Source organism: Dipodomys merriami, unplaced genomic scaffold (assembly GCF_024711535.1).
Source record: "Dipodomys merriami isolate MVZ:Mamm:240054 unplaced genomic scaffold, mDipMer1.0.p SCAF_7, whole genome shotgun sequence".
Lineage (NCBI taxonomy): Eukaryota > Metazoa > Chordata > Mammalia > Rodentia > Heteromyidae > Dipodomys > Dipodomys merriami.
In genome coordinates, this window is record NW_027206290.1 from 47,206,051 (window position 1) to 47,341,444 (window position 135,394).

Consider the following 135,394-nt stretch of genomic DNA (forward strand, 5'->3'; position numbering starts at 1 on the left):
CAATGGTGCTGTGTGTTTATATGCAAATGTATATTGCTAAGATTTTAAGATGGCATGTGCTTTGTTTGAGACGAAGTTGCATTTTTAAGAGTTTAAATATCTTATGAGTGAAAATACAAAAATCTTATTTTTACCTCTAGACGAAATAAAGGATGTTTCTCATGTGAAAAAAGCTATGTAGTGCTGGAGGTTAATTTTTAATTAATTAGCAGAGAAACTATCATTTACAATTGTCAGCTATATCAGTGAAGATCCTCTACTAGTTCTTAGCTATGAAAGACGCACTTGTGGGTTCTTGTAGTTGGGGGAGGGGTAAGATGGCTGAACATTTTGGGAGTTGACAGTACAGCTCTTTTCATTATGTCCTTTGGTATAAACATCTGAAGGTTGCTGAAGGAAAAAAAATCCCCACAGACTGAGGAACCTTCTGGAAAAGTTACAGAGATGTGATGACTTGGGGGTGAAGATGTTAATGTTATTATAGCATCTGGGAGAGAAGTTGGCTTGACCTGAGATGGTAGTGAGATAACAGAGCTAATACAAGAGAAATGTCACCATGATAGGAAATGAAAGCTTGGTCTGCTTTCCTGGGTTTAACATTGCTGGAGAGTTTTTGGCTAGCTCCTACAAATTTAAACTCTTTGTGTTAGCAACCTATAGAAACAACACTTAAGAGCACCTAAGTTTCACAAGCTCCATCTTGTGAAAGGTCTTGAGATAGCAGCGGATCTGTATTTCAACAGTGACCCCTTGTGGGATAGATGGAGTAAAGACTGGAGTTTGTGTGAACTACAGCAGCTTTTCAGCTTTGGACTGGGTGTTCCTGAACCGAACACACAAGGACACAGACTTAAGAGTATACATGATACATTGTGTTCATCCTTTTAATTTCAATGTTAAAAACAGTGAAATGGGTCAGCTGCCAATGGCTCATGTCTGTAATCCTACATATTCAGGAGGCTACGATCTGAGGACCCTGATTTGAAGCCAGGCTGAGCAGGAAAATCTGAGACTATCTCCAATTAGCACCAAAACAGCTGGAATTTGAGGTGTGGCTCAAAAAAACAAAGCTCTGGGACAATGCCCAGGTCCTGAGTTCACAACTCCCTCCCCTGCAAATAAGAACCCCAATCAAAGGGCAAAATGGTAATAAAAACATGACAAAATATTTTTAAAATGTACTAGCTGGCACTGGTGGCTCACATCTGTAATCCTAGCTACTCAGGAGGCTGAGTTTGAAGCTAACCTGGGCAGCAAAATGAGACTCTCATCTCCAGTTAACCAACAAAATGCTAGATTGGAAGCTTGGTTCAAGTGGTAGAGTGCCAGCTGTAAGCAAGAAAGCCCAGTAAGAGTGTGAGATGCTGAGTTTTAGTACTGGTACAAAAATAAATAGTACTTTACATGTCAAGGAGGGAGAAAGAAGATGAGAAATCCAATGGAAAAATGGCTCAAGAATTGCGAATGTAAAAAACTATCAGTAGTGTTTCCAGATAGTGTTAAATGTCCTCTGGTATTAACCACTTGGGAAGCACTAGGCTAGACTAATACTCTGGGAGAGGATGTGTTGGATGAGGGGAGAAGAGGTCTTTCACCCCAACTTTGGGTGAGGGGCACTTTTGACTATTCAAAAAGTATACAATAAATGAAGAAATGTCTATGGGCTGTAGGGTGGTATGTTTGTTCTGTGATTGTTGAATCACTACATCCCAAGGACAAATATTTCCAGAATATGGCCTAATCACAGGTCGGAAGACCTCTATTTTCTCATCTGCCTAATAATTTATCTGGCTCCTCCCCACAAGTACAGTGCCAGGGATGGAAATCAGTGATCCAATCATGCTAGGAAAGTGCTCTACCACTGACCTACATCCCCGGCCCCCACATCTGTTTCAAAAAGTTAACACTACACACTGTTATTCAGAGCAGACTTGATCCACATCTCTTGTTTCCAAGTGAATCTTCTTTAGGTCACCCAGAACAGCTTTCTTTTTTAAATTTCTCCAGAGTTGGCCAGAGATTTAATGTTATTTGGAAACTCAATCCTGTAGGTTTTGTTTTTTAAATGGGGAGGTACTGAGGCTTGAACTCAGGGCTTTGAGCTTGCTAGTTAGATGGCTCTACTGCTTGAGCATCATAGAGTGCACTTAAACTTTGATGGTCTAGTTTGCATCTGGGCATATATGGTACAGCCTATTGCTCTTACATTTCAGAACTGTCAGCATGCTACTGTACTGAAAACTGTAGATGAGTGTGCAACACAGTGACATTCATGTATCTCAAAGTATCCCCAAGTAGAAAAGGTTTAGTAAAAGTATGTAAAAGAGATGATACACGTGTATAGGGCACTTGGTATGAAAGGAATTCTAGGATTGGAAGTTGCTCTCAGGAGTACTACATGGTGTGTGGAGTGGGGGAAGGAACAGTCAGATCTTACCCATAGGTACGTGCTATGTACACAAAATGCCCTTAGGCTACCCTAAATTTATAAAAATAGTTTTTCTTCAATCATGAATTCATCCTAGCTTACTTTATATATTACTTTATATAATTTTACTATTTTTTTCCATATAAGGCCTCCAATTTGTCATCCTGACTGAGTTTCCAAAGTGCTGAGGTTACAGGTGTGTAGCAGCATACCTGGCGTGAGTCAAACACATTGTAGAGCTGTACAGAAATGTTTCTTTTTCTTTATAGCATTCTTCAGGCTCTCTTCTGTTTAAAAATGTTCAGTTTTTGCTTTTTAAACTTTGTGTTAACTAGGACCCAAGCACACGCATTAGCCCAGGCTGACATGGAGTCAGGACTATCAACGCCATTGTCTTCCATGTCCATATTTTGTTCCACTGGACGATCTTCCAGGGGAACAACACGAATGGAGCTGTCACCTCCAAGGACAACAGTGCCTCTTCTGGAACAGCGCCTGCAGGACTTGCCTGAGGCTATTTTACACCTCACTTCCAGTTTTGTTGTTATAAGCAGAATACCTTAAAATAATAATATGAAGTATAATACAGGGATATAGCTCCTCCTTTTCCTTCTGTCCTTTCCTTCCTCACATCATTCCTGGCTGTGTGTGCATGCACGTGTGCCAGTCCTGGTGAGGGTTTGGGCACTGCTCCTGAATGTTTGTGCTCCAGGCTAGCACTCTACCACTTGAGGCACAGTTTCTCTTTAGTGTTTAATTGGAGATAAAAGTCTCACACCTTAGGCTGGCTTTGAACCTCAATTCTCAGATCTCAGCTTCTTGAATAGGATTACAGGTGTGAGCTACCAGCACCTGGCTCTACTTGTTTCTTGTACTATATTTTTATGGTCAACAGCAGAGATTTTTGTTTTTGGTGGTACTGGGGTTTGATTTCAGAGCTGTATGCTATGGCTCTAGCCTTCTTTGCTTTGGTTATTTTTGAGATACGATCTTGCTTTTTGCTGGAGCCAGCCTGGATCTCCATCTTCTTATTTATGCTTCCCTTAGTAGCTGGGATGACAGGAGCACACCATCATGTCTAGCTTTGAGATGGTATCTCATGATTTTTTGGGGGGGGCTAGGAACTGGCCTGAAACTGCAATCCTATGGATGAGACTCCCCCACATAAGTAAGATAACAGGTGTGTACCACCGTGCCCAGCTATGATTGAAATGGAATCATAAGAACTGTTTGCTTTAGCAATCCTAATCTTTGTCTTCCCAGTGTCTAGGTTTACAGGCATTTGCTCTTGGAGCCTGACTAAGTAGGTTCCTTTTATACCAGCATCCTCGTAAATGTGCTATGACAGGTTATATTGCTAAGTGACTGGAAATTTTAAGCTCCATTATCATCTCATGGGAACATGGCTTATGTAGTTGTACACTGATGGAAACATTGTGTAGCATGTAGATTCACCTTATGAATCCTTACATGTGGCTTGGCAGTTCTAGGCTGGATTCACTAACCTCTCAACACACTTCTGTTGGTAGGCTAGGAAAGGGACTGGGCCATGTGCCTCTTACAGTCCAGCAGGCTTAAAGGCCACAAGGCTCCAACCGCAGCAAAGAAGACCAAAGTGAAGACTAAATGTTGGCTTGCATCATGACTGCTGATGCCTACCAACATTTAAGCGGTGGACAAGTAAATTCCATGTCCTTATTCCTTTTGTCAGTTCTGGGGCCTAGGTGCTGTCCCAGAGCCTTTTTGTGCTCAGGGTCAGTGCTCTACCACTTGAGTCATAGTGCCACTTCTGGATTTTTCTGTGTCTAATTGGAGATAACAGTCTCACGAACTTTCCTGCCTGGGCTGGCTTCAAACTGTGATCCTCAGATCTCAGCCTCCTGAGTAGCTAGGATTTCAGGCAGGAGCTACAGTGCCTGGCATTATTTATTTATTTGCCTTCCCCAGTACTGTTTTGAACTTAGGACCTTGAGCTCCTGCTTTGACTTTTTTGCTCATGGCTGGTGCTTTTGTTTGTTAAATGAAGATGGAGTCTCAGACTTTTCTGCTAAGGTTGGCTTTGAACTGCAGTCCTCCAGGTCTATGTAACCAGGATTACAGGTAGAAGCCACAGGTGCCTGCCTAGATTCCATTACTACATGGGAGAACCTGCAATGTCACTTTGACAAGTCATGCTTGAAGGGAGAGCAATAGAGGCCAATTTTATCATAATATTTGGAAACTCAAGTGGGTTTTATATGAAGAGACAATAAACTAATAACTATTTACTTAGCATCTTGCTACTAAATCAGAAAAGAGTTAATAATATGTCTCAGAAAAAGACTAAGGAAACATTGTTATAGAAGTCAGGGTGCAAGAGAATGCTCCTCTTTCAACTTTAACTGCTTAAAATAGTGGATTTTAGTGGAAATAAGAGGTTGAAATGTATGCTAATGTCACGATGCTCACAAGGTAACTTGTAATTCCCCAGAATTGCTTTTTGCTCTATAAAGCAGTTTTTTTTGAAAGCTTAAATGCATTCCTAGAAATTGTCTTACTCAGGCAAAATGACTCTGATCTAAAAGCCAAAGGCCAAAGGACTGTAATTAAACAAGTGTGAATGGCAGAACTGGAAACTGATGGAGATTTAATCAACAATGTAGGATAAGCTTACATAGGAAATAGTTCTGAATAAAATGTTAAGTAGTTTTCCTTTCCTTTACTAATTTTGTTGCCATAAGGTTTCTACACCTATATTTGAAAAACATGCAGTTCTTTCTTCTGCTTCTTCTTTCTCCTTTCCTTTCATCAGTTGTGGGGCTTGAACTCAGGGCCTGGGCACTGTCCCTGAGCTCTCTTGTTCAAGGCTAGTGCTCTACAAGTTTGATCCATGGCTCCACTTCTGGTTTTCTGGAGATTAAAGTTTCATAGACTTTCCTGCCTGGCTGGCTTTAAATTGTGATCCTCAGATCTTAGCCTCCTGAGTAGCTAGGATTACAAGTGTGAGCTTCCAATGCCCAGATAATTTTTTTTAAAGTTAAATATGAAAATAAATCAAGGAGACAAATAGATGCTGGTTACATCTTGCGGAAAAACCCGTATTAGTGCCCTTTCCCATTCCTACAAAATGTGTCCTCCTTAGGTAATGTGGGGGAGCAGCCTTGTTTTAATTTTGTTAGGTCTACCTGAGTGTTCCTATTCCTTGCCCCATTCTCCCATTTCCACATATTCCCTGAGTGTAGAGTATGGAACAGGACACCACTTTTGCCTTCTCACTTCTCACTTCCTCCTTTTTTTGGTGCCAGTCCTGGGGCTTGCACTCAGGCTCTGAGTACTGCCCTTGAGTTTTTATGCTCAAGGCTAGTGCGATACTATTTGAGCTACAGTTTCACTTGTAGCATTTTGGTGGTTAATTGGAGATAAGAGTCTCTGGAGCCGGGCGCTGGTGGCTCACGCCTGTAATCCTAGCTACTCAGGAGGCTGAGATCTGAGGATCGCGGTTCAAAGCCAGCCCGGGCAGGAGAGACCGTGAGACTCCTATCTCCAATAAACCACCAGAAAACCGGAAGTGGCGCTGTAGCTCAAGTGGTAGAGCGCTCACTTTGAGCTGAAGAGCTGAGGGACAGCGCCCAGGCCCAGAGTTCAAGCCCCACGGCCGACAAAAAAAAAAAAAAAAAGAAAAAAAGAGTCTCTGGTCTTTTCTGCCTTGGCTGGTTTCAAACAGCAATCCTCAGATCTTGTCCTCCTAAGTAGCTAGAATTACAGTTGTGAGCCACCAGTGCTCAGGTATGTAGTTTATTTGCAGCATACAGTCCAGCGAGTACCACTGCTGCATTTGTTCACCCTTTGTCCCTCCGTTTCTGTGGCCCCTTGGCCTCCCAAAGACAGATAAGTGAACAAACAAGACAGAAAGAAAACAGAATCAGGGAAAAACCTCATTTCCATTGCCTCCAGTTCATTTCAATTAATATTTTACAGATCAGAGGCACATAGGCATTGGGCCTTTGTGTTCCTCCCCTAAGAGTAACCTTCTTTGGTCTCACTGTGTGTGAATGCCTAGAGTCCAGTAAAACTTATCATGTTGTCTTGATGAAGTTTTAATCTAACGTCCGCATATGAGAGAAAATGTGCTATTTCTGAGTTTAGCTTACCTTACTTAACATGATTTGTTCTAGGTCCATTTCCCTGCATATGACATATTATTCTAATGGCTGTGTGAAATTCCATTGTGTATAGGGACCACAGATTTTGGGATCCATTCATCTATTGTAGGGCATCTGGACTTTTTTTTTTTTTTTGTCAGTCGTGGGGCTTGAACTCTGGGCCTGGGCGCTGTCCCTCAGCTCTTCAGCTCAAGGTGAGCACTCTACCACTTGAGTCACAGCACCACTTCCAGTTTTGTGGTGGTTTATTGGAGATAAGAGTTTCACAGACTTTCCTGCCCTGGCTAGTTTTGAACCTCCATCCTCAGATCTCAGGCTTCTGAGTAGCTAGGATTACACGCATGAGCCACTGGCACCTGGCTGGACTATTTTTATAACTTAGCTATTGTGAATAGTGCAGCAATGGACATGGGTGTGCAAGTGTCTTTACGGTATCCTGGTTTGTGGTTTTCTGGGTAGATGTGCAGGATGACTTTGACTTTTGACTGCAGTAAAAACTGTACTTCAAATGTTGATCTTTTCCTGGACTATTCCATTTGATACTTCAGTCATGTAGAATACTGATAGTGTGCCAGTCATGAGGGTAAACCAATGATACTTCATAGAGTATTATTGCTAAGCTATAGTATTCAGTTGACTAAGTGTATTAAATGCATTTTAACTTATATTTTCACAGAGGGCTTATCAGGACATATACCATGTAAATTAAAAAGTACCCATATATACAAAATAAACACATTGTTTTTGGTGATGGGGATTGAACCCATTGCTTCTCACATGCTAGGCAAGCACTTTACGTCTTGAGCCATGCCCTTTCACCATTATTTTTGTTTTTTGCTTTTAATAAGTTTTTTTATTGTGAAAATACTGTACAGAGGGGTTACAGTTACATGAGCAAGGTAATGAGTACATTTGTTATCAAGCATTGTTCCTCCTCCTTTGTTATTTTGTTTTTAAGACAGAGTCCTGCTAATGCTTGAGCTCCACCTTTTTTAAATTTTTTTCTTTTGTGTTGGTTGTGAGGCTTGAACTCAGGGCTTGGGCGCTGTCACTGAGCTCTTTTGCTCAAGGCTAGTGCCTTACCACTTTGAACCACAGTGACACTTGTGGTTTTCTGGTGGTTAATTGGAAATAGTTTCATGGACTTTCCTGCCTGGGCTGGCTTTGAGCTATGATCCTTCCTCAAATCTCAGCCTCCTGAGTAGCTAGGATTATAGATGTGAGCCACCAGCACCTGGCATGAGTTCCAACTCTTGATTTTGCTGCCTTTTTCTCCCCAGTAGCTGGGATTACAGATGTATGCAACCCTATCCAGGCACAAAATATGCACAGGGTATGAGAAAGTCAGATAAAAATTACAAAACATTTGCAAATTAGGGTATTATATAGGAAGTAATGGCCTGGTGTGGAGGGTTCTACTTTAGATGATACAATGGGGAGAACAATATTTCAATGATGGAAGCATTCTAGGTCATATGAGGCAAAGATCATCTTGGTGAACTTAAAAAAAAAGAGTAAGACCAATGTAAGTCAGCAATAACAATTGAGGTGCAAGTGGCAAAACAGGAACTTGGAAGTGATAGAGGTCATACAATAGAAAGCATCTGAATTTTGTTCTAGGTTACAACAGCTAGAACCACCTTAATCTTCAGATCACCTTAATCTTCCTGTGATCAGTGCCACATCTATCTTCATTTCCTTCCCCCTTCCATCTATCTCAACAAATAATGTTAACATTTCTCTGAGGGCTTATCACTTTTTCTTGAATACTCACTGCTCTGATTACCCTTTGCTTTCCCCCTTGCTCTTTTGGTTAGATGCATCTGCTCTGAATCTTCATTCTCTCCCAATCAGTATGATCAACCAATCTACATGATACTCTAGCCTCTTCTATCTTAAAGAAAAAACACTTAACCTAGCTAGAAATGGTCATACATGCCTGTAATCCCAGAAACAAAGAGACAAAGGCAAGAAAACCTTGAGTTCATGAACAGCCTGGACTACAAAATGAGAAACCCAGCATCATAATTCAAATCCCTTCCTTGGGAGGTAGAGATTGAGATCATGGTGTTAAATAGCCCCTCAAAAACACTGGCAAGATCCCCACCCATCTCAACTACCAAAGCTTGGTGTGGTGACATGCTCCTGCTATCCCAGCTATGTGGCAGGCATAAATAGGAGGATCCCAATCCAAGGCAGCTGGGCAAAAAACTAAAGAAATAAGTATAACAGACTGGGCATGTAGCCCAAGTGGTAGAGTGCCTCTCTAACAAGCACAATGCCCCAAGTTCAAACTAGTACTTCCAAAAAACAACTAGCCCCTCTGCCTCCCCCCTCAAAAAACCCTACTTAATTTGATTTCCTAATAGCTTTTGGCCTATTCTGAGGTATTCCTTTATAGTCCTATGGGATCAAAAACAATGAATATGCAACTGTTGACTCTCAAACATGATTTCTTTGTGGAGCTCCTATCATACATACCTAATTGTCCATATAGTGACTCTAGTGCGTGGATATCAGCCAACCTAATAATTATCAGTAGTAGGTTATTGACTGGTCTTCTTTATATTAGTACATAGGCTTACCAATCAGATGTTCAGGTGTTATCTTCCATCATTCCCCCTTACCCAGTTCATTAGTGCAGCCTTCAATTCTAAATTGAAAATACCACTTTTGCTCACCCTTATGTGAACTTTCAGCATTTCCTGCCAGGATTTCTGAGTTGGTCTCATGATTTCCTTCCCTGTGTCCAGCCTTTATGCTTTGTTCACTCATCAGATAGGGTGATTATGAACTGAGAATAGTTTAAAGACATTTTCATAAGCCATGGTAAAATAAACTTTTATTATAATGACAGAGGTACATATAGTTTAGTAGAAAAATTTATGCAATACAAAAAGGAAAAAAACCACACAATTTCTATTTCCAAACATTAGAAGACCTTAGGGTACAACTCTTTCATGGTACTTAAGATACCTGATTTTTTTTTTTTTTTTGTCGGTTGTGGGGCTTGAACTCTGGGCTTGGGTGCTATCCCTGCGCTCTTCAGCTTAAGGCGAGCGCTCTACCTCTTGAGCCACAGCGTCACTTCCCTGAATATTTTTTTAAATCAATATAAGATATTCTAATGTTGTCACATGTTCTTTTTCAATGAATGATCCTTACCTTTCTATGGCCACCCAATCTCATCTGATATTTGGTCTCTCTACATTCAAATTTCCCAGTTACCCTATAAAATATTGTATGAATAATCTTTTCAGTCCAGTATCCAATTAAGTCTGTACTATCTTTAAGCTCATCATAAAGTAGCTTTATTTCTTCCTTGTAGTTTCTTTGGGTACTTCCTGTGGTACCATTTAGGTCATTTATCTGCTATATATTATGTATGCAATATATAAAAGCTTGATGAATTCAGTTAAATATTTTTGCCAGGAATGTTTCACAATATGGTATATTTCATACTAATCTACAGGGTTAATCCAAAGGGTGGCCCTTTAAGAACGTAAATTGCCTAAGTGTTATTTCTATCTCCCTTCCCCCTTAGAGAAAACAAAATGAGATTCTGAAGGATCTGATGCATGCTTGCTCTTCTAACTTTATTCTCTACTTGATCTTAGTCAAAGGACTGAGAGGTGATTCCTTCTATTCTTGCTCCCTTTACCTGTCCTCCTTTGTCTCTGAGATAGCATCTCTATGCAGCCCATCGGCCTCCCAACTCTGCATCCTCCTGCTTCAGCCTCCTGAGTGCTAGGATTACAGCTGTGTTCCGCCACGTACACAGCTTGGTTTTTCGGTTCTGTTATAGAACCTAAAGTGCGGTTGGTCTTGTTGGTTCTCCACTCTTTCCTCCCTTCTAATGTCAAGCATCTTCTCAGACATCAAGTGTTATAAAAGCTGGCTTCCTAGGAGAAAGCCTCTGTTTAAATTAGGTTCTAACATCCAAGTCCCCGGTTTCTTTCCCCGGCGGAGAGTGTGGTGGCTTACCTGCATTTGGTCCTTACCTGCCGTGAACTGCGCAAAGGCAGGGGCTTTGCCCACTGAGTTCACAGTGCGCTCACAGCTTGTGCCCAGAGGCGGAGTGACGCTCCTAGGTCACAGTACCCCTGGGTCCACAAGGTCCTGGGCAGGTCAGCCGTCACACCCTCGGCCGAGCAGTAAAGCTCCCACGGTCACCGCAGCGGTGAGCAGCCCGCGGAGGCGGCGAAGGCCGGGCTCCCACTGCGCAGGGGAGCTGGCGTCGCCCGGACAACATCACCTGACCACCCGACGCACGCTCCTCCCCGCCGCGCTTCCTCACTGCGCCTGCGCCACCGCCGCAGCTCCCGGAAGTAGCCGGACCGTAGCGCTAGGCGGTTTGCACGTCCGTCCGTCGGCCCGTCGGTCCGCTCGTCCGCCGCGGGGGCTTCACCCACCGGAGCGTTTGGGCCCTGTCACTGCTCCGGCGTCTTTGCGGCCCGTACGGCCGGCCGGCGCTTCATCATGGCGACGTTCATTTCGGTGCAGCTGAAAAAGACGTCGGAGGTGGACCTGGCCAAGCCGCTGGTGAAGTTCATCCAGCAGACGTACCCGAGCGGCGGGGAGGAGCAGGCCCAGTACTGCCGCGCGGCCGAGGAGCTCAGCAAGCTGCGGCGCGCCGCGCTCGGCCGCCCGCTCGACAAGCACGAGGGCGCGCTCGAGACGCTGCTGAGGTGGGCGCGGGCCGGGCCCGGGTGAATGGGGGTGGGCGGCGGGCGCCCCCGGCCTCCCCCAGCCTCCCTCCCTCCCTCCACCTCCGCCGCCGCCCCGCCCTGACTCGGCCGGAGCCGTGGGTGTGGCCTGCATTCTTTCCTGGTGAGCCGACTGGCTGGCCTGGCCGGGTCCTCGGGGTCCTTCCCGGGGTCACCAGGGCCCCTTACCTGGGAGGAAGTCTGCCACGCACCCAGATTCCTTATACTCCACTAGTGCTTTTTTTTTTTTTTTTTAATGGAGACTCCTTGCTTCTCGTTCTGCCACTGTCTTATCTTAGGGCCCAAATCTAGAATTTCCTAAAAGTAGTTTTGTTGGAAGTGTGTGTTTTTGGAATCAGGACCCTGGACCCCATCCATGTCTGTGTACTACTTCTTTGCATGGTTCGCTTGAGACGAGTCGTTTGAAGAACAAGCTAGAGGAGAATTGTAACTTACTTAAAACTTGAATGACAAGCTGGGTGCCCGTTGGCTCATACTTGTAATCTTAGCCATTCAGGAGGAGGCCGAGATCTGAGGATTGCAAAGTCAGTCCAGGCAGGAATCTGCGAGCTGTTATCTCCACTGAGCTACCAAAACAAAACAAAACAAAAACCCAAAGAAACAAGAAGTGGTGCTATGGCTCAAATGGTAGAGCAGTAGCCTTGAGTATAAAAGTTCAGGGACAGCCCCCAGGGCCTGAGTTCAAGCCTCAGAACCCGCACAGAAAGTTAAGTGACAGATTATTCAAAGTAGGTTGCTTAAAGTCAGTTTGTTTGACTGTGCACCTAATAGAATACATTTCAGAAAGTGCATACTGGCCTCACTTTGTATCTGGTCTCCCTTTGTATTTGTTCTCTTTGTGGAACAGTTAATGATACCTTTCTTTTTGGATATCACTTTATGATACATCACTTCATTTCCCATATGTAATTATTCTTGTTTCATGCGGGAAGTCCAAGTTGTATTAGGGTGCAGGAAACAGAAACCCAGCTTAAACTAGTTTAAGCTTAAGGGATACCTGATTTGATAACCAAACATTAGGCATATTTGATTCTTCCTTAGGTTTGGGCATCTCTGGGTATCATTGTGCCGCCAGATGCTTCCATCTTAGGTGAGCTTTGGTCATGTGTTGAGAGAGACGATCACTTACAGCTCTTACAGAAATTAATGCTGTCTTTAGCTCTGTTGAAAGTCCATGGAGGTTGCTCATTTGGTTGGCTGACATAAACTTATCTTTGGTAGGAAATGGGGTAATTAATGACCTTTGTCTGGGTCACCCAATTGGTTTAACTTCTCCATCTTTGTGTATCAATTCAAGATTCGAGGAAGGGTTGGTTGGCCAAAGGAAGAGACATTGACTAGATTGCTTAGAGATTTATGATGTTTTTTTCAGCCAACCTTAGAGTTTAGACTGTTGTCTCATACTTAATGATACTTTTATGTTAACCTAGGAGTACTAGGCCATTAAAAAAAATCTTGAAGGCTATATTTATGTAGACATGAGTAGCATTCAATGAGAATTTTGAATTAATATTTGTAAGACCTATTTTTGGTTTAATGAGCCCTATAATAAAAATTTATTGAATAGTTTGGATTCCAAGGATTTGGGGTGATGGGAGACACTTGATCCATCGATTTAGAATAATAGACAAGGAAAGATAGTGGACAGTGGTTCAGATAGAATGCTGCTGGGAAAGTTAAACTTCATTTGTTCTTTTTTTTTTCTTTTAATAAGTGTAACTGTTGACTAGATAGTGGAACTGTGGAAGATAGTCTCCTTGAAACTATGTTTCTTTATTCATTTTTTTTGTAATCCAGCAGAGTTATTTAGTAAATACTGAGATTTTTCTTTTTTTTTTTTTTTGGGTCAGGTCGTGGGGCCTGAACTCTGGGCCTGGGCACTGTCCCTTAGCTCTTCAGCTCAAGGCTAGCGCTCTACCACTTGAGCCACAGCGCCACTTCTGGCTTTTTTTCTTTTTGCTTATGTGGTGCTGAGGAATCGAACTCAGGGCCTCATGCATGCAAGGCAAAGCACTCTACCACTGAGCCACCTTCCCAGCCCCGTACTGAGATTTTTCTGTGGTTAGGGTAAGCGAATAAATTATTACAGCTTACTAAATGTTTTTTTCTTTTGTCGGTTGTGGGGCTTAAACTCAGGGTCTAGGTGTTATCCCTGAGCCTTTTCACTCTACCACTTTGAGCCACAGCACTACTTCAGTTTTCTGGTGGTTAATTGGAGATGAATCTCATGAGGATTTTTATGTCCAGGCTGGCTTTGAACTGTGATATTCAGATCTCAGCTTCCTGAGGATTTCAGGCGTGAGCCACTGGTGCCTGGCTAGCATATTAAATTTTATATTAGAGGGATATACAAAAATTTCTTGGGCATATGTACTGTAAAATTGGATAGTTGTGAATTGAACTGTTGGGATATTTAAAACAAGAAGTATACCTTTTCTGAGGGACTAAATATTTAATTTGTATTAAAAAAATATTTTGCTAGTGCTAGGGATGGAGCCCAGGCCAAGCAAATGCTTTATCACTGAGCTACATCCCCTGCCCCTGTGTATGGAGATTTTTTTTTTTTGAGACAGGCTCTTGATATGTAGCACAGAGTAGCTGGTAACTGATTGTATGGCCAGGCTAGTCTTGAACTCACAGGCCTCCTGCCCCAGCCTGTGAAGTGCTGGGATTATAAACATGTTCGGTGCTTTTACACAGGTTCTTGCTGTGTGGCTCAAGCTGGCATCAAACTCATGAATTTAAGATCCTCCTACCTCTACCTTCTGAGTGCTAAGATAACAGGCCTATCCTGCTGTGCCTGCCTCAGTTTTCTTTAGTTGAAGAATCATTTACATAGATTTTGTAAAACTTCTAAATAGACTGTTTCATCATTTTACGAGTTGTAAAGTTGATTGAACTACTCTAGCAATTTCCAAAATGTTTTCCAAGTGCTAATATTTTATAGTTTTATATTTATCGCTGTTCCACCTTCACAACTTTTGCTTACGTTGTGATTGTTAACTTAGGAGTGAGATATTGAAATACTATTGTATTATTGTACAGTGTACTGTTGTACACTGCTACAGTTTATTAATCAAATGTTAATGTGGAGTCTTGGGACCACACTACAGGAAGAAGCTGCAGAGTATTTAAAGACATGTTGTACTTGACACTTGGTCTCAAAGAGTATTTGTAGTTGTTAGACTTTAATTTGGCTCAGTGATTTTTTTTCATCAATAAGATAGATAAATAAGAAAATTAAAAATTTCGTGTAGTTTTGACAATTCTGGTGTGTAGTATATATAATAGCTTGGCAGGACTATCATTCTGTGTAACCATAATAGTATCTTTGTTGTTCATGCCAAACATTTAAGCCCATATAGGTAACTTTTTGGCACGGCTTGACTGAGGTCCTAGCTCCTTGACTGATTTGGTTTCTATCATATTTTTGCTGTAGCAGTGATTTTTCTTGGGATGAATTAGATGAAAGTCAGGTTAGGAGGGATCTATGAGGTTGGCCTCACCTGTAACTGGCCTACACCTTTTGATTCTCTTAATTTCTCCCTGTAATTGGTAGCCTGAAGTGCATAGCCCTAAATATATATTTGAGTAGTAAAGGGCTATAGAAGTGTGTGGTACATTATTTATCAATGTCGATTGGTTGTTCTTGTTCTTTTACAAATGTTTAAAACTAATTTTTCAATAGGGATTTGGCCACGCTTTGTTTTTTTTTTTTAAGTGTTGTGTTAATTTTCTAGGTATTTTTTTTTTCCTCCCACAAGGTTTTTTTTTTTTTTTTTCTGTGCTTTGGGTTAAACCCTGGACCTTGCTCATGCTAATACCACTGAGCTGCACCCTCAACTTTGCATGAGATTTTTAAACTAAATTATATTACATATTTTATTTAAAGTGAGTTTTTTGAAATAGAAGAGCACATATAGAAAAAAGTACTTATATGTAGTTGCAAAATAATCTGTAGCTCATTTATCTAGTGTGTACTATGTATCCAGATATGCAAAATAATCTGTAACTCATTTATCAGTGTGTACTATGTATCCAGATACTATCTTAAGCATTTCTTATTTATTACATAATTTGTTCCCTCACCCATAAGGAGAGTATTATGTTACTTTAGAGGGGCTTTAGAGAAATTGGATAGCTCACACATGATCACACAGCTAAGAAATGGAAATGAGAGTCAGGTTGTCAGACTTGAAATCTTGAGTCTTCCAAATGTGACATTATTATGCCTTTTAGGTATGCTTAGGATTTTACATTTTAAATAAGTGATTAAAAATTCACTTATTTTAAAAATAAAATCTGGCTGAGTGCTGGTGGCTCATGCCTGTAATCTTAGCTGCTCAGGAGGCTGAGATGTGAGGATTGCACTTTGAAGTCATTCCAGGTAGGAAAGTTTGTTGAGTCTGGTTTCCAATTAACTACCCAAAAGCCAGAGATAGAGCTATGGATTAAGTGGTAGGGCATTAGTCTTGAGCCAGAAAGCTCAGGGACAGTGCTTATGTCCTGAGTTCCAGCCACACATATATGTGCACACAGAGTTTGTATACACACACATGTTCTATAAGGATAATTTTTGCATTACTATTTTTGGGACCAGCTTTCTGAGTTAGTGTACTAACCAATCTTTCTGTCAACATATGTTGGAGGCTATGGTTCCCTATAATGATGCCTATGTAAATAATAAGGAGAAGGCTTGGTAGATTCTTTTGTTTCTGTGAGTTCTGTGACTTCCCTTTCTAGAGAACATAAGCTCTAGGAATTATATGAGAGAAGTAGATAACATTGCCTCTGGTAACCACATTTATTAGTTGCTGCTTTCAGGTATAAAGCCTCTCTTGTTTTGTTGGGGTTGGCTTCATACTGATCAGATATTGTGATTTCTAGTGACTACCCTTTCCTTGTACTTCCATTTGACTTTACATTGCCTGTCCAAAGACATCTAATTTGCTTTGAAAATTCTACCTCATAGCTTCTAGTCATTAGATGAACAATATAAATGCACTGTTTCCCCCCCATCCTGCTCAACTTTTGTGAGTTGACCTCAGAGGCTTTGGAGTGAATAAAATGGGTGCAAAAATTCAGTATATTCAGTTCAGCAGTTTTTCTTCTTCATTTTAGCCTCATTTCTCACTACTTCCTTCCTTGCTTACTTTATAGCAGAGATCAGTAAGATAAAACCAATCTCAGTACAAGTTTCTATGTAGTCTGTGGGGGCTCCAGTGGTTAGTGTTAATATCCTTGGAGACAGAGCTGGGTATTTAATGTAGTCTATGGATACTCTAGTGGTTAGTACTATGGTCCTTGGAGACTTACCTGGATGTTCCCTGGGCTTCATTCTGCCCTTTGCTTCCAGTGTCTGCCTCCCTGGCCAGTGGCTATGCTTCCCTGCTACCTAGGTTTGCTTTCATGTTATCTATACACTGGCTACTTTACTTGGCAATGGCTTGGCACCAAATACTTGAATCTGTAAGGAAGATTACCACTTGTCCCCAGCCAGCTGTATCAGGTGTCCCAAGTGAAAAGACCAGGCTCGTTAGAGAAAATATGTGCTTCAATTTGGTGTTGTGGCTGTGACAAGACACTGGAGGAAAATGTCTTAAAGGACAGAGGCGTTATTTTGGTTCATGGTATCAGATATTTTAGACCATGGTCAGCTGGCTCTATTTCTTTGGACCTATGGTAAGGTAGAACATGGCACAGGGAGCCCATGACAGGAGGCTGCTCACCTCTTGGGGATGTGGAAGCAGAGACAGAGAAAAGATGTTAGCAACGAGATACACACTTCAAAAATCATACCCCCAGTGACCTACTTTGTCCAACTAGGCTCCGCCTTCCACAAGACCCTCAGCTGTGAACTCATCATTGGGTTAGTGCCCCATGATCCAGTCATCTTTCAATAGTTCCACCAAGTCTTTAACACATGAATTTCCTGGGGGCATTCATACCTAAACCATGACAGGTGCCAGTGGGCTAGAATGTGAAACTAACACTCCCCCTCTTCTGTGCATCCCTTAGAATAGACTGGCTGGTACTTTTTTTTTTTTTCTTCTTGATATTGATGTTTGAATCCACAAATACGCTAACACTAGATTTGTACTTCTAGTCCTTTTTGATTTAGGTTATTTTTTCAAATAGGCAAGATTAGACCATGATCCTCCTATTTATGCTTCTCATGTAGCTAGGATTACAAATGTGAACTATGATGCCTTGCTTGAGGTGAGATTTTGTTAACTTTTTGCAATAGCTGGCCTTGAGCTACAATTCTCCTTCCTGAGTTTCCCAAATGCTGGAATTACAGATGAAAGCCACCAAGCCTAGCTGAACTCTGACTTTTATTTCAGAGAATGTCTCTATCTGATTGCATTTGGATAGCTGTGTGCCTGGTGTGCTCATCATGGGAATGCCCACCTCTAAAACAAAACAAAACACAAGGTTTAGGACAGTAGTTTGTCTTGTTATAGAAGCATTTACATTCTCCCTTTGATTCTTTTCCTGTCCCCCAGCAAAGTCTAGAATAATCGCATTTCTGAAAAAGTTTACCAGTTCTTGCTTAGTAGCCAACTTGTGCTCCAGGCTGAGCCTGGTATACCTTTAGATATTCTGTTGCCCCAGGCTCTTGGCAGTTGATGGTTCCTTCCATATGGGATCATTTATTGAAAGTTCCTATTCATTCTCTAGAGAATCTTTACTTTTTGGGAAAAAAGGTTATTTTTTTAAAACAGCATTTTCCTGACTCACTTGCTTGGGGTAAGTAGCAACACCCACAAGTCAACTCATTTTGTGTGCTCATAGAATTGTTTTGAGAGGATAAGGTGTTAACATCACCTCTTGACTGGATTACTATAGTAGCTTCCTGTCTGATTTCCCTAATTCTGTGATTGCGCACCGCTAGTCAGTTTCTGAATAGTAGCCTTGGTGATTATAAACATAAATTAGATCCTGTTACTCTTTTGTTTACCCTCTCCATATAGTAAAAGCCAAGATCTTGAAGTTGTATTTAAGGTATCATTACTATTGTTTTCTCCTATGCTCAGTATATGGCCGCAGTGGCAACACCAGGTATATTCTCAGGCACACTTTCATTCCAGGTTCCTGGCACTTTTCTTCAGATACCTGTCTTTTCACTTCCTTCACATTTAAAGTAGACGCTTTCCTATCTTACCTCATGCGTTAATTTTATCCTTCTATCATTAGTTTTCTCTATAGCACTTAGCCACTATCCACTATACCATATGCTTTTTAAAACTTAACTATCTTGTTTGTCATCCTTCCTAAAAGCATCACAAAGATATACAGCTATAAGTGCTTGTTTGCTACCAGATTCCTATGTCATTGAACTATGTCATTACCTCATGCGTTAATTTTATCCTTCTATCATTAGTTTTCTCTATAGCACTTAGCCACTATCCACTATACCATATGCTTTTTAAAACTTAACTATCTTGTTTGTCATCCTTCCTAAAAGCATCACAAAGATATACAGCTATAAGTGCTTGTTTGCTACCAGATTCCTATGTCATTGAACTATGTTTGGTAACGTAGTAAGTTCTTAGTATGTATTGAATGAATAAATGATTGAAGAAATTTTTTTTGTGCCAGTCCTGGGGCTTAAGCTCAGGGCCTGGGTACTATCTCTGATCTTTTGTGCTCAAGGTTAGCTTTCTACCACTTGAACCACAGCCCCACTTCCAGGTTTTTCTGAATTTATTGGAGATAAGAGTTTCACAGACTTTTCTGCCTAGACTGGCTTTGAACTTTAACCCTCAGATCCCAGCCTCCTGAGTAGTTAATGAGTATAGGTGTGAGTCACCAACACCTGGCCTGAAGAAAAGCTTTTTTTTTTGAAGGCATGTCAGTCCAGATGAAAAAAGTGGGAAAATATAAGATAAATACCAAATTCCAAGTTTTTGGATATAGAGGGAAATAAAAGTCTCCCTGAGGAGAGCTTGTAATTTATTGACTTAATGTATAGAGAATATGCTGAGATAGGGCCAGATAATTGGGTTGTAGCCAAATAATGAAAGGCTTTGTTAGTGTTTTCCAATGTGATTTCAAGTATAATGAGAATACATGAAAGATTTTTCAGTACTTAATATTTTGAAGTTTACTTTCTATGTACAAGGATGCTCTCCTGCATTATATAACTGTTCTATAATTCATAATTAAGAAATTGGCATATTCACATTTGATCCATCAACTTTGGAAGTAGTGCTGTGGCTCAAGTGGTAGAGTGCTAGTCTTGAGCAAAACAAGCTGAGCATAAGGCCCAGGACTGCAAAAAAGAGAAAAAAAAGAAACAGCATTAGTGAATCTAAGGCTATTTGACTTTAAACTCTTTATTTCTGACTGAGTTAGAGTAAAAACAGTTGTTTAAAAGTGGTGGGTTCTGAAGGCTCATGCCTGTAACCCTAGGTACTCAGCGGTGAGATCTGAAGATCATGATTTGAAACCATCGAAGGCATGAAAGTCTGTGAGACTGTTAAGCTGGAAATGGTGGTGTGGCTCAAGAGGTAGAGTGCTAGCCTGAGCAAAAGAAGCTCAGGGACAGCGCCCAGGCCCAGAATTCAAGCCCCAGTACCAGCAAAACAACAACACCCCACAAAACAAAAACCTGAATTTGTAAATTCAAAATTTGCTGATTTTTTCCAGTAATGTTATATACAAATTCAGGACTTAATCTGGGATTATGCATTGTATTTAATTATATCTCTTTAGTATCCACCAGTCTGTAAATAGTCCCTCAGTTTTATTTTTCATGACTTTTCTTGTTGCTGAGATCATTCCCACGTAGTCTTGCACATGCTAGGCAAGCACTCTACTATCCAGCTATATTCTCAGCTGCATGCCCTTGATATTCTTGAAGAATACCAAGTTTGTTAGTTGTTACTTTGTAGCCTGTCTCTCAATAAGGTTTTGTCTTACATGTGGAGGTGTACCAGTGAATTCTTGCTCTGTTATTTTTGTGGTGTGTATCAGAAAAAGCATAATGATATGTGTCCTAGTAATAATATTTTTAGCACTTGGTTTATATATATATATATATACATATCTTTATATAAATTAATATGTATATATAGATCTATCTATCTATATTTATCTATCTATATTATTGGGATTTATTTATTTTTATTATTGGGATTTAAACTTTTTTTTTTTCCTGCTCAGCCCTTTTTGTGCTGCTTATTTTTGAGATAGGGTATCTCAGTTGTATGTTAGGACCACAAACATATTTTAGGCTTTCCCTCAAAGCTGGGATCATAGGCATGTACCACCACACTCAGCTTCTTTCTTTTGAGACGGAGTCTCACTGACTTTCCTGCCTGGGCTGTTTTATAACCGTACCTCCCAGTCCCAGCCTCACATGTATCTTGGGATGACGTATGCATGCTACTACATCTAGCTGTAGGTTGAAAAGGGGTCTCATGATCATTTTTCCTAGGCTGGCCTCAAATGGTTATTTCCCCATTGTCAGCTTCCAAGAAGCTAGAAGTGTAGATGTGCCTGGTTTGCTATGTTTCTTGATGTTAAAACTAATGAGAATGTAGTGCTTATTAATACATATTTTGTATGGAGATGCTTTGAGGCTCATTTCTCATAAAATTTTCATTTTTAGTATCCATTGACTAATCTTATCAGAACTAGCTACCATTCTACTCTGAAAGATACCAAATGGTACTCATTTCTAATTCCAATATTTCTTCTTGGTGTTGCACAATAGGATTCAGAGTACAGTACTTAGGTTTTGCAATGGATTATAACTTGTCATACTTGACAATTGGGAATCCCTTTAAGGTAGTCCATCTGTCTGCCTGCCTGACTGCCTATTAGCTAGTTTTGGGCCTGGGCACTGACCCTGAGTTTCTTTTGCTCAAAGGGACCATTTTACCACTTGAGCCACAGCGCCACTACCAGCTTTTTTGAGTGGTTTATTGGAGATAAGAATCTCACGGACTTCCCTGCCCAGGCTGGCTTCGAACCATGATCCTCAGACATTAGCCTCCTGAGTAGCTAAGATTACAGGTGTGAGCCACCTGTTCCAGCTCTATTTTTTTTAAAATGTGTCATCATTTTTTGTCTTGTCTTGAATTTTCTCAGTAGTCATCTCATTTCTGTGGTGTGTGTGTGTGGGTGCTGGCTCCTTTTAATGAGGACATTATTTATGTGACTGTGAGCTGTAATTGCTTCTATATCCTCCAGTATATATAATTAGGAAAATATACACATTTTGGTTCTCTCTATAGTATTAAAAATGAGTTCACATTGAAACCCCCTGGTCTCAAAACATTTATTTTAGTCTTACCCTTTCCCTATTTACCATTCTTTTTTCTCTGACAGTGAGAAACATTTCCATTATTTTCAGTGTGTTTACTTAATTGCTTAGTTCTTGCAGTATGCAACCAAAAGCTTAGTCTCGGACATGGTGTTTGATTCACCCCACTCCTTTACCACTTGATAACTTGCTTCTTGAAATAATCATTGGAAAGGTAATCTTGATGACAGTGAGGAAAGGGTAGAAGGGAATAAATGAAGGAGGAAACATGTAAGAACAGTTGGAAAGCTTGGCCTGCTCACGTTCCCTTTTTCTTAATGGGAAAGGGAAGTTGGTAATAGAGGTTGGAAAAAGATTTATTGGTTGTTTTTTATTACTGTGTGGACCTGGGTTGGAAAGAATGAGAAAGGAAACAGGCAAATTGACTAGAAAACCTTGGATTAGTCAGTTGGAGATGATTTGTGTGAGTATTGTTGAGTTTTTTTTGGCAGTGGGGGCTATCCCTACAGAAGTGGATGTACCTAGAGTACATTTGAAAATGTTAATCTGTTTTAATTATCAATTTACCAAAGATACGAGTTTGTCCAACATTTATCATAATAAAGTATTTTCAAAACACATTCTTTTGAGCTACATACTTACTTTGATTTATTTTGGTAATGTTTTTCTATATTGGTGGGAGAGTCTCTTATAAATTCCTTTTCATTGCATATACTCTAATTCCTGGCTGACACATCGGAAGACTGCATTTCATTGACTTTCAAACAGGTGATTGAATCGGATTTGTTACTCCAAGTTAGCATGAATAGTTTTACACTTGAACCATTCTGTTTTCAAGGTAGCATGAATAGTTTGTTATACTTGAACCATTCTGTTTTCATAAATGCATATTTAGCTAATTACTCTTTTCACTCTACTTTTTAGATATTATGATCAAATTTGTTCCATTGAACCTAAGTTCCCATTTTCTGAAAACCAGGTAAGTTATTGATTTTGTATGGTAATAACAAATTGTCCATTTCTTTCCACTTATAGTATCATTTTATTGAAATCAGTTACATCTCTTTTCCTTCTGTAGGTTTATGAGATAGTTTTATATAAATTAGAAACTTTTAGGTTTATCTGGTATGAAGTTGTCCTTGTGAAGAGTCCTAGAGTCACTTTCCTGTAGAGTATTATACTGCATTTTATATCAATAGGATCTATTTATTTTTTGACTAATGTAATTTTTTGGGGGGTGGTCAGCTGTGGGGCATGAACTCTGGGCTTGGGCACTATCCCTCAGCTCTTCAGCTCAAGGCGAGCGCTCTACCACTTGAGCCACAGCATCACTTCCGGTTTTCTAGTGGTTTATTGGAGATAAGAGTCTCATGGTCTTTCCTGCCCGGGCTGGCTTTGAACTGTGATCCTCCAGAATAGCTAGGATTACAGGCGTGAGCCACCGGCGCCTGCCGACTAATGTAATTGACTATATCTTTCCCTTAGCTTTTACAGAATTAAGAAATTGTATAGTTGAGGAAGTATCAATCTTAGATTAATGCCTTAAAAATTATTGATACAGTGCACACCATGTAAAAAATGAACTCTGTGCTTAGGGATGGCAGGGGGAAAGAGGGACATTGTATGATCTCTCCATTTAGTGAAAAAAAATGATGCTCTAAAAGCAAGGTGAAGGTTATAGTTAATGCTTGTAAGCCAAAAAGGACACGCAGTATGGTTCATTGAAGTGAAAATTTGAGATTGGTTGAAAAGTGACATGTCTTTAGCAGAAGTTGGATGATGTTATGGGAAAAATGAAACAAGCATCTGCAATGCAGGAGAGTGCTGATATCTATGTATTGGGGACATGTGTATTTTCTTCCACGGCAGTCTCATAGAGATACTGAAGGTCTACTGTTCTTTAATCATTCTTGTACCAATGGGATTATTATTATTTACTTAATAGGCAAGGAAGAAAATGTTTGTGGATGGGTAGTGGAGGTGGTGGAAGGAGAAGTTGAGGAATAGATGAACAAAGAAAGGCAAAAGGTTAAAGCTGCTAATGGGTTTAGAGGACTTGATTATTTTTTTTTCGAGTTTTGTGGAATTTTTCCAATTCAGAGTTTACAGTATTTTTTACTGGCTATGAATGTAGCTAAGTGATAGAGTAATTGCATGGCATGTATGAAGTCAAGAGTTCCACATTCAGAGAAGAAAAAAAAATCTTTGTACTGCTTATAAATAGTCTAAATGGATCTAAATTTGGTTGAACCTTTACATATAGTATTCTTATATGAAGTCAGGGGAAATGTAGTTTTTTATTAAGATTTTTTTTCATATATAACATAGTATAGAAAGTGAACAGATCATGTTTATAACTTTCATGGTCACAAAGTAAATATGTTTGTATAACTAACACTCAGATCAATAAATAAAATATCCTATTTCCCAGAGAGACAGTTGCTACTTTAATAACTTTTGTTTTCAGTTTTATCTCTTAGGAAACTTTGTAATGATTATTTTACTCTTTTTGCTTATTTGGTGTGTTTGCTTTATTGTGATTGTAAAGATGAAGATAATGTTTATGATTATTGACACAATGATATTTTGAAATATCCTGGTAACAGTATTTTACTTTTTAATAAATTATAATCCCAAAGAGTGGAAAGGATTTGGTAACAGAAAATATTATTTTATATAAGTTGAGCTTTTGTTCTTTCCTTGTTGGAGGACTTTCTTCAAAAAAATAAAATATTTAATGAGATCTAAGAAACAAATAATTTTCTGTTTTTTCTCATTCTATCCAGATCTGCTTGACATTTACCTGGAAGGATGCTTTTGATAAAGGTTCACTTTTTGGAGGATCAGTAAAATTGGGTATGTAATTTTAAATAGAAATAATAGGCAACTTGATCTAACTACTTTCCTTTATTTTTGATTTTAAAATTTGCTGTCCTATCACATGGTAAATTATAACCCCCTTGTACAACTGTTTGAAGTAAAGTAGGCCTCCTAATGACTCTGTGTAAATACTAAGTTTTTCTTACGTATTTTCTTTTTAACTTCAACTTCTAATGTAATTTGAAAATATTTGTAGATTGCCTACACTATGCTGGACTAGTGTGAAGAATAAGTAAGACAGAGCCTACACTATGCTAGTTATAACAATAAGTAAGACAGTTATTATATTCAGTCTGGTTGGGAAACAAGTTGATCATTTTAAATGTAGTATGCACTATGTAATGTGTAACATGTACCACATAATGACATCTTCATCCATGATAGTATGCATACATATTAGTGGTACCATAAGCTTATGTCTCATAATGATGTTGTAGTCTTCTTTGTTATCTTTTTTTTTTTTTTTTTTTTGGGTCCGGTCATTGAGCCTGAACTCTGGGCCTGGGCACTGTCCCTCAGCTCTTCAGCTCAAGGCTAGCACTCTACCACTTGAGCCACAGCGCCACTTCCGGCTTTTTTCTTATGTGGTGCTGAGGAATCGAACCCAGGACCTTGAGCATGCAAGGCAAGCGCTCTACCACTGAGCCACCTTCCCAGCCCCTTCTTTGTTATCCTAAGTACACTTTAATACTTCCATAATGATGAAGTCACTGAACAGCTCATTTCTCAAAATGTGTCCTGGATTTTTCAGTGAGGCATGACTAAATCAGTCTGTGAAACACATTTATGGGAACTTAGATGAGGAAGATGTTTAACTGTATCTGTTGAAAGGAAGCAATATTTGTTAGGTCTTGAAGGATAAATTTGTTTTTTCAGGTGGAAAATGCTATCACATACTACAATATAGCTCATGCAAGGTATCTTCTTTGTGACATAATTTCTTCATCTGTGAAGTGAGTCATGGAATTACTGGTTGGAGTAAAAGTGAAAATATGTAAAATCCTTACAGTGTTCATTTACTACTGATTAAAATGAATACTGAATGAAATACATTATTATGTAAAATTATGTATGTATAACATATTTACATATCATGTTTATATATATACTTCAGGTCATATATACATATTATCTGAGGTATTGTTTACTGTGTATGAATATAGATATGTGATGCATATGCACTTAAGTATCCAAATACAGGGTAATCCAAGTATCAGATATATCCTTTTTATATAGGTGAGAAAATGAAAATATAGTAATATAATAGTTATATGGCTTAAAACAGTTTGAGTTGAGGAATTTTGAGGGTGATGATAATGGAAAATAGATTGTGAAGAGTGCAAATATTATATTACTAAAATTGTAATGCTCCTTATTTATATTTACTATTCAGTATTGACTATCCAGGCATTGTGGAATGGGTTTACATATATTGTCTTACTGAATTTCTTGTTAGTCCAATGAGGAAAGGCACTGTAGTTGCCATATGACTAAACTGGCTGGATCGGAGTAAGTGGCTTTCAAAGATCATAAGACTTGGGTTTAGTGAGAGTGATATGTGAATCCAGAAAGCCTAATTCCAGGGACTCGAGAAACTCAACAGATTAGTTGGGAAACAAAGGAGAGACAGTGAGGTTAGACAAGGGAGGCTAGACAAGGGAGTATGTATGGTCAGAGGAGATGTGATGGGCTTCGGAGACACTTCAGAGGTGAAATGGATGGGCCTTCTATTAGTTAGAAGAAGAGAAGAAGAGAAGTTAAGGGTTGACTTTGCTTTGAAACTTGGATTGACCTGTGTTTTTCATGGACAGATCAGTCTTGATTTTCCTATGCTACCTCAGGGTAAAAAATTCTCTGGCACTTGGAAATAATAGGTTTAAAGTTCAGAAAAGAGAGTTGTAGACTTGGGAGGAGTTAATTATTAGGTGATAATAAATTGAACCCCTCTGGCAGATAATAGGAAATTGTGAAAGTCAGCTAGAGAATATAATAGTCAGAGGAAATAATAGGAAGAGTTCTGAAATGAGTTTGAGAAAAGTCTTTTAGATCCTGGAGGAATTAGGAAAATACAGAAATGTGGAAGTGAATATAGAGGAATTTTAAAGGTGATGTAGACTGTCATTTCCCATGCCTGCTGCATATCGTAATTACTTGTGGGAGTTCTGGCTCTATAAAGGTGAACACACAGAGTACCTGATGTGATAGAAGGAAACTGTGACAAACCTAAGTTGTAGGGTTGGAGGAAGACATTGAATTGGACAGTGAGAGAAGTCTTTCTAGAAGCGTGTGGAAAAAGACAAATTGCATGAAATTGAGAGCGTTGACAGGAAGAAAGGAAATGTAAATAGTAAGCGGGTTACTTGTTTCAGAGAATTTTCAGTCTGGATTTTGGTTCCACGGGAGCAATGTTATGCTGAGAGGGAGCCAAGGTGAAAGGACTTTTAGTGCTGTTGTGATTTAAAAAGCAGATTGGTAGGCTGAGAAGAGGAGCAGGTGACAGGAGATGAAATTCTGGAATGAGAAAGGTTGAATAATGAACCTAGCTTCTAGAAGAGTGGTAGAAAGCAAGAAATTTGAGCGTATGAATATAACAGGAGGTGATTCGTCTGGGTATTTTGCTAACAAAAATTGGAAACTAGATGTCTTTTAGTAATACACATTTGTTAGAATATTGTGCAATTTTAGAAGACTAAGTGATAATGCAAGTGTATATTTGTGGATATGTAAAGCTACATCAATGGAATATTGTAATACATATCAAAGTAGGAGTGGGTGCGTGGCTCAGAACTTGCCTGCAAGTATGAGGCCCAAATTCAGCCTCAAATACCACCCTTGCCCCTCCAATAAACACAACTCTAAACCCCAAAGATCAGAGTGTTTGTGTTGTACAACTTTTCCGAATTGGGATCCTTGAAACACTCTTTTTTTTTTTTTTTGTCGGTCGTGGGGCTTGAACTCTGGGCCTGAGCGTTGTCCCTTAGCTTTTCAGCTCAAGGCGAGCACTCTACCACTTGAGCTACAGCACCACTTCCGGTTTTCTGGTGGTTTTATTGGAGATAGGAGTCTCACGGTCTCTCCTGCCCGGGCTGGCTTTGAACCGTGATCCTCAGATCTCAGCCTCCTGAGTAGCTAGGATTACAGGCGTGAGCCACCAGCGCCCGGCCCTTGAAACACTCTTAAACGGACTTTGTGTGCAGCTTATTGGAGTTGAGCATCCCAGGCAGCTTGAGTGTAGTGTGAAAAAAGTTACAGATGAAAATACGTGTAGTTATTTGAGAAAGAAATTAATGTGGTTACTCTAAGGAGTAAGGTATTGGGTGATTGTTTTTATTCTGTTTATAATCAGATGTTTGAATTAAAAACTTCATAACCAAGTTAGTAATTTTGAAAAGCCCTGGTGAAAAAGAAGAGATAATGTGACAAAACAAGGATAGTTGATAAAGAAAAAAATAAGATTTTAATTGTAAGAACAAAAATTTCTTATGAAGTCAGACATAGAAATTATGGAAATAAAATATCAAACAATAGCTTGAGATAATACTTACAAAAATGTATGTAGTTTAATCTGTTGCTTGGAGTATATTTCATTTGTTTTTTGTTGGTCATGGGACTTGAACTCTGGGTCTGAGCACTGTCCCTCAGCTCTTCAGCTCAAGGCTAGCACTCTACCACTTGAGTTATAGCACCACTTCAGGTTTTCTGGTGGTTAATTGGAGGTAAGAGTCTCATGGACTTTCCTGCCTGGGCTGGCTTTGAACCACAGTCCTCAGCTCTCAGCCTCCTGAGTAAGCTAGGGTTATAGGTGTGAGCCACTGGTGCCTGCTATATTTCATTTTTTTTAAACTTTTCCTTTTTTATAGTGCTAGATAAAAATCCAGGGCCAAGCCCCCCCCCCCCCCTCTCTCTCTCTCTCTCTCTCTCTCTCTCTCTCTCTCTCTCTCTCTCTCTCTCTCTCTGTGTGATTTATTGCTAACCTTTTTAGTTGGATCATTTAATCTCTTTTCAACCATGGGAATTTTTCTTATATTTCTTGTCCCTTCAATCCCTCTCTTTATACTTTTTCTTTCCAAGTAATTGAGAGTTATTGTAGATGCTTTTTTACATGTTGGTTGTTAAGAAATAGGAGTGAATAAGTTTTAATTTCTTTAACATTGTATTCTTTGTAGGAGAATGTCTAGATAATACTTTCTTTTTCTTTTCTTCTCTTTTTTTTTTGGGGGGGGGGGTCTGGTTGTGGGGCCTGAACTCTGGGCCTGGCACTGTCCCTCAGCTCTTGAGCTCAAGGCTAGTGCTCTACCACTTGAGCCACAGCGCCACTTCTGGCTTTTTTCTTTTTGCTTATGTGGTGCTGAGGAATCGAACCCAGGGCCTCATGCATGCAAGGCAAGCGCTCTACCACTGAGCCACCTTCCTAGCCCTAGATAATACTTTCTAACACTTCTTTTGAAATAGTGTTAATAACTAAAATTTTAATTTTTTGGTAGCTTTTCTTTTTCACCAACTTAAAGATACTACATCCTGTTTGTCTTGTGATTTCACTATCTTTAAATCTCTTGAAGAGTACTAATTATCTTTGACTTACTGGAATTGGCTTTGCTTACTTTGGCTGTTTTTCAGTTACCTTGATCTTTTTTTAAGGGCATTATTATTCTCCTCATGTCATATTTTACTTAAGAAAGTATGAATTTACTTAAGAAAGCAGGTAAGAGTAATATATATATGTATATAAGTCTCTCTCTCTCTCTCTCTCTATATATATATATATTTATGTCTATTGAACTACAGAGTCAGGATGCTAGTAGTGAATTGCTATTATTAAAAGGTAGGGTACCAAGATGCTGTAGCAAGAGGGGCTATAATGTATAGCACTACTCTGAGACTTAGATATAAAACTGTGTTGTTCTGGTTCTTTTTGATGATTTACCCAATGTTTTTTGTAAGAAGTCTTCTGATTATTTTGCTTTGTGGCCATTTGTCTGGTGTGCAATGGAAAGTCATAATAATGTGATTGAATTATCCATTAGATTCTTTTTCTTTACACTTATTTTTAATTGTGATAAAATGCACAAAATACCTTTTTAATAATTTTAAATGTACAGATCAGCGATTTTAAGCATATTCACATTATTTTGTAACTATAACCACTGTCTGTTTCTACAGCTCTTTCATTTACAAAATTGAAATTCTATACTCAACTACCCATTCTTTTTGTCAGTCTCTGGAACCACCGGTATTCCTCTTGTCTCTGAATTTAATTATTCTGATTTAATTTATGAAAAATTATTCTAATATAGATAATTATTACATTGTAAAAACACAACACAAAATCTGCCATTTTAACTATTTTTAACTGTACAGTTTAGTAATGTTACTGCATTCATTGTTGTAAAAGAAGCCTTTACAATTGTTTTTCTTGCAAATATGAAATGCTATATTCATCAAATGATAGCCTCCACTTCCCTGGATATCACTATCTAATTCCTTTTTCTATGATTTCAAGTACACTATAAATAACTCATATAAATGGAATCATATAGTATTTATCTTTCAGTAACTGGTTTATTTCCCTTAGCAGAATGTCTATGTTGTAGCGTGTGATTTCCTTCCTTCTTCCCTCCCTCCCCCCCCTCTTTCTTTCTACTTTTTTTGTTTCTTTTTCTCTTTTTTTAAAATTTGTTTTTATTGAATGGGTGATGTATAGAGGAGTTATAGTTACATAGGTCAGGAAATGAGTACATTTCTTTTTGAACAGTGTCACCTTTGCCCTCATTTTTTCCCAGTTATTTCCCTAGTGATTTCCTTTCTTTTTAGGGTTGAGTAATACTTGATTATATGTATATACAGTATTTTGTTCATTCATCAGTGGGTACATAGACCCTTGCATTGCTTTTGTGTTTTGGCTATGGTGAATAATGCTGCTTTGAACCCTAGTTCAAACCTGAGAGACTGCTTTTAGTAATTCTTTTCTTGATTTTATGGTAGTTCGGCTTTTAATCTTTGTGGATTCCCATATTGCATTCCATAGCACTTTACATTCCTACCAACGCTGTACAACAGTTCCAGTGTCTTTACATCTTTATCAACTCTTCTTATTTTCTTGTTTTTTTTAAATAGCTATGCTAATATATGTGAGATATATTACAGATTCTTGGACAGAGTTGCATTTTTGCCACATTACTCTGCTATAGGCTTCTGAGAAATTAGTTGGCATTAGGGACTGAGGCATGAAAAGCCAGCTAAGAGAGGTGCTTGCATTAACTCAGGTTTGTAGTAAAAGAGAAACTAGTTTAAGGGTGAGAGGAAGATATACCTTTGAGAGGTAATGGAAAGATGAAAGGAACTTATTTGAATTTAAGAGATAAAGAAAAAAATGACATAAGAATGATTTTCATATTTTGAATCTGACTATAATAATAAAAACATAGAAGTAAAGGTGAGAAAGGATAACTTAGTGATCTGTTTAGCTTTTGATGATGGGGCCATTATGGAACTAAGTACTTGTCAGGGCACCCTGAAATAGATGTGAAGTAGGTCTGGAAACTTTTCTGTGAGAGCCAGTGGGACAGAGGTCATACTATTTTTTTTTAATAAGCTTTTTATTGTGAAAATACTGTACAGAGGGGTTACAATTACATGAGCAAAGTAATGAATATATTTCTTATCAAGCATTGTTGCCTCCTCCTTTGTTTTTCCCCATCCCTTCCCTCCTATCTCCACAACTACACTCTCCCCTTCCCCCTCCCCCAGGTCATACTATTTCTCTTTGGAACATTTGTTTTCTTTGGAAAATTTTGATATTTCCTTCTCAATTTTATTTTACAGCTCTTGCAAGCTTAGGATATGAAAAGAGCTGTGTCTTATTCAATTGTGCAGCCTTAGCTAGCCAGATTGCAGCAGAACAGAACCTGGATAATGATGAAGGATTAAAAATCGCTGCTAAGCATTACCAGGTATGTAGAAAACTGGTAATCAGGTATGTAGTAAACTGGCCACCACATAATGATCACCCAGTGCTGGATTGAGTAGAAAATAACTGTAAGCAAAGCATAGGTATCAACTTGTGGCTTGTTGAGCTATTTTGGTGGTCATAGTGACACATAATGCACATACTATTTTTTGAACCTGTAAATGACAAATATTTCAAAATACTTAAGCACAATAAAACTTTATTTAGCTTTCTGTTAACTGTTAAATATCTGTTAAAATTTTGTTTAGCTTTCTCTTAACTGTAACTCAGTTAATTGACATGTAAGATTTATAGAGTTCATATTGTGTTGTGAGTATTCACAGCAGGCCACATGGTCTTAGACCTCACTCCTGGTCTGGGTTGCTGGCCACTCAGAAGCCATTATAGTCTTTGACCTCTCTAGATAACCAGGTTCCTCATATGAGTGAGAGGGCCTTGATTCTTTGCTTGTTTGGTTTACGAACTAGGCCAGTTGATTAATCCTTTCAGCTACTCTAGTTTTATGACTACTTTATGACTGTATACAAAGTATTACTTTCTTTAGTATGGCTAGCTATGTACCCTGAATAACTAGCTACGTTGAATTTCCCCTTTCTCTCAGTGTAATTTGCTTCACCTGTTACTAGGGAGTCTTGAAGACCAAATTGAGACAAGTAGCAATGCTTTTCCTCAGAGGACAAAGTGTCAGAGATGAGATTCCCCTGAGCTTGTTTGAAATACAGGTTTGAGATCAAAACAAGAGCATTTCAGTACTAAAAACATTTAATAATTTTTTTCCTTCATTTATCCTTAGGTCAGATTTGAAGAGGTATATCTAACACTTGTGATCATTTTATTTTGTTTTTCCTTCTTTATTAGGTTTTGTATTAGAGTTTTGAAAGATACTGTGTAAAGTGAGATAAAAATTTTTGTGTAACAATTATTGACTCAGTTAACATTTGATTTTTATGTGTAACCATAGTAAACTAAAGAATTCCTATACATTTTAAAGGTTTTTTTTTTTTTCTTCCTCTCTAGTTTGCTAGTGGTGCCTTTTTACATATTAAAGAGACGGTTTTATCTGCCTTAAATCGAGAACCTACTGTGGACATATCTCCAGACACTGTTGGGACCCTCAGTCTTATTATGCTGGCACAGGCCCAAGAAGTTTTTTTTTTAAAAGCCACAAGAGGTAACTCCAATTTTTCCTCCACTTTATTGCCTATGAGAAGAAGTGATAAGCTCTTAAACTAAGAAGGTATTTGAAATATGATTAAAAATGATTTTTTATTAAGACTTTTTGAACTTGATACGTGGATTATTGAAAAGTTTTAATTCCTATTTTTTTTAAACTTGTACTCTAAGTATAGGCTGTGTTTGAAAGTTTGTAGAGTGGATAGATATTGTCTTTAAATACTGAATTATGGAATAATAATGATGTGTGTTTATAATTCAAAATGTTATTTAGCAAATATTTACTGGCTATCTGTTCTGTGTCAGGCATTGTTCTAATGCCTATAGATAAACAGAATTAGCAAACAAATAAGACCTCAATCTTTTTAGTAGGAGGTAGATGATAAGGAAGAAATTTATTCAAGGTCATTTCAGAGAACAAAATGGCTGTGGAATAGTGGTGACTGGTGGTCATGCTAATTAGGTTCATTAGTGGAGAGGTTTTTAAAAAAATCTTTATAAAAAAGGTGTTGAGCAGGGGGTAGTCAAGAGTTTCTAGAGGCAGATTTTATTTATTTATTTATTTATTTATTGGGTCCGGTCGTGGGGCCTGAACTCTGGGCCTGGGTGCTGTCCCTCAGCTCTTCAGCGCAAGACTAGCACTCTACCACTTGAGCCACAGCGCCACTCCTGTTTTTTTTCTTTTTTGCTTATGTGGTGCTGAGGAATTGAACCCACGGCCTCATGCATGCAAGGCAAGCGCTCTACCATTGAGTCACCTTCCCAGCCCAAGGCAGCTTATATTTAAACTAGACTTAAATGACAAGAAGGAACCATCTAGGCAAAGTCCTTGATGTGTAAGGGAGTAAGAACATTTCTTCTAAGGCATAGAAGTTAGTGTGAGGGAATGGAATATAGATATGTAAATGCAGTGAAATTGAAAATTAGAGAGCAGAACTAACATAAGTTTTTCTTTTATAAAGGATTATACTAGATGTGGTGGCTGAAGTCTGTAATCCCAGCTACTCAGAAGGCAGAGATAGGATTATAGTTAGAGTCAAAAAGTTGGTGAGATACCTTGTCTCAAGAAAACCAGAACTGGTGATGGTGATGTCTGCTTGTCATTACTGCTGTGGAAGGTGGCATAACCAGGAGGATTGTGACCTAACCTGTCATGGCAAAAAGACAGGAAAGAGCTAGGGGCTTAGCTTATGTGGTAGAACGCCTGCCTACCAACTGTTAGGCCCTGAAGTCAAGCCATAGTGCTACTAAAAAGTAAACAAAACTAAAAGCAAACACCAGAAAAAGCAAAATGAAAAACTCATCCAACCAACCAACTAAAGAAACAGTAGCTTATATTGAGGTAGACTTCATAAACACCAAAATTCTAAACTTTATAAGTCAGTGTTGTTTAGTGTATTCAGAATTTTGCAACCATTGTCATCTTATTTTATTTTATTTTATTTATTTATTTATTTTATTGTAAAGATACTATACAGAGGGTTACAGTTACATGAGTGAGATAATAAGTACACTTCCTCTTGAACATTGTTACCCCCTCCATTGTTTTCCCCCTACCATCCCCTCCCCCCTCCCTTCCCCGAGGTTCTTTTTTTTTTTTTATTGTGATTAAGTGATTACATAATTTCCCGAATTTCACAGTATTCTGGAATAATGATGCTCATTTAAAGTCACAAGTTCATTCTAACTTTCCTGGAGCAAATTGTCTATCACAGTCTGTAACATATAACGGTGTTCACATGTTATACACCATATATGTGATCAGCAGCGTGGGGATATTTAGTAGTGGTTCAACCAGATGAGTGGGAGTTCTTTGTTTCTTAAGTCCTGTTAGTTTTGTCATATCACCTAACATTTTGGATTTAGCATCCACTTACCAGGGAGACCATGTACCGTTTGTCTCTTCTTTCTTGGCTTACCTCGCTCAACATGATTCCTTCTAGCTCCATCCATTTCCCTGCAAATGCCATTATTTTGTCATTTCTAATGGCTGCATAATATTCCATTGTGTATAGATACCACAATTTTTGGATCCATTCATCTGTGGTGGGGCATCTGGGTTGTTTCCATATCCTAGCTTTTGTGAACAGTGTTGCAATAAACATGGAGGTGCACATGTTCTTGTATATTGGTTCCTGTTGTTCAGGGTAGATGCCTAGAAGTGGTATGCATTGTCATCTTATTTTAGAACATTATTGTCACCCCAAGAATACGCCTATACATTAGTGGTCATTCCTTACTCCCTTTTGATCCAGCTGCTGGTAACCATGAGTCTATTTTTTGTGTTTTTGGATTTGTCTATAGAACAATTTAAGTCTTATAAGAATACTTAATCATCAATAAGAATTTTTTAAAGTAAATGCACAAACTCAGTTGTAGTGCTTATACTGAGTCATGTATCATTTTACTTATTTTAATTATAATGGTCCCTTTTATTCCAGATAAAATGAAAGATGCCATTATAGCTAAATTGGCTAATCAAGCTGCTGATTACTTTGGTGATGCTTTCAAACAGTGTCAGTATAAAGATACACTCCCCAAGGTCAGTTACTGTTTTTACAAATAGTTGGTTATTTTGCATGTGGAAGTATTTTTATATATAAGAATCAAGTTAAAAGTTTTGTATAAGAAAAATTTGAAATTTTAATAAATGTAAAGAACGTATTTGTAGAAATAAAATTTTAAATTGAAGATGCATGAACAATCTTTTATATTTAATATTTATACTATGTATACTCTGTGCTAAACTTATTTTCCTAAGCTATACTTTTTTCAGAAAAACTGATCATCTGTCTGATCAAAGCATTGTGTCATGCTGAATTGTTGGTGATTTGGTATAAGCATGAATACTTGAACATGTTGATTATTCATATTTTTAATTATTGTCCTGTTTTCTTAAAGATGAGTCTTAAGGCGCAAAAACAGACATAAAGAAAAAAGGAAAAGAAAACTTAACAAATTCATCTGATACCTTGATTAGAATTAAGTTTTGCCAACAGGGATAGAAAATTGGGCTGCTAATGGACAGCTAAGGAAAAGCAACCATCTTAAACCGCATATCACAGGAAGTATTCTGTTTTAATGTGAGCTTTTCTGAAGTGATTATTGAAAAGATTGTTCAGAGGTGATCATTTGTTAATGACAAAGTGATGACTAGACTAAGCAGTAAAGTTGGAATGGTCAAAAAGAAACTTAAATATACAGTACATTTGAACTACTCTCTTCAGAATTAGAGAATTCAGGAAATAGTTTCACCTGTGTGGAAGCAGATATGCTGTGATTTTTTTTGGTAAGAGAATTTATGAATTTATAAGTAATATTTAGAATCATTGGACATTATGAACTCTCTCTTGCAGAGAGCTTAGGGCTATAGTAAAAAATTCACATAAGTGATGATTTAGAAATAGGAATTAATGTGAAGGGATTTCTAGGGATTTAACGTATACATAAAGGGCTAGTGTGTAAAATAATGTTAGAGTGAGTGCATGCTGGTAGAGTACTTACCTAGCAAAAAAAAAAAAAAAAGAATACTAAGAGCCTAGTAGAATTTTGCCCTGGACACCAGGAATTAGTAACATTACTGTTACAAAGAGACTTGGGATCTCCTCTCCCCTTTTCTTTATGTGAAAGACCTAGTGTTCAGCTGTTCAATGTACAGATACATTCAGTTAGACTATGAGTTTGTTACTGTCATAAAGAGAATAATATCATTTCAAAGGCTTGGAAGCTATCTCTAAACATTCCTGTTATTTGTAAACACTGCTTGTTTAAGTAACAAGTTGCTCCAGCCTTACCTTGAGTATTCCCATGACTGCAGTATAAGATAAAGATGTATTGTGTTTTCTCCTTACTAATAAAGCTAATACGGGATTTTCATTCTGGTTATAAAACTGGTGTATCTGCAAGTAGTGACCCAGGAAGCTAGGAAATTATTTACTGAGAGAGATAAGGAAACCCTGGGGTAGTAATTCAATTTTTGATTCAACTATATTTCTGTCTAGACAATCATTGTCTAGTGTATTTCTTAAATGTTAAAAAAAAAAATGTTTCCTAGAAACAATGAAGTGACAGGATAGGCTCAGGTATTTTGGAAGAGCCTTTATCAATATAGTGGATTTTTGGTTCATGTAATTGGATTTTTTAAAAGTAATTTGAGCAGAAATCATTTTAAAAAAATTAGGGAAAATAGCACTGTCATTAGTTATTAATGTAGTGCATTTATATGTCTATGACGTGTTTTTGAGAATATGGTACTGTTAGTATATATTTGCTACTAAATCATTTTTTATTTGGCTAAAAATAATCTTTAAGTCTCAGCATATGAATTTAAGTGAGAACTTACTTTACTCTCTTTTGTCTCTTTAACATGATGAAACAGTCAGCTATAGAGCAGTTTCATTAGTATATGTGAGTAATGGTGGTTTAGGTAATTCTAAGAGCTGGGTAAGGGCTCATAAGAAAGTTTGTAAGAGCCCTGTGCTTGGCCATTCTAGTTCTCTTCTTTCTAATGCATGTTCTCCTTTCTTCCTTGTAAACAGAATGCTGACTTCATGACTTAATTAACGAAAATTGTAAAAAATGTAAATTAGCTTCAGTTAACATTTTTTTAAAAGCCCTTAATTTAAAAGTCCTTAACTAGAAGAAAAACCTTGAATTTATAGAGTTCAATCCTCACGACATCATGTTGCCTTCTCCATTTACACCTAGTGACTAACCTGTCTCTAAACCATTAATGGGGTGATTCTAATTTCCCTCTCCTTTTCCTTTTTCTTCCTGCATCCCTGTTGTCTGTTATGGTTTGTTTGGTTGGACTTTCCCTGGTCAGTATTTTTATTTCCAGGAGGTGTTCCCTGTCCTGGCGGCCAAGCACTGCATCATGCAGGCCAATGCTGAATACCACCAGTCTATCCTGGCAAAACAGCAGAAGAAATTTGGGGAAGAGATTGCAAGGTTGCAGGTGAGTCTCATAGTAATAAACAGGTATCATGACTTGCCATTTTTTTTTCCTAGTGAGATTTCTAGATTTATTCAATAAAGAAAGGTGATTTTTTTTTATCTGTAGGCTTTACATACTGCATATTTTTGAAGTCATATAATTTATCTAAAAACTTGGTGGAGTTTTTACATTTAATTTCTTATTTGTCCATGCTATTTTAATGTAAAAATATCCTAAGTATAATTACCATGCTCTAAAAAGGTGTGCATATTAATATTTAGAACATGGTAATTATACTTTAGACTGCCTCAGTCTAAAGTGGAGGATATAATCCACAGCTTGAGAAGGAGATTAGTTATACATATATATGTGTGTGTGTGCGCGCATGCACACATACATGAAAACAGTAGGTAGTTTTATGCAGTTGTAACCAGTGTTGTTATGGAGGTTGTCAGAAACTTGTTATGATATCTAAAGCAACTGTGCGAAAGGGGCTGTACTACTTATATGAATTATTGATGTTTTTAGTATTGGTAAGTAGAAGATGGGAACAAGAGTATTAGGGAAACTCATGTAAGGATTGAATAGAACAAACCATGAAAGTGTTTTTTATGAAGTTGAAATTAGTCTTTTTGAGTAAACAAATCCATAGTTACAAAATCAGAAAAAGATGTTTTTTGATAAAACCCAGATTTTCGTATATGGATGGTTTTTCCATAAATTCACTGTAATTACAAAATTTACATTATTGTATAAAGTGCTTCTGAATAAAAACTTTCAGTGGGAAAGATTTTTTTTTAAGGGTAGCATATTAAAATCATTTGGAATTTACTATGCATTTTTTAGGAATTCTGAGGCTGTTTGAATTAAGGGGCTTATATAAAACCTTTCAAGAAAACTTTTGAATTGTTAATTTAATTTGAAATTTTTTGGTGCTCATCCTGGGGTTTAAACTCTGGGCCTGGGCACTGTCCCTGAACTTTTGTTCAGTGGAGGCACAGCTCCATTTCCAGCTTTTTGGTGGTTAATTGGAGATGACAGTTTCATGGAGATATCTGCGCAGGCTGGCTTTGAACGTTAATCCTCAGATTTCAGCCTCCTAAATGGCTAGTATTACAGGCGTGAGCCACTGGCACCTGGCTAATCTAATTGTTAGATGCTTTCTCAGAAAGGAAACTTCCAAATTCAAACAATAAGACTGTTAGTTGTAGAGACAGATTTCAGTTTTACAGCTTCAATGGTAAGTCAAAGGTTAACAAAGAACACAAGTACTCACTAATCCATATCTCAAAAGACAGTTTCTCTAGTGGGCATGAAATATTTAAAAATTATTTTCAGCCCATAGATGGCCAAATAGAACAAACAGGCAATTAAATAAGATAGATGACCAGATAATATCATTTTCCTATATACCCTCTTAGATGAGTACCCTGTAAACCTGAGAGAAATCATTGGATGGTCACATTCTGTAGATCATGGTCTGAGCCCCAGCCCTTTAACACACATCAGCCTTTGGGGGAGACATTTGAAATCCCTTTTCAGCATAAGATTATGATTCAGTTTATAGTAGAGGATTGTATAGGTAACTTTTCTTGTAGTAGTCTTGTGATTTTGTTTTAGGCTTATTTTATCTCATCTAATTGTTTTGTATAGTATTGTCTATATGTGTTAGAATCTGTCTCTGTATAGCTCAAAAGTTCATGACTGGTAAAACACACTGTGTTCAAATCTTCTATAATGGTCTAAAATTTTTTTGGTTAGTATTCCACTTTGGTATAGGCAGAGTTAGTGTTTTCTTTTATAATAATTGCTTATATAGCTAGAATGTATTAAATACAAAATTAAAGTTTTATATCTTCCTGCTAAATTGGTATTATTCTGTCAATTTACCTGGCAATGCACGTGTGCATTACCTTTCAGTGTTTGAAGATTTTATGATGAGAGAATTCCCAGGTTATCTTGCCAGCTACAATGTTGGAAATGCCATTTCTTAAAGATTTTGTTTTTCCTTTGACATTTTTCTTTTTAGCATGCTGCAGAATTAATCAAGACAGTGGCATCTCGCTATGATGAATATGTCAATGTGAAGGATTTTTCTGACAAGATCAACCGTGCCCTTACTGCAGCAAAGAAGGATAATGACTTCATTTATCATGATCGAGTTCCAGACCTTAAAGATCTAGATCCTATTGGCAAGGCCACACTAGTCAAATCTACCCCAGTCAATGTACCCATCAGCCAGAAGTTTACTGGTATGTCTATTCTTCTGGTGCTCTTCAGTGTACTCTTTTCTGCAGTATTTGTTTTTTAGCTAATGTCACAACTGCTTTGTATAATTTGGGTCTCATGTTCAAAATGAAAGTGAGATAAAAAATTAAAGTGTTTCTTTAGTGCAATTTTAAGGTGGAAAGTTAATGATAAAGCATATGTGGAGTATGGAGCATAGGCAGAAACTAGAAACTGAAGCTTAAGATTTTAGATATTCACTTACCATCTTTAATATTATTTTTGTATTTAAGATACTGACATTAAAAAATTTTAAATAGGCAGACTTTGGAGTAACTCATTTGTATGAAATAAGTAAATATATCTTTAGTTATTGTAATAAATGATGCAGTATTTGGTATCCCTTAGCTGAGATTCCAGGTATAATATTTTTAAGCGCTAGGGAAAGGGACTATTTTTCTTATGATTACTTAGCAAACAAAATATCTATCATGTGCCAGCAACTCTTTTAAGCACTTCATGATGAGTAGCTCATCTATTTCTCACAAAACCCATGAAATGGTACTGTTAATTTCCTCATTTTACTGATGAGGATATTGATGCATTGAGTAGTTATTTCCCAAGGTCATAGAGCCTAGGAAGTGGTTGAGCTGGAAATTGAATCAACAAATGAGTGGTATCATCAAAGGTCTTTCATGTTCTCTAGTTTAGAAAAAATAAAATTCAGAAAATAAAGTTCAAAAAGAAATAAAAAGAAAAATAAAGTTCATTATTGCCATTGTCATGAATTTGGTGGTCAGAAATTGTCTGCCTCATTGTGCCTTCAATAATGGTTTAGTTTTGATCTGATAAGTATCGGTAGACTATGTGAATACTGAAAGAAAATATGAACAGTTGCTTTTACAGTTTGAGTTTTTGTTCTAAATATTTATTGGAACTTTCCTTCCTAATTTCAGATTTGTTTGAGAAGATGGTCCCGATGTCAGTGCAGCAGTCTTTAGCTGCATTTAATCAGAGGAAAGCTGATTTGGTTAACAGATCAATTGCTCAAATGAGAGAAGCTACCACTTTGGCAAATGGGTAGGGAGAGTTTACATTTCATAAATCAGTTCCTAAAATTTCCTGTTGAATAATTATTTGACTAAATTGCATGAGCATTTTAGCTTTCTAAGTTTGTAGCTAAATGTCAGGAATATATGGTACAGTTGTAGGAAGACAGATACACATATATTTGTTGGGCTATTTTATTACAACTTAGCAGAAAAATAGTACGTGGAAGAAGTTAGTTTACAGAAGCTGACTACCATGTTGTACTTGTTTTTTTAATTTTTAAATTTTTGTTTTTCTTTTATTTTTGGTGCTGATACTAGGGCTTGAACCCAGTGTCAGGTGCTTTTCCTTAGATTTTTTTTTTTTTTTTTTTGCTCAGGGCTGCCACTTTTAACACTTAAACCACAGCTCCACTTCTAGCTTTTTGGTGGTTAATTGGAGATGTGTCTCACAGACTTTTCTGCCCAGCTGGCTTCACACTGTAATCTTCAGATATCAGTCTCCTGAGTAGCTAGGATTACAGTCCTGAGCTACCAGCATCTGGCTACCAGTTTGTATTTTAAGAGATTTGCTTCAGGGAAATTAGAAGAAAGGATCTCTTTAAGATACATGATACATCTGTTCATATGGGAAAACTCAGGCAATATATGTGAAAGAAAAAGTGAAAGTTAAAATTGAGTAGATGCATGGTACTTTAGGTATTCTCAACCAGTTTTTGCTTCTAATGGAAAAAGACTTAGGGAATAATTAATTGGTATAAAAGAATTTATGTATAATTTATACCGTAAGATACACCCATTTTAAGTGTACTGTGTAATTAAATTTGATAAATGTACTCACCTATCTATTAGACCAAGTTAAGAACTATTTCTTAAGAAATTCTTACTCCTCTTAGCTTTTAACCCTTACTCCCTTGGTTTCTGGACACTCTCTATGTGTTCCTTATCAGTACAGTTTAGTTTTTTTTTTTTTTGGTTGTTGTTGTTGTTGGTTGTGGGGCTTGAACTCAGGGCCTAGGTGCTGTCTCTGAGCTCTTTTTACTAAAGGCTAGTGCTCTAGCCTTTGAATCACAGCTGTCCCTTCTGGTTTTCTGGAGGTTAATTAGAGATAAGTTTCATGAACTCTCCTGCCTGGACAGGTTTTGGAACTGCAATCCTCAGATCTCAGCCTCCTGAGTTTCTAGGATTACCAGTATGAGCCACCAGTGCCCAGCTAGGTTAGTTTTACTTCTCATACAGTTTAAATGCAATCATTATAGTGTGTACAGTATGTATATTATAGTATAATATATATGTATATATTATATACATATGTATATATATGTATGTATGTTATTATAATGTAAAATACAGTATATAGTGTATGTACTCCTGTGTTTTTTTTCTCACTGTGACAAAATAACCTGAAAAAAACAAAGGAGGAACTTTTTTTAAAAAAATAGTTTCAGAAGTTGTAGTTCATGTTCACTGAGCTCTGTTGCTTCTGGGCCTATGCATGGCAAAAGGGCATGGTGGAAGAAAGCTACTTATCTAAAGGTAGTCAGGAAACAGACAAAAGATGGGTCTGTGGATAAGACACTACACACACACACACGCACGCACACACACACACACGAGGATGAATGCAGAAAGTGAATATAATCAAAATACTTGATGTACATGTGTGAAAATGGAAGAAAGAAACTCACTGGAATTGGTTTGGGATGTGGGGAAGGATGGGGACAGTGATGGAACAGTGCATCTGGTCAAGGTACATTGGCAAGTATATGTGGATATGTCAAAATGAACCCCTTGCCCATACAATTAATTGATAATAAAATGTAAGTAAAAAGATAATACTCTTCAAAGACATAATCCCAATGATTAGTTCCTACAATTAGGCCATATCTCTTAAGGGCCATTCACTTATGAACTCATTTAGTGGCTAAATCCATTGACTCAATCTTATTTTCAAACCTTTCAAACCTTATTTTTCTGGGAAACTTTATATGTAAAATGTATTCACTTAGAATAATGTTTTGAGATTCATCCATGTCAGTTTGATCTTTTTAAAATATATATATATATATATGTATGTGTATATATATAAAACAATAGATAACAGTATATATTATTAAATATATATTTATATATTTATAATTGGATATTGAGCTGGATATTGAACTCCAGATGTTTCATTTGGTAGGCAAATGCTTTACCACTGAGCTGTATCCCAGCTCTGATCTTACGGAACAGTGTTGCATTGTGATTGAGCACTATCCCATTGTTTGGTAATATAGCAGTTTATTTAAATTAAAATGAAAATATACAACTATTAAAATATAAATAAGTTCATTGTTAAGATACCCAATCAGCAAGTATTTTACCCAATAGAATGGAATTTATTAATGAGTGTAGTATATTAAACTTTATACAAGAGTGCCAAGATTGCTTTCCAGCCTGAGTATTCTATTTTGTATTCTTGCTTCAAGAAAGGTAGTTTCTCTGTAGTCTTACCATTGGTTATTTTAACTATTTTAGTGCATGTGTACTAGTATCTCATTATGGTTTAATTTATACTTCCTTGAGTCCCAATGATGTTGAACTTCTCATGTGCTTATTGGCCACTTATTTTTCTTCTGTGACATGTCAATTGCTATCTTTGGATCCTCCTTTCCCTCTTCCCCTTCTCTCTCCTGTCCTCTCCTGTCCTCTCCTCTCCTCTCCTCTGCTCCCCACCCCTCCCCTCCCCTCCCCTCCCCTCCTTTCCTTTCCTTTCCTTTCCTTTCCTTTCCTTTCCTTTCCTTTCCTTTCCTTTCCTTTCCCTTTCCCTTTCCCTTTCCCTTTCCCTTTCCCTTTCCTCCCTTCCCTTCCCTTCCCTTTTTCCTTTCCTTTTTCCTTTCCTTTTTCCTTTCCTTTTGCTGGTCCTGGGGCTTGAATTCAGGGCCTGGGTGCTAACCTTGAGCCTCTTTGTGACCAAGGCTAGTGTACCACAGTACCACTCTGGCTTTTTCTGAGTAGTTTATTGGAGATAAGAGTCTCACAAACTTTTCTGCCCAGGATGGCTTCAACTGTGCTGTTCAGGTCTCAGCCTCCTGAGTAGTTAGGATTACAGGCGAGAGACCCCAGCGCTCAGCTTCCCTTATTTTTGTATGTGTTTGGTAGGCATTCTATCACTGACCTATATGCCTATTTATTTGGTTCCTTCTTTGAGTTTTCTGTGTGGACAGACTTCTAACTATGACCTATTTTGTATGATTGTGACAATATGATAAATCAAGTATAATAAAAAACTTTTTAAAAGTAGTTTTAAAGGTAGAATTTTCAGCTTTTCACTAGACTGAAAAAAATGTTAGTTTGAACTATAACCCAAATGCCAAGTATATTTTATACTGTCCATAGATTTTAGCTTCTAATTCTGAACTGTGAACTTTAGTTCTCCAATGATTTTAATTTTATTAATCACTGTTTTTCTGCTTTTCCCTTTATTTTTATATTCATATGTACTAATCTTTTTTGGAGGTGTGGAGATGCTTATTCTATTGATAATGATTTTGGTGGATATAGTATAATATAAAGGTTATTTAGGCTTTGCATGATACATTATTTTATTTTTTACAGGGTGTTAGCTTCCCTCAATCTTCCAGCAGCGATTGAAGATGTATCTGGAGATACTGTACCTCAGTCCATATTGACCAAGTCCACATCTGTCATTGAACAGGGAGGCATCCAAACTGTTGATCAGTTGATCAAAGAATTACCTGAACTATTGCAAAGAAATAGAGAAATCCTAGATGTGGTATGTTAAAAATTTTTTTTTAAATTTATTTATATATATTTTATTGTAACATGATATGGTATGTTTTGAAAGATGCTATTCAAGTAAAAACCTACCTTTTGGTATCCAGTAGGAATTGAGACTGGAGGGTTTCATGGAATAACATTCAACACCAGGATGAATGCATTGTAGCTTAGAGCTTGATCTTCAGCTTCAGAGGAAATTCTACTGAGAATGAGTTCATTGTTAAGGGAAAATAAATGCATGTTAATGAAATTGACAGAGCCATTGTATCATACTAGTATACAGTGGAAAACTATTGCACAAACGGTATCAAGTCCTCATAGTTAATAATTTCTTTTGTACATAACATCTGTGTGAATGTAGAATCAGACAAAGGAAGTTAGACCATCCAATGGTGGTTGAATTCATTTACTTTGAAGAGATGGCATTTTTTCAATGAAATATGCTAAAGTTGTTTTGGTTAAAGCTAACTATTTACCAGTGTAATTCTCTTCCTGGTGGCTTTGCACTTCCCAATTTCTGTATTTAATGACTACATTTAAACTGGTTAGAAAGCTTTTGCTAGTTTGAGTTACATATTCTCTTTTGTTCTCTTACCAATGCTTTTAATACATAATATTTTGATTTGTCAGTTAGCTTTCAGAGAATATGCTTTACTTCACTTCTGAGTACTGTGAGGAAGAGGAAGAATTTCTTTTCTTTTTTTGTCGGTTGTGGGGCCTGAACTCTGGACCTGGGTGCTGTCTCTCAGCTCTTCAGATTAAGGCTAGTGCTCTACCACTTGAGCCACAGGGCCACTTATGGTTTTTTCTGTGTAGGTGATACTGAGGAATCGAACCCAGGGCCTCATGCATGCAAGGCAAACACTCAACCACTGAGCCATCTTCCCAGCCCAGAATTTCTAAGTACTTAGGATATTGTGAAGTATGTGATTGATAATTTTTAACTCCCTGGATTACTGCAAAGATTAAACCAAGACAGTGAAATACCTACCTCTTGGGACTCATAGTCTGTTCTTAATAAATTATAGCTATATTATGGTTACATTATCACAGTGGTAATGAAACTGTTATAACGATAATGAGAATGAAGGTTGTTATTCATCTTTCAATGTATATCAGCTTGAAAAAAGTTATGGTGGGAACTTACTGCATTACTGATTTGGGAAAGCTTCTTATGAGGGATTCTACCCTATGCAGTCAGCATTCATCTGCCTTGCCTGTAAAGACATAATAATCAGAAAAACTAAACGTGATCATTAGTATTGTGTAGTTGAGTACTAAATCTTTGCTGCTGCCAAACTTGTTAGAAATTCAGAATCTCAGACCTGAATTAAAATCTGCATGTTGATTCATCTGGAAATTAAGATGAGAAAGTTGTGAAGTAGAGTAATAGATGTGCCTGCTACTTAGTCTAAGTTAGACATTAGGTATTACATCATTTCCTTGATGTTTAAGATGATATTGAATGGAAGATATATGTTTGGTTTTATAAAAAGTACTTTTTTTTTTTTTTTTTGGGTCTGATTGTGGGGCCTGAACTCTGGGCCTGGGCGCTGTCCCTCAGCTCTTCAGCTCAAGGCTAGCGCTCTACCACTTGAGCCACAGCGCCACTTCCGGCTTTTTTCTTTTTGCTTATGTGTGCTGAGGAATCGAACCCAGGGCCTCAGGCATGCAAGGCAAGCGCTCTACCACTGAGCCACCTTCCTAGCCCCTAAAAAGTACTTTTTTAAATCAAAACTTTGCTTACTGAAATGTCATCAGTTATGAGAAGAATTTTTATAACTATGAATGTGAAAAAATTCATCTTATACAGTAGTGTATGTCTTCATCTCAGTATGAAGCACATTTTTATCGTATTTGTAACAGCCTTGTAAGGAAGGTTTTCTTTTACTCTATTAGTTGCACTTACAGACTCTCCTTTTATATTTGGAGAGTCTCCTTTTAAGTAAGGCGTAAGTTGTGAAGTTGTAAAACTATTACTTTTTTGCATTATTTGTCTCTCTAGTAGCTTTCACACACTTTGTTTTGGTGTTGATTTTTAGAAGTTTTAAGGGTTTTTTCTTTATTTCTATTTCTATTTATTTTTGCTAGTACAGGGTTTGAACTGAAGGCTGCATAATTTCTCAGCTTGCTTGCTTGGTGTTCTACCCCTTGAGCTATACTTCTAGCCCAGCTTTTTGCTGGTTATTTTGAAGTTGTAGCAACCAGGCTGGCTTTGAACTGTGATCCTCTAGATTGCTTAGCCTCCTGAATAGCTTGGATTACAAGAGTTACCCGTGATACCCAGTGTAATTTTTTTCTTTCATATTTTTAAAAATTTAATTTACAAATTTAAATTAAGGAGTTATACAAAGGAATTATAACTCTGTAAGTCAGGTAATGAGTACAGTGCTTCTTGGACAATGGCACCCCTTACTGTGCTTTTCTTTATTTTCCCTTGTAATTTTGTTACTTAATAATTTATTGTTGTTTCCTATAAATCTTAGATCTATAAATCTTGGATTTTTTTCAGTTTTTTTTTTAAAAATTTGTTTATTTTGGTGTTGATACTGGGACTTGAGCTCAGGGCCTGATGCTCTCTCTTGGCTTTTTCGTTCATGTTTGGTGTTCTACCACTTGTGCCATGTTTCTGTTTTTGGCTTTTTGCTGGTTAGTTAGAGATAAGAATCTTAAGGATTTGTCTTCCCTGGCTGGCATTGAATTGCCATTCTCAGATTTCCACCTCCTGAGTAGCTAAGGTTATAGATGTGAGCCACTGGCACCTGGATTCCCTCCTCCTGCCCCCCAGTACTGGGGTTTGAACTTGGGGAGGCTTTGTGCTTGCAAGACAGGTACAAGTTGAGCCATGCTTCCAGTCCATTTTGCACTAATTACTATTTTTAATGTAGTCTTTTCTCCTGGACTGTCCTGTATTATGATCTTCCTATATATAAATGTATCCCTAGTTGGATTATGGGAGCATACCACTGCATGCATTTTTTCCGTTGAGATGGGATTTCATGAACTTTTTACCCTTTTGTCAGTCCCCCAATGATGATAGTATTACAGGTGTACACCATTACACCCAACTCCTTTTTTCCTTTGTTCTGTCATCTCCTTAAGATTTCTTGTTAGATTGCTGGTGGGGCTTCAGAATCAGTTGTAAATATCACTTACGGTCTTTTTTTTTTTTTTTAACCATTTCTTTCTGTTCTTTCAGAGACTACGCAAGCATCCTAGATTGTTAGTTGGCTTGTAGCTATGCCTTTTCTGTTCTGTTCAGTTTAGTGTGTGTGTGTGTGTGTGTGTGTGTGTGTGTGTGTGTGTGTGTGTGTGTGTGTGTGTGTGTGTGTGTGTGTGTGTGTGTGTGTGTGTGTGTGTGTGTGTGTGTGTGTGTGTGTGTGTGTGTGTGTGTGTGTTTGAATTTCCTTGATCTTTTTCCTTTCCAAGATATCTAGTTGTTTTAAAACATCTCATCTATCTTATATTTATCTTAAACTTTGCTCGTTCCTCCCTTCCTTTCTTTGCCATTTTTCCCTTCCTTTTTTATTTGAGGTAAAATTCACTACCAACTTGGTTAAAATGCATCGAATGCCCATTAGTACCATCACAAAGTTGTAGAGCGTTCATACTTTAGTTGCAGGAACTCTACCTATCAGCAGTAACTTGCTCTCACTTTTCCTCTACTGTTGGCAACTATGAATATGTTTCTGTCTGTTCTGGATGTTTCATAATAATGTAATCCTTTCATATGTGGCCTTTTGAGATTGGCTGGTTTTAACATGTTTTCAGTCCTCATACTGTTCATGCATCAGTGCTTCGTGGAAGTTAAATAGTATGTTACTTATGGACATGCCATATTTTGTTCTTCCCTACTGGAGGTTTTACTTTGTTGTGAATGCTACTGCTTTTAGTGTGTATGATTGTAAAAGTTTTAATTTGAACGTGTGTTTTCAGTTTTGTTGGATATATGTGAAAGATCACAATTGCTGGGTCAAGTGGTAAGTCCAAGTTTAATTTTTTGAGGACCTGCCAAACTGTTTTGCTGAGTAGCTGTACCAGTTTACATTCCTGACAACAGTGTGTGAGGGCTATAGTGTATTCACATCCTAGTCAGCCCTTGAAATTGTTCTATTAAAAACAAGTGTAGCTTACTCGGTGTGTATGAAGTGGTATGGAATTGATTTACATTTTCCTAATGGCTAATCATTAGGACGAGTATCTTATCACTTGCTTGTTTGTCACTTGTGTCCCTTTTTTGGAGAAATGTCTAAGCCTTCAACCTTTAAAAAACCATATTGTCTTTTTGTTGATGAATTATAAGGGTGTCATATATTTTTATATTATACAGTATGTATTATTTTGTATTATGCATTATACATTATATGATTTACAGATATCTTTTCCTATTCTGTGGATGATCTTTTCATTCTTATTGTTCTTTTGTGTAGAAGAATTAAAATTATCTTTTGGTGGTGCTGGAGTTTGAATTTGATAGACACTCTTATCAGTTGATGTGCCCCCCAGACCTTTTTGCTTTTGTTAATTTCTAAATAGGATATTGTATTTTTGGCCTGGACTTTGAGCCTCCCTAATTCCTCTTTCTCTGTAGTTGTGATGACAGGTACACACACTGCCTAGCCAATGTTTTAAGTTTTGAAGTACAGTTATGTAATTTTTCCTTGTTTGTGTTTTTGGTGTCATTTAGGATTCTGTTGCCAAAAAATTTAGGCTTCTGTTGCCAAAAAATTCAGGGTCATGAATACTTTTATATATTCTTCTTTATATATATTCTTTTATATATTCTTCTTTAGCTCTTATGTTTGATCTCAAATCTTGAATGTGGTATGAAATCTAAGTTTATGCTCTTACCACTTACTGTAGCTTTGTAAATGGGGGAGCTTAATCCTACAGTTTTGCTCTATTCATTCAAGATTGTTTTTCTATTTGGAGACTCTTAAAATTTCATATAAATTTTTGGATTAGATTAAGAAGTTTTTCAATAAAAATCAGTGAAATTTGATAAGGATTGCATTTTTTTCTTTTGGTCAGTCGCGGGGCTTGAATTCTGGGTCTAGGTGCTGTCCCTCAGCTCTTCAGCTCAAGGCTAGTGCTCTACCACTTGAGCCATAGCACCACTTCTGGTTTTCTGGTGGTTAATTGGAAATAAGAGTCTCATGGACTTTCCTGCCCGGCTGGCTTTGAACCATGATCCTCAGACCTCAGCTTCCTGATTAGCTAGGATTACAGGCATGAGTCACCGGTGCCTGGCTACAGTAAGTTTTAAAATCAGTTTGAGGAGTATTTCCAGTCTTAACAATGTTATGTCTTACCCATGAACACAGGATGTCTTACCATTTTTTTTTTGTCTTAAATTTTTTCAACAGTGTTGTATAGATTTCAGTGTATAGTCATTGTAATACCTGTTTGGTAATTTATTTCTAAGTATTTTATTCATTTTGATGTTACTATAAATGAATTAAAATACTTCTTTTTTGGACTGTTTATTACTAAAGTTTGAAATATGTGAAATTCTATGTGAATTTTATTTTTTACAGTTTTGCTGAAATTACTATTTTTTTGTCTGCCTACCTTGCCTGCCTTACTCCTTCCCTTCCTCCCTTCTCCCTTCTTCGCTTCCTCTCTTCCTCTCTTCCTTTCTACCAGTCCTAGGGTTTGAACTTGGGGCTTGGGCCCTGTGGCTAGTGCTCTGCCACTTGAGCTATACTCCATTTTTTGGCTTTTGGTGGTTAATTGAAGATAAGAGTTGCACAGACTTTGCTCCCTGGGGCGGATCTAGGGTGCATTCCTCAGATCTCAGGTTTCTGAGTAGCTAGATTATATGCATGAACTACGGGTGCCTGGAATCAATCTTTAGTATTTTCTGCATGTATGTTTTTATCAAATGCAACTGGAGATAGTTTTACTTTTTCCTACCAATTTGGATGTTTTTATTCTTGCCTAATTTTTGTGGTATTACAGTGGTGAGAGTGGACATCCTTTTGTTTTTTAATCTTACAGGGAAGTTTCCAGTGTTTAATTATTTATTTATTTTTCTAGTTTATTTAGTAAGCACAGTCATGTGTCACTTTAATGTGGGGGTATATTCTAAGAAACACTTGTTAGGTGACTTTTGTCATTGCGCAGACATCATAGAGTGTACTTTCAGCATCATTAGGCATGTAATTTTATGGTACTACTGGAAGAAAAACATGGCTATGTATGTGGTGCAAGATTGCTTGATTTTAGCTGTTGTTCAGAGATGGCCTATATTCCTTATTGTGTTGAGGAAGTTCATTACACCTGGCTCCTTGAGTGAAATCCATCTTTTCTCCTTCCTTGAGAACTTATACATAAAGTCCCTATCTTTCTCCTTTCCTATGTGGGAGGCATGGGTAGGATTGCCTGACTAAGGCTGCTCTGGGCAAAAATTTGAGACCCCACCAGGAAAATAAGGCAACAATGAGCTGGAGCAGTAGCTGAAGTGGTAGAGAGCACTCACTTAACAGGTATGAAGCCCTGAGTTCAAACTGTGTTCTCCCCACAAAAATAAAAATATTCATTGAGAGTCTCTGATTTGTTACTTTCCTAGTTTAACAAAGAAAGTGCTTTTGTTCTCACTTCTTACTATATTGGTTCTACCTAGGTTTTTTGTTTCCTCCTCATATGTTAAGTTCAGTGATGAACTTCATTGATGGCAAAGTATAGATAATAAGCCAGTTCTGGTTTTTGGCCTACTTTTGTATGCATTCACTAGCTGAATTCATTATCACTGTTAGAGAGTTATAAAAATAATATATGATAATATATTAATATATATGATAATATATGATAGAGATTCTATGAGGCCTGCAAGGCCTAAAGTATTTGCTCTTTGGTATATGACAGAAAAGATTCTGTTCTCTGCCCTAAGTGATCAAGGCCTGTCACACACCCCTGGCTCTGGCCCTTGTGTCCATGGGTAGATTAAGCTCTTTCTTGTGTTTCTTTACAACTGAGCATTAGAAGGGAATTTTTATATGTGACATGCAATTTTCAATTTGTTGTACTGGGATAGAAGTCAGACTTACATAGCATAATTTCATTGTTCTTTTTGTTTTATGTTGAGAGGTTTGTCTTATGACGTCTGTTTATTTATTTATTTTTATTTTTTATTTTATTTTTTGTGGTACTGAGGAATTGAACCCAGGGCTTCATGAATGCTAGGCAAGCACTGAACCACTAAGCCACATTCCTAGCCTCTGTTTATTTTAATCTTAAACATTTCTTCAAAGTACTTTGATACTTTAAAGAAGTATTTTACTGAGAAATACTATTAGTAATGTAAACCTTACATTTGGTTACTTTTTTTTTTATTTTGTTTTTGTTTTTTATGGTATTGAGCATGAAGCTTAGCACCTTGCACATGCTGGGCAATTGCTCATCCACTGATCTATACCCTAGCCCAATTTTATGACTTTTTATTTATTACATATAACTTAGGTTTCTACGAAAACAAAAAGTATTTTTTTTCATTAATCAGTAGTGTACAAGTTTTTGTTATGAAACTCACTTACTTTGGGCATGATTATTATTTTAATATAAAAGTGTTATATGCAGGGGTTACAGTTATGTGAGTCAGGTAAAGAATACATTTCTTTTTGGACATTTTCACCCCTTCCCTCACACACCTGCCAGTTTTTCACTCCCATCCCCACCTACAAATTGTATAGTTCATTTTCAACAGTGTCTAGTGAGTACCACAGCTACATTTGTTTACCTTTAGTCCCTCCCATTTCTGTGCCTCCCTTTACCCTCCCATAGACATGTAAACAAACAGGACAAAAAAGAAAATGAAAGCAGCAACAAAGAAAGTACTTCTTATTTCTGGTTCCTGGAATTCATTTTGATAAATACTATTTTGTATGATCAGAGGCACATAGGCATCTTTCTATTTCTCTCTTAAGAGTATCCTTCTTTGGGGGCTGGGAAGGTGGCTCAGTGGTAGAGCACTTGCCTTGCATGCATGAGGCCCTGGGTTTGATTCCTCAGCACCACATAAGCAAAAAGAAAAAAGCCAGAAGTGGTGCTGTGGCTCAAGTGGTAGAGCACTAGCCTTGAGCTGAAGAGCTGAGGGACAGCGCCCAGGCCCTGAGTTCAGGCCCCATGACCGGATCACCCCTCTTCCCCCCCCAAAAAAAAAGAGTATCCTTCTTTGGTCTCACTATGTGTGAATGCCTAGAGTTCTGTATAATTTATAATGTACCAGTGTATTTTAGATCTAGTTTCCACATATGATATTTGTCTCCCTGAGCTTGGCTTACTTCACTGAGTGTGGTTTGTTGTAGGTCCATCCATTTTCCTGGGGTATGATTATTTTAAAATGTCTAAATTTTGTATGATAGAAATGGTATCTCAGTGTTTTTTTGCTTCCTTTTTTCAAGTCACTAAAATTGTTGGATGAAGAAGAAGCAACTGATAACGACTTAAGAGCAAAATTTAAGGATCGCTGGCAAAGGACACCATCCAATGACCTTTACAAACCTTTAAGAACAGGTAAGAGTATATATAAATGACCTCCACTAGAATAGATTCTTGATTTGTACCCATAGTTTTGCTTGATTAAGTTAGAATAAATTGTAAACTTACTTTTACTGAATTGTGTATTACTACAAAAATTGTGGTGTTTTCTCTTTAATAGGTCCCTGTTCTTCCTAAGAAGAAAAAAAAATAAAATGAACCTTTATTTATTTCCTTTGCCAGCCTATCTTTATATTTAAAAATCATAGGAAATCATATAGATGATTTTATAATTTCTTTTTTTGTTGCGGGTGTTGGCGCTTGAACTCAGGGCCTGAGCTCTTTTTGCTCAGGATTAGTGCTCTACTTGTGCCACAGCCCTACTTCTGGTTCCTTTGGTGATTAAATAGAGATAAGATCTCCTATCCTGCCCTAGCTAGTTTCGAACCGTGATCCTCAGATCTTGGCCTTCTGAGAAGCTAGGATTACAGGCATAAACCACTGGTGTCTGACTCTATTTAAATATTTTGTACTTATGATATACCTCATGACTAGGGACTTATTTATCTTCACACCTAAAATATGTCTGCTGGTTTTTAAAGTCAAGTTGTCTTTTTTTTTTTGTCAGTTATGGGGCTTGAACTCTGGGCCTGGGCGCTGTCTCTCAGCTCTTCAGCTCAAGGCCAGCGCTCTACTGCTTGAGCCACAGTGCCACTTCCGGTTTTCTAGTGGTTTATTGGAAATAACAGTCGCACAGACTTTCCTGCCCGGGCTGGCTTTGAACCTCGATCCTCAGATCTCAGCCTCCTGAGTAGCTAGGATTATAGGTGTGAGCCACCGGTGCCCGGCTCTCAAGTTGTCTTTTGAGAGAATTCTTTTTATATGTTATGTGCAATTTTTTGAGTGACTAATACCTTCTAATATTCATTGAGTATAGAAAAAGATTAGACTAATGTCATTGTGTTTTTATTTGGCACCAGATTATACCAAATTTAACATGTGGCTATGCTTCTGACTTTATTTTTCCAAAACCAAAAATGCCAAGATTGACAACTGAGATTTTATTTAGTAATTTGGGGCCTATAGGAAGGGAAGATGAGTGAAGTTGAGGATGAGAACTTAAAAGTACATATGGTCCATAAATATTGCTGTTAGAATTATGCTAAGCTCTGGAAACTTTTTTCCTCAGAGGGGACCAACTTCAGAACAGTTTTAGACAAAGCTGCACAAGCAGATGGCCAAGTGAAAGAACGTTATCAGTCTCATCGTGATACCATTGCACTTTTGTGTAAGCCAGAGCCTGAGCTGAATGCTGCCATCCCCTCTGCTAACCCAGCAAAGACCATGCAGGGCAGCGAGGTAAGAGGGTGAAAGTTGGTGTGAGTGGTCATTGCTTATAAAAATTGTGTTCAGGCTATTGTGCACAGTGAACTGCTAATGTCTTACTGTCCTCTTTAAAAAACACACAAGTTTGCTGTGAGTATAACTGTAATAGATAGAACATTTGCTTAGTACACACAAGCCTATAGGTATGATCCCCAGCATATATACACATGTATATATACACATATACTTGCTTGTGTGTATGTATATATATTTATATATATATATATATATATTTATATACATATACACACATATTTATTCAGAAATAACTGGGGGTTGTTTAAAATACTTAAAATATTATATATGGTTTGATAGGTAATTATTATTACTGATATTAATATTAAAGTTTCATTCTTTAAATGCCTTAATGAGGATGTACTAAATTCTAGATACTTCATATATTCACAATATTCAAGTTTCATAAAAGAGGGCCTTGGAAGTATAGAAACTTCCCTGGAGTTAAAAGCAAACAAAACTGGGTTTAGCTATATAATCTTGTGACTATAATTTCTTCTTTTAAAAGGTTGCATACTACCTTCCACTATATTCTGCTAGGATTATTTCTCAAGGGAAAATTGACAACTTAATAAATGGGTAACATCATCATGGTATTTCTTTTTTTTTTTTTTTTTGTCGGTCATGGAGCTTGAACTCTGGGCCTGGGGGCTGTCCCTGAGTTCTTCAGCTCAAGGTGAGCACTCTACCACTTGAGCCACAGTGCCCACTTCTGGCTTTTTCTGTGTATGTGATAAGGAGGAATTGAACCCAGGGCCTCATGCATGGGAGGCAAATACTTTACCACTGAGCCACCTTTCTAGCCCCTCATCATGGTATTTCTAACTGTGGTAGGAAGGAGAAAATCAGTAGTAGGGAATCTTATTTGAAAAGTCCTAATGAGAGGATCACATAGCATGTAAAATTGAATGGATAAATGCTCTGAGATAGGAGAGGTAGATGTGCCAGAGTACACTGGAAAATAAGCCAAAAACAGTTGAGTTTCCTGAGATAGTAGATTTTGAAAGCTAACAATATTGTTGCTAATTTGTCTTTTTTTTCTCTTTTCTTTTTTCTTTTTGCTTATGTGGTGCTGAGGAATTGAACTCAGGGCCTCATGCATGCAAGGCAAGCGCTCTACCACTGAGCCACCTTCCCAGACCCCCTATTTGTCTTTTTTACAGAATAATTTCATGTGTTTAACACTTACTAGAAGACACTCAACTAAGTACTTTGAAAAGCTAACAAATGGATTGATACCCAATTTGTAGTTCAATGTGGAAAATTAGTCATGTACAAAGATAATTAATGAAGGATAGAGCTTGAAAGGAAACAAAGTATACTGTGAGGGTTTAGATCAAGAATTGAAATTTCAGCAGCTTGAAAATTACAATCTAAAATAAGGTTATGACCAAAATAAAAAAAAAAGAACTTGCAATATAAAGAATCTATAAAATTGTCCAGTTTATTATTTAAATTAAATCGTTTTTAAATTTGTCTTTTGGACACTATTTGCTTTTAGAATGACAGATCCCTGAACTTACAGTTAAGGGTAGGGAAACAGCAGATCACACACGTGATTTAAACACAAGTGATGATAATCAGAGGCTCACTGAGAACTTTTCCACCTCAAACTGAGCTGTGTAGTACACTTGGGAACTAAAACTTTTTGTTTTTAAAATTTCTTTTGTGTTTTCAAGCTTACTGTTTTTGACCATATTTGGTAAAAATGTATAATCTGTGACTGAGGCAGGCTTACTGTGTACAGTTAGGCATGAAACTCAACTACCAAGTAGCAATGGTTAATATGATTGAACTGTTACCCTTTGATACAAATTGGGTTAGCCACTTTGTTATTTCTGTCTTCACAGTGGTCCTGAAATAGGTATAATTTCTATTTTACAGGTGAATTTTCCAGTGCTTACTAAATATCTTTTAAGTGCTTTTCTTGTCCTTTAAAAAGTTTAGAAATGCTTGTATTTGTAAACTATCCTTGCAAGTGTTTTTTTCTATGTAATTATCTTTCGTTTTTATATTTTGTTTTTGTGTTTAATTTATTTTTATGATACTGGGTTCTGAACTCAGAACTTCATGCTTGCCAGGTAGGCATTTTACCATGCCTCCAGCCCTTTCTTGTACTGGTTAGTTTTGAGATAGGGTCTTGCTTCCTGCCTGGCACATTTCTGGGCTGCCATACATCTATTTATGCTTCCTATAAAGCTAGGGTGATAAGCAAATACCATGTGTATAGCTATTGATTGAAAAAAGGTCTTAGGATTTTTTTTTTTCCTTCCCGAGGGATGGCCTTATACGGTGATTCTTCCTATCTTTGCCCCTCTAAGTAGTTAGGATTCAGACTGGCACCTGGCTAATTTTTTTGGAATGTGTTTAAAAAAAAAAAAGTTGTGATTTAAAAGTACATATAGAGCAGTCTTATTCCTGCTAGGGAGTATATATTTCCTAGAAGTTACCAAATTTTTAATATGTTACTGGTTTGTCCTTACTGCTTTTTTTGTACAAAAGACTCATTTTGTAAAGATGTCTCTAAATAATATATATCTTTATATTGTAATTTTTTTCTTACTCAGAATACAGTGATTTACAAATACGCTTTTGTACTACTCCTTCCCTTTCAAAAGCCTCCTCTCTTAAAAGTTAACACTAGGACATTTAGGAAAAATGAGTGTGAACAGAAGGTCAAAGGAAGGTCACCTAAATTCAGAAGGAACTTCAGACTTTTCCTCAGGTTTTTCCTCTTCAGTAGGGAATACTACTTGTGGATATTACTGTCCAGGAACTGACCACTGAGGTAGAAAGGACAGGATAGCACAGCAGTACTCAGTTGGAGAGGTCCACTGGAGTTGGGATTGCCACTGGTGAAAAGAAAGGGAGGAGGAGAGATGTGGTTTATGGGCATCATCCTTTGTATTTTCCCCAGCTTTCTTTCTGAAAACATTATGCAGGGTAAACAGATTGGGGCTGAGGAGGGGGGTTGGAGTTCTTCCTTATAGTCTTTTTTTTTTAATTGTGAAAATACCATACAGAGGAGTTACAATTACATGGGCAAGATAATGAGTACATTTCTTATCAAGCATTGTTGCCTCCTCCTTTGTTTCCCCTTCCTGTCCCTTCCCATTCCCCCCTCCCCCCTTACTAAGTATGATGAAATGAGTGTGGAGGAGGCAGCTTGAAAGCAGAATTAGAGGCACTTGTATACTATTAATATAAAGGAGCACTTAAGATTTTGAATGTAAGCCAGAGGCTGCCTAGCTGACTAATGTTACTACTGGCTGTTACTATGTTGTAACCATGTTACTTAATTTTTCTGAGACTCAATTTCTTTATGTCTGGAAATGAGATACAGTATATAGATACGCTATAACATATTATAAGGAATTATATTTGTGAACTGTTTAGCACAGTGCCTGGTGACAGCAAATTCAGTAAATTATAGCTTATATTACTGTTATTTAGTACTGCTCCTGTTATAACCTGAGTCAACAAAAGGTACAATGTCTACACATAAATAAAACCTGATGTATACTTTATACTATCTCTCTGAGAAAGTATCTCCCTCTTGACCATGAATTAACCTTTGTATATTAATTCCTTCTTGAAATGGACTTTTTGTTATTTAAATTAAGATACCTTTTTTTTCTTGCTTAGGTGGTAAATGTCTTAAAGTCTTTATTGACAAACCTTGATGAAGTGAAGAAGGATAGAGAAAGTCTTGAGAATGACCTGAAATCAGTAAATTTTGACATGACAAGCAAGTTTTTGACAGCACTGGCTCAAGATGGTGTGATAAATGAAGAAGCACTTTCTGTTACTGAACTGGATCGAATCTATGGCAGTCTTACAAATAAAGTCCAAGAATCTCTAAAGAAACAGGAGGGACTTCTAAAAAGTATTCAGGTAAAATTTGTATACTTAATAGGATGTATGTTTAATAAGCATAATAAGGATATGCCTGCACTACATGCAACTTGAGAGTCTGTGGTTCAGTGGGAGGTATGACATATCTATATTTTGAAAATTTAACTCAAAAAAAGCTGACACGAAACAACTCTTTAGTGCTAAAATGTTATATGTTGTAGTGCTTGATTTTTATATCAAGCAGTGCTTGCTTTTTCAGATAAAATTTTAGTTTTTCCAAATCTTTAGAAGACTTAAGGACTGAAGTGTGCCTCAGGTGGTATATAATATATGCATAGGTCCTGAGTTCAAACCCCAGGACCACCACCACTACCAAAAAATAAAAAGAAAACATTTATTTTTTGGCTATATGTGAGGAAAATCAAAATTAGTTGGAATCATTGCACATATTGCTGCAGTTGTATGGCTAATCCATATACACTTTAGATTTTCAACATAGTGCAAAATTAAATCTACTTAGATGTTTAAAGTTATTTATATTCATAAATATTTTTTAGACAATAAGACTGGAAAATTTTTCCTTTTAGTAGTTAGTATGCATTATTTCTGTTTGAATATTACAGTGTGTAGTGAATATTTCTATAAAATAAAAGGTATTCTAAACAGTAAAAGAGGTTTTTTTTTGGGGGGTTGTTGTTGTTGTTTTTGCCAGTCCTGGGGCTTGAACTCTAGGTCTGGTTACTGCCCTTGAGCTTCTTTTGCTCAAGGCTGGTACTCTAATACTTGAGCCACAATGCCACTTCCAGCTTTTTCTGTTTGTGTGGTACTGAGGAATTGAACCCAGGGCTTCATGCAGGCTGGGCAAACACTCTACTACTAAGCCACATTCCCAGCCCAGTGAAAGTTTTTTTTTATTTTTTAAAATTCATTTTTATTTACTTTTTTGGTTCTGATCCTGGGCATTGAACTTGGGGCCTGAGTGCTGTCCTGAGGTTTTTTGTTTAAGGCCTAGTGTTCTATCACTTGAGCCACAGCTCCACTTCTGACTTTTTGAAAGTTCATTGGAAATAGGAGTGTCACAAACTTTCCTGCGCAGGCTGGTTTCAAATCATGATCGTCGTAGCCTCTGAGTGGCTGGTTACTGGTGCCGGCATTAAAAGAGTTTATTTTGATGGTGTTTTTTGTTAAAGTTACAGATTAATAGAAATTGTAATGATTACTGGTTATATTTTGACATCTACTGAATTTGTGATATTTTTACTTAAGGAAAATTTCAAAGCATTGTACTATCTCCAAAGAAACATTACAGGGTCTAGTATATGACTCAAGTGGTACAGTGCTTTCTTGGCAAGTATGAGGACCTGAATTCAAGTCTCAGTTTCATAAAGAAAAAAAATATCATATGAGGTGCTTTTAGTAATATATATATGTCTGGGACCCTGAATAATTTTCACATTTGGGAGAAGGATCAATAAAAATGTAGTTGTTAAACTGATTTTATAAATAAATGCACATTATATCTACCTTTCTTTTAACAAGGTCTCACATCAAGAATTTTCGAAAATGAAACAATCTAACAATGAAGCTAATTTAAGAGAAGAAGTTTTGAAGAATTTAGCTACTGCATATGACAACTTTGTTGAACTTGTAGCTAATTTGAAAGAGGGCACAAAGGTATGAAGTACAGAGGAGAAATACTAGCTAATCAACTAGATGGGAAAATGTAGTTTGGAGGTTTATTGGTATTTCTATGTGGGTCAAATTAATTCTTTGCCTGGAATTTGGTAGTTTTCGTGCCTTTACCTTCTTGTTTGTTATAAAGGGAGAAAGCTTAATGAAGTTAGTCTCATTTTGTTAGAACTTTAAGAGTAAATTATATATTACAGCTGCAGAAAAGGAGTATATGTATTTCCAGTAGTGAGAATTAGGTCAAAAGGCCAATGACACCTTTTCGAGGATTAGGAACTAGACCTATTTGAATGAATTATGAGGTACTAGGAGTAACCAATGCTGATCTTTGATTGAAAAGAGGCTGGGGATACATGACTTTTAAATTCTTTGCTAGTGATTTGTGATAGGCTTGTGATCTACCTGAGAATCAAAGTGCTTACTAAGTATGTTTTAAGTGCTGCTCTTTTCTGTCCTTTAAAAACTTTATAGAGAGATGCTTGTATTTGTTCCTACTGATTATTACACTCTGTAGAGAACAAATGGTTTATAAGTTTTCAGATGTATAATTTTGGTACTTAGTTCCATAATGATCACCGAATAGTTATCTTGATGAGATACATTTGGCATAAAGTACAATTCTCTGGAGAGATGATAAAATCACTGTGAAGGCTTCAGAATATAGAGAGGAGTAAAATGTCATTTTAGTTTGGATAAATACCTTGTTCAAATAGATAAGCTGAGGAAAGTCCCTAGAGAGCCTTTGGATAGTCTTTTAAGGTTGACTGAAATAATGTCTGCATCTCTGTAGTGAATGTGAAAGTTAAACCTTCACTAAATGGATTCAGGGTCATTACTAAATCATTGACTTTTTTCTAGAAATTGAGAACATGTTTATGATTGTGAAGCTTTTACCATCTAGTTTTTGATGACAGTGTTCTGTAAAAAATGATTTTCTTTACTAACCTTGAGTTACATAGAATAAGTTGCATAATAAGTGGTCTTTAGTGTTAAACCAGCATTGTTATTAGCTTTAGACTGTTATTACTCCCCAGCTTAACACCTATTTGTCTTTGTTACTTGGATTTTTTCTCTGTTTACAGTTTTACAATGAGTTGACTGAAATCCTACTCCGGTTCCAGAACAAATGCAGTGATATAGTGTTTGCACGCAAAACAGAAAGAGATGAACTCTTAAAGTAAGTTGGTTTGATGTATCAAGTTCTAATTAAAAGTATTTTCTTAAAAAAAAAGTCATGTTGAGCCAGGTGCTGGTACATTACGCCTATAATCCTAGTTCCTCAGGAAGCTGAGATCTGAGCATCGCATTTGAAATCCAGCCTGGGCAGGAAAGTCTTGTCAGACTCTTCAGTAAACTACCAAGAAGCTTAGGTACAGTGCTCAGGACCAGCACATAAAAAAAGTCAGGTAGAAAACTTTGGGGATAAACTTGTAGTATGAGAGAACAATTTCTTTTCTGAGTATTTCTCTTCTGAGTGTTGCTACAAAGTAACAAGCAAAATGCTGCACAGTTTGGGAATGGAAGGATGAAAAGGAGCAAAAAATTAGAAGAAAGGGAGATCATGGTAGTGATGATAAAATGCCTCAGAGTAGATCTCAGGAAGTGCAGTGAATAGACTCAGTGGCAAATAGATTCCTTGCATAAAATGAGACGTACAACACTTGGGGAAGACAGGATGAATAGCCCAGAAAGTATCAGCAAAAAAAGTCCCTTTCTGAAGGAGCCATTACTTGCTTACTTATCAGTAGAAAGTGACCCAGTAGTGACGAAAGATACTGTACCTTTGAAGATAGAAAAATGAACTTCTAAAAAATCTTAATAAAGAATACTCACCAGAGTATGAAAATTCTGAATGAACATTTTACAGTGAATTAAAACAACTATTACTCCCCTGCATGATAAGCAGACATAAGATATAACAAAATAGGAAAATGATATTTAAACCTAATTCATAGGCCACAGGCTAATTTACATTACTTATAAAGAACTCCTCGAACTTAGTAATGAAAAAAAAAAAAGTGAAAAAAGAAAGGACCATAACTTTTGCAGAGCAGGGACTAGAAGTGACTCTTACACATGTGAAATAGCTGCTTCAGTATAAACAGAAAATTAAAATTAGTCTGAAGTAGCACTTTTCAGATTGGTGCTAGTCTGACAGTTGGCTAATATGCTGCATTGGCATGTTGTGGAAGTAGACATGATATATTGGTGTGAAAGTACAGAAAGGTGCAGTCTGTGTGAAGCAAAATTCCTTGAGTGTATCTAGTCTATTTTGGGGAATTTATTAGCATTTACTAGAAATGGCATATGAGCTTATTTATTTCTTCATTGCTTATGGCATGGAAGAATTGTGTCCAGAGTTGGTGAAATAAAGTTGTATCTGTGCTGTGAAATTACTCTTTCCTCATGGTGACCACCTTTCTAACTGTGTGGAGCAGTTACTTCATATTTTTGCACAGTATAGAAATGGAGTCATAAACTCTGGTTACTAGCTTTTTTTGAACACTACTTGAGAGACTCCTCCATTTAGTTGTGAATATTTATAGATCTTTATTCTCATTTCAGTGCAAATGAGATGCTTTCATTAGTTTGTAGTTTTGGGTTATTACACAGATTATCCTGGCACCAATGTTGTAAAATACAGTTGTCCTATCTAGATGTAGTGGTTACCTGTAATCCCAGAACTTGGGAGGCAAAGGCAGCAGAATTTTGAGTTTAATGAATTCAAATTGAGACCTTGTCTCATAAAGCAATTCACAAAAACAAAAACCACCACAAAACCAAAAAAAAAAAAAAAAACCCAACAAAACCCCCAACAGATTGGTTTGCCAGTCTGCTGCTAGCAGTAAAAGAATAAATGAATCAGTTGTCTGGGACTGGTGAATAAGGCTATAATTCCATGGTGAAATATTAAACAGTGATGTAAGCTACTGAAAATGTAGCTACAGAAAAAAAGAAATACTTGGAAGTAATATCAGTAGTGTATCTCATTTAGTAAGATATGTCTAGAATATTATCATTTGAACATGATACTTTTTTTACACCAGATCTTAGAATTCCAATATGTATCTTAAACTTAGAGTATACCCTTAATTCAGACTAGCTCCATTGTGGGTATTTTACAGCTATAGCTGCCCAGTGGTTCCTGCCTTAGATGTTGCCTATTTTTGGTGGGCAGGTATGCCCAGTGCTGCTGGGTACACATATAGGAAATAGTGCCCAGCTGCTATGTGGTATTGCCAGTCAGATTGCTCCAGTGTGGTTGTACTCATTTATATTACTAGCAGCACATTGTGAGAAGTCTGGTGGCTCCTCAGTTTCACCATTAATTATTCTGCTTGGCACATTGTGGTTATAATGTTCATTTTCTTGATGAGTGAGATGTAAACCTGTTAGCTAGAAGGTTTGAATTTTAATTCCTGATTTTAACTTCATTGAAATCTTTTCATGAAAAACTATCCTAAGCTTTTCACAAATGATTTAGACTAATGTCATGGCATGGTTATTGGGTATAGGAATACTGGTGGCATTTTATTTTTGCTTTTTTACATTATTGGTCTTACGATTTAATAGCTTTGATTGATATCATTAGTAAGTGAATAATTAGTGGGAGAGTTTTGTTGTTTTTTTTTTTGGGTCCGATCATGGGGCCTGAACTCTGGGCCTGGGCACTATCCCTCAGCTCAAGGCTAGCTAGCGCTCTACCACTTGAGCCACAGCGCCACTTCTGGCTTTTTTTCTTTTTGCTTATGTGGTGCTGAGGAATTGAACCCAGGGCCTCATGCATTCAAGGTAAGCGCTCTACCACTGAGCCACCTTCCCAGGTGGCTACAAAACTACTTAAATTAAGTAGTTTTGTTTTTTGATAATGGTGTGTTAAATTTTTATATTTGGAGTGACTATCCTCTAGCTAGGGTCCTTCTTGAGAGTTCAAGTGTAGGTGGTAGGTGTGAGGAGTTGCTGAGATTGCTGGGATTGTTACATCAGGGCAGATGTTCTGTATAGGCATTCAGGGACATGTGCTTGCTTTGTTCAATAATGTAGTGAGAACTTGAGCATAGTATTTTAGATGTAACAGGGCCTTATGAGATTTTGGGGATAATTACAGTTAAAATTTTCTCCTGATGTTTAATACTGTTTGAATGGCCTTTACAACATTATCTTTTGTAAGTTACCTTAGCAACAAATTGAGTTTGACATAATATATCTCAGTAATACATTTCTTAGAATAGCAGTTTCATGATATAGTTAACTTTCTCAATTTCCTTCCTTCCTTCCTTCCTTCCTTCCTTCCTTCCTTCCTTTCATTGAGCCCAGGCCTTGTACATGCCAAGCACATATTCTACTACTTGAACAGTGCTCTAACAGTTGTTTTTTAGGAGGTGGGTTGGGTAGGTAGTAATTCATTTACTTGGTTTATTGAGATAGAGTCTCACTGTAGCACAAGCTGTCCTCTAACTTGAAATCCCTCCTGCCTTAACCTCCTGAGTGCTAGGATTACATACCTGGCCATATTGTTTTGTATAAATGTTGATGTCATACAGTGATTCGTGTATTAGCTAGATGATCAAATGGTTGTGGTTTCTGTTAAATTTGTGTGTGTGCATGCGTGCATGTGTGCTGGTATTGGGCTTGAACTCAGGGCTTGAGTGTTATACCCAGCTGTTTTGCTCTAAAACGTGAGCCCCGGTTCCACCTCTGGCTTTTGGTGGCTCATTGGAGGTAAGAGTTTCATGGACTTTCCTGACTAGGCTGGCTTCAAATTGTGATCCTCAGATCCTTAACTTCATGAGTAGCTAAGATTATAGGCATGAGCCACTGGTGCCTTGTGTTTTCTGTTACTTTTTGAGTAGTTTTTTTTTGTCTTTTTCTTTTATCTTTTGTCTGTAAATAATGAGCTGTTTTTTAGGGATGCTTGTCTAGTTTAACATGTTCTTAAGTAGTAGTTATGATCTCTAAAAATATTTATCTTTAGTTGTAATCTTCAGAAATAAAATAGAACCTCATTTTGTTAAGCTGTACAAAGAAAGATGATTTATGCTTTAGTCATGAGTAGGAATGTTGTAAAAAAAATAGAAGTGCTGTATTTCTAAAATATTATTTAGAGGCCATTATCTGTTTTACATGTGAAAAAAAATCAGACTTCGTATTTATGTACTTTTTCTCCCCCATATTCTGTGTATTTATAACTCTGTCTTTAAAAAGGGATTTGCAGCAAAGCATTGCCAGAGAACCTAGTGCTCCTTCAATTCCTACCCCTGCATATCAGTCCTCTCCAGCAGGGGGACATGCGACAGTTCCTCCAACACCAGCTCCAAGAAGCATGCCGGTTAGTACTGCCAGTATATTTGCAAGATGGAAGCCGACATTAGTTGCCTGCTCTAAAGGAAGAAGAGTTTTCCTTTGGAGGTTCTAGTGGTCACCACCTGGGTCAGGTGGATGCATTTCAATATGTAGAATACAGTATCATGAATTCTTGTGAAAAACTAAGCTGAGTCCAATCAAACCTTTAGAATAGCTTTGTTAATAGCAAGTAAAGTGATTAAGTTAAACTGTGGTGTTAGCAAACAGCTGGCTAAATCTAGAACATGAGTTGATCTTTTCTAATATACATAAGGTGTTCTAGGTTAAAAGAATTAAAAGATTTGTTCTAATTAAGCACAATGCAAAGATTGTGATTTGTGTTTAGCTCATAAAAACAGCCACAAGAGCTTTATCTGTGATAAAGAATGTTGGATCTGGAGTGGATATTTAGTGATACTGAGAATAATTGCTAAATGATTTTATAGAACAGTATTCTTATTGTGACTTGAGTGCTGAAATCTGGTGTCAGGTTTGTAACTTTCAAGTGGATCTGTAAATGTATAGATAAATATGTGGAGATAGCTATATGAAAGAAGTATTATAGTGTTAATAGTTACAGAATTCCATATTAGATGTATGATTGCTTTATTATAATTTTCTTTTAAGTTTTCAGGTATTTGGAGTTTTTTTTTTTACATAAAGAAGCTTAGGGACTAGGTGGAGAAAAAAAACTATATACCATATACCTTGATGCTACTTTCAGTTGTCCAACCATTGGTGGAAGTAGCAAATTATAGATCTTAGGCATCAGGAAGAGGGTGGCCATCACAAATTGAAGAATTATTTTTCTACTCTGACACATTTTTAGAGTAATAAGCCAATATTTAAGAATGGTGATTCGAAGTATATTTGGTTGGATGTTAGTTTCTCATATGCCATAACTTGTTTTAATAGTTTGAGAGACACATGAAAGTTTTGTAGTCAGTGCCTATTTTTTTCTTTATAGCCTGCTAAGCCTCAGCCTCCAGCCCGGCCTCCACCTCCTGTGCTTCCAGCCAATCGAGCACCTCCTGCTTCTGCTCCGCCTCCAGTGGGGGTGGGGACTGCTGCACCAGCTCCATCACAGACTTCTGGCTCAGCACCTCCTCCTCAGGCCCAGGGACCACCCTATCCTACCTATCCAGGATATCCCGGGTAAGGGGACCACGTAGCACATTCCAGGATATCGGCTATGGTGTCTATATATTGTTTTCTAAAGACAGGATTGTTAACCCTTCTCTAAAAAGGCCTTATGGATGAATAAGCTACAAGGTCAGCTTACCTGGAAATTAAAATAATATTGAAATCACTTGAATAGTTAAATAGCCATCTTCTAGGCTCTTAAAATGTACACTTTCAGTTTTTTGCATTGATATTAAACACATTTCTCTCATGTAGAATTCAGTATTTGTTTCCTTGTCCCCTTTTATTGAGGTAATAAGTAGTTAGAGGCAAGATTGGTAAAACCTTGTTTACATACTTGTACTGTGAAATCTTGGAATTTAACAAACCATTGAGTAATTGATCTCATTAGGGAATTACTTAAAGGTTAGTTTTTTTGTGTGCCAATTTCTTTTTTTTTTTCGTGTGTGTGTGTGTGTGTGTGTGTGTGTGTGTGTGTGTGTGTGTTTGGTACTGATTGAATCCAGGGCCTTTTTAAAAAAAGACAAAACCATTCTGATGGAGGCATAGAATTCCATTGTGTATATATACCACATTTTCTTGATCCATTCATCTACTGAGGGGCTTCTGGGTTGGTTCCATATCTTAGCTATGGTAAATAATGCTGCAATAAACATAGTTGTGCTGGTAGCTTTAGTGTGGTCTTGTTTGTATACATTTGGGTAAATGCCCAAAAGTGCGATTGCTGGATCATAGGGGAGATCTATGTGAAGTCTTTTGAGGAACCTCCATACTGCTTTCCAAAGTGGTTGAACAAGTTTACATTCCCACCAACAATGAAGTAAGGTTCCTTTCTGTCCACATCCCCTCCAGCATCTGTTGTTGTTAGAGTTCTTGATTTTTGCTGTTCTAACTGGAGTGAGGTGATATCTCAATGTTGTTTTGATTTGCATTTCTTTTATGGCTAGGGATGTTGAACATTTCTTCATGTGTCTATTGGCCATCCTTCTTTCTTCTTCAGAGAAGCTTCTCTTTAAGTCTTTTGCCCACTTATTTATTGGGCAGTTGTTTCTTTGAGGATTTGTTGTTGGGTCATTTCCCCATTTGTTAGGAAATGGAAAGGCTTGGAAAAAATTATATTAAGTGAAGTAAGCCAGGCCCAAAGAAACATAGGTCCCATGGTTTCCCTTATTTGCAATATCTAGTATAGGTATGAGTCAAGCGGAAAAGGTCAGATAATGTGATGTTAGGAAAACAAACCCTTAAATATGTATTTTAATGTTTTCGTTTCTTTCATGCATGTGTTTCTAACGCATTTATAAGATTATTTCTTTGTTGCTTTGTATGTCCCTCCCGTACAGTGTAACCCCCGCTTTCACTTTATTTGATGTCAGTATAACATGTGGAGGAGATGGGGACAAACAAGTCGTTTAAGGATTCAGGTGGACCTGTTGCAACAAGGAGAATTACAAAATGTCATGTCAAAGCCAAAGCAAGCTTTACAATGTCGGTGTGGGGGGGGGGGGAGGGGGGGGTATGATTGGGTGGGGGGGGGAGGGGGGAGGCTGGGAAGGGAGGTGAAGGGTAAACAAAGGAGGAGGCTGCAATGCTTGGTAAGAAATGTATGCATTATCCTGCCAATGTAATTGTAACCCCTCTGTACAGTATGCTCTCAAATAAAATAAAATAAAATTAAAAAAAAAAAAAGACAAATCCAGGGCCACATTTTTTTTTTATTGTGAACATACTGTACAGAGGGGTTACAATTACATGGGCAAGATAATGAGTACATTTCCTATCAAGCATTGTAGCCTTTGTTTACCCTTCACATCCCTTCCCAGCCTTCCCCCGCCCCCCGACCCATTCCCCCCCCCCCCAAAGTTGTAAAGTTCGGTTTCGACATGACAACTTGTACTTCTCATTGCTGCAACGGGTCCACCTGTATCCTTATTTAAAAGACTTGTTTTTCCCCTTCCCCCCCACAAATTATACCGACATCAAATACAGTGAAAGCAGGGGGTATACTGTGGGGGAGGGACATACAAAGCAACAAAGAAATAGTCTTATAAATGCGTTAGAAACAAATGCATAAAAGAGAAAAAAAACATTTAAATACATATCTTAGGGTTCATTTTCCTAACATCACCTTATCTGACCTCTTCTGCTTGACTCATCCATATACTAGATATTGCAAATAAGGGAAACCATGGGACCTATGTTTCTTTGGGCTTGGCTTTCTTCACTTAATATAATTTTTTCCAAGTCTTTCCATTTCCTAACAAATGGGGCAATGCCATTCTTTCTGATGGCATAGAATTCCATTGTGTATATATACCACATTTTCTTGATCCATTCATCTACTGAGGGGCATCTGGGTTGGTTCCATATCTTAGCTATGGTAAATAATGCTGCAATAAACATAGTTGTACTGGTAGCTTTAGTATGGTCTTGTTTGTAAACAATTGGGTAAATGCCCAAAAGTGGGATTGCTGGGTCATAGGGGAGCTCTATGTGGAGTCTTGAGGAACCTCCATACTACTTTCCAAAGTGGTTGAACAAGTGTACACTCCCACCAACAATGAAGTAAGGTTCCCAGGGGCCACATTTTTAGACGAATCCTTTACCCTTGACTTACATCCCCAGCCAGGGTAATTTTTTTTCCCCCCAGGGTAAGTTTTTACTTTTTTTTTTGTTCAGTAATGGGGTTTGAACTCGGGGCTTGTTGTTCCTGAGCTCTTCAGCTTGAGGCTAATGCTCTACCACTTGAGCCACAGTGCCGCTTCTGGTGTTCTGGTGGTTAATTGGAGATAAGAGTCTCATGGACTTTACTGCCTGGGCTGGCTTTGAACCTCGATCCTCAGATCTCAGCCTCCTGAGTAGCTAAGATTACAGGTGTGAGCCACCAGCATCTGGCTATTTTTTACTTTTTATTGTGCCAGATTTGGGCTTGAACTTGGCCTGGGTGCTTTCCCTGAGCTTTTTTGCTCAAGGATAGTGCTCTACCATTTGAACCATAACTTCACTTCTGACTTTTTGGAAGATAAGTGGAAATAAGTGTCTTACAAGACTTTCCTGCCTGGGCTAGCTCTGAAGTGCAGGCCTCAGATCTCAGTCTCCTGAGTAGCTAGGATTACAGGCATGAGCCATGCATGAATGCCTCACACATACTTGGGGTGACATTATTAATGAACTCATTGCCTGACTTATGAAATGGTAGCCCCTTTGTACAGCATCCTAATAACAATAAAATTATTTATTTATATAAAAACTTTACTTCCTTTGTTAATATATGCTCTAAGAGACTGGGAATGTGGCTTAGTGGTAGAGTTCTTGCCTAGCATGCATGAAACCCTGGGTTTGATTTCTCTGTACCACATAAACAGAAAAAGCGGAAGTGGTGCTGTGGCTCAAATGGTAGAGTGCTAGCTTTGAGCAAGAGAAGCTGGGACAGTGCTAAGGCCCTGAGTTCAAGCCCCAGGACTGACAAAAAAAAAAAAGCTCTAAATTTTGCTTAATATGTACACTTGCAAAGTCATGATTCAGGTGTACATCTGTATGCATTATAGTGAATATTGACTCATACAGAGCAGGAACTATTTAGAGTATTAGTTTTGTCATGTTTAATATTCTTTCATTTTAATTAATGAGAGAAAAGGAATGGTTTTTCTCTGAGAAGTACCTTGAAAATAGTTTCCTTTTCTCTGTATTGTTACCTAGATTGTAAATAGAGAAAAATGGCTTTTAAAAGTAATCAGAGGGGGCTGGAAAGGTGGCTCAGTGGTAGAGCACTTGCCTTGCATGCTCGAGGCCCTGAGTTCAGTTCCTCAGCACCACATAAGAAAAAAGCCGGAAGTGGTGCTGTGGCTCAAGTGGTAGAGTGCTAGCCTTGAGCTGAAGAGCTGAGGGACAGCGCCCAGGCCCAGAGTTCAGGCCCCACGACCGGACCCAAAAAAAAAAAAAAAAAAAAAGTAATCAGAGTAGTTATTATATATTTCAAGTATTTGATTTACTAACCCAGTGTTTTTGGCTTCTTCTCCCCACCAGGTATTGCCAAATGCCCATGCCCATGGGCTATAATGTCTACACATACGGGTTTAACATGCCATATCCACCAGTGTACCACCAGAGCCCTGGACAGGCTCCATACCCAGGACCCCAGCAGCCTTCATACTCCTTCCCTCAGCCCCCACAGCAGTCCTACTATCCTCAGCAGTAATGTTTCTGCTCAGAAGCTCAACTGGTTCAGTTCAGAGGGAAAGAAATATCAATCCTGCAATAAAGTGTACTAAACTCTACGCTCTGGTTAATATAATGTACTTTACTGTACTGAATACAATGTATTATTTCTGTCTGCGGCTAAAAGCTGTGCCCCAGTTTCACATTTGATTGCACATGTGAGATTTTGCAGTATAAATACTAGGTATAATAAGATTTGAAATAAATTACATTATAGTTGATAAAAGTTGAAGATGAAAAATTAAAGCTGCCAGTGAGCCTTCTGAATGAAGCTAGCATACTTTTTACATATGATGCAGTTGGGACGTCAGATACTTATGAAGATGGTCTCAGTACTGATATTCAAGGAAACTAAATTTTCTTTTCTCTTTTGGTTTCTTGATTTGATTTAATTTCATTTTGATATTTTGCATAATCAAGACATTGTAAATCTTATAATTTAAAAATAAATTACTTAAGAACAGTTGTCATTGTTATGTTTGTCATTGATTCTCATTACTGTCTAATTTCTTTCTGGTATTAGTCTCTCATTTTGTATGTTCACAAGTTAAACATACTGTGTTTAAATGCACAGGCAGTATAAGTTAACAGGTCGAAGGGCATTTTATAAAAAAACCAAAAGGATAGTATCTTAATTTATTTTTTGTATGTTCATTAATTAATTTTGACAATTGTTTTAAGAAGTTTTATATTGTAGAAGAAACACAGTTGTTACCAAAGATTCTTCAAATGAATATTATTCATCTTTAATGTTTTATTGCTAACTTCCCCAAGAAAGTGATACAAATTCTGGTAATCATCCAGAATTTTTCTTCAAAATCTGATTAAAATAAATTGATGTCATTGGCACTATGTACAGTTGTTGGGAGAAAGTTTCCTGTACTCTTCTATTTTATTGGCTTAATCTAATAACAATGCATAGTGTGTTGACAAAGGTCTGAGTCCTTCTTTTTTTTGGGCTCCTCAATTTTTGGGCTATTTTGAGCACGAATAATTGTTGAGAACATGTACTAATTGCAGAACAGGCTTTGTACTCCGTCGCTGCTGTGAGGATATTGAGTTACAGGAAAAACAAGACCCATCATGGAATGAGAAGTGAAAGGCACAAGCTGTCCAGTGTCACAGTGGGTCTGTTCTGTGTGGGGTTCCCGAGAACAGATTTCCAGTGGATCCATTTGTGTTTATTTTCTGAGTTTAATGATGACTTTCTGCATTGTTTCATTTAAATGATACTGTCTCTTAGTCCACTGTTGTTTTCATTGACAATTTAGATTTATATTTTAAATGTTAGCGTGAAGATCTGATTGTAAAAGGGAGTAAATTGGTTGAAAAACATGTATATTTTAAAGAATCTTTGTTGTATGTGGGAAACACAGACATGTTTGATTCAATATTAATGATGAATATTGAAATTGGTTTAAGGTCCAGTGGTTAAACCTTGGCAAATTATGTATTATTGCTAAGTTTTAACACTCTGGATTCATCAAAGTGTGAGATGGGTTTATTTGACTTTTCTGTAAATGGTAGTTGAGGTACCTTGTACTAGCATAAAACACTCAAGAGTTAGGGATATCCCAGATTGCTAGTTTATATTTCCTAATGCAAGAATAAAAAAAAAATTGGCCTGAATATTCTCTTGGGTAAAGAGGGCACTGAAAGAAAGAATTACGTGCATCAGAGGGCCAAAAGATCATTGGAATGCCAGTTAGTCCATTCCCAGGCAAAGCTGGCCTGGTCCCAGACCCCACAGGAGAATGAGTGAGAAACCCCTGGGGAGAGAGCCTTAGAGCCCTGGAGGCATCCTCTCCAGCATGCCTCCCTGTCCGCTGATAGCGAAGCCTTGGTGTGATGTGGCAGCCCAGACCCATCCTCTTGGCAGTTCACACATCCTTACAGTATTTAACTTTGTTTTCTGTTCTATTGACTATCTTATGGGTGATTGGTGCTAGGTTTATCCTCATAGATCTTTCTCATTTTGGAAAGAGACATGGAAAAAACTTTCTCTTATTTAGCAAACAAGGAAGCTTTCATTTTTGTTACCTAATGTTTTAGTCCTTTGCTTAGCTTCCTGTGTTCTACAAAATACCCATAAAGTTAATGATTAGTGCTGTTCATTTGGAGGTAGCAGGGTTTCACTGTACGGCTCTTGTATGTTGTTCCCATGTTTATAAATAGGCTTTTGTTGTTGCTCTTCATAAGGGAACCATCCTCAGGCCATTTATGTGAGGTTTTAGAATGCTGTTATAAAATGGATTGTACTTTAAAAAAATGGAGCTATGCATAGTGGAATTAGAATTTGGGGAAAGCTGTCTAACTTCTACTATTCCTGGTTGGAGACAAATGTCCTGATTTCTGTCTTGTGCAAAGTTTTGGTCTACAGAAAGCTATTCGCGTGCTGCTCGGACTTTATTCCCTATTGCGAAAAAGAGTCACATTTCACTACAAAGCAATCAGTCTATGTATGATCCTGTATCCAGATTCCAGCCTCTTTGAAATTTATAAACCCTCCTAAATGTAAGAGTTACAGAAAAAAAATGCTTTTCACAGTCACTGTACCAATCAGCAGCTTTTCTTGTCAAAAAGATGAAAAAAAGTTTTCCATTAGAGCTTTACAGTTTGCAAAAGTGCTTTGTATACCTTTCTAATTTCCTAAGTAGGATAAAATATAATTTGTTAAGTAGGTTTCAGTTTTCTAATGGTTTCCTTTTCTAATTTTTATTAGTATATCTTGATGAGTCTTGCTATAACCCAGTGACATCTCATTTTTGAAAGGCCTGCAGGTGTTAGTTTGATTCACAGGATAGGCAAGATACCAAGCAGGACAGTCTGCTGTAGTGTTATAATTGCTGGTTTAAATATAGACTTTAGAGGTAAATGGTTGATTATAAGATTTACATGGAAGAGCAAAGAAGGAAAAATTATATTTTTAAAGAAAGAGAATATTCAGGCTTTATTTCTGGTATGAAGTTTATATTTTTTAAAGAATCCTATATTATCACACCAGAGATTTTAGATTCTTTTCTGCTTACAAACATTGCTGGTAGTTGGATTATATTTTTATTGTATTCATTTCTCTTAGGGGAAAAATTGTAAAGAAACAAAAAGATTCTCAATGAATGTATCCTAGAAATAAAAGTTGAAAGATTCTTACTTCTTGGAGTATGAATTCTTTTTTAAAGTGTTTTAAGTATAAGCTTGAGAATTTCAGTAATTTCTTGACAAAAGGTGGGTTGGGAAAGAATCCATTCTGACTAAATGCATGACTGAACATTTATTTATGGATGGACCATATTTTCATTAGTTAGGGTCTACCTCAGATTTTGCAATATTTGTTACTATGATTTGGGGTGGGTACTGGGGTTTTATCTCAATGTTGTGCTTACTAGGAAAGTGCCTTAATACTTGGAGCCACATTTCCAGCTTGAGATACTTTTTTTGATACATATATATATATATATATATATATATATATATATATATATATATATATATATCAGGGCCTGGGTTCTGTCCCTGAGCCTCTCTGTGCTCAAGGCTAGCACTCTACCACTTGAGCCATAGTACCATTTCTGGCCTTTTCTGTTTATGTGGTACTGAGGAATTGAACCCAGGGCTTCATGCATGCTTAGGCAAGCACTCCACCTAAGCCACATTCCCAGCCCCCAAGATACATATTTTCAAGAGCCAATTTTTTTCATGGCTAAATTTCGATGGGCAAGATGTTGAGTATATCCTAGCATAAAACAATAGGGCAGAATTTAATTATTTTGAGCTGGAGATCCCAGATCTGCCCTTCCTGCTCAGTGCTGCCTCTCCCTGCAAAGGGTCCTGTAATTTGTCAGTTACATGGTTCTTTTTTCATGAAACTTTCTGCCTGTGCTGGACCTGAGCCTTATTAGCCCAATCTCTGCCTCCAGATTAAATTTACAGGCATAAGCCACCATACCTTGCCCTTTTGGTTGATAGTGCATTTCTTTTCATCACTAATTTCATTGTGTGAATTTCTTGTACAGTTTGGTTATCCATCTTTTGAAGGGCACACATATACATGTTTGGCAGTTCTGAACTTTGAACTCATTTGCCATGTCCCTCTTTTAGCTTCAGTTACATTTTTCAGGGTCTTTGAGTTTTTGCCTAGGGCCAACCTTAACCATGATCCTTCTTACCTGTGCTTCCTGAGTAGCTGGGATCACAGGTGTGGAAGTTAGCAACAAATAAGCATGAAGTGGCGTATTAGTTGAGATGAGTTTTGGTAACTTGTGAGGACTGAAGCATCACCTTGAACTGTGATCTTCTGAATCGATGAATAAGCATTTCAGTGCATGGTTGTGTGGATACAGGTTTTCATCTTACTTGGGTGAAAATCTAGGAGTGTATGGGAATACATGACAAGACTGTATTTTTCTTTGTAAGAAACTGCCAAACAATCACCAGAGTGTTGGCATCACTTTGATCTCCACCTGCGATGAATGCGATGTCCTGTTTTTGCCAGCATTTGGTATCATCAGACCTAAAAAAAAAAGTTACTATGTGTATACCGTAGTATCATTGCTGCTTGAACTTGGAATTCTTTAAAACCATTAAACAGGCTGAGCGTCTTTCTGTATCCCATCTTACATTTTCTTTGATGAGGATCAGGAATATTATCCATTTTTAAGTTGGGATTATTTTCTTGTATTTTAAAGGTTCTTTTTTTATTTTGGATGAAGTTCCTTAATCAGATGAATTTTGCAAATTTTTTCTCATTGCCTCTTTTTTATTCTCTTTAGTATTTTTTTCAGATGTGTGTATATTTTCTCTATTTTTTATTTTGTAATCTTTAAATGGTTTTGCAAGGGGGTCACATTGTAATATCCATTTATGTGTATAACGCATCTTTAATCAGAGTCATGCCTTCTCTCAATTTTACCCCCTCTTCCCCTCTTCCTTCCCTCACCTATTTTCTTATGTTTTCCATTGGCTCGAAGGGGCTGAAGTTGGTGGATCCCTTCCTCTCATTGGCAGGCTCTGATAAAGTAGGTTCCTTTGATGGCAGACACAGCAGAATGTTCTGATGGAACTGCAGATTTTATAACTCTCAGGATGGTTCACACACAATTTCCAGTCCTTTGTCTTGTGACCATTTGCTTTCCTTCCAAATCCTGGCTCTAGTGGCTTTTGCTCCTAGTAAGCAAAAGTTGTATATTCAAGTGTTTTTCCAGTTTGGGGTATGTGTGTGGGTACCTGTTGCCTGTGACCTCAGTCCTATGATAGGTTTAAAATAAGTTATTTATTTTCAGTGAGACATGGAATGACAACTTCTAAATTCTCCACATCTCACATTGGAGAGCCTAAAAGTACAGATGAACTTTAATACAAATGTACATTTTTAAACAAAAATTAAGCTCAGAAAATGTCTCATCTTTTTCCCTTGTGCTCTTGATTCTGGAGTCTTGTTTTGCACATCAGGTCTTTGTAGGTGTTTAACACGTGTTCAATTATGTTAGCTATTTGTGTGTGTACATTGTGTGTGTGAGAGAAAGTGTGTGTGTGTGTGTGTGTGTGTGTGTGTGTGTGTGTGTGTGTGCTGGAGCTTGAACTAGGCATAGTCACTATCTTTTAGCTTTTTCACTCACTTTTTCACTTTTTTACTCTACCACTTGAGCCACAGCTCCACTTCCAGCTTTTTATTGCTTAATTGAAGATAAGAGCCTCTCAGACTTTTCTATCTGGGCTGGCTTTGGGCCTCTGTCCTCAGACCTCAGCTTCCTGAGATTAGCTAAAATTATAGGCATGAGCCACCAGCTCATGGCCCTTCCACCCTTTTTTATTTCCTTCACAAAATTATATATTGAAAGACTCCCTCTTATTCAAGGTACTAAGAAGATAACAATGATCTGAAATTTTATTTTGGGAGACAGATTGAGCTATAGGGTTGGAGGTTAATATTACGTGGTTTTTTTTTTTTTTGGGGGGGGTCTGCCAGATAAATATACTAGAGTGTGTTTCTGGGGTTATTTTACCGGGAGGGACATGGGTTGGGAGCAGGAGCTGGAGTCAATGTCCAGGAGGTAAAATCTCAGAGGTGGTAAAATCTTAGAGATGGCTGTTGGGTACAGCTATGACAGAGCTGTCATGCTTCAAATGAGGTAAGGCCAGTGATGCTGTGCAGCGGCCCAAGGTGGCATCTGGCATTCGTGTGGAGAGCCAGAGATTACTGAGACAATCTTCCTCATCCAGCAGGATGGCTTTTGACTGAAGCCAATGACTTCAATGAATGATGATGTTTCTTGTATCCTTGGCTTGGTGGGCTTCAGCTGATTGTCACCTACAATGTTTCTGCCACTTCTGGGATGGAAGACATATTTGCCTTGTGAATATGTACTCAGGCTTCCCTCATTTTGCATTTCAGAGAGTTCTGAATGGTTTTACCCACTAGTCAAGCTATGTAAGGGGTCTTACTTATTGCTCGATACTTGGGAGATTCCTGGTTGTCATTTCCATCACCAAGTGTGCTATCATTTGGAGAGAGATGCCTGAATTAGGATGTTGAGCATGTCAGTGATGGGAGCAGGGGATATAGCTCAGTAGTCCAGCAGTGCATGCTTAAGACCCTGTAGAGCACACCTCGAGCACCATACAAAACAGTATTCCTACAATGCCTGCAGCCTTGTCACATAAGGCTTAGCAATGGACTTCCCAATCCTGAGGAAGACTGTTAGCTTGTTTTCTATTACTATAACTACCATAGGTGGAGCAATTTATTAAGAACAGAGGTTTATTTAGCTTAGGCTGTGAACTCTGAGACATACTGCATGGAGGATACAAGGCAGGCATGCTAGCTCAGGTCTCTCTCCTCATACAGAGCCCACAGCGGGACCCCGCTCATGTGACCTCATTTAATTAGTGTCCCCAGACCCCCATTTCCAAGTGTCATGAACAGGAATTGGGAAACGGAAATTCTAGCACAAGATCTTTCAAGGGGCACATTCAAATCACACAACCCGTTTTGCCATACTGGAAGCAAGTTTTTTTTTGTGGGGGGGACCTGAGGTTCCTCCCTTGACCCTGGAGAAGTGCATGTGGGTCTGTTGGTGGCCCTTTCCTAGTTGGTGGCTGAGGAAACTGTGGCACTGAGTGACATCCCAAGGGTGTGGGCCTGGGAGTTCCGGGGAAGGCTTGTAGCAGGCTGTGAGAGGAATCTGCACCCACTCTTCCTGAGTCCAGGTCTGGACTTCTAGAGCAAGTGTAGACAACCTGAGTGGCTGGCTCCACCCCCTTCCATCCTCTCCTACCCGCTGCATCACAAAGACTAGACAGTAGGGGCACAATGGAGGAGAAGGGTTGATCTTGGCGGATCCTGGTCTTGCTTGCTCAGGCCAAGGAAGATGGACTGTCTCAGCATAAATCTCCTGGATCCCCGTGTGTGACATCTTCAGCTGTCCTTGGTGGGAGGGGCAGCTGGACGAGCCAGGTATGTCCCACTCTGAAGGAATGGTCCTGAGGAGGCCACTGGGAGTGAGCTGGGGTGAGGGCCAGGACTCACCGCAGGGTTTTAGCTCTGAGAGTTTGCAGTTGGTGGTGATGGCTGTGGATTGGAGGTAGGGTAGGGCTAAGAAAGATCCAGGTTGGGCTGCCACAGCTGCTTCTAGAGTGGGCCCCACTCCTGCCCATGCGCACATCTGAGTGATGTAGGTCAGGTGACTCAGGTGCTGCTTGGGCAAAAGTTTCAAAGGACAGCACCCAGACATTGCTGGGGTGAGAGGGGTAACAAGTGTTTAAAAAAGCTGCTTTTGCTGGAGCACTAACTCTTTAGCGCCCCTGCCCCCCCCCCCCCCCAATTTCCTGAAGGCAGGAGAAATCTCTACAACCCAGTCTCCATGGCCTGGCTCTGAGCTATTCTCCCCTGCAGCACCTTATGATCCACAAAGGACTGAACTAATAACACGTTTACAGTAAGAAATGGAGGAAACTGCTTTCTCCTCCTCACCTCTCCATGTCAAAGAAAGAGTTTCCAAAGGACAGACCACCCATCACTGCTGCCCAGAACTTCTTTCTCCCTGGAACTCATTTGAGACTGTGGCTGTTTAGGTATGGCTTCTCTGTGCTGGTACTTGGGCTTGAACTCTGGGCCTCACACTTCTGCTTAGGTTTTTCCACTCAAGGTTGGTGCTGTAACATTTGGGCCACACTTCCACGTCAGGCGTATTTTGCTGATTAAAACCAGGCAATCTCCCCCTTGCCCTTCTGCCTGCTAGGAAGGAATAAACCCCAGTCGAGCAAGACGTGGTTTCTAGAAGATGGTGCCTGCAAACTGGGAGATAAGCAGACCCAAGTCTCTAACATCCAGAGATCCCCTCCCCCCTGGGTTTTCCCTTATAAACTCGTCCTCCCGGCTAGGAAGTAGGGCTGTAGCTTTGGAGATAGCAGCTCGTGCAATCCTCATTTTGCCTTACAAAATGAGTTAACCTTTATTTGCTTTTCTCTCAAACCAGGGGATAGAATTTCTGAAGATGTGGGCTGCAGGAGGAGACCTTGGGCTGGCAATGAACTTCCCCCTGCCTCCACCATGCTCAGCAGAGGCCAACATGGTGAGAAGGTGTGGAGAGCTCAGTAGAGACAGGATACAGACACACTGGGCTGGCTATGCAGTTGCTTGGGAGACAATGGGCTGTGGACAGGGGCCTGGGCATTTTAGTGGGGCCCCTCGTTAAGCTTGGTGGATCAGTAACACTGGCTGTGACTATGGGGACCTTCTTGTCTCCTGCTGCCCTGATCACCCTTCCCAGTACACAGCTCTCCGTGCCAGAGGCCTCCCAGGTTGGTTTTCCCTGTGCCTATGACCCCGAATGGGGTATAGTAAAGTCTGCTGGGGTGAGGGTACTGACATTGAGCTGTGTTAGTCATGTGCAGACTTTTCCTTTGCTAGTGGGGCCTGGGTGGGCTCTCAGGCCTCTGATTTCAGGGTTATCTCTTTCTCATGGAAATGCTGCCACTTGGGGCACACTACTCCCAAGTAAGATAGAAGCTGTGCTCCTGATTTCAGACCACTGTGGTTTAGCTTTATTTAATGCATGGAGGTGGCCACAATGCAGATGACCAGGTCCCACACACACGCTGGAGAAAACAATAGCTCATTTCCTGCTGAAATATTAAAAACATTGACTTACGAGAAGAAACTGCACAGTGCATATATTAAGTTAGAATGGCTGAGGTCTGTCAACTGTAAAGGGTCAGAATTCAGGAGCCTAATGGGAAAAGACTGGAGCTTAATTTGTAATCAAAACTTAGAATTTCCTTCAGTTATAAATGGCAACAAATTCACCTGTGCTTGTAACAGAACCTGTGCCTTCATCTTGTCTAGAAATCCCAGATGTTCACATGACACAGTTGCTACTGAGCCATCAAGTGTCATTTTTGCTCCCCACTGATTTGCATTCATCGTGATTGGACCAGCAACTAGGCCCAATTTTTAATGATGGTGTTAAAGAAACATTGTATTTATGAAACCCCCACTTATTTAATGATCAATTTTACACATAATTTGAAACATAATTGTACTTACTTATAGTTCTATGAATTTTATTATGGAATATGGAAAGAATCTAGAGGCATTACAATTTTGCCAATATGATCCTCCCATATGATTCTTTAAAAAAATTCGATTGTCAAGGTGATGTACAGAGAGGTTATAGTTATATATCGAACTTGTTACCCCCTCCCTCTTTTCTCCCTCTTTCCCTCTCTCCAATCCCCCCCCAAGTTGTACAGTTCATTTCCAACATATTGTCTTGTGAGTATTGCTGTTGCATTGGTCCCTTTGCCCTTTGTTTCACCATTTTGTTGTTCTCCTTCTTTTTCCTAATTCGGATTAAGGTGTACAATATCAAGGGTACCAAAATCAAATACAGTGACAACAGGGGATAAACTATAGGAAAAAGGAAAAAAAAACACAAAAGAAGAAAGGAACTTACATAGTACATTAAAAACAACAACAAAGAAAAACCTCTTGTGTGCATGTCTTGGAGTTCATTTTGCCTAGCATCATCTTATATGGCCATATATACACAGCTAGCGAGCTATTCTGCTCATCTGCTGGGTTATCTTAGACATATACTAATTATTACAAATGAGGGAAACTATGGGATCTATGTTTTTTTGGGTCTGGTTTACTTCACTTAATGTTTTTTTCAAGTCTTTCCATTTCCTTAGAAATGGGGTGGTGTCATTCTTTTGGATGGAAGCATAGAATTCCATTATACATATATCTATATATATGTATATCTATCTATCTATCTATCTATCTATCTATCTATCTATCTATCTATCTATCTATCTATCTATCTATCTATCTATCTATCTATCACATTTTCTTGATCCATTCATCCACTGAGGGGCATCTGGGTTGGTTCCGTATCTTAGTTGTGATAAACATACTTGTGCTGGTGGCTTTAGTATGACCTTGTTTGTGTTCATTTGGGTAAATGCCAAGAAGTAGGATTGCTGGGTCATAGAGGAGGTCTATGTTTAGTCCTTTGAAAAGCCTCCATACTGCTTTCCTTAATCATATACAGTTTATTAACTTCTGGACATTGGAAACTTTCTGAAAAAGAGTGATAGTTCCAAGTGTAACCACAGGAGGGAACCATTTTACCAGTTATGTTACAGAAGATAACGGGATTTTTGTCTTAGTTCCTCTTAGCCCTTGTTATAAAATTGGTTCAAGTTTTCTTTACCATTAGCAGTGCATTTGTGGGTCCTGTGATGTGGCACTGTAGCTGATCACCTACAAAGATCTGCACTGTGTCATGTGAATCCAGGAAGGTGTGATGTGAAAAAGTAAGTTCAGATACTAGATGAGGGTTAATGCCTACAGCTGCCTCTTCCTCCTCCTCCTCCTGCACCTTCTCCCCTTCTTCTCCTTGTTTCTTCTTTATCCTCTTCTTTTACTTTTGCTCCTCCTCCTCCTTCTCTTCCTCCTCCTCCTTTTCCTCTTCCTCCTCTTTCTCCGTTTTCTCTCTTCCCCTCTTTATCTCCCATCCAAAACCTTGTAGAGAAGAAAAGAAAATACTTACTTTGTAATTCTGCTAGAACTTGACCCTCTATCAAGATAGAAATGTAGCTGAAGGTTTTCCACTAATACTGTGCTTGTTACAAGACTGTGATGGTGGTGGTGGTGGTGGTGGTGTGTGTGTGTGAAAGGGCAGAGGCAGAGTTGGTCAAGGAAGGAGGACAATCAGAACTTTTTCAGTGGAGCAAGGCTTGGATGCTAGAATAAAAGCTGGAGGCCCAGGCCAGGCCTCCTGCTTGGTTCTGCAGGGGCTGCCCCCAGGGCTCATTTTCATGGGAACATGTTTTACTGGTTCTGTTTGTCCTTTGGCCTCAGCAGCACTTAGGTCACTGTATATAGTTCAGGGCACAGAATGGAAGTCTTTGAGTGTCTCATTGCAAAGGGCAACAGTCAGCATCGTTTGTTTCAGAGATCAGCTCTGCAGGCCCCAGCAACCCTGGCTTTCCCTGAAGTAGGTCAGGCAGGAAGAAATGCGGCAGGTGTCTGTGGGCATGGAGCCGGTGCTCAGACCCCTGAAGCCATTGTCAGTGAACATCCTTTATGCTGCCTACTGCTCTGAGCTTTCAGGATTGTCGGCTGTCCACCCTCTGCTCAGTTTTCATGATAAACGAAGTCGTTTCATTCATTTGTGTATTCATTCACTTAAGCTGCTGTTTCTAGAATCATTCTAGATGCTACAGCCTTGGGACAGAACCAGCTGCCCGTCCCAAGGGTCTGCACTGCTCCTGAGTATGCTTGGTACCTGCTGGGTGGATACGGGTCCTTTAGGTATGTCTACCAGGCAAGTTACTCATTGTCTTTGAGCCTCTCATCTTGCTATGTAAAAGAGGAATGGCATTATTTCTAATTGTATTCCTTCATGAGACTGTGGCAGTTCAGGTCCGCCGTGGGCACTGTTATGAGGAAGGAATGCAGCTTTGTCTTTGAACATGTGGTCAACATGCGTTTGGATCAGGCAACTATTTGTAGCCAAGACTGTGAGCTGCTGCTGCTGGACCCTGCTTTGCTTTAGAGCACCAGTACCCTAAACTCAACGATAACACACGTACCCTGCCTGAAGGAGCCCAGCACTGAGTTTGTGAGCAGGCTGTGAGCTGGATGGCCTGGTGCCAAGTCCTAGGTGGGGACTTCAAGCCAATTACCCAGGTTCTCTAGGCTCTGGTTTCCAAATAAAGATGGCACTTTCCTTGTCTCTGTCTGTCTCTGTTTCTGGCTCTGTCTCTCTGTCTGTCTCTGTCTCTGTCTCTGTCTGTCTGTCTCTCCCTCTCTCTCTCTCTGTTTCTCTCTGTCTCTCTCTCTGTCTCTGTCTCTGTCTCTCTCTCCCAGTACTGAGACTTGAACTCAAAGTCTGGGTGCTATTCCTTAGCTTTTCTTACTCAAGGCTGGCACTTTACCATTTTAACCACAGTTCCATTTCTGGTCTTTTGGGTGCTTCATTTGAGTGAACAGTCTCTTGGACTTTCCTGCTTGGGCTGGTTTTGAACCTTGATCCTCAGATCTTAACCTCTTGAGTAGCTAAGATTACAGGTGTGAGCCACTGGCACTTGGCTAATAACACCATCTGCTTAGAGGTGAGTTGATATGTGGAGAGTTTTCTGGTACTCAAGTTGTGATTGTTACTTTATTGTCAGATAACTTATTACTTGCTCTCTGAGGATAGGGAACCTAGTCTGTCTAGACCAGGGTGATGAGGTGGCAGTGGGGTGGGTGGTGATGGTAGAGGTGACAGTTCTTATTGGTGTGATGTGGTTGTTTTGAGTGTTGGAATGATGTGTGGTGGTGGAGGGGTGTAGTTGTTGGGATGGTGTGATTGTTATTGATGGCCTGGAGAGTGGTGGTGGATTATTGTTAATGTTGATGGGGTGATGTATTAGTTACTTGTGTATTATAACCCAAATATTTGACAGAACATATTGTGTGTGTGTGTGTGTGTGTGTGTGTGTGTGTGTGTGTGTGTGTGTGTACTGGGCTTTTCTTGGCTTCCTTTTTTTTTGTTATTCAAAGGGCTTGAACTGTCTCTAAGCTTTTCTACTCATGGCTAGTTCTCTGCCACTTTGAGCACAAAGGCGATTTGCGGTTTTCTGGTGGTTAAATGGAGATAAGAGTCTCATAGAGGTTTTCCTGCCCAGGCTGGCTTTGAACCATGATCCTCAGATCTCAGCTTCCTGAGTGGCTAGGATTACAGGTGTGAGCCACCAGGCCCCAGCTGGCACTTTACCTCTTGAGCTGAAGGATTGGAGATTAGAGTCACCTAAATTTCTTTTCCTTTGAACATGATCCTCAGATCTCAGCCTCCTGAGAGACTGGCATTATAGATGGGAGCCTCCCCCCGCCCCAGTATCCAGCTCTGAGAGAACAACTTAAAGGGAGCACTTCCTTATTCCATTCCAGTTCCAGAGGATTCTGTTTAGGCTGGGTCCTTCCGGAGGTGGTGGCCGTGGTGTGGGTGCAGGGGATGTTCATCTCATGGAGCAGAGGAACAGACAGTGTGCACAAGACACAGCCTCCAAAGACACCCCTCAGTGAGCTACTTCCTCCCATGAGGCTGCTCTCCCCAGAGTTCCCACAATGACCCCCAACAGCCCCACCAGCCAGGCACTACGCATTCAGCCCATGAGCCTCCTTTCAGGGGACACTTCCTATACAAATCTAACAGCTGATAGGGGCCGCTGTTGGTGGTGATGGGATGATGTGATGGACAGGTGACTTGTGGCTGATGGGGTAACCGTGGGATGTTGCTGGTGGGGTGCAGGAGGAGAATGATGGTAGAGGGTGCTGTGTGTGTATGAGGAATGGCACTGGGAATGGAGGAGAGCTAGAAGGCTGGCCCTTATCTCTACTCATTGGAGGGCATCTTTGCTGTGACCCCCACCAGAGGTTAACTTTGGGGGTATGTGGTGGATGGCAGCTCTATAGGTCTCCTGGTTGTTCTCCCAGATGGCTCTGGGGCCTCTTGGGCCAGGGTCATCGTCTGGAATGTGCTGGAATTCAAAGCAACAAGATCCATGTGTGTTTGCTGTCTGAGAGTTTTTGTTCGCTGATGGGCGTACCCAGGCTTTATTTGATAGTCATACTCCATTCCCCCCCCCCCCACTCTCTGTCTGAGAAACCACAGACATTTAAAAGATATTGTACAAATATTTCTTATAACATCCCTTTGATGTTAGGGTCAGGGAAAAGAGCCTCTTGCTTTACAGGTGACAAAATTGAGGTGATTCTCCAGGCCACCACGTTTCCTTAAACCATTGGGAGGTGACATCTGGTTTGCAATCTCTCCTGTGGCTGGCAGAATTAATTTTTGTTGAGGGCAGGGGGGGAAAAAAGGCCTCTTTGTTGTATTTCAACCTCCTCTCCACCGTGCAAAGGGAGATGTCAAGCAAAGCTATTTCTTCTCTCTTTTCAGAGAGCCAGCTCAGGCACCCTCTTTTAGTTCATTTGTCTGTGACCCCATTTCCTTGCTGCCCGTGAGTACTGGGGTAGGCTGGGGTGGGGTAGGGGGAGGACGGAGTATAAAATAGCTGGGATCCAGCACATTGCCTCAAGTTTCCCTGTGAAGCTTTATCATGGGCTGAGGGCTGTTTACCCTGTCCTGGGAACCCATCTTGGAGGGGAAAAACACCCTCAAACCTTTGGTCATTGTTGATCCCTCAAAGAAAAATTTGCTCCACATTCGAGAAAGCTGAGAGAAAAAAATCCCATTTTCCTTAGTGAGAGGCATTGCTTTGAAGAGAGCCCCTTGCTTTGGCTCCCATGGGGGAGATGGGGTATTGTTGGTAACCGAGCCAGGACAAAGGCAGCAAGACTTGTGAGGCAATGTGTTTAAGCCGAGAATGAAGAAAAGGATCTGAGCTCCCAAAGGCTGCTTTCCTAAAACAATGCTAATTGTGCATGTTCAACCAAAGCCATCACTCCCAACAGCCTCACCGAGTCCTACTTACAGATGTTTTATGGGGGTGATTGAAACCTTAGGACACTTCCTTTCCTTTCCTGTCCCCTGGTGAAGGATCTTGGTTGTAATCAACTCATTAACTTGTGTTCTCAAGATTTGCCTGGGGTTGCAATCCTCTGCTCTCAATAACGAGGCCGGAGCGCTGCCAGGGGATGGAGGGGTCACAGAGGTGGCCTCCGTGGCTGATCAATGGCTACGGCAACTTTGCACATTTAAGAACAGCACAGAAGGCAAAACGCGAGACGCCCCGCAAGTGCTGATGAAGAACAACTTTCTAATATTCGCATTCGGGCTTCCATGGGAGATGCAGCTGTGCGGAGGGCAGGCAGGGGTGAGCTGCTCACATCCGCTCCCCTCTGCCCACCCTGCTCCAGGCTGTGCAGCCGTGGCATCTTTTCTTCCTTCCTTCCTTCCTTCCTTCCTTCCTTCCTTCCTTCCTTCCTTCCTTCCTTCCTTCCTTCCTTCCTTCCTCTCTTTCTCTCCTTGCCTTCTGTAGCTCCATTTCCCTACTACCTCTCCCCTCCCATTCCCTCCCCTCTTCCTTCCTTCCTTCCTTCCTTCCTTCCTTCCTTCCTTCCTTCCTTCCTTCCTTCCTTCTTTCCTTCTTTCTTCTCTCCTTGCCTTCTGTATCTCCATTTCCCTACTACCTCTCCCCTCCCCTTTTCCTTCCTTCCTTCTTTCCTTCCTTCCTTCTTTCCTTCCTTCCTTCCTTCCTTCCTTCCTCTCTTTCTCTCCTTGCCTTCTGTATTTCCATTTCCCTACTACCTCTCCCCTCCCCTCCCCTCCCCTCTTCCTTCCTTCCTCCTTTCCTTCCTTCCTTCCTTCCTTCCTTCCTTCCTTCCTTCCTTCCTTCCTTCCTTGCTTCCTTGCTTCCTTCCTTCCTTCCTTCCTTGCTTCCTTGCTTCCTTCCTTCCTTCCTTGCTTCCTTCCTTGCTTCCTTGCTTCCTTCCTTCCTTGCTTCCTTCCTTCCTCTCTTTCTCTCCTTGCCTTCTGTATTTCCATTTCCCTACTACCTCTCCCCTCCCCTCCCCTCTTAACCGTAGGTCTCAGTGTGAGGCAGGGAAAGAAGCAACAGCCACTCCAGTGAGCAGAGGCCCGGGGAGGCTGGCTGTCATTCTCCTGATCTGTTCTTCATTTCCCCCTCTGCTCAGGTGTGATTAGGGAGTTTTTGTCTTTGTTTTTGTCTTCTGTGAAATGGTGTTCGTTAGGAAACATCATCATCTCACAATCCGCCAGGGAGCAACCTGACCAGCTACCAAATGTCAGGTCTTCGTAAGGATACTCTCTCCCCTCCCTCCTCCATGTTCTGTGAGGGTACTGAGGGATGAGTAGGAGTTCACCAAGGAAGATTGTTCAGCTGGAGTAGAATGAGGGAGACTTTCAGTAACCCAGGAGGCTGTGGATACCAAATTGTGCAGCATGCTGGCAGTGAGAGTATGTGGCGAGAACTGAGAGATCAGGCAGGGCCAGATGGAGGAGAGGACTGTGGTTAGAAAGAGCTGAGGTCAAACCCTCTCTGGCCATATTTGTCAGAATGCTGACTTCAGAACAGCGGTTGACAGACCTTTGTGGGACTGGAATATTGATAGTTGCGTTGGACCTCATTTTCCTCCCTCTTCCATCCCCCTGTTGCCATCAATATGAAAGAGAAATGGCTGGAGGGAGGCGTGGCCAGTCTTTCCCTCACAGTAGCTCCTGCAATCCTTCACTCATGGAGCTGGAAGGTTCTAGGACACTTGTTTTCTGGCCTCCCTTTCCAAGGAGGAACATGGAAGCTGAGTATCTGCTCAGTGCTCGTTGTACTCAACCCGACCTTTAGAAAGAATCCAAATCAGCTCTCCCAGCAGTCTTGTGCATCTGAGGCTCTGTGATCTCCATCCAGCAGCCAGAGATCATTGAGAATTCCATTTGCCATGTGACTGTTAAGGTTTGTAGGCCAGAGTAACACATTTCCAAGGTTCTTTCCTCCACTCTTCCCTTCCAGCTTCTCCAAACGTTTTCTTATAACAGTACCTAAGCTGCTTCTATAACAACCATTTGGGGCTGCATTTTCCTCCTCTTCCTCTCCTTCCCCCCCTTCCCATTTCCCCTCTTCTCCCTTTCCCCTCCCCTCTCCTTCCCTAGTTCCTTTTGAAATAGATGGACCTTAGACTCTGTCCATATCCTCCCTACCTTCTTCTTGTCTCTCGAGACCTGTTTTACCCTGCATGTCAATTAGGCTAGCTGCAAGTTATAGAGACCATGGTGGTTAATGCCCACCAGAGGTTTGCTTTTCTCCCCAAACAGGAAGTGCATGGGAAGGAGATCTATGGCTGGCGCAGCTGTGCGTTCTGGTTTTTCCTCTCTCCTTTTATGGTGCACAGGCTTCTAGTTCCCACAGATGGCGGCCGCCCCTGCAGGCACTGTGCTTTCCTTTCATTCCCATGGCCAAAGAATGGCCGAATGATGGGCGATAAGTGGGTCTCTTTATTTCAGAAAGGCAATTTCCTGAAAGCCTCATGTAGTCAATTTCCTCTTATATTTTATTGGCTAGAAATGGTCATAAGGCCCTTGGCAGCTTAAAGGGCACCCAGGAGTTAAGATAACTCCTCTCCGTGCCACTCTAAAGAGAAAATAAATGATCAGGGGCTTGTTAATTAGGGAAGGGAGAATAGATTTTGGGTAAGAAACTGTCAGTGTATGCCATACTCATCTGCTAGACGTTGCATCACAAAAATTTTGGAGCTAGCTGATCTGACAAACAAATAAACAATAAAAAAAACAGGGCTTCTTTCCACATTGGGGTAAGGCAGAGAAGCTGATTACCTAAAATTATTCACAAATAAATATGTATTTGCTTAAGTGAGTATGATCAACTGGAGAACACGCTTATTTTGTTTTTACATTTGCAAACCCTTTAAAAATAAACAATGAAATAGCTATGTGAAGGTTTGAATCTGAAATGTGTCCTGAGTCCTAATGTATTGCGGGTGTGGTTGCCAGCTGATGGGTATTAGTGTGTGTGTGTGTGTGTGTGTGTGTGTGTGTGTGTGTGTGTGTGTGTGTGTGTGTGTATGTGTGTGTGTGTGTGTTATACTATGTTGAACTCAAGGCTCCAACTTTCTAGAGTAGTTTTCTACCACTTGAGCCACAGGCTTGCTTGTGATGTTTGTTTTTGGTTGGTCCTGGGTCTTGAATTCAGGGCCTGTGGGCTGTTTCTGAGCTCTTTTGCTCAAGGCTAGCGCTCTACCACTTTGAACCATAGCTTCACTTCCATTTTTTAGTGGTTAATTGGAGATAAGAGTCTCACAGACTTTTCTGCCTGGGCTTGCTTTGAACTATGATCCTAAGAGCTCAGCCTCCTGAGTAGCTAGGATTACAGGCATGAGCTACCAACACCCAGCTTACTTTTGCTGTTTTTGAGAAAAGTTTTCTTTCTTAATTTCTTTCTTTCTTTCTTTCTTTCTTTCTTTCTTTCTTTCTTTCTTTCTTTCTTCCTTCCTTCCTTCCTTCCTTCCTTCCTTCCTTCCTTCCTTCTTTCCTTCCTTCCTTTCTTCCTTCCTTCTTTCCTTCCTTCCTTCTTTCTTTTTTTTGCTCATTGGCTAGTGGCTAGTGCTCCACCAATGGAACCAAGCCTACAACCTATTTTTATTTTTATTTATTTTTGAGGGCTAGAAAAGTGACTAACCCAGGCATTTAAGGCATATCGCCTATACAGAAACCAAGCGATTTTATTTTATGTTGCTGTACAGGTGATGCACAGAGGAGTTACAGTTACATAAGTAAGGTGATGAGCAGTGTTACCCACCTTCTCATTTTCTCCTGATTTCCCTCCCCCAAACTCCTGCAATTTTTTTTCTTAATGTATTATACTTAAGATCAAGAACTCTGGACTATCTCAATTCCAAGAAGAAAACATTTCAAATACATTCGACTTGGAGACATTATAGTTGTTTTTATTTTTATTATGCATTAAAGTAAAATAATTTCAGAGAACCTCCCCCTCCCTACCAAGCTCTCTGTACTATAATCACAATTCTCAGGCACATAGGCATTTAACATTATTATAATGAGCACATGTCAATTCCTAGTGACCTATTATTTTCCATTTAACATTATTTTGTGGGCATGATTTTATGGATTGACAATCCATATGGTTGATTTTAGGAACCTTGTTTTGATTTGCCATCTTGGCTTAGCCATTTCCCTTTGATCAGAGATGATTGAAAAAAAATTAACCCCCAGTACACCATTGCTATTGATCAGCTAAGCCTATAGAAGCATAGCATGTCCAGGCTGGATTTGCATTCAGCTGTCTGTTGCTAGATTACAGTGTAAATTGGTGGTGGTAGGGGTGCTAACTAATATGGAAAAGCTATAACAAGGTAATAATCTGCTTTATCAATTAGTGCCTTCTCTGTGACAAAGCATTCTGAAACATAGTGACTTGAAAAAATAATCTCAAAACAAAATGAATGCATTAGGCCCATAGTTTCGTGGGTTGGTAGTTTGCATTGGGGTGAGCTACGTGATTCTTTTGGTCTTGCTGAGACTGATGATGTGTCTGGGGCCTGTGTCTGGTCAGTTAGGTTTCTAGGTATTTTGGAGTGTAGGGGTGACTTGGTCATGTGTATTCCATCCTCCAGGCTAGTGTGGGCTTGTCAATGGCAGGACAAAAGTCAAAGGAAACAAGAACAACACACAAGGATTCTGAGCTTGAAACCTTGACATGGTCCCTCCCACTATTCTTTCCTTCCCCGTCGTTCCCCCCCCCCCCCCCATACTGCTACCAAGTATATACTTAGTTTGAGTTCTTGCTTGGCTTGAGGCCACTCTGCTACTAGAGTGCTACCAGCTCCACCAGCTTTTTTTTTTTTTTTTGCTGGTTAATTGGACATGGAGTTTTGCAGACTTTTCTGCTCACGTTGGCTTTGAAATTCAGTCCGTTAGATCTCAGCTTCCTGGGTAGATAGGATTACAGGTGAGAGCAATTGAAGTGTGGCCCTTCTAACTACGGTTAATTGGCCCAAATAAATCTAGATGTCAGATCCAAAGGGCAGGGCATTGAATCTACCTCTGGATGGGAGAAGCTGCAAAGTCACATTGAAAACAAGTGTGGATATAAGAAGATAATTATTTGGCCATATATAATACAAATATTTTGGGGCCATACATAATATATTATGTAGTATATATTACATAATATATACCATATAATATGATACATAATATATCATATGACAAAGTAGAATATAAAATATATTTATTATTTGGGCCATATATATTTATATTATTTGACCCATATATCTATGAGCCAAATCTTATCTTGTATTTATGCTTGTGACTTTGCAGTTCTTCCCATTCCAGAATTAGAAGAATGAATATATAGCTGGGTGCCAGTGGCTCACGCCTATAATCCTAGCTACTCAGGAGGCTGAGATCTGAGGATCGTGGTTCAAAGCCAACCCAGGCAGGAAAGTCCATGAGACTCTTATCTCCAATAAACTGCTAGAAAACTAGAAGTGGCACTGTGACTCAAGTGGTAGAGCACTTGCCTTGAGCTGAAGAGCTGAGGGACAGCGCCCAGGCCCAGAGTTCAAGCCCCACGACCAACCAAAAAAAAAAAAAAATGAATATCTATCTATCTATCTATCTATCTATCTATCTATCATCTATCTGTCTGTCTGTCTGTCTGTCTATCATACAGTTGCACACCAAGATGGTTTGGCTAAATATTAGTTCTGTAGCTGACATTCTTTCAGCCTTACGTGTAGCCCTGCTGTGAACATCACATTCTTCTTTATTGTTAGCATTAATGGGCCCAAGCCTTTGTAATGGAGCAGTGAAAATCTTCACTCACTCAGCCCCCGTATGGCACTGAGCAGAGGAGTAGAAGGAGCAGGAAACATATTTGGAGTGTGGTGGGGAGCAGTGCAACAGGGAGCTGCACGGGGTGAATGGGGTCTCTGATTTGGCTGTATTATCAAGGGCCCAGAGGGAGGGTGTGAGTGGGGCGTGTGTGTGTGTGTGTGTGTGTGTGTGTGTGTGTGTGTGTGTGTGTGTGTGTGTGTGTGTTTGGGGGAGGTGTGGTCAGGCCTTTCTAAGGACTAATGGAAAGGTTTACTTTTGAAACGTAATCCGTGTAATGAATATAGAGTGAGTTCCAGTCATGCTCAGGATATTCATTGTGACTATGAGTAAGGTCATATCCAGACTGTGGAGAAAATCAGGGCATGGTTTATTCATGTCTTTCTGGGCTTTAAATTGTGTCCCATAGAGTTGTCTGTTCCTTCTTATGCCATTACCAGAGTATTGTAATTACTGTAACACTGCAGTATGTTTCAGTATGTTGCAGTTTTCTTAAATTATGGGCTTGAATTCAGGGTGTCATTGGCCAGGAAGATGCTTAGAATTCTAACCTCATAGAGTTGTGTGATTTTCTTGAATATTAAATTAATTTTTTCTCCTTCCTTCCTTCCTTCCTTCCTTCCTTCCTTCCTTCCTTCCTTCCTTCCTTCCTTCCTTCCTTCTTCTCTCTTCATTTCCTTTCTTTCTTTTTCTTTTTTCCATTATTGAGGCTTGAACTCAGAGTCTCATACTTTTGCTTGGCTCTCCCCCATCATAACTAGCATTCTACCACTTAAGTACATCTCTACTTCTGACATTTTGCTGGTTAATTGGACCTAAAAGTCTCCGGGATTTGTTTGATCTGGTTTCAAATCATGATGCTCAGATCTTAGCTGTCTGAGTAGCTAGGATTACAGGCTTGAGACATCAGCACCCAGCTCAAATTGCTTTTTATACAGATTGAACCATTCCAACAATGAGATGTACACGATGCTATGTTGAAAAACGAACTTTGCAATTTAGGCAGGGGTGGGGGATGGGGTGGGAAGTAGGGGGTGTAGTTGAGGAGGTGGGAGGGATGGGATGGTAGGGGAAAAACAAAGGAGCAGGCAACAATGCTGGATAGGAAATGTACTCATTACCTTGCTCATGTAACACAACCCCTCTGTACAGTATTTTCACAATAAAAAAACTTATTTAAAAATGTTCCTTGGAAGTCTTTGTTACTTTTCCATTGGGTGGACTTTTCTGTTCAAGAATATGGTATGTCTGGCTGGGTGCTTGTGGTTCACATTTGTAATCCTAGCAACCCAGGAGGCTGAGATCTGAGGATTGAAGTTTGAAGCCAGCCCAGGCAGGAAAGTCTGTGAGACTTTTGTCTTCAAAGGTGGAGTTGTGACTCAAGTGGTAGAGCACTGGCCTTGAGCCAGTGCCCCAGGATGGACCTGAAAGAAAAACAACCCCAAATCCCCAAAACCAAAACCAAAAAAGAAGATGGTATACCTTCCCAGTAGTATAGCTTCTTTTTTCTTTTTTAATACTTTTTTTTATAGTAAAAATACTGTACAGAGGGGTTACAGTTACATGGGCAAGGTAATGAGTACATTTCCTATCAAGCACTGTTGCCTCCTCCTTTGTTTTTTCCCTACCATCCCTTCCCTCCTACCTCCATAATTACACCCCCCCACACCCCCCACCCACGCCTAAATTGTACAGTTCATTTTTCAACATAGTGTTACAATGGGTCCACCTGTATCCCTATTTAAACATTTTGTTTTTTCCCTTCCCCTCTCCAAATTAGACCGACATCAAATACAGTGAAAACAGGGGTTATACCATGAGGGAGGAACATACAAAGAAACAGAAAAATTACATGGTACCTTATAAATATGTTAGAAACAATAGCAAGAATGAAAAAAATGACTTGTGTCCCTATCTTGGGGTTCATTTCACTTAACATCATCTTATCTGGTCATATGTACATACCTTTTGACCTTTTCTGCTTGTCCTAGACATATACTAGTTATTGCAAATAAGGGAAACCATGGGACCTATGTTTCTTTGGGCCTGGCTTACTTCACTTAATATCATTTTTTCCAAGTCTTTCCATTTCCTAACACATGGGGCAATGTCATTCTTTCTGATGGAGGCATAGAATTCCATTGTGTATATATACAGATATATATATATATAACATTTTCTTGATCCATTCATCTACTGAGGGGCATCTGGGTTGGTTCCATATCTTAGATATGGTAAGTAATGCTGCAATAAACATAGTTGTGCTGGTAGCCTTAGTATGGTCTTGTTTGTGATTTTTTGGATAAATGCCCAAAAGTGGGATTGCTGGGTCATAGGAGAGCTCTACGTGGAGTCTTTTGAGGAACCTCCATACTGCTTTCCAAAGTGGTTGAACAAGTTGACACTCCCACCAACAATGCAGTAGGGTTACCTTCTGGCCATATCCCCTCCAGCATCTGTTGTTGTTAGAGTTCTTGATTATAGCCATCCTAACTGGGTGAGGTGGAATCTCAATGTTGTTTTGATTTGCATTTCTTTTATGGCTAGAGATGTTGAACATTTCTTCATGTGTCTATTGGCCATTCTTATTTCCTCTTCAGAGAAGTTTCTCTGTAAGTCTTTAGCCCCCCTGTTTATTGGGCAGTTGTTTCTTTGAGGTTTTGTTGTTGGGGGATATAATTTTTTGAGTTCTAAGTATATTTTAGATATGAGACCTTTATCTGTTTGTATGGCTAGTGAAGATCTTCTCCCAATCCGTGGACTTTCTGTTGATCTTGCTAGCTATGTCCTTTGCCATGCAGAAGCTCTGCAATTTCATGCAATCCCATTTGTCCAACCTTTCTTTGATTTGTTATGTTTCTGGGTCTCTATTAAGAAAATTTTGGCCTGTGCCAAGGAGACCTAGGGTTTCTCCTATTCCTTCCTGTAATTTTTTCAGGGTGTCTGCTTTGGGACTTCAAGGTCTTTGATCCATTTGGAGTTGATTCTGGTACAGGGTGATATATAAGGGTCTACCTTTAGTTTTCTACAGATGATTAACCAATTTTGCCAGCACCATTTACTGAAGAGGCTGTCTTTTTTCCATTCTATTTTTTTAGCTGCCTTTAAGCTTTGCTTTGAGGGAGGTTGGAGCTCAGGTGTGGAGTAGAAGAGAATGAGTTGAGGAGTTGGGTCCATGTGCATGGACTGTATATCTCAGCTGGAAGTCAATTAGTAACCAGATGTCCCTTTATAAGGTGAGGAGGGTTCCATTACATCTGATGTAGGAACCTGCATTCAGCTTCAAGTTTTCTTCCTTTTTTTTTCCTTTTAAAGTGCACATTAGCTGTACATGAGAGATTTTACTGTGTGCAATGTATCCCGATCAGGCTCACCCCCTCTACCACTCTATCATTCCCCCCCCATTCCTCCTTCTTAAAAGTTTCAATGTTCTAATTTCATACATGCAAGCAGATTGTATGTGTATATATGTATGTATGTGATTATGAATTTGTGTCCATATCTTTTAGGTCTAGCTTCCACATGAGCTTTGTCTTATCTCACATACCATGAGGTATTTGAATTCCATCCCTTTTCTGAAAGTGACATGATTTCACTTTTCTTGGTGACTAAGTAATTTCCCATTATCTATCTATCTATCTATCTATCTATCTATCTATCTATCTATCTATCTATCTATCTATCTATCTATCTATCTTCTATCTATCTATGTTTTTCTCTCTCTATCTTCTTTATCCATTTATCTGTTGGAGTCCCACCATTTGACTACTGTGAATAGCACTGCAATAAACATGACTATAAAGGTATTTTTCTTGTATATTGATTTAATCTCCTTCAGGTATGTACCCAGTGGCGCTATGACAGGGTTGTAAGCTAAGTCTAGTTTTAGTTTTTTTTTTTTTTTTGAGGAACCACCACACTGATTTCCATAGTGGTTACATTAGTTTACATTCCCACCAACAGTTTATGAAGGTTCCTTTTCCCCTGAATCTTCACCATCATTTGTTTTTATTTGTTGTCTTTTTCATTTTTTAATGAGTTTTTTTATTGTGAAAATACCATACATAGGGCTTATAGTTACATGAACAAGGTAATGAGTACATTTCTTATCAAGCATTGTTGCCTCCTCCTTTGTTTTACCCCTACCATCCCTTCCCTCCCATCTCTACAACTATACTCCCCCCTTCTTTTTTTGTCTGTGTGTTGGTCCTGGGGCTTGAACTCAGGGCCTGGGTGCTCTCCTTGGGCATTTTTGCTCAAGGCTAGCACTCTACCACTTCACCACAGCTTCACTAAAGCTTTCTTTCTTTCTTTCTTTCTTTTTTTTTTTTTTAAAGGATTTTCATATCATTACTACTTGCAGTAACTTCTGGGGAAGTTACTTTGTAGGGCTGCACCTGGCTCAGCCAGGAAACTTGAGGCTTTATATCACCTGGTGTCCTCTGCTGGGTCACTTCCTGGGGTTCTGAATTCCAAGGCTTTGCTCCTTTGGCATGACCATCAGGTGTGCTCCAACTTGCATGACCTGTTTCTCCTGTTTAGTGGGCACTTGGGAAGTACGTACACACAGGCATGTGTGGTGGTTCCCATAGTGCCAGGCAATAGTACTAGACCCACATAGGAGCCCTGCTGACATTTCCTGAAGTCCTCCCATTTCTCAGCCTGTGTGTGACAGTATTGGAGGCCCATGCTGCAGTACGGAGGCATCATAACTGTGGAGGCAGTGACATCCTCCATCCATCTTCTTAGTTGTTCTTCTGGTCATGCAAATACAACTACACTTCTCTCCAGGAAACTTCTGACATTTTTTATCTGTTGAGTTTTAGCTTAATCCTCAGCTTATTAGGTTTCTCTCTCTCTCTCTCTCTCTCTCTCTCTCTCTCTCTCTCTCTCTCTCTCTCTCTCTCTCTCTCTCTCTCATACCACAGGTCCTTTGTACATACTGTATGCTATAAAATGTCCTTCATTCTATCCCTCCCACTTCCTTCTACCATTGCCAGGTATCACTGCTTTCCTTTCTGGGTCAGATGCATTCCATTGTTAAATAGATGGGGGAGAACCCTCCACATCCTCAGCAGACTAGTCTGAGACTCTCCTTCTGTAGTGTAAGTTTAAACATATATACTTAGAGCTTGGAACAGCAATTGCAGAGCCCAATCAAGCTTTTACTTGATTCAAATCTAGTCTACCAGGAATTTTGGAAATTCTCTGCTGTGAACTTAGTAGAACCTTGTAGAAGACTTGTCATGCAGTGGATATTTAGTAGATTAAACAAACAAACAAACAACCAGAACCCAACACAAATGAGGGTTTAATCTTTCAAAGGTCACAGAGAATGTTTGCTGCCCTCTCCCACCTAGCCTGTTCCTCCCTCCCTCACATAGTTGTGTCTGCGGCAGAGATTAGGACAGGTCTGTGTGGCTAGGATCAACTTGGAATTAATGCTGAGAGCCTCAAGAGCATTTATTGAGGGAGCTTCGGATAAATGGTACAAACCTGGCGGTGGGGTCAGGCTGTGAGGCCATTCGCACAGGGGCAGGGCCTGCTCTGAGACTTGGCCTGGTGACCATGAGGGCTGGTGATGGATAGACACACCCAGACCCACACAAGGCCTAGTCTGCTGGGGTGCCAGCTAGCTCGGCAGGCTCAGCATGACCCTCCTTCCTCTTGGAGCACAGAGATGCCATTTAGCATTTTTTTTTTTTTTTTTTTTTTACTCAGACAGGAGCAGCAAGCTGGGGTGAGAAATCTTTTCCTGCCAACTCATTAAGGATTGGGCTAGATTCTCAGGATACCTGTGAATACAGGCCATTTAGCAGCAAAAGCCTGAAGGCATTCTGTCATCTGTAGCTCCTCTTGCTTCTTTGGGTCTCCTCTCTTGATTTCTGGGTAGGGACACTGGGGAGAATAGAGGGAAGATAGTGAATGAGACAGGGAGAAAGATGAGGACACAGGACTGCTTTCCTGAATCCCCAGCCTCTCTCTGCCTTTCTCAGGGATTCCTGTGTCTGAGCTGCTGTGTCCTCTCTAGCTGGAGCTCCAGAAGGAACCAAGAATGTCCTCTTGCTAAGTTGGTTCCATATCACATTTATGAGCTTAGCTATGATTCAGATCTTGTCTTGGGGCCTGGGAGCCCAGAGGTGGCATTTATGACAATCACATGCATGGTTGTTGCCTTCCAGCTGAAGAGACACAATTAAGGTTGTCTAGAGGAACAGAATCACCAAGATACATAAATCTTTTGGGTTGACTTATAAAGTTGGAGGTGGGGTAGTCCAATACTATCTCTCTGAACACTGGAGAGGCAGAGAACTTGGCAGCTACTCAGGCTGAGAATGAACCAGAAGACTGAAGACCTGGAAGCTTCCTGGAGAGTTGTTGGTATGAGTGTCCATTGCAAGGCTGGAGAAAGCAGGAGTTTGCTGTGCATGGGTCATAGCAGCAGCAGACACATTTGTGTCAGAGTAATGAATCTTGCACATGCTGGCTGACTTTTCCTTCTACTTTTTCCTATTACATTGAGAGAGGGACTCCCCCTTAGTTGCCATGCCAATTGTCTCTGGAAACCCCCTTCCAGAAAATTCAGAAGCATGCCTCCCAATCTCTTAGACATCACTCAGGTCAATCAAGTTGACCATCAAATTAACCAAGATGGTGGATTAGAAGCATCCTCCATCTTGACTCTGTGAATGAGCAGAATCACTATCAAAGGGAAGACTTTTTTATTTTTATTTTTTTTGTGTGCCAGTCTTGGAGCTTGAACTCAGGGCCTTGGTGCTGAATTCCAGGCTAGCACTCTACCATTTTGAGCCACAGCTCCATTTCTGTTTTTTTTTTCTTTCTTTCTTTCTTTCTTTTTTTTTTTTTTTTAGTGGTTAATTGGAGATAAGAGTCTCACAGACTTTCTTGCTTATATTGGCTTCAAATTGCCATCTTAAGATCTCTAGCCTCCTGAATAGCTAGGATTACAAGTGTGAGCCACCAGTACCTGGCAAGACTATGTTTTAAAGAGAGGAAAGAGAGAGAGAGAGAGAGAGAAAGAGAGAGAGAGAGAGAGAGAGAGAGAGAGAGAGAGAGAGAGAGAGAGAGAGACAGACAGACAGACAGACAGACAGACAGACAGACAGACAGACAGACAGACAGACAGACAGACAGACAGACAGACAGAGATAGAGCGAGCCAGGCATCAGGAAAGAAAAGCATGTAGAAAAAGAGGCAACAGAGAAAAGCAGCAGCAGATAGTTCCAAGCTTCAGCCTTGGCTCTCTGAGAAAGCAAGCTGGAGATGCTCACCAAGTTAGCCAGATGACCTTGGTGACAGACTGTCAGCTCTAAATGCAGGATCATCCCACAGGGCTTAAATTCGGTGTGGGATTTTGTGAGGTAGTGGAAGGCTAGCCTGGGTAAAGAAAGGAAGTTTGTCTCTCACCTTGTCTCAGAGGGGGTACAGCAAGGTGTCATCTTGAGAGAAGGGCCCATTAAGAATTAGAAACTAAGCAGGGTGCCGGTGGGTCATACCTGTAATCCTAGCTACTCAGAAGAGTAGCTGAGATCAGAGAATCATGGTTTGAAGCCAGCCTGGGCAGGAACGTCTGTGAGACTCTTATCTCTAATTCACCACCAGAAAACTGGAAGTGATTTTGTGGCTCTGAGTGGTAGAGTGCTAGCCTTGAGTGACAAAGCTGAGAAAAACAAAAACAAAAAAAGATTAGATACTGTAAGTGCTTGAGGAGATAATCATAGTTCAGTTAGTCTTTGGAGGTAGCCATGAGATGGAATGGCATGAACTGCAGAGAAATTCACCAGTGGGGCACTCTGGGAGAGAATGGTGTGATGACTGACTTCCCGGACAAGGAGTAGGTGCCATCACCAGAGGGTCACAGTAGAAATGGAACACCAAGTGTGTGTGGCAGGCGTAGGACTCAGCTTCCAGGTTCTGCTTCCTGGCTCAGCTGCGTCAGCTGCCAGGTAGGACTGAGATCCCCAAGCCCAGGCCCCCAGAATCCTGTGGTTTCCAAAGCCTCTTCTCCCGGGCTATGTGACACATAGCTGTATGGAGTCTGAAAATACTGAGATCCACACTGGGAACTGCATCCTGCTGTGCATTTGCTATCTGGTGGGTTTAAGGGCTCTTGAGTCCAGATCTTCCAAAATCTCATGATTTTTCACAGCTTCTATGTTACCCACAAGGAAGTCAACAGCTAAGTAGGGTCTGAAAGCAATGTCACCCACCTTTGGGAAGTGCATTGTGGCATGTGTTTGCTGGCAGACAGTACTGAGAGGGTCCTGAGTTCAGACTGTTGGAATCAGGACTTCTACAGCCTCCTTCCCCTGGGCACTCTACTAGGCCCTTCTAGTCTCCTCCTATCACTTCAGAGCTTAGTGGTCTGTGTGTTCCCCCAATCTCTGCCACATTCAGGAATGACGCCTTGGTTTGGCTGCTTGCTGCCTCTGGGGACACGATGTCATTCATGTTAGCTTTAAAATCACATAATACCCAGGATGAGAGATGGAAGAGAAATTTATAAAATCTTGAGGAAAGAAACTGAAGGGGGCATATTCATGGATCAATAGAAGTTATATTGTGAAATTGCTTATACTAATTGAAAGCAATCTACAGATTAAATTCAATTTCCATCCCAATTCCAGTGTCGTTTTCCATAGAATGAAAGACCATCTACAGAACAGGAGACAAATTATTCATCAGATGAAGGATTACTATCCAAAATATACAAAGAACTCAAAGATTGAATGCCAAAAGAACAAACAATTAATAAATGAGGAGATGAGTTGAATTGAGTGTTCTTAAAGAAATACGTATGGAATCTTAGCTTTTCCTATGTCCCAAACTATTCTTAAGGACCTAAGTAAATAAGTATTGTTTTTATTTTGGTAATACTGGGATTTGAACTCAGGAATTCACACTTTCTAGGCAGGTACATTATCACCAATAAGCCTTTGTGACTTATGATTGGCAACTTGGTCTGGACTTACTTTTGGATTTGGCTGGACTTTCTTGTAAACCTGAGGTCAGCTGATGGACCCCAAGTAAATTGGCTGGAGGAGGAGGGGGCTTAGTTTGGGTGACTGAACTTTGCTCTACATGGTCTCTCTTGTGCTAGGATTTTGCCTGGACAAGAGAGAGTAAAGACTCCCTTTGTTTCATTTGGACTAAAAAAGAGACAAATCAACTTATATTAAAAGGATGGAAAAGTGGATCCCACGTTTTGATAGGAGAAGCTGCAATTTCATTACATAGGAGCTAGATTGGGGTGGGGGCTGGAATTACAGCCATTTGTGTGTTCTACCAGAGTCCCAAGCTCTTACCCTGGTCACTGCAGTTCTATGTGATTTGGCCCTGGCTTCCTCCCTATTCCTTGTCAACACTCTAGCCCAAAGGCCTTCTTTCAGCTCCTTGGCTCTACCAAGCTTTTCCAGTACCAGATACCACATATGGTCCTCGTCTCAGAATGCTGCTCTCTATCAGGACGATAGCTCTGTATAAAGATTAGCTCTGTATAAAAAGTCAAATGCTACCTCTTTTGGGGAAATCTTCATTGAGGTACCTGGACTAACTAAATGAGGTTGTCTGGTCACAGGGTCTTAGGGTATGCCATTTTTTTCCTTGGTGGTGCTTGGAACAGAACTAAATTACAGTTTGAATGTTAGTTTAATATCTAGATTGCAGATTTCATGGACTTTCAATTAGTCAACCTATTAATGTATTTAATGAATGTTCATTGAATGCTAGCTATGTGTTGGACATTGTGCTAACATGTTGGGAATACAACAGTGATAAAAATCTAGTTTCTGCCCTCAGGGAATTTATAATCATGTTGAGACCAACATCATGAAAGAATGATCAGAACTTAAGTTAGATTGCAGCATAGGTGAGATCTGGGGTACAGTGAGTCTCTAATGGGGTAACAAAACAGGAGGCCAGGAAACACTGTTGGGATCTGAGATATGCAGAGTGAATATTAGCAGACACAGGCTGAGAGTGAAAGGTATGTGTGGTGAGGTAGTTGTAGGAGGGAGAATATGGGGTACAAAGGACTGGGTGGGGAAGCCAGAGGGCAGACTAAAAAGATGCTTGTATAGCATACCACTGGGGAGGTAGGCAGTGCTAGATCTTACATGACTCTCTCTGCTAGATTGAAAAGTTTGCAGAAGAGCTAGCAGGAATTTGACTCTGCATATGATGATTTTTGAGATAACTTTAATATTCAAAAGGTGCTCTAAGAAGATGGATGTACAAGGTGGGAGCTCAGAAGTGAGGTCTATAGTTGGAGGTGAAATAGGAGCTGTGTAACTGGAGCCATAGTCATATGTATGATTCCCTAAGAGGTAGTTCTATCCTCTGTCCCTGCCCTTCCCTCCCTGCCCTTCCCTTCCCTGCCCTTCCCTTCCCTGCCCTTTCCTTCCCTGCCCTTCCCTTCCCTGCCCTTCCCTTTGCTCCCTCCCTCCCTCCCTCCCTCCCTTCCTTCCTTCCTTCCTTTCTTCCTTCCTTCCTTCCTTCCTTCCTTCCTTCCTTCCTTCCTTCCTTCCTTCCTTCCTTCCTTCCTTCCTTCCTTCCTTCCTTCCTGCCTGCCTGCCTGCCTGCCTGCCTGCCTGCCTTCCTTCCTTCCTTCCTTCCTTCCTTCCTTCCTTCCTTCCTTCCTTCCTTCCTTCCTTCCTTCTTTCCTCTTTCCCTCTCTCTCTGAATCTCTCTCTCTCCCCTCTCCATCCCCCCTTCTCTCTCTTTCTTGTGCCTATCTTGGACTCCTTTGCTAATCTAGGTATGCTGATATTTTTAAATACGTGAAATAAGATGCATAAGAGAGCACTGGAAACCAAATGCATTGAAATGTAGTTATCAAATATCTTACAAGTATTTTTGTGATATAAAGAATCTATGCTTCTTTCTTAGCTCATTAAATAACAGTACCAAATAGAAGTTCTAATATTTACTCTACTTTCAAACTAGTGGAGAGTGGCAAATGTGTATTTTGAGATCTTTGTAACAACTATTGTATGTGATGAAGACATTGGGGACTTTTCTTTGGGACAAAGTCACAGGTCCTGCTGTGGTTTGTTGCTTGTATTCATAATAGGAGAAACAGCTAAATTTCAGTAAGGGGGTGAATGAAAAATACAGATAAGGTTTTCTTTGAATTCATGCCATAGAAGCTCCTTCCCCAAGGCTCTAGGAACCCCAGGTTAAGACTCCCTGGTTTAGAGGAAAAGCAAGAGACCACTTGTGATGCTAGGATGGAGCTCTGGATCAAGAAGAGGATAGCTACCCTGTACCCTATAGCAGAGGAGAAGCACAGATAGGAGGAAATTCTTACAAGGCTATGTGTGCATATTCCCATTTCATATATGAAACTATTCTCAAACATGAATCATGGATAATTCCTCCTAATTACACCTCTTGCCCCCCCAGAATGTTTATGATTCTTATGCTTTTGAATTAAAAAAAATTCTGCTTTAAAAAGTACAAGGTAAATTGAATGGGCCTATGTAGATGTTTTTCATATACAGAGAATTGCACCCCAAAAGAAAATGGCCTAATGGGGTTAATAAAGGTCAGCATTCCTCAAAGAACTGGGAAATTAATCTGACGGTTCAAATCTCTGAGGGGTTAATGGAAATTGTAAGGCAACAGCTCTGCATATTGAAAAGTCTATAAATAGCTCAAAGTCCTGAACTGCTTCCCGAATCGGTGATATTCTCCGTGTTGCCTCCAGCAGCTTTGAGCCAGGCTTGGATATGACTTGAATTGATTCTGGCTGTATCCAGAAGACCCCTGAGTATCTTTTAGCCATGACCAAAAGAATGACGGACAGGGGTGAATGAAAGGCTGCCTGGTTATGAATGATACGCCAGGTTACCTTAGAGTGAGGTGAGGGGACTGTGTGTGTGTGTGTGTGTGTGTGTGTGTGTGTGTGTGTGTGTATGTGTGTGTGTGTGTGTGTGTGTGTGTGTGTGAGCATGTGTGCGTGTGTGCATGACCATCTGAGGAAAGAAGAAGGAAAAGGAAATGTCTGTGTATGGTATCTCGTTTAGACTTCCTCAGGGTTAGATCTCTTGGTATTTTATTTGTTTTTTATTTTTTGGTAACAGGATTTTGGGAAACAGGACATGTGTGGGGCCCTGTGAGGCCCAGAGTGGATGAGTGACTTGAACCCTCCAATGCCTCTGTCAGTCAAGGTAGTGCGCTCAGGATCCCTGGACTACCTGCAGAAACAGTCATCCTTCTCTCTGTTTCTGAACACTTGGTGTTTGTCTGCAGCTAGCTTGTAATGTAGACAGCAGGCACTGCCCTACTTGATTTTGATGCCCAGTACCTGGCAGAGGGTCTTGGCATACCAAAGATAGTCTGAAAACTTTTGTTAATGAGTTGACTGTCTAAATGAGTATGTATGTATGTATGTATGTATGTATGTATGTATGTATGTATATATGTATGTATGTATGTATTTTGCCAGTCCTGGGCCTTGAACTCTCAGCCTGGACATTGTCTCTAAGCTCCTTTTGCTCAAGGCTAGCACTCTACCACTTGAGGTACAGCACCATTTCTGGCTTTTTCTCTGTTTAACTGGAGATAAGAGTCTCATGGACTTTCTTGCCTGGGCTGACTTTGAACCACAATCCTCAGATCTCAGCCTCCTGAGTAGCTAGGATTCTAGGTATGAGCCACGGGTGCCTGGCATCAATGAGCTTTCTTAAGAGAAATTATCTGAGAGTTCAATTTTCCTGGGAGGAAGAGCAGGAGGTCATGAGAAAAAGTTTTGAACAGAGCCAAGGACAGACAGCCTCTCTTCTTCAAAATTAAGAAATAATGTCTTTCATGTCTATAAAACTCACGGCTACTCAAAGCATTCAGTTCTCTTCTTTCTGTTAACTTCATGAAGGAGAATAGTGAGTCTCTGGGAGCCTCCATGTTAGGTTAGGGCTACATAATTGTGAAGAGGCCAGGGCTCTGGCCTTCTGGGCTTGGCTAGGACCTTCATTCTTACTCTGGGGCCAACTGTCATGTTGGGCTAACTTGGGAAAGCCTTATAGAACTTTCTGAGAGGGAGTGATGGCCAGACACTTGGAGGAAGAAAGGAGCATGTGTTGAGTGTAAGCACAGCCTCTTAGCTGTGCTTTCTGCCAGCCATTTCATGGGGTCCCACAACAGCCTTCTGTTCTGCTGCCGCCATCTCTTCCAACACCTGGGTAAGTAGCAAGTTCTCCCCTTCCATCACCTACTTGATAAATTGAGGCATTGGAGTGGGGCCTGGGTCTTTAGCCTCTTAAGCTTCAGCTCCAAGCACCATAAAGAACATCAGTATAGAGAATGCTGAGGTCTGAAGGCACAAAAGAAGACCCATAGTCTAGGAAGACTGGTCCCAGGTAACAACAACAGGACAGGCAATCCTGGACCAGAGAATGAGCCCAAGTTGGGTCTGCCGGGGACACTAGTCCTGTGGAAGAAGCAAGTGGGAAGCCAAGAGGGGAAACGTTCTACAGAAGACCAGGGAGCTGGACAAAACTGAAAGGAAAAGATAGAGATCAGTGATTGAATCGATAGGACAGGGAAGGGAAAAGAATGACATAAGCCAAGCAAAAATGTAGAGAAACAGAACATAGAGCTCTCCCCGGGGAGTGCTTTTCAGCTACCAAGTGTAAAGAGATGTTATTTTCGTATTTGTGACATTTTAGACTTCAGCTACTTGTGCTTTAAAATGAAAAAAAGAAAATCCCAAATCAACCCAACTCACTCCTTGCCGAGTTAAGGAAAATGACAGAAGAAGGATGTACCCCCTTAGCTTGCTAATTGCTCTTCTTTGGCAATTGTGAACCTCATCCTCAGCATATTTAAAAGAGGCACTTTCTCAGTTCCTTCACTGTGGAGGGAGAAGTGGGGAGACAGGACCAGAAAAATATACCAGGACCCAGGAATCAGCAGGTTAAGAAGAGTAGGATGGGAAAGGCAGCCCTGGTACTCTTTCTGAGGGCTGGGGCCTAGGGTGGGTCCTGTAACCTTGGAGTCTTATTCCAACCATTTCTTCTTCATTTCATCTCCCCGGGGGGCTGGCAGGGATCTTGGGTTAGGGGGATGGGGGTTGAGCTCTGCCATCTGTCTCCTTTCTTGGTTCAAAATTTTGATTGCTATCAGATTTAATGCTGTCTCTTAGGCTTTCCTGATAAATCTCCAAATAGGAAACTACATTATTATTTTTTTTTATTTTTTAAGGCAAGACCTTAACAATGTTTCCTTTGAGAAAGAGGATAAATCAAGATGTTTGCAGGTAAGAAGGAATTAAAAATGGCCTGTGAATATGTGGAATGGAAAGGTAAGGAGGTGTAACATAAGGTGTGCACAGTGACTCCTAAACTGTCACAATCAAGGAACATTTCTTGCAAAACCCCTCCTAGACAGCTTGGCTGCACATCAACTTCCCTTCACCCCCAAACACTCCAGAACCTTTGAATGAAATTCAAGCCCAAACTGGAGCCCCTGTTGGTACTGTAACTGTCAAGTGTAATTTTTCCCCAAGTTAAAAACACCAGCTGGGTGTTCACCTCTATAATCCTGGCTAATGAGGAGGCTGAGATCTGAGGATCATGATTCAAAGCCAGCCTGGGCAGGAAAATTTCTGAGACTCTTATCTCCAACTAACTGTCAGGAGCTGGAATTGAGTGGTAGCTCAATGTGGTAGAGCACTAGCTTTGAGCACAAAAGCTCATGGACAGAGCCTAGGCCCTGAGTTTAAGCCCCATGCCCAACATAAAACACATGCATGTATGCACGTGCGTGCACACACACACCCACAACACTATTCTTGTAAGAATGTAGAATAAAGATATGCCTGACATTTATTTTAATCTTCAGATAATGAAAATCAGCAGGATGTTAAAGGTAGCTGCAAGTGACTTTATGACTTGTATATTTTTGAGAAGACAACCTTCGGCTCTGCCAGGCCTTTAGTCTGACCACTATTCTCTGGCTGGCTCTGTTGCTGAGGAGGGACAGCTGGGGAGAGGTGGGAGCTGTGGGCTGCAGGGTACACAGCTTTTCTGTTGCTTGATTTTATTTTGAACTCAGTGAGTGTTCAGTTTGTTTGCTTGTCTGGTATTCTCCCACATGAGCCACACTTCCAGTACTGCTTTTTTAAAATTATTCTTTTGGAGGGGAGGGGCATGTCTCGTGGACTATCCTTCTCTGGCTGACTTTGAGCTTAGATCTTTTGGATTTCAATGTCCTGAGCATCTAGAGTTACAGATGTGGGCTGCTAGTGCCCAGCTGTTATTAGATTTTCCCCTCTTATAGCTGAATTATTTGTGCAGGACAGAACAGACTGGGGTAAGGGGCTGATGAAGCCACTCTCTTCAGTCACTGTATTATTTAGCAAGATTGGTTTTCAGATAGCAGCTTCCTCAGACAGGTTTAAAATAAAAATGATCTAGCGATGAGATTGAGAGTAGGAAAAACAGAGCAAAAACAGACCGATAGCCTGAATGTTGGATGCTTCTTTGATTCATTTTAACACTGAGGCTCGTATCTTGAAAGGCTCAGACAATGTCAGGAATCTCCCCTAGGGCAGCAAAGACCCCTTGTTCCAGGAAGTGAGGAGGTGGGCTGACATGTACTGAGTGAGCTTTATTGCTGGGTCCAATTTCATGCTGTATTCCTCTTTTATTCTTCCAGCTCTGGTTCTTTTCTTTTTTTCTTTTTTGGTTAAAGAGAAGATGAATTTGAAAGTATTTCGATGATGTCATTGTCATCATCTTCAAGGTTGACATTTGTCAGTGACTCACTGCTTAGCTATTTTGGTGGCTGTGCATTTGCATAGACAGCTGTCTTCTCCTCTCCAGCGAGCATGCACCTGCTCACATCTGGAGACTTCCAACGGGGCAGATAGAGCAATCTCATAGGGAGGGAATTACTTATGAGCCACATGTGCATGGAAGGCTGTGGATGAAAAATCAGGCCTGCTCTACTAGCAAAGTTGAGGACAAAGGATATCCTTCTCCTGGGAAACCTTGGTTGCCTCAGTGGGTTGAGACTCTTGAGATGGTTCATTGAGACATTCTGGAGCCAGTGGAACCCTTCATAGTGGAAGGATCAAAGCAAAGTATCTCAGAGTTTAGTGATATGCTTAGTGGGCAGAAGTTGTGTTTCCCTTTCTTGGGAATTCCACCATCTCTCTATAGAGAGCCTCAGCATTTCCTTAGGCAGTATTCACTTGGGCTTGGAAGGTGAAGTCTGCTCCAACTGCATCCTCTATGACCTGTCCTGCTTTAAGTGACCCCGAATGGCTTCCGGGGTCAAGTGCCTTTGAGTCATTCTCTTGGTAATAATAGTCTCAAGGGGCATATGGTAACTTTAGACATCCTTCTTTGTGATGATCGGACATTCTTCTTGAGCTCATCCTCCTGAACTGTTGGATGTCTTTCTTCTTTATTCTGACCGAGGGCCAATGAGTAGTCCTGCTTCACCTATGAAATTAACCCCTCAGGTACTCATTAGGAGGTATCCATCATTTCCAGAGAGAAGAGGACTCTCCAGGGAATAGGAATTCATATTATTAAACAGGAAGTCTATTCCTGGACCAAAGGATTTTGTCTTAGAAATACCAAAGGATACGGGGGTGTGCTGGTGGCTTATGCCTGTAATCCTAGCTACTTAGGAGGCTGAAATCTGAGGATCCAATTCACCACCAGAAAACTGGAAATGATACTATGTTCAAAGTGGTAGAGTGCTAACCTTGAGCAAAAGAGCTTAGGGACAGTGCCCAGGCCCTAACTTCAAGCCCCATGACTGGGGAAGAAAAAAAAAATCAAAGAATAGCTTTCTTGACATTCAGGATTTGATTTCCAAATCAGTGTGCATTCTGGAACAGGGAAATGTACGTTCACTCTTTAAATTCCTCCTAGAACCCAGCAGTCCAGAGCAAGTTCTCCTGGCAGGAGGATTTAAACCTCAACATGAACGTAGGATCACTTATTCATTCACCCAGACCATTCACATTTATTGTGCCTCTACTATTTACCAGGTACTGTAACGGGCAGTTGAGTTTCCATAGTCTTTACCCTTGTGGGCTTCAAGTCTTTACCTTGTGGGCTTCCTACTTCCTTCAAGTAGGAAGGAGAGATATAATAATCAAAGCAAACCAATAAAATATGATTTGTAAGTAGGAAGTGCTAAGAAGAAAAAGTAGGAGAGTAAAGGTGCCTGTGAAGCATTGCTGGGTGGTCATGGAGCCTCATCGAGGAGACTTCCAAGTGAGGTCTATGGGAATCAAGGAATGCACTATGGACTTCTGAGCGAAGAAATCTCCTCTCAGATTTCCTCCCTAACCTCAGTTTTTCCCAAGTAAGGTAAGGCCTGACTTGCCTGACTGCACCTCGGCTGGGAGTTCTAACAACTGCTCTGCCATCCTTCTTCCAAAGCTCTTCTGGAGAGGCTTTATATAATGTACTTAGTGCTTCCCAATTCCACTGCCTTATAAAAAAGAAAAAGATTTCTAGAATTCCCCTTCAGATATAGACAATCTGTATGACATGCACAGGCCCCAAGTGCAGCACCAGCTTCGTTCCCCCACACCCCTCCTCTCCACCTTCCAGCTCTTCTTAGCATAAGAGGTTGCTCTTTGGGCCTCTGGAAGCCCCTGTTTGTTCCTAAGATTCAGTAGCAGCCAAAGAGTGACAAGGGCTTGGGGTTTTCCTATCAGAGAATGAGCTGCTCAGTGACTGCCCTGTGGCCGATTGTTTCGTCTCAATGTGTTAGAGTCCCCGTTTTATAGAGGAGAAACTGAGGAGGAGAGGGGTTCAATGTCTTTTTTTTTTTCAAGGTCACCCTGTACATATCAGAGTTGGCTTTTAAACCCAAGCTTGAGGACTTAGGCAGGCCACAGTAGGCTTGTTATATGCTCCAGCAGGGAGTGGCCATGGGCATTTCCAGTGGATAGAGCAAAGGGCCGCTGTGCTGGCCAGAGCTGAGCATTCTGAATTCTGAGCTGCTCACTGATAATTTGGTAAGTCTCCTGCTCCTCTAGCTGTTTGCTCATTATGATACGAACTGGGTAGAAACAGAGACTCTGAGCACCTCAGACTGTATTCTAACAAGACTCCATTGTGATTTGAATGCACAGAAATGTTTGAGAAGTCTTGTTCTAGAGGGGCCTTTCCTAGAGGAAAACTTGAGAAAGCTAGCTGAGCAGGAAGCTTCTTTTAGAAGGAGGCCTGGGCAGACATAAGAGCAATCAGCACCATCCATGCTAGTGTGCCCTCACAAACAGATCTCCCCCCCCCCCCAACTTTCCCCAAGGGAGGACAGAGCCAAACCCACTCCTAGTATTGATTTCCAGAGCAATGAAATGCTCTGGGAAACTCCCCGAGAGCCAGGCAGATGTGACATCATGCAGACGCTAGATGGCAATGGATGGACAGGCATTGGCAGAAGGCACACAAGGTTCTGTTCCTGTCCTGGGGCAGGGGCAGCTGAACACAGTAGGGTTGTGAAAAGGAGATTGTTGGGATGACAGTAAAGATACTGAGTCTGCACCAGCAGACTCAGGCTGTTTGGTAAAATGAGAGATTTGGATAGTTATAATTGCTCCTCTCTCTCTCTCTCTCTCTCTCTCTCTCTCTCTCTCTCTCTCTCTCTCTCTCTCTCTCTCTCTCCCCCCTCCCTCCCCCCTCCCTCCCTCCCCCCTTTGCCTCTGGCTAAGTCAAACACACACAATCTCCCCACAGGGGAGGGATGTGTCCGCAGCTGGAAACGGTGATGCTAGAGGGAATTAAATGTGGGGAAAAAGTTCCCAGTCCACTTTGTTCTGCTCCCTGCGGTTTCGGGAGGCGGCAGTCAGTCTGCAGCACGGGTTAGTCAAAGCAGTCTGTAGGAATGAGAGCATCCTTTCCCACCATGCATTTGGCTCACAGGATGCATCCATACCAAGCTCAGACAACATACAGGTAGCCCCTTTCACCTCTGAAAGACTCAGAAGACTAGTGCGTCCGGTGTCCTGTGTTCAGCTGGCTTATTTTGGCCCCAATGCATCCCTCATCTTTAACCTCATATGCTCTCTAGCACTGACTTGTGGGGTGGAGCCCGAGGGCATCATCCACACTGGAGAGACTGGACTTCTAAGATAAGCCAAAGGAGGGTTTCATGCCATTTCCTAGATTGTGAGGTCACCTCCTAGAGGTAGGCCTTTTTTGCTATGGTGGTTGGTTCCAGCAGGATCTTTTCATTCGGTTGGTGGAGCTAAATTTGGAGATTTTTTTTTTCTTCCAGAAATCCATTCAAGAGACAGTACTATTGCCTTACTATTTGGCAGGAATGTGTTATCTGAAACAAATCAGAATCATGACAGGTGGATGGGGTTGCATTGTTCTTAGAGATCTGTAGCCAACATTTAAGCATGGCTGGACAGGAAGCCTCTGCAGAAGTCTGTAAGCCTGTTAGCAATAGGACTGTAGAATTATAGAATGGGTTTTGAGCATGTCCAGTCCCTCTTTGGTTGGAAGTCTCGAGAGATGCATTTGGGTTATTTCAGAAAAAGCCGTTCTGTGCTCAGCACTGTATTAGAAGATTAAGGCCATACAAGTAGTAGTAGCTTCTATCGTATGTGGATCCGTTATCAGCTTAGCCATCTAAGTTATGGGCTAGACCAGCAGCCTACTTGTGAGTGGTAGATATAGTTATGAAAGAATGACAGAAGGCTTCCTCTCTCCCTCCTCCCTTCCTCCCTCCCTTCCTTTCTTCTCCCTCCTTCCCTCTCTTTCCTTCATCTCACCTTTTAGTTTTTTGTTTTTTTTTGAATTCTGAAGATATTTTAGGCCCCAGGGGATCTTGCATTTACCAGGTGAAAATGAGTAAGCAGGCAGCAGTATTAGGAATTCCAAGGACATATTTGATCATTTTGTCCTTCCCCAAAGGCCTCAATACAAGACGCAGTGCTTTCAGACCTGAGGAAGAAATTTTATTTATGTTTCTTTATTTATAGGAACTTTCCTTGTTTTCTGAGAGGAGAAAATAAACTAAGCCAGTCCTTTTTATAAAAAAATTTTTTTTTGCCTGAGGAAATACACTTTCTGTCAGAGATAAGCTTAAATATCACCCCAGGAAGATGCTGTCCAAACTGTAACCCTGCCATAATTTATGGTGGGCTGCTCTCATTCTCCAGCTTAGGGTAGTTTGCTTGAGTAGGTTTTGTGGGTAGAAAGAAATGGTGGATTAAAAATGAAGATGTTAATCTTCTATAACAGAACATTTCTAGAGACCTCAGGCATGAATGAGACATGCAAGGATGAGAAAAATCCCATGCAAACTGGCCTCCAGCCCTCCTTACTGGGGCCAAGTGTGGTGAAGGCTGGAGTCCAGGCCTCTGTGTTCATACTGACCAACAAGAAGAATTCAGGGCCTGAACATCAGACACCTGAAGTTTACATATAACTGAGCTTTCCGGCCTCTAAAAATCTTACATTTTATTCACAAACACAGGCATCTGCTACTAATTAAAGTATCAGGGTATAATTATACCCTTTCTTATTAGTAGATATGGAATCTGACAGTTGCTTAGATACAAAATAAGCAAGTGCAGATTGCGTTCTGCGCCCTTCACAGGCTGGGGAGACAGAACAACAGAATTTTCAAATGCTCCATGTAAATGAGTTCTTGCTGCCCAGAAAATGTAAAGTTCTGAATTATTATTGGTAAAATTTGCCTGGGAACAGATGTTAACCCATCACAACTCTGTGATTTGAGCTTTAGTAGCGTTCTCTTATTTCCCTTGGCTAGTGCTCTGGCCCCTGCTCTGCACTCTCTGCACAAAACAAAAAGCTTCCATCTTTCCTCAGTAAGCAGTTAAAGCCTGTGATCTAACAGCATTACAGCAGCAAAGCAGTTGGGACTTCGGCAAGGAATTCTGGAGCCCTAAGACCCTGCCTGCCATGGCAGGGCCCTGTGGTGGTTGGATTAGCCTTAGGGTTTGTCAAAGGTCCACTGCGGGCTCCTTGATCTGGGGAGCCTCCTGTTTCTTCCAAGGTAGTCTCTTCCTCCTGCTCAGATGTCTTCATGTCATTCACTCAGAGGAGTTCCCATCAGATTCGGGTTATCTGGAAAACTCGTGTACCAGTTACCCTGTGAAAGGAAACTATTTCAACTCTGAGCTCATCATTTTCTCCTCAATTGTGGTAAATTGATGAGGTGAGGATTTGGCAAATTATAGCTCCAGGCCCAAATTCTGCCTGCCAACCAAGTTTTGTATGGTTTGTGGATTAAGATCAGGTAGTGCATTTTTCCCCCCTATGGTTGAGGAAAAAAACAACCCAAAAGATTTGTGAGGCAACAGTGGCTCACACTTGTAATCCTAGCTGCTCAGGAGGCTGAGATCCGAGGATAGTAATTTGAAGCCAGTCTGGGCAGAAAAGACTGTAAGATTCTTACCTCCAATTAACCAGCAAAAAACTAGAAGTGGAAGTGTGGCTCAAGTGGTAGAGTGCCAGCCTTGAGGGAAAAGGCCAAGTGAGAATGCAAAGCCTTAAGTTCAAGCCCTGTTACTGGCATCAAAACTAAACAACACACAAACAAGATTTGAGGACATCTGAAAATCACAAAATTTGAATTCTGTGTCCATAAATAAAGTTTTACTGAAACACAGCTATGCTCATCAATCTACATATTGTCTATGACTGCAGTAGAAGAGTTGAATAGTAGCTATGTAGATTATATTGGGCTTGTGAAGCCTACCACATTTGTTATCTGACCCAGGATTCATGAGACCATTTCTCAGCATCAGCTTTTGATGCTTTGGGGCACAAGGTGGATGAAGGGGTAAGATACGGGGAGAGTCAAGGGCAGCAAGCTAGGAGAAGAGGACAACCAGAGTCTACAAAGAACACTTTTTTTTTTTTATTGTTGTTGTTTTTGTTGGTTGTGGGGCTTGAACTCAGGGCCTAGGTTCTGTCTCTGAGTTTTTCACTCAAAGCTAGTACTCTATCACTTTGAGCCATAGTGCCACTTCTGGCTTTCAGAGATAAGAGTCTCATGGACTTTTCTGCCCAGGCTGGCTTTGAACTGCAATCCTCAGATCTCAGCTTCCTGAGCAGCTAAGATTACAGGTGTGAGCCACCAGTGCCTGCCTTACAAGAGCACTTTTGCCTTCATGTGATACCAGCCCTGACTTCCATGGTGGTACATAGCTTTCTGTTCCTGCAGCAATCATTATCTCTCAGATTCTGTAATGCTCTGATACAAGGGGCTGTGATTCTCTGTTTTTTTTTTCTTGGTCATTGTAAATCCTTAGTCCAAAATGCTCTTTCGCTGTCAGACAGAAAATTCTGCTTCTCACACAGTGTTTATGTAATAAATCTGTATGGATGAACCAGTGTGAGCTGGAACTTGTCTTTAGAAAGCAAATGTCTTTAGTCTTAGGGTACCCAGCAGTTCTTCAAGCAGCTGCCCGGCATCCCAGCAGCCTGGACTGCATTGACCCCTACCAGTTTCCGTAGCCATAAGATTTCTGTCTCTAAGCTCCGAGCCAGGGTGGAGCCCTATCCTGGCCGTGAAGTGCCTTTGTGATTAAGCTGGAAAGGATGCAATCAGCCTAGCTAAAGCCTTGATAATCCACTTGATCCATCCCAGTTATCTGTCCAAATCCCGGAAGGCTTCTTCTAGACCTGAGTCTCATTTCTTTTGGATGTACAGGAGGATCACCTGCTGGAGCAGAAAGCATTGTATAGTTTTCTTATTAGCCATCTAAACTCTGAATTAGAGTTTAAATTTCTCCAAATTTCATACTTAATTTGAAAGAGGTTACTTCTTTGGGGGCGGGTTCTAGCCTCTGGGTTTTTAGAGTCCTAACTTGTTTATATGTGTAAGAAATGCCCAGTATCTTTTGATAGGGAATTGAAAGGGTCAGGGGATTGATTTACTTTCTGAGGGGCAGTGATTAGCACTAGTATTGTTTACTGTAAGTGGATCTGGGCTTTGAATATCATAAGCAATAAGGAGATTTTCATGACTTTTCAAGGGTTGACTAGCAGGGCTTCCCGTGGGATCACAAGTCAGTTATCTGATCTGAAAGGATTTAGTTTGAAAGTAATAGAGGAAATGGTTTGTAGAAAGAAAATGCAAGCTTCTGCTTTCCAAGTAATAAATTTGTTATGTTTTCTACATGCTACTTATTCTGTATTTATCTTCTCCAATTCTTATCTACATTGTTTAGGATAAATGTTATGTGCATTTTACAGAAGAGGAAACAGTGACCTAAATAGGAGAAAATGGGTTTCTTAGATAACAGAGAGGAAATGGCACAGCTAGGATTCAAACTCAGGCAGTGACTGAGGACTTCTTTTTTTTTTTTTTTTTGGGTCCCGTCATGGGGCCTGAACTCTGGGCCTGGGTGCTGTCCCTCAGCTGAAGAGCTCAAGGTTAGCACTCTACTGCTTGAGCCACAGCGCCACTTCTGGTTTTTTTCTTTTTGCTTATGTGGTACTGAGGAATCGAACCCAGGGCCTCAGGCATGCAAGGCAAATGCTCTACCACTGAGCCACTTTCCCAGACCCCAGGACTTCTTGTATGTAGGTAGCATCATAGTAATTCTCTGGAATGTTATTTCAGTCACTTCATAGTTTAAGGACAGGGAGAATTTTTACAAAGAACTAAAACACAAAGAACAATAGCTTTTCACAACAACTGTTAAATACATATGGACCTAGCTGTTATGTGGCTACTATGTATCTCAATGTGTATAGAGATTATGAAGACCCAGATATTTTTCCTCCTTTCTTTCCTCCCTTTTCCATTTCCTTCTTCCCCTTTTTTCTTTTCTTTCCTTTTCCTTCTTTCTTTCTTCTTTCTTTCTACCTTTCTACCTTCCTTCCTCCCTTCATTTCTTGGTTTCCTTCCTTCCTTCCTTCCTTCCTTCCTTCCTTCCTTCCTTCCTTCCTTCCTTCCTTCCTTCCTTCCTTCCTTCCTTTCTTCCTTCCTTCCTTTCTTTCAACAGGGATCTCACTATGTACCCTGGGTGGATCTTGAACTCACTTTTTAAATCCCTTTTGACCTATATTTCCTTTTTCGACCATTCTGTTCTTTTAACATTTTGTTTTAATTAGCTTTAAGGAATTGTATAAAGAAGTTACCGTTCATCAAATCAGTTTATAAGTACAGGGCAGCTTGATTGATGTTGCTCCTTTCATCATTCTCCCCCATCCCTCCCAACCCAATTCCTTCCCTGAATTTTTAAAAGAATTCCATAGGATATGCATTGAATATTATGGTTGTATTCTTTCCTCCTTCCTCTCTTGATTCATCCTTCCTCCCTTGACCTTCTCCCCTGCAACTCTCAAGTGCCAATTTCATGGAATTCATTTTGTTAGATTGTTAATTCTTTCAAGGAATTACAATGTTTGAATTGTTCCCTGCAAATACCATACTTTGAATACAACATGTATTTGGCTTCATATTTCTTTAGCTAAAACTTTCCATCCTTTTCCTTACTAGACATTAAAAATAATTTTATGAAAGGATTAAATATTAAGCTAAATTGTTTATTTGCTTATTGTCTAATGGTTTTTAAAATTCAAAGGGATAAGAAGGCATGTAAAGAAAACATAGCAGATCCCATCCCTGAGATGGGCTCTCTTGGCCTTCTTACAGGCCTATGTCACTATGGTAGATTGAAAAATGGTTCTAGCTCCTCTCCTTCCTTGCTTCTACATCTGTTTGCTCTATGATGTTGAAGCTTCTCCCATCAAACGCTGCATGCTATTTCTCTCTCTCTTGGACCTAGGTTGGTCTTGTGTCTGACTCTGGTCAGTGAAACGTGGCAGCTATAATCACATGCTAGTTACAGGTTAGATGTTGTATGTATCTTTCTTTTCTTCCAAAACTTGCTGAGTTTCCAATTACATAAGCAAGCCCATGTCTGGGTTGCTGGAGTAGACAAATCATCTGAGCAAACACAAAGTCTGTGAGAAGCAAGGATGTTGGCATGTATCAGAACTGTTAGGAGGTCAGGATGAGCTAAGAAGGCAGGTCCTGAATTCAAGCCTGGTTACCAGCATAGAGAGAGACAGACAGAGACAGAGAGAGACAGAGACAGAGACAGAGAGAGAAAGAGAGAGAGCAGAGACAGAGAGAGACAGAGAGAGACAGAGAGACAGAGAGACAGAGAGACAGACAGAGAGACAGACAGAGACAGAGACAGAGAGAGACAGAGACAGAGACAGAGAGACAGAGAGAGAGAGACAGAGAAAGACAGAGACAGAGAGAGACAAAGAGATAGATAGAAAGAGACAGAGAGACAGAGAGAGACATAGAGAGAGACAGAGAGATAATTTTACATGAAGATAGCCTACTTTGTTGGAAGATAAAACAGCCAACTTTTTACTCCTACGATCCTATGTCAAATTATTACCTGAGTTCTTTAACCCCTTTTTCATTGTCCCTGGGATGCACTTTTTATTTCATGTACACATTTCCTGTGTACATTTCATGTATACATTTATTTCATGTATCCACATTGAGTGTTTTTCAGACAATCCCTTACAAGTCCCCCTTGAGGTGGTTTACTGGCTCCATCTTTGAGTGATGGGTTGAAGCAGATGCCACGACACTGCAGTACTGTAGGCGCCACTTCCTTTCCAAGGGTATACAGGGGTTTCCTCCCTTCATAGGCCTCATTTGAACTTTCTTACAAAAGTCAGGGAAATTAAGGTAGTTGAAGGTGTTGATGGATTTGAGAAATATTTAGGAATTAAATTGGGCTGCATTGGATGTATGGTGCTGGAGAGGGTAGTGTCTGGGCTGGAGCCTTTTGAGTACTGAGATGGATGACTGGTGCCATTTTGTGAATTGGGTACTGTTATAAATGAAATAGATGGGCACCATGGCTGTTAGTGACTGTCCATAAATATTAGCCACCTTGATGGATACTTCCTCAAGATTAATCACTGAGGTCCCCTCTCAAATGGTCCATGACAGGAACATACAGAGAAGGCTGGCAGCTCTGTGTTAACAATCAGCTGTCTCCAAAGGACACCCTCTGGAATGCCAAGGCTGGCTGCTTCCCCAGCTTGAGCTGTTGAGCCCAAACCATCGAGACATCATTGATGTGAATAAGTGAAGAACAAATTAATCTGCTTGGGAATGAATGATTGGCTTGCACACAGACTTGATTGCTTGCTTCCCCTCCCTCCCCCTGCCATCAGCTTGTTTTCGGTCTAAGAGTGTAGTGCTCTAAAGCATCACTCTTCTCTAACGATCAATTTGGGCAGGGGGAATGCATCCCCACAGGCGCTAGGGGCATAGTGGTGGAGATGCATGTGTGCTAAGTCAAAATCTCAGAATTTGATTCTAGCTTGGCCTTTACCCTCTTACCTAGATATCTAATGGCAGAAAGCAATCCTTGTCCCAGATACCCGCAGGCAGCCAGGAAGGTAAGAAGGTGTCTCTATTCAAGTGGCATCTGGCAGGAGGCTCAGTCATGGAAGTGCCTTGAGTTTCATGTTTCAGGGATGGCTAGTCTACGTGGAGAGAGGAGTCTTTAATGTAGAAGGGGGAGAGAGAGACGGGGGAGGGAGACCAAGATCCACACCCTACCTTTCCCCCACATAAAGAAATCACTGACAAGAATTTGTAAATGTATATAATAATATTATATTCTTTATAGTATATCTTCTAAGATCTTCATATTTCAGTTGGATTTTTAAAAATTAGGACTAAAACTCAGTATCTGGTGCTTACTTTTGTTCATTCTTTGGAACTCTATGCCCTGAGCCACGCCTCCAACCCTTGGATTTTTTTTTTGAAAGAAATAATTTTGCAATACTCAGTGTGATTTCTGTCTTTTAAAGCAGACTACTATAAAATCAAAGTATTCTTCAAATATCTTCCCCCCCTTCCATTGTGGAAAAGTGGAGGTACACTCAAAGTTAAGAGCATCCTAAATAATATCCACGAACTAACAACAAGCCTCCTTAAGTCACATTTAACCTTGATTTATCCATATTCCCCACTCTTCCCCATCCCAGATTCTAATGACTTCCCTTGTGTATGCTGATCTAGGGTGATCGTTCTGAACATTCTCATGTAGTCCACATTGCCCTTCACGGCACATCACACCTCTAACATTCTTACCTTTGGTAAGACTCTCCTTAGGCTTTTCTCTTATAATCTAGTCTGGGAAGGTAATATAGTTAAGGCAGTTGAAGTTCTGTGAGAAGTTAGAGCACAGAGAGTTTGAAAGAGACTTTCCTACCTAGATTTTAATACTGGATTTATTTTGGGCATTCACAGGCTTTTTCTGGATGACTAAAGCTTAGGATGTTTCAACTCTTAAAAGCGGAGGTGTTTTATTGTATTGTGCTGTAGTAGCTAGCTCTCTCTTCCCTTTGAAAATGAAATCATTATTCATAGAGGCAAACAAATGGAAAAATACTCAGTTCTGAGAAAGAAGTTTGAGATGTAAACGAGAGGTTCTGAGTATATCAAACACATCATTTGTTGTATGATAGAGGTCGTCTTGTTCCAAGTCTCAGCAGTATCTTTGTGCTTTTGCACAAAACTGAGTTCAGTTTTGCAGCAAATGTACCTAAGACTTTCCCCTCTTACCTGTCTCATATTTTCTAACTTTTTAGAACACTTGATTCTTCATCATCTCTGCAGTTAAAAGTATTTCTGATTTTATAACATAGAAGGGAATTATAGGTTGCTAGGCCAAACAGTTAAGTAAGCCTGTTTTGTTGTAACATTTCATTGTGTGTGATCTTGAGTCCCTAAGCTTCCCTTTCTAGACAAGGGCATGAGGACTTCCTGTGCATTAGAACCATCAGTGTCCCTAGCCACAGGCTCTGCGGATGATATGCAGGCAGGATGTAGGCAGCTGGGAGTGCTGTGTAATTCAGTTAAATAGGATCATGAAGATCAAGAAAAAAGCTTCAAGCTCCTTCAGAAATGTAGTTGCTTGGCACCTGTGGGCTATAGGATTTTGGCTTGTTTGAAGACAGCACCCTGTATACAGTGGTTTTGTAATACAGGTGAGGTCCAAGGTCATAATTCTGGACACTATATAATCCATTACAGCAGCATGCTTGGTTGGTTTAGAACAACAATGTTATCTTCATTTTGAAAGCTCAACCAGCTGTTTCTCAGATATCATACATTCAGTACATAGACTGGAGTAATGAATCTGGTCCGGTTTTTATCTTAAAAATATCAATGCTCTATATCGCTTCAAAACTTTCCACATTTGACTATGAATATTTTAACATTTTCACACCTATAATCTTTGCTGCTGTGAAAATGTTTGCATCAACCCACCCTATCACTTTAAGCAAGGCAGTATTGCTGTTTTCTCTTTGTGATTTCCTTTGGGGTCTGAAAACTTCTCTGTCTTTGTCTCTCTCTGTCTCTGTTTCTCTCGGTCCCTCATGCTAAAAGGAAAAATCTAATGCATATAGTAAATTAGAGGACAGAAAAACATCCTAACATAGATAAGTTTCTAGTCTAAGCCTTATGCTCAATTAAAAGAGAACCAAAGAGTAACTTCTTTTGTACTGGAAACAGATTCTCAAACCTTAATTGCCTATAAAAGGTTTTTCCCCAGTTTACCATCTTCTTAGCTAATTTGGTTTTCTTCCTGCTCATTGTGGTCATTCAGTGAGTAAGAGAGTCTTGATCTAAACAATTAGGTTCCAGTAATAACTGTTAAGACACTTAATAGTCAGTTTTGTATAATTTTGGATTAGCCAGGGTAGTGCTTTCCTTTATTACTGTTGATAGACATGTTTTCCTAGTCATTGTAGCTCTAATGTATGGAATTCACACCTTGTGCATGCAGAACTGTCATCTGACTGTATATCCTAACCCTGGATGACCATCCCCCAGCTGTGTGTTGCTGGCACCTAGGAAAATAACTAGGAGACAAATTCAGCATTGTAGATCTCTTTTTAAGGGCATGATGCATGCATTCATGCATCCAATCCATCCATCCATCCATCCATCCATCCATCCATCCATCCATCCATCCATCCATCCAATAGACCTCTGAGTACCCCATAATGACGTGGGAGTGCACTGACTTTGCAAACAACTTCAGAGTATTGAAAGAATCTTGTATTAAGCAGAAAGAATCTTATATTAAGCAGATTGCTAGAGTCTGGTAGTTTGGACAAGAGGGTACAATTCAAGATAAATGATGTCTTGAGTCTATTTTAGGAATTCTTTATGGAAGTTTAATTTCCATATAATAAAATGAATCAATCTTAAGTGTATATCTTGATTCCTTTTTATAATTATATATTTTTATTATCTTTAAGTAGTTATATGAAGGAGCTAACATTCAATAAATCAGTTTATAAGTACCATGCATTTTAATTGATTTTACTTATTTCATCCCTCCCAACTCAGTTCCTCCCCTCAATTTTCCTAGTGTCATAGCATACACATTGAATGTTATGACTGTATTCTCCTTCTTTTCTCTCTTATTTCATCTGCCTTCCTCTTTTGGTTTCTTTCTGCAAGCATATACTTCTGTGTAACAAGCAGCTAGATCCAGGTATAGAAAAATTTCACCAGTTCAGCAGATACCTTTCTTCTTCTTCTTCTTCTTCTTTTTTTCAAAAGAAATTTTATTTCATTGTAAAAGTGATGTACAGAGGTTACAGTTGCATAAGTATAGTAATGAGTACATTTCTTGTTCAGCAGTTACTCTCCCTTGTTTTATCCCACTTCCTACCCCCGACTCCTCCCCCTCCCCCGTAAGTTGTAATTTCCAACCAAGAGTCTTGTGAGTATTACTGTTGCATTGGTACACCCTTTGTCCTTTGTCTCACCAATTTTTTACTCCCCTTTCCTTCTCCAAATCAGATAAAACATATATTGAAGACATAGGGTACCAAAATAAAAAACAGAAACAACAGGGGATAAACCAAAGGGGGAAAATGAAAGAAAAAAGAAATAACTTCACATAGTACATTAAAAAACAAAGCACAAACTCCTCTTCTTTCCATAAAATGGAGTTCATGTCAATTAGCCTCATTTTATATGGTCATGTGTACATAGTTATTGAGCTATTGTGATCCTGTGCTAGGACTATCCTAGACATAGACTAATTATACAAATAAGGGAAATTGTGGAGTCTATGTTTCTTTGTGTCTGGCTTACTCCACTTAAAGTGATTTTTTTCAGGTCTTTCCATTTTATTGTGAATGGGGCAATATCATTCTTTCTGATGGAAGCATAGGATTCCATTGTGTATATATACCACATTTTCTTGATTCATTCATATACTGAGGGGCATCTGGGTTGGTTCCATATCTTAGCTATGGTAAATAATGCTGCAATGAACACAGTTGTGCTGGTAGCTTTAGTATAGCCTTGTTTGTGTTCATTTGAGTAAATTCCCAGGAGTGGGATTGATGGATCGATCATAATAGTTCTATGTTTAGTTTTTTGAGGAACCTCCATACTGCTTTCCAGAATGTTTGAACAAGTTTACATTCCCACAAACAGTGTAGTGGTGTTCCCTTTTGGCCACATCCCTACCAGCATCTGTTATTATTTATTTTCTTGACAATGGCCATTGTAACTGGGGTGAGGTGAAAGCTCAATGTGGTTTTGATTTGCATTTCTCCTATGGCCAGAGATGTTGAACATTTCTTCATGTGTCTATTAGCCATTCTTATTTCCTCTTCAGAAAAGTCTCTTTTTAATTCTTTAGGCCACTTATTAATGGGGCGATTTTTTTTGAGGATTTGTTATTGGAGGTTTAATGTTTTTGAGCTCTAGGTATATTTTTGATATGAGGACCTTGTTGTAGTGAAGATCTTCTCCTAATCTGTGAGCTTTCTATTTATCTTGCTAGCTATGTCTTTTAAATGAGATTGCAGACCATGTCTTTCTAGTCCTCTTGGAGATGAGCTCCATGCAGACTTGTCACCACAAACCAGTTTTTGCTTGTTCTTGTGCTTCAAATGGCATCAGACAGTTTGTTCTGGGCTTTCTTAATACCATGTCTTGTCTGAGAATAATCTTTGTTTTGCACATGTCTTGTTCTATCTATGAATATTTTCCCCTGTGCAAATGTGCTATCGTTTGCCCATCCCTTCTGTTAGTGGACATTTTGGTTGTTTCTAGTTTGGGCTATTTTGAACAAAGCAGCGTTGAACATTTATATACAAGTATTTGTGGATGTATACTTCTTTCAAAGTGACTTAAACATAACAAGGTAAGAGTCAACAGATTTCCAGTTATTTAATGTGAAGACTTAAGAACAGGAGGGAAATCCAAGGTAGATCTGATTATAGTATAGGCTAAATTTGAGGCTTCTGACATGCCTTACCTCACTTAAATGTGCTCATCATGCAAGGTTCTATGAAACCATCTTGGTGTCTATGAACTCATCTTGGTGTCTGCAGCGTATAGTGTTTCTTGCATGAAGGGAGGCTCCTAATGGATCTTATTGCCATTGGGGCTCCTTGGATCTCTTCTTCTCTGGCAAAGAGAGGATTCATGCTTTCTGATGTAAAAGGGGAATCCTGAATCTTCCTAGTGGTCCCAATTCTAGCTTCTAGGCAATAGTTTAAGGCAGAGGAGGCAATATAGTTCCCCACTCCAAGCTGTGGGACTTTCAAGTAAGTAAATCAATCATCAGCACCCAAGGCCCTCATCTCCCTGGCTATGCATGGGTAGCAACAACAGGCCAGCATCTTGTGACAGGCAGTTTAATCTTACCTGCCTGCTGTGAGGTACACTCGCCATCACAGATAACTGCAAAGTATAAATTGTCTCTTAACACTGATAAACAGTAAGGAGGAGGAAAAAGCCCTGACAAAATATTACATCTTAATTGTATTTCTCAGCTGGACTCAGGAAACTTGCTTCTTCCTCAGGCGAATACTATTTACCAAGTCTCCCAGCCCCACCACAATTATTTTTTTAACCCTTGGTGGTCTGGCACCTTACTATGGGATAAGGGAGCATAATGAGGTTGCTTCTGGTGTTCAGGCCAGGGGTGTGTGTGTGCATCCCTGTGACTTCCGGCTTCCGACTATGGGGGTGGCAGAAAGACAGGCTGCCCCTGAGAACAGAAGCTGTTGAGGTGGGCGATGTAGAGGCAGGACTTTCTGCTGGCCTGGTTTTCTGGCCACAGGTGTTTGCAATTCTAAATAAATGTGCAGTGTCAGTACTCAGCAGCCCATCAGCTGGTCTTATAATGAGAGCTGAGCTGGGAAATAAGATGGGTCCTCTCTGGGCACTTGTCATTACATTGGATGAACCCAAATTCAGGTCTAATTATGAAAAAAAAAGATAGCCAGGGAGAACTGAGCTTGGGAATGCTGGAGACAACAGGGGAGGCCACCTGTCAGAAATATTATGTTTCCTGAAGACCCTCCTCTTTGGAATCTATGGGTGTTGTTGTCTTTTTACTTTGAGAGGTGTCTTTGTGCCTTCTGGAACTTTCTGAAGAACCCTCTATGGTGAATATCCATTCAGAAACAGGGCTCAGATGTAAAAAAGCCTTTCTCTTTCACAGGGCAGTACTCAATGCAGACTCACAAAGGCCCATCTGGTGGTCTTGGCAAACACTCTTTCACCTGGTGGACCATTCACTCCTGCATTTATCTGTTTGCTCATTTGTTCAACTTTTCACCGACACAGAATAAAACCCTACATCCTCATTGTACTGGCTTAGTGTGTCTACAGAATGCATGTCCTTTCCTAAATATCAGATTGTGAACTTGTTTGGAACATTGCAGATGTAATTGTGAAGGCTAGGTGTGGTCATACTGGAGGGGTGCACCCTTAATTCAATATCACCAGTGTCCCTATAAGAATGCACACACACACACACACACACACACACACACACACACACACAGAGCGAGGCAGAGAGAGACAGAGAGAAGACAGCATTAGGGAGAAAGAGAAAAGGACAGGTGTGAGAGAGAGAAAGAGAAAGAGAAAGAGAAAAAGAAAGAGAAAGAGGAAGAAGACAGGCATTAGAGCAAGGCATCTACAAGTCAAGGAGCACCACAAACTGCTGGCCATTACCGGAAGTCAGGAGAGACGTATGGGACCAGCTCTTTCATATGACTTTTATAAGAAACCATGCTTGGACTGGGAAGGTGGCTCAGTGGTAGAGCGCTTGCCTTGCATGCTTGAGGCCCTGGGTTCGATTCCTCAGCAAAAAGAAAAAAAAGCCCGAAGTGGCGCTGTGGCTCAAGTGGTAGAGCGCTAGCCTTGAGCTGAAGAGCTGAGGGACAGCGCCCAGGCCCAGAGTTCAGGCCCCACGACCGGACCCCCCCCCCAAAAAAAAAAAAAAAAAAAGAAACCATGCTTGCTGACATGTTGATTTTGGACTGCTGGCTTCTAGATCTAGGAAAGAATAAATTTCTCTTGTTTGAAGCTGCTCATTTGAATGGTGCCTTGTTCTAGCAATCCTAGGGAACTGATACATTCAACATGGCTTTCCAGCTCTGTGCTATGATTTACATTCTCTTTTCTCACTAATCTCAGCTTGCTCTTCGAGTGCTTGTCATGCATTTGAACACACTTAGTACTCAGAACCCTTGCACTTGATGTCTGCCCCCTCTGTTAGAATATTCTCCCCCAGTGGCTACCATACTTTCCTTAAGTTGCATCAGAGGACAGTTACAGAAGCCCTTTCTTCTCTGTTTCTCCTTTTCCTAATTTTCACTTCACCATCCATTCCATGCCTGTATCTCAGCCTAGTTTTCTTCTCTTATTTCCTCCTTCCTTTCCTATTGCCTGGGGAGTCCTCAAGGCTCCAGAAACTTCTGAAATCTGATTCAGAATATGCCTTATTGCCTATATCCTGTTTCTTTTGTCCCCTGTCCTAACACACACTAGAACAAAATTTTGGGACTCTTTTCTCTCTGTCTGTTGGTCTGTTTGTGTCTGTCTCTGTCTCTTCACTTCCTCCCTGTTTTAATGACAGGTTTAGATGCTGTTAGCTGGCTATTATATTGAGCTGAAAATGCTATTTGTGAGCCACTGTCAACTAAGATCGGGGACCAACACTGACACCTCCTTAATTATGTGCCATTAATGATGCACGTACTGCAGCTAGGGGAGCATCACGGATCCATTTCCCGCTTTAATTCTGTGCTGTGTTGTATGAAACGCTAATGAGTCCAGAATTCTCAAAGGTCATAATCTGAATACATTTTCTTTTCTTCTTTTTAGGGCAATGGGGATAGAATTCAAAACAATTAAAATGAAATTTACTTCATCATTTGGCTAACAACATCCTCAACTGTACTGTACTAATTATATTGAGATATGTATTCATTTGCTGGTCATTTGGACAGATTTGAATGCATCTGATTTCTTGTAAGGCCTCTGTTTCTGAATTTTTCCCCAGGTGTGTGTGTGTGTGTGTGTGTGTGTGTGTGTGTGTGTGTGTGTGTGTGTGTGTGTGTGTGTGTGTGTGTGTGTGTGTGTGTGTGTGTTTCAGTTGTTCATCCCATTGATTATAAGAAATAACTGGGGGAAAAAGTCCACCGAAACCCTTACAATATGGAAAGTGCAAATTTAGCAGAACCAGCATTGAATTTTCCAGGGAGTCATTTATCATCCTTAGAAAGTTTTGGTTCTTTGCAAATAAAAAAGAGAAAGGAATGGTAATTGCTCTACTCAGCTAATTGACAGAATTGTGTCAGAAAAAGGAGGCATTTCAACAGTGCCTCGGATGATGACATTTGAAGGTTGTTCTCATTCTCTCTGCTGCTAAATTAGGTAATCATTATTTCCCTGTGAATCTTATTAATCTAATGGTTCCTTCTCCTCCAAGCCTCAGTTAGATTTGAGATTCAGAAAGAAATGTGAAAATGAAATGCCGAAGGTCAGAAAAGAGTTTGGTCAGTGGAGTTGTATTCCCTAGTTTTGTGGTTCAGCTCATAAATTGCAGAGAAGAAGGAATAAGTTTAAATTGCAGTCAGGGGAATTCAAGTCATCTGTTCAAAAGGACCTTCTCATTATTTGAAGGGAACCCAGAAGGTTTGAAATCTCTGCTGTGGATATTAAGAACAGGGTAGCCCACTGATGTGCTGGGGGAGTGAGTTGGGAAGCTAGAACAAGCCCTGAGCGGCAATTCTCAAGACTTTTTCTCTTTTCAGATGGTGGCTTCATCAGGTATTCTGGGTTAATGACAGTCCCCATTTATTTTTGCTATTAAAAAAAGAATGCTTATTAGATGTAGTGGGCTTTCTGATATGCCTCCTGATGAGATATTAATGAGTACAATGACTGGCTTAAGAAAATGAATCCGTGGTTGACATAATGCCAATTTAGGAGGGAAACAGTATAGACAGTCTATTGTATAAACTGGCCATGTCTCAACAGGACAGATCAACAGCCACTTTGACGATACTTTGGAAAACAGCTGGATGCTGTGTGAGGATAAAGGCAAATGCAAAGGATGCTCCTGCTGCTGCTGGTTAGCCTGCACCAACGGAATACTGCATATTCAGTAGTTACTGATGGACAGCTACTGATGGCTCATAGTTCTGGATGCTGGGGAGCCCAGGCTCAAGGGTCTGGCAATCTGCTGAGAGTGAGAGGATGAAGAAGAGGAAGCGGGGAGATGGAGAGATGGACGTAAAGGAGGGAAAAAGAAAGAGGATGAGAGAAGCCAATGTGGTATTTCATAAGGTACCCTTTCCCACCATGCCAAAATGGCCGAGCCCTCATGGCTTACTATCTCTTAAGGGCCCACCTCTAAATAGAGGGATAAAATAGAAATTAAATTTCAACTTGCATTTGGGAGGGGACAAACAATCAAACCATAGCAATGGTATATTGATCACCAATCAAACCCTTGTGCAGTCTATTCAGAGACTTGGGCAACACCTACTCAGTTTACCCGGATACTCTTTTGGCCTCCCTTCCCTAAGCCCTCTTTGCTCTATCCCTCCTTCCCTCCCTCCCTCCTCAGCTAGTGTTCCCCAGTGCAGCCAGCAGGAAGGACCTCCAACTGAGATGAAGAAGCCGAATGTATCTGCCAAAGGTCTTCTGGGGGTGTTTCCTGCTTTCTCTTCTTTCTAACTTGACAAAGAGGAATTTCACATGGCAAATAAGAATTGAGTAGACTGAATGTGGGTCACTGTATAATCAAAACAAATCTGGAAAAAAGTTGTCTAAAAGTAAATGACCTGGATTGACCTTTTAGATGTTGTCAGTCTAGGAGGGGGGGGGGAAGGGGGGAGGGAGGAGGGGGAGGTGCGAATGGCTCTGAAAAGTGAATATTTCTTTTAATCATCACTTATATGTATTTAGATAAAAGTATTAAATATTTTATTTCATTTTATTTATTTATTTTTTCGGTTGGTTGTGGGGCCTGAACTCTGGGCCTGGGCGCTGTCCCTCAGCTCTTCAGCTCAAGGTTAGTGCTCTACCATTTGAGGCACAGCAGCACTTCCAGCCTTTTCAGCTTATGTGGTATTGAGGAATCGAACCCAGGGCCTCATGCATGCAAGGCAAGCGCTCTACCACTGAGCCACCTTCCCAGCCCCATTATTAAATATTTTAAACAAAAGTCTTTGTAAAATAAAGACAGTTCTAGGGCTTGAACTCAATACCTGGGTGTTGTCCCTGAGCTTTTTTGCTTAGGGCTAGTGCTCTATCACTTCTGGTTTTTTGATGATTAATTGGAGATCAGAGTCTCACAGACTTTCTTGCCCAAGCTGGCTTCAAATCTGTATCCTCAGATCTTAGTCTCCTGAGTAGCTAGGATTACAGGTGTGAACCACCAGTACAAGACTGGCGCAGTCTCTATTTTTTAACCACCTCTGGACTAAAAGAGATAAAAATTTCATGGTTTCCTCTGGCAAGTCAGTCAAAATCAAATCTTTAATCAATGAACACATTTTAGAGCCTCTGATTTCTTCTTTTAGGTAAAGTGATCTATGAAGCTGTCTTTGATCAGAAACAAGTAAAATGATTCACGTTTATATGAAACAATATAGTAAATTGTATGGATGCTTCATTTTGGTTTATGATGGAATGAAGTGATTTCTCTCCCCTTCACGAGATACTTACCTTTGCAACTTCAGTCATCACAGTACAAGTTCAATAAAAATCATAAGAATAATTATAATTTGAAAAAAATCATTTGAAAATGTTTATTAGTAATTTCCTAGAAGGCAGATTTAACTACGTATTTTCTTACTCTTTTCTCTCTCCCCAAATGACTTTCCTTCTTATTCATTTTTTTCCCCAGTGCTAAAGCTTGAACACAGAAAGGGCCTTGCAAGAATAGCTTGAGCCATGCCTCCAGCCTTTTGTTCTGATTAATTGGAGACAGTGTTTCAGACATTTTTGTCTGAGCTGGCTTTCAGCTCCTGTGCTCAGATTTCAGCCTCTTGAGGAGCTGGGATTATAGGTGTGAGCCACCAGTGCCCAGTTTGGTTTCCTATTTTAATTAAAGAATCCCCTGTAAGATTGCTCCATGACTGGGTAGGAGAAAGGGAAACCAGCACCCAGTTTTTTTCTTTAGTATTATAATAAAAGGCAAAAATAAACATAATGATAGTGTTCAGGGAGGAAAATAATCCAGTAAGTTTATGTTACATGAAAAATATGTTAGGAAATAAAAAAAAATCATTCCCTCTTAGCTGATGTCAAATCTTTGGTATCGTATTTAACTAACCTCCAGCCTGCCATTCCCTCTGAAAAGCTGTTAGTGTAATTAGAGCAATAACAAAGGACACAGAGATTTACCCAGGATAGAAAATTATGACAGGCTTGATCAAAATTACCCTATAAATATCACTTTACTATTTCAACGACATTTTTTAGTTGTAGGACCCTGAGAGTGAGTCATATGTTCCCCAAACTAGGCACAGAAATGGAATTTGAGTCACTGCTTTTATGGCCGCTACACACCCAGATGCGTCCCTAGGAGACTTGCCCTATGATTAGTGTGCACTAGGTCCCTGGTAGGCCTGGTTCATAACTGTGAAAATTATACTAAAAGGAAATTTGAGAGAATAAAAGTAGAAATCAAGCCAGGTGGCTCACGCATGTATTCCTAGATATCTCTTAGTTAACCAGCACGGAGTTGGAAGTGGTGCTGTGGCTCAAGTCGGAGAGCAACAACCTTGAGTGAAAAAGATAAGGGCAGCTTGGTACCAGTAGCTCATCCTTGTAATCCCAGCAACCCAGGAGATAGAGTTCTGAAGATTGCAGTCTGAAGCCAGCCCAGACAGGAAAGTCTGGAAGACTATCTCTACTAAAGTACCAAAAAAAAAAAAAAAAAAAGCCAGAAGTGGAGCTGTGGCTCAAGAGGTAGAGTACTAACTTTGAGCAAAAGAAGCTCAGGGTTGAATACTAGTGGTTCACTAGTGGCCTGTAATCCTAGCTACTCAGGAGGCTGAGATCTGAGGATTGCAGTTCAAAGCCAGCACAGGCAGGAAAGTCCATGAATGCCTTGAGCTGAAGAGCTGAGGGACAGCTCCCAGGCTCAGAGTTCAAGCTCTACTTTGACAAAAAAAAAGTGAAGGGACAGTGCCAAGGCCCTGAGTTCAAGCCTCCAAAAAAAAAAAAAAAAAAAAAAAAACCAAAACAAAACCCAAATCCACACCAGAAAATAGGTGGGGCTCAGTGGTAGAACACTTGCCTAGCATGTGGGAGGCCCTGGATTCCATCCCTATCATTTCTCCCTCCCTTTCCTCTTCCCTTCCCCTTCCCCATCTCCTCTCCCTCATCTTCTTTTTCCTCTCCTTCCAGCCACCACCCATCTCTGCACCTCTAGCTGAGACAGTAGTGCTCTGCTCCTGTACCCCTGATGGCTTCTTGGTAAGTCCCTGCAGTAGCAGGCCTCTCTCAGGTTAGGATTTTTCGCTGAGCTCTGCCAGTGATTTGGCTCTTTCCACAAGCACTCCAGGGATCTCTATTAACTCAACACACTAAAAATAACACTGGTGAACTGCTGAGCAGGCGAGGGAGACCCGCAGGGCCTGGGGAAGGCTAAATATTGCTCACATTGATCAGGAACGTGGGCCCTGCTCCCAGGCCACTTGCTGTTTGACCTCGAAGCTCATTAAGAGAGTTTGTGCATCTGTGGGCTCCAGAGACCAGGCAGAGCCACAGGCTGGGGGGGCTCCAGGAAGTGAGAAGACTACTGCTGGTCACAGAGGCATTTTCCTGCCAAGCTAAGGCTCTCTCTTTTCTTCTGAATTAATGTATCCCTTGTGTGAGCCTGGGTTGGGCCTGTCTCCCCTGTCAAGGGTTTTTAGCTGAGAATAAAGCTAATCTTTACCTGGACTGCAACCCCAGTGACAGTGGTCTAAATTTGTTCTTGCCCAGTGCCATGGTATCCTCCAATAGTAGATGGGAGCATCCTTTAAGGCTGGGCAGCTACTGGGAAGAGCTCAGCATCTGATGTCTGAAGTTGTGCACGTGTGTCTTGGTTCTGTAGCATGTGAGTTATATGCATTGATTAGTTACTGAACATTCTCTAGCCTCATTTATAAAAGAAGAATATCATCTAGCTGCGCATCAGTGGCTCATACCTGTAGTTTTTAAAAAATTTATTTTATTGTAAAGATGCTGTACAGAGGGGCTACAGTTACATGAGTAAGGTAACGAGTACATTTCTTGTTGAACATTGTTACCCACTCCTTTGTTTTTTCCTACTATCCCTTCCCTCCTCCACCTCCCCCACGTCTCCAGACCCCCCCTGCCTCCCCGAAGTTGTAAAGATCATTTCCAATTTAGTGTCTTGTGAGTATCATTGTTGCAATGGGTCATCTCGTGTCATTGTTTCAGCATTTTGTTATTCCACTTTCCCTCCCCAACTTAGATAAATGTCAGACCTGTAGTTTTAGCTATTCAGGAGGCAGATATCTGAGGATTGAGGTTCAACTCCAGCCCAGGCAGAAAAGTCTGTGAGACTCCTATCTTCAATGAACTACTAAAAGAGTCAGAAGTGGAGGTGTAGCTCAAGTTGTAGAGCATTAGCCTTAACTGAAAGGGGCAACAGCACCCAGGCCCTGAGTTCAAGCCCTAGCACTGCCACACCACACTACAGCACACACACACACACACACACACACACACACACACACACACACACACACACACACACACACACATTAACTGAAGCTAATACTTTTGAATATGGTAGTTGCAAATTCAGACGGGATAGAATTGAAGGGGTTTAGGGAAATGCAAAGCACCAGTCTCTGAGTATTTGTATTATTATGTTGAGCCAAATGAAAGTGACAATTGCCAAGTAATTTGGCCCTATAAAGTGGCAATTTCATAGGGTTTAACCTAGCATATTAATAGAAGGTTTTTTAGAAAGTCTTTCTCTTCTTACTTCTCTGAATTATCCCTGTTAGGCACTAAGCTCATAGGCATCATCATTTTAGCATGTGGAGAAATCTGTTTCAAAGGTTACTTTGTATAGAACTCGAGGAGTGACCCCACACTCCCATTTCACAGTTGGTGCTTTCTTGCCCTCAGCTTGCTCTGTAAAGGCCTCAGCTGCAAATGAGAAGCTGGAGAAAGATGGTGACAGAAAGCCACTTACCCCAAGAGTTGAGCAGAATGCAATATGGAAAGTCTCAGCCTCTGTAACCAACACCAATATAAGGAATGTTTCACATGTCAAGTGGGCTTTCTTGGGCTGGTGCTGACTCTCCTTCAGTGATTGTCTTTTAGGGGCTGTGTGAGCTATAGCTGGGCTGCTATCTATTGGTGACTTGTACTTCTTGGCTCTTAGATCAGCCATTTGTGCAGCTGGGGCTCTGAGTCCAGTAAGAGGTCTAGCTGATCTTTACCAGTGAGTTTCTTCCCTGCACTTGCCTTTGGCCTAGGTAATCATTCTCAATGATCACACTGTGTAAAGCACACAGATGTCCTATCTGCTGCAGGATGTTCATTAGTGTCCCAAACCCCAACTTTCTAGATGCCACTTGTATCAACCCCAAATGTCTCTAGACATTATCAACTGCCTGCCAGAGGGACAAGAATCACCCTGGTTGAGAACCACTTAGTCCAGGGCACCTCAGAGTTGGGCTGAGCTGAGCTGATGGTAGTATGTCTTAGGACCTTCACCAGCTTGTCTGATGTGCTTGTACACACCTGAAGGAATGACTTTTCTCTCCTCTGCTTTTCAATGGGAGTGATTAAGAAATGAATCCTATAGTCATTTAGATTGTGTGTGTGCCTTTGTGTGTATGTACTGGGGTTGAACTCAGCACCTGAGCATTGTCACTTAACCTTTTTGTTCAAGGCTGGTGCTCTACCAATTGAGCCACAGATCCACTTCTGAATTTTTGGTAGCTAATTGGGTATAAGAGTCTCATGCACTATCTGGTTTGGTCTGAATATGAACCATGATTCTCAGATCTCAGCCTCCTGAGTAACTGGGTTACAGGTGTGAGCCACTTGTGACTGGCTAAAGCATATAGTTTCTTGAGAAAGAATCTATATAGCCCAGGTGGACCTCCAACTCTCAATCCTCTTGCCTCAGCCTCCCAAGTATTAGGATTACAGATATTCTTCCCTCTCTCCAGCAGAGAGGAGACACGTTTTAGGGGCTATATATATATATTTTTTGCCCGTTGCATCTGACTGGGAGAGGTGTGAAGTTGTGTAGGCCATGAGAAGGAAAAGCAGTCTAACTGAAGACCAGGTTCTCTTGATTTTCTGGCAAACATATCTGTCTTCTTGATTTTTCCTCCCTCTAGTTAATTATGGATTTTCATGAGCTCACTCAGCTAATCAAATTTAATGACACTAGACCCAAATCACATTATTGTTATTTTTCAAGGCTGTGCGGGAACGGTGCTGTATTAACCCGCCAGCAGCCTGGAGACAACAGCAGTCACTCACACAGCAGAGAAGCAGAGCTTTTATTAGCGGCGCCAACAGCCCCTTTCATAACATGTCACCGCAGAGATTATGAAGACAAAATAAACACAACAGAAAGAGGAGATTCTCTATACCGAACGCTTTAGGAACTTTATTACAAAGCCGCAACTTTATTGCAAGATGGGCAATGAGACAAGTGTCCTATATTTTGCTACCCTTTCCAATATAACTTTCTGTTTGGAGAGAGACAGCGAAAGATCCATGTGGAGCTGACGTAGCTGCTTCACTTCATTGTCACAGATGCCAACTCCAGCCAAGACTTTCCCTGTGGGCTGGTCTCTACCTACCTTTCATCGTGATCATATTTGTGACTCTGTCCTTGTCCTGCTTTCCGCGTCCCCAGGGACCTGGATACCGCTGCCTGTCTTACTGTTGCCGGTGCTGACCATATTCTTCTTCAGATAAATTAAAAAACAAACCAAGCATGCAGTCAATAAAAACTTAGATTTTTTTTTTTTGCCTTAGGACTTTATACTGCCTGGAGAAAAAAGAATCAGGATCTATTTTCCATTTAGCTTGATTTGGTCTGAATCACAAGCCAATGGGCTTGGGGATGGGGGTGGGTTAGGGAGAGGCATTTAGAAAGGCAAGGAAAAAAATCTGTATTGATTTCTCTGCTAAAGCATCCTGGTACGTCTTTGTGTTGCTTTCAGTTTTCTTCTGAGGACAACCTATAATTCATCCTTGCATGGTCTTAAGATCACCACCCAATCTCACAAGGACATTTATTCCCCATTGAGAGGCACTGAGACATGAGACCAGGTAACCAGAGGGCTTGGCTCTTAAGAGTGCACGACTCTATCCATGGGTCAATGAATTAATGGCTCACCTTGGGAATCGATCTGTAATAAAAGCCACTTTGGCTATCTCTTGCATGAGCTACCTTGGGCCTCCACAGAGGGTCTCCACCATTAAGGGCCTCACTTGGGATAACTCCTTGACCTTGAGCCTCCCAGCCTCCAGAACTGAGAGTTGAATAAGCTTTTCTATTTTATAAATCACTTACTCTCTAGTATTTGCTGACACCAGCAGAAAATGGACAATGACAGCTCTTCAAATTGTTTTGTAGAGTTTTGCATTGAATAAATGGATGAGAAGTCATCTTATTCCTTTACAAATGGGAGACTTTTACTTGCTGGTACAATGCCACATATATTTTCAGGAGACTCTTAGCTATCATTACAAAAAGGTCAGGTTATTTGGACACGCATAAGAGCTGGAGGGCTAGATTTTGGGGCCAGATATCTGGGTTTGAACCCTGGGTCCATCTCTTACTAGCTGTATGGTGCTAAGCAAGCGACTTTGACTTTGAAAGCTTTGGTTTCCCTATCTTTAACATTGATGTTCTATGGGCAGGGAAGGTGGCTCAGTGGTGGAGTGCTTGCCTTGCATGCATGAGGCCCTGGGTTCAATTCCTCAGCACCACATAAGCAAAAAAAGAAAAAAAGCAGGAAGTGGTGCTGTGGCTCAAGTGGTAGAGTGCTAGCCTTGAGCTGAAGAGCTGAGGGACAGTGCCCAGGCCCAGAGTTCAGGCCCCATGACCGGACCCAAAAACAAACAAACAAACAAAAAACATTGATGTTCTACCAGCATCATTAGAACATGTGTTTGTGAAGGTAGATTGAGCTAGTGCACGCAAATGTGAACTAGACTATAGTCCACAATAGATAAAATAAGTACTCATTTGCTTATTGGAGGGCAGGGTATAATGGTTCTCAAACTGGCATTAGCCTTATGATATTTACTTAGCAAATTAAGCTTCTCTCCTCAAGCAGTTCCTCTCTATAACTATCAATCTTTTCTTCAAATCATAGTTCTCAGGCCGCTGGATGTATTTTAAGTTATTTTTTGTGGCTGGAAGACCTTCCCCAGTCACTCTGTTGTTCATCTCCTAGGGAGACAAAAAGAATATAAATAACAAGCAATAAAGTCAGCACATTTATTCTCCAGAAGTGAG

The 135,394-nt window shown here is 40.0% G+C and overlaps 1 protein-coding gene across 2 annotated transcripts; it reads left to right on the top strand.

Moving 5' to 3' along the window:
* The first annotated feature begins 10,887 nt into the window (after positions 1–10,887).
* On the top strand, positions 10,888–71,171 carry Pdcd6ip (programmed cell death 6 interacting protein). 2 transcript variants are annotated; one of them, XM_070006562.1, is made up of 18 exons: positions 10,888–11,258; positions 22,495–22,549; positions 24,357–24,426; positions 31,273–31,400; positions 32,435–32,588; positions 35,032–35,132; positions 37,431–37,547; positions 39,556–39,778; positions 40,709–40,832; positions 44,402–44,579; positions 52,987–53,098; positions 54,252–54,421; positions 58,109–58,357; positions 59,858–59,992; positions 61,090–61,184; positions 65,213–65,336; positions 66,318–66,505; positions 70,517–71,171. In XM_070006562.1, the coding sequence occupies exons 1-18, from the start codon at positions 11,050–11,052 to the stop codon at positions 70,686–70,688; spliced, it is 2,604 nt and encodes an 867-aa protein (XP_069862663.1). In that variant the 5' UTR covers positions 10,888–11,049; the 3' UTR covers positions 70,689–71,171. The 2 variants fall into 2 exon arrangements, with proteins under 2 accessions (XP_069862663.1, XP_069862662.1); XM_070006561.1 differs by having other exon boundaries at positions 10,935–11,258; positions 37,416–37,547.
* The last annotated feature ends 64,223 nt before the right edge of the window (positions 71,172–135,394 follow it).

Bases quoted from the DNA above. Each gene is read 5' to 3' on its own strand.
- Pdcd6ip (XM_070006561.1), top strand. From the start codon at position 11,050: ATGGCGACGTTCATTTCGGTGCAGCTGAAAAAGACGTCGGAGGTGGAC. The intron at 44,580-52,986 runs GTATGTTAAAAA...CCTTTTTTCAAG, and splicing joins ATAGAGAAATCCTAGATGTG to TCACTAAAATTGTTGGATGA. The intron at 65,337-66,317 runs GTTAGTACTGCC...TTTTCTTTATAG, and splicing joins CAGCTCCAAGAAGCATGCCG to CCTGCTAAGCCTCAGCCTCC.